Source organism: Brienomyrus brachyistius, chromosome 22 (genome assembly GCF_023856365.1).
Source record: "Brienomyrus brachyistius isolate T26 chromosome 22, BBRACH_0.4, whole genome shotgun sequence".
Taxonomy (NCBI): Eukaryota; Metazoa; Chordata; class Actinopteri; order Osteoglossiformes; family Mormyridae; genus Brienomyrus; species Brienomyrus brachyistius.
Genome location: NC_064554.1, coordinates 1,151,302 through 1,275,818, shown reverse-complemented (window position 1 = coordinate 1,275,818; position 124,517 = coordinate 1,151,302). Strand labels below are relative to the sequence as shown.

Here is a 124,517-nt window from a genome sequence, read left to right as displayed (position 1 = left end):
GACCCTGAATTTTGATCACTCATTTGATTGAATTTTGATTGGCTAAGCTCCAGATCATTAGCTGGATTTCATTTGCAGGGTATTAAAGTCCCTGGTGTTCAGCAACAACAACAAATTTATTTTTGAATAGCACATTATCACAACATTACATCGTCTCAAAGCGCTTTAGAACATCCCCACCCAAAGCCCCCAGTGAGTAAGCCATAGGCAACAGTGGCAAGGAAATACTCCCTAGAAGGAAGAAACCTTGGGAGGCACCAGACTCAAAGGGGGAGCCCAAACCTCCAAGGGCCGGCAGGGAGAGTCAAATAGGAGAGATGGTTAAGTGCCAAGTCACACTGTCTAAGTCATAAGATTGGAGACACAATTGGGAAGCAGGGAGGTGATGACAAGCCGGTGCTGACTCTCCTTCCAATCGCCAGGCAACCAGAGGTAAGGCTCTTACATGAAAGATGATACAGGCAGAATGGCGAGCTGGACGCAAGAACGTCATGGGTAGAGGCGACTTCACATATAGGAGAGTGTGCTGAATATCTTGATAGATCGACGTAGTATGAATAAGCAAAGTTACATCATTGGCAAGTTCTGAGTGTTTCACCATGCTGTGGGGCTGTGACTGCCCTGTTTCCAAGCATGACTTCTGTTTCTGCTTCTGAATTTCTTGCTGTTCCTCTTGTGAATTGCTGATTTTTCCATGTTGCTCTGCCTGAGTTTGAATTACAGATTTGGATCACTGTTGATATTTGCTTTTCTTCAGGTCCCTGTGCCTGCCTTATAACCTGCTGAATGTTTTTGGATGGTGCCTTTTGGCCTTAGTTCTGAAAATAAACCTGGCTTACAGTAAGCGGATCCCCTCACCTCATCATTACAGGAGTAGCTGCACTGTGCAAGTACCTCGTGAGTAATGTGCACCAGTAAAACTGTCCAAGACTCCAAAATCCTATATGCAACCAGTAGGTTAGATCTATCCGTTTACAACTAAATTCCCACAGTGGTACCTAAATGGGATCATATCATATAATTTCTCACATTTAGTATATTTTATATTACTTATATTTAAAATCATATTTTATTTTGTTTTCCTAATTAGCGCCTGCAATCAGGACCAGATTAATTCACCACGGAACACTAGACAGGCAAATTTTTGGGCTCCCTCCCTTCATCAGACTGCTTATTCATATTAAACTTGGGTAGCTATCAAAGATGATGATAAGAATGTAGATGAATATAGATCCAAATCTCTATGCTGCGGATGTACCATTTCTTTTTTCTGCCTGCACATAATCATATACATCAAATTAAAGTGTTTTTGTTATTATTTTTAATTTTGGGTAATTATTCTTGTTTATAAATGTAATATATACACTATGTGGACAAAAGTATTGTGAGACCTGGCCAGTAAACCCACAGGAACTTTTATGTCATCCCATTGTAAATCCATAGGCATCAATATGGAGCTGGTCTCCCCTTTGGAGCTATAACAGCTGCCTCTTTTTTGGGAAGGCTTTCCACAAGATTTTGGATTTTATCTGTGGGAATTTCTGCCCATTCATCCAGAAGATCATTTCTGAGGTCAGGCACTGATGTTGGACGTGAAGGCCTGGCTCACAGTCTCTGTTCTCCAGAATTGTGTTAAATGTCTTGGTATGCATAACATGACATTTAGGACAATTCTATACTTCCAACTTTGTGCAAACAGTTTGTGGAAGATTCTGTTCCAGCATGACTGCCCAAGTGCACATAGCAAGGTCCATGTTTGCTGTGAAAGAACTTGACTGGCCCCCACAGAGCCCTGATCTCAACCCCATCGAGCACCTTTAAGATGAACTACAATGGAGATTGCAAACCAGGCAGACCCATTACCAGAAATTAAATTTTGAGGTGAGGGGGGTCCCCTCAGTACAGTTCAGCTTGATGTCCCTTTGGTTAATTTGGCCCATTGGGCACTTCGTTTGTGCCCCCTTGTGCCAATCCGACCCTCAGCAGCTGCAGAGATAGTTTACGCCTGGATTGGTGCCTGGGCTCACATGTGAAGTGTTTTTGTGTCGGCTCCCCCCGCTGGTCAGTGCCAAGCAGTGCAGACATTAAATCCTAGGATTAGCAGCAAATTTAAAAATAGCTGCAGGAGGAAGAACAGCACCTGTACTCTATTTGTCATCTTCATACTTTTTATTATCTATGATCATGCTACATTTTCTCCGACATGGATACACCTTCAATTTGCTAGGTAATGCTTGTATTTCTTCCCTGCACTGCTGTCTACATACTTTGCTGCATTATCTGTGCTCTGTACTCATCCCCAAATCAAATATCGAATAAAGACAAAAAGAAAGCTTTAATCGGCATTGTTTAATCTGAGTGACTTGTTACATCCATCCATTATCCAAACCGCTTATCTGTCAGGGTCGCAGAGGGTCCGGAGCCTATCCCGGAATCTATGGGCACGAGGCGGGGGGGGAACATGCAAACTCCGCACACACGTGACCCAGGCGGAAACTCTAACCCGGGTCACAGAAGTGTAAGGCAACAGTGCTAACCACTGCACCACCATGCCACCCCAATGACTAATTCCACTGCATCCAAAAATAAAAAAACAAAACAATCCTGGGATCTGAAAAAGAATATAAGTATCTTGAATTTTGCTTTTCATACCGCGGATACAGCGAGGTCCTCAGAGACGACAATGACGGAGATACTGGTGACTACGTGTGGACGATACTATTCCAGTTTGTGCAGGAAGCACCTAAACAGACTCATTTATGCACACGTGTGCAATACCATAATGTGCAAATGATGTAACAATTACAGCGTTTTGCAAAGCCCGCCCACAGCCTCTAAGCTTAGCTGTGATTGGTCAGTAACCAACCAAATACGCTCGACTCGTTGCGACAGTTTTTGCTGCAAGGCGCCGTCGTGGAAGTAGGAAGTGCTATGCAATACAAACGCCCGTGCTCACTGCAATAAAAGTGTTTATTGATTAACTGGGCAACTAAAACAGTCTGTTTATTTTAGCTAAAGGTAAGCTTTCGCTCGTTAAAACATGTAATAGTAGTCGACTATTTTTGGCCACATATATAAGCGCAGCAGCTCAGATAAATCAGTTTATAGCCTGGTAGCTAACTATAGATCGTAAACAAGTTAGTCATTTAATACGGAAACTTAAATCTTAATTGTATATAATCGGCTAGTATAGTATATAAATAATGTCAAGAATGTGCATGCTGATAAAACTTCTGCAGCTACGTTTTTTGTGACAGTACACAATACAGCAATTTTATTTGTTGTAGGAGTTGCACAGTATTGCATTTTCTTCGAATAATTCGTATTAATGGTTTGGTACTGAATCTATAGCAAAATAAGCGGATTTCCAGGATGAGCGTGGGATTCATTGGTGCGGGGCAATTGGCGCACGCGCTGGTGAAAGGGTTCACGGCAGCTGGTAAGTTACCAAGTTTAGATGTAAAAGGGCTATATTGTTAAATATATAATTATTTTATATATATTATATAAGTATGTATAATTAATGCTGCTGAGAATTGAAATGTATGTTTTAGCGCGAAAGTGCGCAGGAGAGAAGGAACATCGGATGGTCTTAAGTTTCTTTGTCGTTTTCCTCAGGTGTGATCGCCACCCAGAGGATCACAGCCAGTTCTCCAGACATGGATCTTCCCACAGTGTCCGGACTGCGGGTGCGTAGGACGGCCTTGTATATCATCAATAAATCATAACGGTTCATGTATTTTATGCAGTTTCCATATTTTGTTAATAATTAACGCTTGAGTATTAGCTGTTACTAAGTTACTTGTGCCCCTCTTCAGGTAAAGTGTTACTCTACATTTTAGCTTCATATTCTTTTAAGAAATGCAGCTGATTTCACCCTATTGTATAAAGGGTGCGTATATTTGTTTGTTAATGAAGAACCACATCGCTCAATCAATTCAATTGTTTATTTTAATATAGCACCTTTAAGAACAGAGTTACCTGAAGCCACATTACGTGGGTGTAACACATTCCTGCAGCATTTGTGCACAATAATTAAAAAAACAGGGAAAAGGCAAGACAAGGAAAAATAGTCAGATGACAACAGAGGAGATGAACCAAAAAGTATTGAGTGGGGAGAAAGGAAAAAAAAAATCTCTGGGGACTGAATATGAACATCCCCCCCGGGCATTCTAACGTTATAGGAAAAAGATTGAAAGGGCCTTATTGGTAAAAGCATGATTTAAGATGTGGTCAGTTTGAAAGTCACATCCACAATGTCACCCTCCTATGGGGCTGAACCTGGACTGCAGCTCAGACAGTGATCAGAAGTGAAACAAACCCATATCCAAAATATACACCATCGTCCAGCAGCTCAGTTTGAACAGATGCTTAGATTAGTCCTCGGCCGGGGGCCTAAATTGTTCATAATCATTCCTCCCTCCCTGGAGCAGAGAATGGGTGTGAACCTGACTACCAGCAACAAGGAGACCGTGAAGAGGAGCGATGTTCTCTTCCTGGCTGTGAAGCCCCACATAATCCCGTTCGTGCTGGACGAGGTCGGGCCTGACATTGAAGATCGCCACCTCATCGTCTCCTGCGCTGCTGGTGTGACAATCAGCTCCATCGAGAAGGTTGGGGCTCCACTGAGACATGAGCAGCTTATGGTTTCAACCAAAGTGGTGTCGTCAGAGCTGTGCTTTTTACATAGTTATATGTTTTGTTGTTCTGAGATCTAATTGCAGTTTAAAAAAAAAAATCTGTCAAAGTTAAATTTAACATTATCAAAGTGGTTAGTAAGTGTAGATGGCATGAAGTTCTTCTAGTGAAAGTTGCTTACTGTTTTTTCACTCATAATTCCCATCCCCATTTAAATAGAATAGATGCTTTATTCGCGCTCTTGGGGAAATTGGATTTTCGGTTGTTCCTCCTTTGGGTTAAGGATGTTGCTCAAGGGCCCAACTGTAGTATCATTCTGCCAACCATGGGATTTGAGTCGACAACTTTCCGATTACAGGCACAGTTATAATGTAAGGAGCCACACATAGCTGTGTGCAGTTGCTGTATACACTGTGAGATGGTTTGGGGGTCAGTGGTGTTTTGACCCAGCACAAATCCCCTCTCCAAATGAACCTCATTGTGCAGTGTGACTTCATGAATTTTCACAAAAAGACCGCTAGCAAGCAGCTTCTGCACCTGGTCTCCCCAGCCTGCCAGGGCTTTGTGCTTCCCTGACCTTTTGGGGAAGACATGACCGAGTCCTACACTGACCTTCAGGGTCTGCTTATTCAGTAACACGCTGAAAATACTGTGTGTGAATCCATCTGTAGTGCTGTGTGTGAGAGAGCATGTTTCTCTTGTCAGTATCAGCGTCCTCCCATGTGTACGGACCAGTCCCCTTAACTGTCACGCCCCCTGTTGCCTGACCTGCAGAAGCTGCAGCAGTACCGGGAGGCCCCGAAGGTGATGCGCTGCATGACAAACACGCCGGTGGTGGTGCGGGAGGGGGCCACGGTGTACGCCACAGGCACACACGCTGAGGTGGAGGACGGCAGACTGCTGGAGCAGCTCATGGCCAGCGTGGGCTTCTGTACCGAGGTGGAGGAGGATCTCATTGATGCCGTCACCGGGCTGAGCGGCAGCGGCCCCGCCTATGTGAGCAACCCCCCCCCCCAGCCCTGCAGCTGCACTCTGCACATTACATGCTAAGGACAGTGGGCAGTGCTGGCATAATGGTTAGGGAAGTGCCCTCGTAATTGAAAGATTGCAGGTTTGAATCTCCGACCAGCAAGGCACCACTGAGGTACCCTGAGCACGGTACCGCCCCCAAGCACTGCTCCCCGGGTTATTAGCTGAATTAGCTGCCCCCTGCTAAGTGGGTTAAATGCAGAGGACACATTTTGTCGTTGTGTGCTGTGGTGTGTCAACAATGACCACCGATCACTAAATTCTAAAGATAGTCACTCCTGAGAAATCTGAGTGGCTCGGCTCCTTTGCCAATATTCCCAGGTTCTAAACATTTTTGTGACATGACACATCCGTACATTTCTATTCATCAAAACGATTGCACCTTCATATCACAGCTTGTTTCCCATAGCAACTAAATTGCTTGCTTCAGCTTATATGGTATACCAACTATTTTGGTACTTCTCAAGTCAGCCTACATTCTGGACCACTTTCTGCATGCTGAGCACATTTTGCGAAGCCTCCCGATGTGTCCAAATAGCCGGATCTCATGCTCAGCTTCTGTCTCCGAATTCAGGATGTTCTCTCCAGGTTGACCTTGTCCTTCTGTTGACCTTTGCTTTTTCTCTTTTCCACACACTGTTTAGTAGACTATTTGGCAGTTTATCTCAGCAGTTTATTAATTTTGCATAAGGACCCCTTCATGTAGAGAATTTCCCCATGAGAAACCAGTAAAGTGTTGTTGTTGTTGTTGTTGTCGGTAGCCGTTTTCTTGAGGGGGCACAAATACTCAGTAGCAACCGTTTCAGCTAGTGCTTGCTTGAATCAAAAAATGTGACAATTCATTAACGATGATCAAACATGAGATCAGTTTGTCAGTAACACTTAGTTTGTGGTTAATTGATAAGTACTGGCATAATACTATGTTATTTGTGGCCCCTCAAGTAAAGTGTTACCTTATTTTATCAGTTTAATCTCCTAATTTTTGGTAAATCAATCCACTTTACAGCATATGTATGTGTGTTTGATTAGTTCACTCATGAATCACAAGGTTGCGTCGCTCTCTTGTCTCCATCCGCTTCAGGCCTTCACCGCTGTAGACGCCCTTGCAGACGGAGGCGTGAAGATGGGCCTTCCCAGGAGGCTGGCCGTCAGGCTGGGAGCTCAAGCCCTGCTGGTCGGTACTCCGCCGTGAATTCCCCCCGCACTCCCGTCCAGCCCCAAAAGCCCCTTGGTGACCCTGCCCTTGCTCTGTTGTCTGGCAGGGCGCGGCGCGCATGCTGCTGGATTCGGAGCAGCACCCAGGACAGCTGAAGGACAACGTGTGCTCCCCAGGCGGGGCCACCATCCACGCCCTGCACGTGATGGAGAGCGGCGGATTCCGTAGCCTGCTCATCAATGCCGTGGAGGCTTCCTGCATCAGGACCAGGTAGCCCCACCCATATGCTCATGAGCCACTACTGATCTCCCGTTAACTTTAACCATGGTTTGATCTGTTCATTACATTATCTTTTAGGGATTATCAATCAAAAAAGATTTTTTTTAGGCCTAGAATGAGTAAATAAATTATTCATTAAGGCTAATTGTTGAATTTGTATTTTGGTAATCTGTACAATTGTTAAATTTTACAAATCAAGCCAGAGTGAAAACTTGTTTTTCAAACTTAATGAAGGTGTTTTCCTTTTTTCAATATTTATTTAGGTTGAACCAGTTCATACAGATACAATAGGAAGCACAAAAGCCCAGAAACATAATGGTGTCAACTTATGTGAATTTTTGTCACTTCAGTTTTATCCATAAACATGCTGCCGAAGAAAAGACCATTAACAGTACAGGGTTAGGCTCCTTTGGAGCTCTGGCCTGAGGTTTCATTTATGGAGGTCTTGGAAGGCTGTGTGGTTTTGAACCCCGCCCCAATCCTTTCTCTCTCAGGGAGCTGCAGTTCTTGGCCGACCAAGAGAAGATTTCTGCTGCCGCGATCAAGAAGACCACTCTGGACAAAGTGCTGCAGCAGCCAGGCGTCTCCGGGGCGGGTGTGACGGTCCGGACCGGGATCAGCATCTTCAACAGTGACTCCCCCCCGCGGCAGAAGAAGAGCTGAGTGGCTATCAGGGATTGGGCGAGGCGGGGAGTCCGATAGGACTGATAATTATATTTAATGTCTGTTTTTTTCAGCTTAGTGCAAGGACAATGCTGCCAAAATGCAATTATCATTAAAAATATATAGTTTTTATGCAATTGGGCTGAAGTGTTTTTCTGGCAAGGGAGTGCACCTCCCCAGACCTCACTCAAGCACTTAAGAATGGAGCTGGAATGCAGTCCATGACGACAACTAGGGGTGGAAAGTTCAGGTCCAGAAAGTATAAATCCAGGCAGAGGTTTTGTTTCAACCAACCAGTCCGGTATTGTATGTCTGTGACTCATTATACTCAACTGGTTGGTTGAAACAAAACCTTGGTCTAGATTTGTACTTTCTGGTCCTGGACTCTCCACCTCTACCCTGGCTCTCAAGTCCCTTTTGTGCTTGGCTTGTCAGGAAGTTCAGAGTAGTTTGCGATGTCTTTTGGGATCACGTGGCACCTGTCAGTCTGCATGTGCTGAGGTCGACTTCTCATTATGGTTGTTATACTTGGGAAATGGTTGTACATGGTGGGCACGCTTGCGGGTCGGGTTCTGGGATGCAGATGGAAAAACGTCTCCCTCTTAACCGGGAGAACCACAGCAGAGTGTTCGGTTACGGTTGCTGCCCTGCAGTAGAATTGTTGGGCAAGGCTCTTTGAGAGAGGTGGGTGGGGTCGTTCCTGGCCCTAGCAGATATCTTGCCTTCAGAACACTGGTGCAAACAGCCAGGAATGCATTATCTCGGGAAATGTGTTCTGTTCCCATCTTGCCGGTCTGTCCCGAGTGGTTTCAGATTCATACTCGGAGTTGGTTAATTCAGGTCCAGAGAGTAAAAGTCCAAACCAGAAGATTTTGTTTCAACCAACCAGTTGAGCATAAAGTCAGTCAGAGTATTCAACTGATTGGTTGAAGCAAAATCCTGGTCCGGACTTTCACACTCTGGGCCTGAATCACTCAGCTCTGTTCATACTAATATAATTCCTTTTGTTTTTCCTAATTTAGTAAAGAGCGACATATAATGGGTGTTTTGAAGTTGTGAGACTGAAACCATACTACAACACTTTATGGCTTTTAATATGGACCATATGTCTAATGTCCTGTTTATCACAGACAAGCCCCGTATAAATCTCTCATGATATTAATCTCAGGTAACCCTAGTCCTAGATCTAATGGCATTCCTGAACCTAGACTTAATCCTAAAACCAATCCTAACCCTAATTCAAACGCTTGCCTGAATCCAAATGCCAACTTTAACCCTGATCCTAGCCATACTGCCAGCTGTAACCTTAGGGCTGATCCTAATTCCACCCTCAACCCTGGGCATTACGCAAATGCCAAATCTAACCCTTAATCATAACCCCTAACCTCAGTCCTAATCCCAACTCAAACCCTAAATGTCAGTCTGGTATGACAAGCATTTCTGGTGTCAGGTACTCTGTAACTGATAGCACGTTTTGCCTTAATCTGCCCGTTTTCCAATCCCATTTGCTTCATTAGTGCTCCTTTACTGACCTCTTCGTTGTGACATGGATCATTGTGGGCAGCAGCTATTGGTATTGGCACGGTGGAACCTTAGATTGATTAGCTTTTATTTAAATGGAGGAATTTCCTGTTATAAATCACGTTTCTTATCCCTAATTTTAAATACCTTTTATGCGTATTTTCTATCATGTCTCTCTGGATAGTCATCCAAAATATCTATAAAATAGATTAATATGATATTCCAATAATCCATCATTGGATGATCATGAAGTGTGAAAAGTCAGACTGATTATGGTGGGTTTATTTTGTTATGTTTGTTGTATGTAACATTACAACTATATCTTGTAGACTTTGCAGACCACCTTGTTAATTTAATTTAGCGTGAGACTGACCCCTTGTGGAATGAATGATATTGCAGTGAAGCTTCAAAAATACCAACGCAAGTGGCCACAGGAATTGGCTGGTTATAAATGGTGACTTTGCCAAAGGTCAGGGACTGATTCACACCCTTTCCAGGGTCAGGCATTCTGACAGCTGCATACTGCAATTCTATGTGCTAAATGAAACAGAAACGTTGCATTGACAGCATAATCTTTCATTTCTGTGTCGGCTAGATACATGCGTGATAATATGCAAGTATAATTTTTAAATGCGTAATTCTTGGGTAGATCTTAGCTGTGTGTGTGTGTGTGTGTGTGTGTGTGTGTGTCGGGGGGGGGGGGGGGGGGTTATGTATATACATTACATTCTGAGGATCAAATGTGCCTACAATGTGATAAACACCTGTTGTTTTGAGGTTGTGGGGACCATTTTTCAGTCCCCACAAGGGGAATTTCAGTCTATGACTGCAGTCACACAACTAAAAATGTCAAAAGTCTTGTTTTTTAATTGGTTACTTATAGTTAAGGTTAGAGCTGGGTTGGGGTTAAGGGTGTCATGGCTGAGATTAGGATTTTTCCCCTAGAAATGAATGTACAGTCCCCAAAAAGATGTGAATTCATATTTGTTTGTGTGTGTGTGTGTGTGTGTGTGTGTATTTGACAATTTGTAATTATCACATTGTGGGGACCCAGTACCTGTAACTTTTTACATTGTGGCCCCCACAAGGATATGCTCTATTGTATATCTATTTGAATGCAACATTTCTCCTATCAGCTTTGCATATTTCAATTGTCCTTGCTAGACAGTGACTTTTATTTTGGCCAGGAGTATTCCAGAGTATCTGATCTTATTAGTGAAGTTACAGGGCACCCTTAAATGACAGTCTCGTCATTCTGACACTTTATTTCATTCAGTTTTTTTTTATTAGCGCTGTTAACCTAAATTTTCATTGACACCATTTTGGTGGTCAATCTGGGGTTGTCCCCACCTATCCTGGCTCTTCCCACCCTTACGGCCTTTCGCTTTGAACATGCTTTGCTGGCATCGGTGGACCTTACAGAAGATGGTCGCCGCAGCGACGCAGGAGGAGGCTCAGAAGTGGAAGCCCCAGCTTGAATCGTCTACCACAAGGAATCCGTTTCCCTGCAGCAGCAGTCGTGAGTCACCGCTTTGGCTCCCTTTTCTCTGGAATGGGCCAAGCGGCGGACAAGGGCCGGGCCTCCAACACCTCCTGGGTGCAGCTGATTTGCAGCATTGTCATAATGTCACTGAAACATTCTTGTACACAATGCTGTATGGATTCCATCTGTGCTGTTCAGTAGCTGACTATACTTGCAAATCATTTAAAGTAATAAAAAAACTCATATCTAGGCAAACATGTCAATAACTTTTCTGTGGAAATTCATCGATTGGTGAGTTAACTCATTTTCAATTCATAGCACAAGAATTGCTTTTAACCTCTAACCTTTGTTGCTCTATGGTGTTGCATGGAAAAAGTTTATTCTTTTTCAGTGTTGAGAAGTTTCATTCTGACTTATAACTATGCCAATAAACACTGCTATTTTTTTAACTCATGGTCTATTACCTGAAACAGTGCTAACTAACGCAGGGAGTGTATTTCCTACGTGAGTATACAGCAGCAGTCGCCAATGCCCATACCATTAATGATTTTTCTTAAATGGTCCATGGTCAAATCAACGCAGATGGGTTTCGTATGTTCACCAAATGAAGAATCCTAGGAGAATCATTAACTTTCCCGCTCAGCGGACATAAATGGCGTACTTGTTGAGATTTTAATACTATCACGTGGAATATATATATATAAATCAAAGCCAGGTTTAAAAATAGTTGCCACTGATGTTCAAGAATCTGGCTTAATATCCCTCACATCTCGCTTGTCCCTTTAAGCTTCTTTACCAGTTGCGTAGATCCTTCATGAATGAAACCATGTGACCAAACATCATATGACGTCTGGCTGCAGGAGAAAGGGATCAACAAGACGACCACGAGTCAATTAGAAAGAAAGCGATAATCACATTAATCAGCGATTAATATCTCGTAGTGTCCTTTAGAGATAAAAAGTCACATCTGCTACCGCACATCAGAGAAAGTCCCTTTCGATCTGGTGAGTGAAAGTGAAGTTTATTTCGTAAACAGCAGGGGAAATCGTTTTGCTGAGTGTGCACGCCTTTACTTTCCTTTCGCCTGCTTGACATTTGTGGCGTGTACTTTAAAGTATATATGTGTCGTTTGAGGAATAAATAATGAACAAAAAACTGCAGTTGCTGGGTGATCGCAGCAGGGGGAGGGAAGGAAGACGATCCGGAGGTAATATCTAGGAGTTTAAAGGGGCTAGACTGATGGGGGATTCCCTGGTCCGGGGCGGGAGTCATGGAGATACTCGTGCTTTCGCTGTAGCGAGCGAGCGAGCGAGCGAAGGAAGTAGTGACAGCTAGGGGGGTTTGTCGAGAAATGTGTAGCTCCGCACAGCACCGGTGCTGGACCGACTTGCTGTTTCATCAGAACCGCGCCGAGCTGTAAAAAAAAGCGGCTGAAAGCTTAAAGCACGGCGCCGTTTTCGTGAGCTTGGCTGTCTGTACATTTCACGGAAAAGGTAAGGTCTTGCGCTGGCGATCCGCCGGGCTCCGATAGCACTTTTACTGATTGATATTTCCTCCTTAATCTCCCGGCAGCCGCGGCGTCCGACGGAATGCGGGGATTGTGTCAGGTTCATTGCCAGATGTCTAATATGACAGCGAGCTGCTCGACAGGCTTGATTTTATGTTAGTCTGTTAGCGTCACCAAATAAAACGATTTCTCCGTCGGCAGTTGTACGTTTTATTTTGATAGAGATCGTGATAAACCCATAAGTGATCTCAATTACAAAGTCGGGCGAGCATCTGATGGTACGTGCTGATTCATTATATATTAAATATGATATATTATAATATAATATCAAATATAATTTGACCGTCAATATGATGCTATGGTAACATGGATCCAGTGGACAAAGGTCTAGATCCAGAATGGAGATGCAATGCTATTGCTCGCAAACGGGGATGAGTAGAGATGCTGCGAGAGAATCACCAGTGTGGCCGTGAGGCTGCGGAAAGCGGTTAACAAAGGGTGTCTCTGATCTCAAGACTCAGATCTCAAAGATGGTATATCGAGGGGTTTCAGTCTTACAGGTTTCTGCCTACACTGTTGACTGAAAGCCAGGGGTATTTCCGCCTAAAAACATCTAGACTGCTTTTGGTTGCGTTGAAATGTCATTTAAGGGAACGCGCAGTTTTGTCAATTCCGTCGTCTGGTGCGTTTAGCGTACTGTCGTGGATTTAGCATTTTGGATTCGCTCCCAATTTTTTCCCCCAAGAACAAACGCATAAATAAACCACCATATCACTTGTTGTCTGGTTCAGATATTTCCCCAAAGCAACGCGTTAAATGACGTGGCTTCGTTGCAAGGTTGTGTTTTGTCAGGTTCATCTGTGCGAAATGAAGTTTTCGTTAGTTCTTTTGTCTTGTCGCCCGGTTTTGTCGTTATGGTATAGTTCAAATATTGCTACAAAGTTCTATCTGTAGACAAATTCACGACGATAGTACCCAACTTTTTCCAGTTTTGGACAATAATGAGGGCAAATTCTAAAGTTCCTTTTCTAGAAAATGCTTGAATATTACGGATACGTTACCATTGTATTATGGGATCTTCTGCGTTCTGTATTGTTAGCATATCACTATGAATTAATGTTGCTGCATTTACCTGTATGCTTTAGAATGAAATGCATAAAGCCAAATTCTCAGACAAACGTGACTGCTAGGGACGATATTGGAATAAAAAGAACGTTTTTGACTGTTGCATTGTCTTTCTAATCCCGTCTGCCATCCTCTATAATCCAGGAGGTCATCACTATCATTTATACAGCATTATAAGGCTGAGGTTTTGAGGTTGATATCTGGAATTCATCCTGGTAGAGTTAAGGTTTATTGAATAAGCTCTAAGGTTAACTCATGGGTACCGTGATGATACATTGGCTGTTAACTACATTGGAAAGCCTGACATCTACCGTGTGCCTCATACCTCGCTACCTGTAATGAGATTTTGCCTGCATTTTCATTTTCTAAATTGATATCAATGGCATGGAGGCAGGAGTCACGGTCAGGGTGCTTCAGCGGTTTGGGGTTCATGGGATTGGCCCCCAGCGGAGGGGGGTGTACTGTCATTGAGGGTGACAATTCAGCATCAGTGGGATGACTAGCTGAAATCTGATCTAGTAATATAAAATTGTGAGCAGGGCTCTCTGGATGACTTTTTTTCTCACTATGATAAGGACGCTGTTAAGGCCTGTACTGGGCATGGATGAGGTATGATAAGGGATTAGGCTTAAAAAGAAGTGAACCGATCCTTAGTTTCCATGCACCTGAGCATCCGATTTGGGTAAAATTTTTAGTTCAGTATTTCAACAGAAGTCTAGACTGAGATATGAGTAACAGCACCGACATTTTCCACAGGAGAAGTGAGTGCCTTTAATGGGCATCTTTCAGAATTTAAGGAATGAGCAGTGGATCTCGTCATAGATTTGGAAAGATGCAAATTACACGTGAGAAAGCGGTTGCTTTGCAGTTTGTTTTTATTTATTTGTTTCAATGGCACAAAAAGCTTTTCTGATTCGTGTTCGTGAGGGGTTGGTATCGTTTAGATCCTCTGTGATTTCGGGTAGGGGTGCATGTGCCCCCATATCGAAGACTGATCCATCTGTAGCCAGAGGAGGGTTCCAAGCACTGCGGGAGAACCAAGACCCCCCCCCCCAAAAAAACTTGAGAAAGGCGAATCTTTAGTCCTCACCAACAGTGGTCTTCTGGTGCAAGAGCCGCGAAATATGCAAGCAGAAATTAATCAGCTGAGAAACGGAAAACTAAGGGTGGGGGGCTGTCGTCATGGGCAAGAGGCAACTTTTAGTTATGATGAAATGCTTTGTAAGCTAGACTCGCATTCAGGGTTCCGGCCCAGGCATCGCTTCCCTGGCTGGATTAACAGATCGACTCAGGAAGAGTAGAAGAGAAATGATTTTTTTCAAAATGGCGTCGCAGTGCCTTAGCATGGCTGCTGTTTTCTGTGCCTGAAAGGTGTAGCAGTTTTATGCCGAGCATGATGAAGCGACTGCTGTATATTAACCGGGGTAGTTGGGATGACAGTGTTCAACAGCTATGCTTTGTTTCCTGTCTGTCTTTCACTTTTGCCTTAAGAGTTCCTTGTGCTTATCTAGTGTTTTTTTCCATAATTATGTACCCATTTCAAGGAATATCTGATGCATCCCTCACTGTCAGAAAAAAATGGTACAGCCCAGATGCAGTATTGTTCCCAAAGGTACACGCAATAATAATGTACCTGCAATGTTCTCCAGGGTCCATTTCTGTACCTCAAATTAGACTAAAAGGTACATTTACCTACAGCTAGGGTACAATTGGCAGACCTCTGAGGGTACAGCCCTAGGGACAAATAATTATACCCTCAAAGGTATAAATTGGTATTTTTCTTTCTGACGGTCCTGTTAAAATTTTGTCTTACAAAAATGTGAAAAATGTCACAAGTTCTTTCTGGTGTTGCACCACAGAGCCCTCTGCATAAAGCCTTACAGATGTGCTCATGGTGTGCTGTAGTGTGAAATAATGATTATTATGAATTATTGTCTTACCACCTCCTTATAACCTATAAGAACATGATGTGTGTTGCCACTTGTTGCCACAGATGAAATCAAGGTGTTTGGGACTCTGTATTAACTTAGGTTATATTTATGATTTTCCCCTCATTAAAAAAGTAACCACTTAACCGGAATTGGACATATTTACATAATTATAAGATTTGTAAGAGTTACGTAAGATTAACGTCATCGCAGCTGCAAAGTTGCTCTTTAGATGATGGTTGCGGCGGTAACTGTATTCTGGAGAAGCGACGCGGCAGATCATCGGCAAAGCCACTGAAAGTCCCTTTTCACGTGTGAGAACTTTCATTAAAAAGTGCCTGAGTTTCCTGATTTCACTGTTAGTTTAGCGGCGCTCAACAGGTGCGAGAGACGAATGTCGAAGCCATCTTACACTCAGAGCCAGATTGCAGTTAAAATTACAACAGGCCACATGCAAATGGGATTTATGATTGTCCTCTGTGAAATTGAAGGGGGGGGGCAATTTAAATAGCATTTTTATTATCCAGAACCCCATTCTCTGGGAAAGACATGGTCAAAAAGAAACCCTGAACACAGTCCTCTTACCGAGTGCATTTTCTGTTTATTTGTCATCGCACACAAGCTCAGTCCCTATAGCGGGAAAGGCATTGTAACGCTTCCGTTTCCCTCCCCATGTTATGTCGCATACCTTCTTATTTTACCCCCTACTTTTTATTTATTCATGCTGTCTTTGTTTCTTCTCTTTCAGTACCTGTTAATTTCCACGTGGCCCCGGTCTTGGTTGTCTGTTCCTTGTCTGTCCACTTTAAATCTGTCACTGGACACCGGGCCGGACAGGAAGCCTTTGTTAATGAGCAAATCCCGGCCAAAGGATTCCGGCGGGAGGACACCTTTTAAGGAGAAAGGTTTAGTGGTGCCCACTGTCACTGCAGGAGAATCGAGGAGTACAGGGGTTCATGCCAGATGTGGAAAGAGGAATGGCAGATGAAGGTTAAGAAAGGGTTAGCTTAGTTATGGTTAGTTTTACAGTCATGAAGGACAGAGGACTTGGAAAGCTGAGTGAGCATTTCTCAAGGTTGCAGTAAGTTTGGGGGTCACCATTGGGATCTTTTTTGTTTTTTAATTCAGTTTTGTTTTTGTTAATCGTGTATCACATGTTGTTTTTTTCTCGGCGGGCTTCCCTGGCTGTGCAGACTGTGCATTACCTGCTGCCGAGTTTTCAGTCGTCAGAGAAATAATCCGTGTCCCCTGCAATGTCTCCCACAGGGTCTCTGCACACCTTCCTTCTCTTTGGAGCCTTGGTGCACATTTCCCTCTTATTCAGCAGCCTTTGCCTCTTTTCCATGCTGGAAGGACGAGGCAGGTGGTTTGGATCTCCAATCCCCCCGCCCCCTCTTGAATCACCTGGCCATCAGAGGTGCCCCCCATCCACGGCCACCTGCAGCAGCGATTGCAGGGAGCAGAGATTACGATGTATAAATGCTCACCTGCCTCTATAGGGGGGTGGGGGCATGTGGCTTAAGCCAATAGCTTGTAGCATCGGTAACAGATCTGCGTTTATTTTTAGCGGGTGGGTCACGGGGTTGATTGGAGAACAGGGTGTCGCACGTCTGTTTTTGGAAAGCGACCCTCTGTGTGCCCTTGAAGGAGCGAAACTCTATCCTCCCCGTGGCTGCTTATGGTGCCAGTGGAGGTTTGACAGGGGGCTTCCTACAGCTCCTGGCACCGGGTCCTCAGACACAAGAAGCACAGGTTAAGGGGCGGCTGTATGTGGATCGGCTCCTTCCTAACCTGGCAAAGACCGGGCACAGGCATGCCGTCGGATTAGTGTTTGCTGGAGAGATGAACACTGATTCACACCAAACACAGTGCCACAGTCCTGCTAAGACTAATAGGGTTATTATTGAAGCAAGTGTTCAGGTTGGAATAGTACCATGTTATGCTTTTTATTTTACTGGGGTGCCTTTGTCTTTCTGGATATCAGAGTCCCTCCCTCCTCATCATGCTGAACCTTAACGGTATTGATGTCACTCCCAGTTCAGGGAGTTCAGTCCACGCCTCTGTAGTCTGATGGTGTTCCTGCCTCTGCTTCAGGGTCATGATTGTCAGGAGGTGCTTTCCTCATGGTCCATGTCTCCTGTCTGGGGATTTGGCGAGGCTGGTAAGTGACGGCCGCTCGCCCGCATTGACGGTCACGGTGCTGGCCCTTCCCCACACCCCTATAGGTGATGGCGTAACCGGTACTTTCCATAGAGATGCACGCTGGGGTAGGGACAGGCCACAGAGCCAGCTGGGGATTACCCCAGCCTGAACACAAACATGCACCAGACTGCGTGTGGTTGTTTACCGTGCCATGAGACAGATGTACTGAAGGGGGCCTCCTTGCTATGCAGCCTAGAGCTCCATCCCAGGAATGCCGCTGGGCAGAGCTGGGGAATAGTGGCGGAGTGTCCGCCATGAGCCGGCACATTCCGTATTTCCATTCTTTGTTCCCACCACTTTCTAACCCTTGTCACAATGCTGTCTTGCTATTCTCCAATTACCTCTCCTTTCGTGCTTGTTGGTTTATTGGTTTACCATTTTCTCTATGCTAGCTTCGTTTTTTTTTTTTTTTAATGAAACTGGGTGTTTTCTGGAACCTTCCCTTGCCATCCGAGAAGCTCTTTCGGTGGTACGTGTGGAACACTGGCTTGATGCGACCTCCCCTTGCCTGAAACTTCCTTTGTAGTTTTGTGCGGTTTCAGAGACCTGGCCGAGGAAGTGGCCTGCTCGGCGGCTTCGTGTGGAGGTCTGCGAGCTGCAGTTCCTCCACCGCGACACTGACAGGAAGCCGAATGTTGGATTCTGGGGGTGGGTGGTGGTGGTAATTATTATTAATTATTAGCCGTTTGCACAAGTATGAGTGCCGGTATATTGGAATGCTTCATTTCACATACCCCATTTTGCTCTCCTTTGAGACATACACACCCAAGTATACAGTTCCGGGTGGATTGTGAGGCATAGACACAGGGTTAACCCTTTACCTGTCTTTCCTGTAGCATATTGGGGGGGGTTAAGGGGCTCGCTCAAGGGCGTTTGTTGTTCTGGTAGAGGTAGTAGTAGTAATTTCTACTAATGCCAGCCTTTGTTTACTGCCCTAATTGGGTCATTGTGTTCATTGTGCGTCAGTCGCTTGCTAATGTGTCTAGGTGTGTTAGGCAGAGTGTGTAGCATAAGGGTGTGTTTGCCATGTAGCAGTATGGGTGTAGGTAGCAAACATGTAAGGAATGGCATATCGACAAACATGAGGCTTTTGTCTTTGCGGGTCATAGGGAGTGTGTAGTTGGAGGTGGCGTCATCGCTGTGAAACATGCCTTTGCTGGGCCTTCATCTCCCCGCTAAAGAACTTCCTTCTGCTTTTCGTGCACATTGTTTACGTGTCGAAGATCTAGGTGTGCAGGACGTGCTCTGTCAGTAGGCTGTTTCTTCCGTATATCCGAAAATTCCTCCTGTCACTTGTATGCGATGAGGACACTGGATGAGATGATTTGAAGATCCCGATTAAAAACTGCCCCGGTGGCTGAAAACCTCAAAGAGCTCATCTTGTCTTCATCCATAGTGCTCTCCTGCATTTATGTCACTCAAGGAGCTTTAACCTTATTCAGCTGACCGTCCTTTTCCGCATTAAGGCATTGACCGCATCAGCAGGACACATATGGCAAGGACATGATGAAGAGACGTCGGTTTCCTCTGTGAAATTAATCACCCTGAGTGGTCAGATGCTTGTGGCCGTGACACTTCTTTCTTTGGCGATACGTGGTTCTTGTATGTATCGCTATCATCTGTATCTCCACTCTTATATTTCATCAAAAGATCTTTTAGATGTTTTTCATTTGCAAAGCCGTATAGAAAAAATATCAAGGACAAATATTTGAAATGACCAACAGAGGGAGGGGATGGGGAAGGGGGTGGGCTGGGGTGGCCAACAAAACAATCAGATAAGATAAAAAAGGGAAGACGCATATAGTACATGCTCAGTGCGACAGTCTAGGGCATTACTTGTGTTAACAGGATACTTACTTCTTTACTTTTTATACCATATTATATCTAATATAATGGATGAAAAGGATTTCAGCTGTCAGCGTCCCGTCGCCCAAACATTAATCTTTAACTGATAGCCCCCTTTTCTCCTCACAGATCTGTGCTAGAAGAGGCTTCTGTGGCATGACGACCACAAGCAAGAGCAACAAGGCCTTAAAGGTAAGTTATCGGGCTCCATTGGTGTTGTGTTCTTTTCACACTGAGCAATAGGAGTCGGGTAGCTGGGAGCAGCGGCTACATTGACCACCAGGGTGCGCTGTATTTTTTTCATGCTTGTGAAAAGAGCAGCGGCTACATTGACCACCAGGGTGCGCTGTATTTTTTTCATGCTTGTGAAATGAGCAGTGGCTACATTGACCACCAGGGTGCGCTGTACTTTTTTCATGCTTGCGAAATGAGCAGCGGCTACATTGACCACCAGGGTGCGCTGTATTTTTTTCATGCTTGCGAAAAGAGCAGCGGCTACATTGACCACCAGGGTGCGCTGTATTTTTTTCATGCTTGCGAAAAGAGCAGCGGCTACATTGACCACCAGGGTGCGCTGTATTTTTTTCATGCTTGCGAAAAGAGCAGCGGCTACATTGACCACCAGGGTGCGCTGTATTTTTTTCATGCTTGCGAAATGAGCAGTGGCTACATTGACCACCAGGGTGCGCTGTATTTTTTTCATGCTTGCGAAATGAGCAGCGGCTACATTGACCACCAGGGTGCGCTGTATTTTTTTCATGCTTGCGAAAAGAACAGCGGCTACATTGACCACCAGGGTGCGCTGTATTTTTTTCATGCTTGCGAAATGAGCAGTGGCTACATTGACCACCAGGGTGCGCTGTATTTTTTTCATGCTTGCGAAAAGAGCAGCGGCTACATTGACCACCAGGGTGCGCTGTATTTTTTTCATGCTTGCGAAATGAGCAGTGGCTACATTGACCACCAGGGTGCGCTGTATTTTTTTCATGCTTGTGAAAAGAGCAGCGGCTACATTGACCACCAGGGTGCGCTGTATTTTTTTCATGCTTGCGAAAAGAGCAGCGGCTACATTGACCACCAGGGTGGGCTGTATTTTTTTCATGCTTGCGAAATGAGCAGTGGCTACATTGACCACCAGGGTGCGCTGTATTTTTTTCATGCTTGTGAAAAGAGCAGCGGCTACATTGACCACCAGGGTGCGCTGTATTTTTTTTCCCTATCAGTGTGTGTTTAATTTTTTCTTTTATGTTTTTTTTCTTCCAAATTGGCTTGAGCAGGTGAAAAGGGAGCCGGGCGAGAACGGCACGAGTCTGATGGACGACGAGCTGGTGACCATGTCGGTGCGGGAGCTGAACCAGCACCTGCGCGGCCTCTCCAAGGAGGAAATCCTGCAGCTGAAGCAGCGGCGGCGCACGCTGAAGAACCGCGGCTACGCCGCCAGCTGCCGGGTCAAGCGCGTCACGCAGAAGGAGGAGCTGGAACGGCAGAAGGCCGCCCTGCAGCGCGAGGTGGAGAAGCTGGCCTCCGAGAACGCCAGCATGAAGGTGGAGCTGGACGCGCTGCGCTCCAAGTACGAGGCCCTGCAGGGTTTCGCCAGGACAGTGGCCCGTGGCCCCATGGGCGCCGCCCGGGGCCCCATCGCCTCTGTCATCGGGCCCCTGGTCCCGGGAAAAGTGGCCACCACCAGCGTCATCACAATAGTTAAGTCAAAAACAGACACCAGGTCCTAGTATTGGGCACGGTGCCAGAGAAGTCAGGTCAGGTGGGTGTGGTCAGTGCAATTCTATGGGCTAAAGGTTTGTGTTGTTCTGATTATTCTAAATCCAAATTTCCCTTTTTTACTGAATTAATTTTGTGTATCATCCGGGGGGTCAATTTTATTTTTTTTCTTCTCCCATTTCTCCATCATAATGGAATATTATATAATCATCCTTTCTCTGGCTGGGCGTCAGCTTTTTAAACGAGCGTGCGTTTAAAGGTTAGTATTCGCCACATTACTCTGATATTCTCAGCACATTTTTTTTTTCGTGTTTTTCCCCCCTATACCTGTGCCTAATATTTTTGCACTGACCAACCATTTGAGGTGAAATCCTACAAATGCAGTCCGAAAACCGTGAGCAGAACAGAGACATTTCCTCAGAAGACCAGCTTATGTGATTGGATAGTCCGAATTTTTAGAGGCAAATTATTTTGATATGTTCAGCTGTTATGGGTACCGTGTAGATGTGTGTTCAGGATAATATGCTGGTATCCAATGGTGTTTACATGTAATATTTGAAGAATATAAAACTGATAGGGCAATAATGTGCTTAAGAATAGGAAAACTTTAATGCAGGGTTCGGTATGTAAAGTTTGATGTCTTGTTGATTGAGAAGTGGCCAGATTTCATCTCCTGATACTTGGTGGACTTCATATGTGTGGGATGTTCATATCATTAAAACACAACAAGAAAAAAAAATTAGAGGAATTAATACAGAGATACATGAATATAATTAGGTACGATTAAGAAGCTAATTCCTGCTTTAGTTGTGATTGTGATCCATTTTAGACTGAAGGTCACCTGTTGAACTAAGTGAAGCGTAGTATCCTAGATGACATATACTTATTTTTAAAACTGATTTTGCTATTATTATTTTTTTTTGTAATAAGGTGAGGACTAGCCGGTCACTTAAATAGTAGAAAACTAGACTAGCTCATCACGTGAATATTTTGTAAGCTTTACTACAGAGTCGTCAGTGTTTGTATTTGAACGATCTTTGTCCAAGTTCAAGTTCTGATTTTTATAAAAGCAGAATACCTAGATCTTGCGTTATTTATTTATAAAAACCTTTGAAGGGGGAGAAATGTTTAAATCACTTGTTTGATATCATTTTTGCAATTGTACCAAAAGTGGCTTAATATTGAAGTCGATAGCTTTTTCTTGTGACTAGGCACGTACTGTGGATAGCGCGTGGCGTGGCGTACAAGTGAATAGGTGGCAGTATATCTCAGTATATGGACGTGAAGCTGTACTTATTTTTTCCTTTTTAAATCTAGGTCGACATAGGTGACGTAAACATGGTGTCCCTTGCATCTCTGTGTGTACCTGCTATCGGTGCGCCCTGTGTAATAGGAAGAGAGGCAGGGGAGAGGGTTATTTTTTTTGTTGGGGTGGGGGGTTGATGTTACCTCAGCCTAGTCAGCAGTATCAGTGAACTTGTTTGACGATGAGACGTGCGGCCCGTGCTTTCTGATTGGTTTGACCATGTTGGGTGGGGTGGGCGGTATTTAATCTGAAAGATGACACTTTGTGAGACGTTTGCGGTTTATGTATGTCGTCTGATGTGTAAATGCAAAAAAAAAAGAAAAACCTCGACTTGATTTAGCATTCCAAACCGAATGCGGGAGAAAGTCCCCGTGCCGTGTTCTAGACGTGAAGTGCACTCACTTTGCTTACGACTGCCATTGTGCGAGGGGCCTTCTCTCTAAAGTGCTGCTTTCGTCGAAAGGAGAATTGCCGTATAATGTTCACGTGGTCCTCATTGACCTATCTGGAAGGCCAGGAAAGACACAGGAAGCTGTTGGAAATTAATCATTCCAGAATCTCGCACTGATGCTTTTCCGGACCTGGTTTCGTACTTTGAAAGACTGGTTTTAAATGTTTGCGTTTAAGCGAAATTTCTGAGAATTTAACGATTTTATTTACGACGGGGGAGGCAGAGGCAATGAGAAATCTAAACTGCAATCAATACCAGGAAAAATAAATATTTCAGGGTGACAGTTGGGGCATAATTTCAGCCATAAACCAGTTTGAGAAAAGTATTGATTAGCTTTGGCAGGTTCCATCTTCGGTTGCAATTGACAGAGATGGGTATTCCCTTGCAGACAGGATGCTGCAGATTTGACCTCTGGTTAAAGTAGAACATCTTTCACCAGCTTTAAATTCATCTCTGAGACAAACCACAAACTCTGGACAGCCCTAACCCACATTGTTCTCTGGGGCAGTTGTTTGATTATGGTGAGGTGGAATCCTAAACGTCCATTATGGTGCAACTTTACTGGTGATTCTTCTATCCTGGAATGGTGGTCTAGACCCCAGTCCTGCCGCAGCTCCACTCTTCCAGTATGTGGACATAGCTTGGTTATGGTAGCTGGGTCATGATCCAATTGTTATATATGCTCAGCAGGGTGACCACTTTCCAGGGGGGGGGTGGACTTTCACTTGATGCTGTGAAACTAATCTAATTGTAGGAGATGTTTAAAGACAATACTTGTATGTCAGTTTTTCAGTGAAACCAGGTTCTGTTTACATTTAGATAATGACGATGCTAAATAAGAAAAAGGAACTAAAGTTGTGTACCGGCCATTGGGAGATCATAAGACGGCTATTTTTGCCAAAGGACCTCATATTCCCTTGACCTTCACACTTGGGTTTTACCCACTGAAGTTGGCCTTAAGCATCCAGCGTTCCTGCTGCTGTCCCTGGACTCCAATGCGTCACACTGGAGTCTGGTTAGCACAAATGCTAGTGGCTAGGGGGAGAGTGTTTTTGCGGCAGGTATGGTTGACGGAGGATCCGGCGGTCTGGTCGATGGGGTCAAACTCCGAAACCTCTACAGGCTGGTGAAGCGATTAGGCATGCAACGCTGACTGTTTATTTAGGTGTTACTTTGCCCCAGAGGAGAGTATGTTTTCATTGTGTGTTATTGAGCCAAACCCTGGAGGAGTTCCCCTTTCACCTCCTTCTGCCGTCCACTGTCCCAAAGTTTGAAATTCCAGTGAATCCCACAGAAGAGACCTGGTTGGCCACTGTCGAGGAGTGTGCATGTGCATCCATGTGGGCAGCTGTCAGAGATGCAGATTCCCCCCTCCCCGTAGGTGCCGTCTGCCTACTCCCATGACTTTTCTATAGATCCCATAGGATTTTTAGATACTCTGGCTCCTTCCGTTGATGAGGTGTCCTGTAAAGAGGTGTGCCTTAAACTGTGGCGGGTGAAAAGCCCCTGGCCGATGGCCAGATTTCGGGTGGACTGGCGCTCATACAGCATAGGGTGGTGAGATGCAAACCGTTGGCATGCCGACAGGATGTCCGTTGGAGCTCTTTGGCTGTCAGTTTTTTTCTTTTGTTGTTCCTCTTTTCACCAGGCAAAAAAAAAATGCATCCGTACATTTGATCAACCTCACGTTCTTTGGTGGCAGAGTGAGGATCTCGTGAAATCATCCCAATCACATTCAGTTCGCCATGGCTGGCTGGTGTGACGTCGTTTTTCAGTGCTTACTACATTCAAGATGTGCCCTTAACCTCACCTTTTGCCGACAGGAGCCTACCTTTTGTAAGAGTGGTTTCATATGAGTTCTGCTGTGTTTGCTTGTAACTGTTAATGTTTGCCAGCAACAAGTCCTTCCTGCCCCAACCTCTGATGGCTATATTCACAAGCTCTAAAATTGATGGACACGTTGTGATACTGCTTTCTCCTCAACTTCCCATCCTTATTCAGAGAAACATCTGTTTTGTGACGTCTCTAGTCTGGTGTCTCGCTGAAGAGTGATTTCCAAATGCTTTTACTGAAGAAAGACCATTGGAGGCTGTTGCATTCATTGCTGCTAGGCTACTTATTTTTTATCTGCTGTCAAACTTAATGATGCTAGACAGAAACTGTTACAACCTTTAGTCTAACCAGGCAGAAGGAAGCTGTTTCCTGATGAATATTGATTATTATTGTTATTATCCCCTCTGAAGCTCCACCCCCATTGTGGTTCCAGATTACGTCTACAGTTTGCATCTGTTGTGAAGAGCTCATATTCCTATAGATGAGAATTATTGCTATTTCTATCCCCCCCCCCCCCCCTGCTTTTTTAAATGAACCACATCCTTGTCTGTTGGTTAGTGTGTAACTGCAAATTTTCTATCTTGCCCTTAAAATAGGGGTTTTTTGTGTTTCAAATATGTAAAGTGAGATTTAATTATATAAAAAGTATTGTGAATATGAATATGTTTAAATTTAAATGGGAAAAATCTGTCTGGTATATTTCTGTATGGGATGTAATAAATTATATTGCAGTACTTTGTATGAAGAATACATAAATTTAATTGTATTTATTACCTAAATTATTGTACTTTTGCAATCTGTAGATAGTGATATAATGTATTCATATATAAAAACAGTGAAATTAAGTTTTCATTTTCAAAACGTCTGTTGTTGTTGTAAATACTGTATGTTTGTGATATACAGCTTACTTTATTTTGTATATGACCAATAAAACGTTTTGAAAAAGAAAATCTGGGTTTCTGTGTACTCCAGATGCTATTAAGATGAATTATTTTGTGTTCCTTTCGACCCATTTTGGGTATTTGTGCATGTAACAGCTCCTGTGGGGTGAATTATGTGCCTGGAAAGGGTCGACGAGTCGCCACTGTTTAGAAAGCTCGAATTCCTTCTATTAGGTCCAAAAAAAGCCATCGGCTGACCCAATTCGAGACCTCTCTAAGGACGTGTTTTTTGGCCTAACTTTAGTAAAATATGACAGTCATGATGGCTGGGCTCAACTGTCCGTAATGGGGACAGAGAAACCGCTGTGTGCGTCTCTCTGCTGATCTATCACGGAGCGCCCGCGCACCAGTGACATTTCCTTTTGCAAACGATCGCAGTCGTTTTCATCCTCATCATCATCTCCGCCACGAATCCCACGGAGGCAATCCCTCGCCGGGATGTGCCTGCAGGCTGGATGAAGTCTAACGACGCGGCTAACCCAGATCTGAGCGACGGCGGCCGCGTCGTCCGACCTCTGCGGCCCGGAGGAGGCTTGAGGACACGGTGACCCAGATACAATGAGCCGAAATATCGGCAGACACCTACACCAAAGAAACACGCCCTTTCTCCCTTTTAACAATACGCAGAGTAAATGCTGAAACGACTGTGCAACATTCTACCATCCATTTATAGCACCCCACGTGACGGCTTTAGGCGTTATACCTACCCGTCATCTTCAAAATTTATCAGTGTACATAGATGGCAACATATACATTCATGTAGTAATTCAAGTTTTCTCGCTAATGCTAAAGATGTCACTTGCTTATTTGTAATTGCATATGATAATTTCTATCGATTTAGACACAGTGCTTTGGTAAATGGCTAATGTCTCCCATCTTCCCTGATTATCATTTTGTTAATGTTTAGTGACATTTTACATTTTGGCCACAGGGCGGTAGTGTTGTACCTCGCAGCATGCCGACACGAGGGGAAATTCTTAAACATGGATTCCGTACCGCAGTCGCAATAGCAAGGCGAGCCGGATGGTGGCGTAACATGATCACTTGAGCAACTTTGACACAAAGGTAACTGAACTTTTCACTGCAAAAATCATGCATTTTAATATGTAATAAAAATATAAATTATTTAATAATTCGGAGTTGAATTCTTTAAATATAGTGATGATCTCGTAATAATTATATTTAACTTTAAGTCATATTCATTCTAGATATTATGCGTAGATTTGGAAAGCGAGTCTCCTAATTCGTTCCAGTTAAACATCAATTTTCTTGTGCGAGTCCGTTCAGATGACATTTCCTCAAGGACTCCTTTTATGTACGGCCATCGCTATGAAAGCGCGGCGCTCTGCAATCCTGCTATGGGTGGTATTAAGCGGGGAAAATCAATAACGTTCATATAGAAGTCCTGAAAGAAGTGTAATGACTTTTATCCATCTTTCACCACGTGTTTCATATTAACTACAAATCTTGAAAAATGTAAGAAATATTAAGTGGAATTCACCTTTATTTCTCTCCGTAATAAAGAACATTTTCCTGTGCAATTTGAAAGGTACAGCATATTCCAATCTGAAGGATATATGTTACGGGCTCACCAAGATAAGATTCTGGCCAAGGTCATTCATGATGCACATTAACTTCAGTTTGTTCAGTCTGTTCCTTGAGCTTTGAACACATACAGCAGGCCTGCCAGCTTTGGTCAGCTTTCTGGCATGAGATTTTTATTTCGATTCATGTCTGTACACACATTTACATGTATGTAACAGTTTTATTAACTTCTAAATAGTCTGTAGGGTTTGCAAACTACCCACAACGGTTTTGATGTTGTTAATTTTAAGTTTATAATGGAATAATATAGATTTGCCGTAAGATTTCCTGCGTGAGTCTGAAAGGGTGAGTGTCACGTCAGATGCGGGAGAGCTGGTATCCCTGATTCAGTTACCTTTGTCTAAAGTTCTGAGAGTCTTTTGACTGTTCCTAGTTCAAATAGTACTTCAAAGACTCATAATATTGACTTTGGATAGTTACACAGATACTTCTCTTTGGTTATTCATTTTGCAGGTAAGTCAAACATCTAGTCTGACACTCCCATAAGATATAGAGATCTGTATAAGGAAAATTCTCTTCCACTTGAGCGTGGTTCATGATATCTAAGAAAATTCACCATCCTCGTCACAGTTTCAGCCTTACCATTTTAGAAAAAGCAAAGCATCTGAAGACGGTGCGTCTCCACTAGATTTCGGTGTAACATTTACTCTGAGGGGGCTGCATGGTGGTGCAGTGGTTAGCACTGTTGCCTCACACCTCTGGGACCCAGGTTCGAGTCTCCGCTTGGGTCACATGTGTGTGTAGTTTGTATGTTCTCCCCATGTCATCGTGGGGTTTCCTCCAGGTACTCCGGTTTCCCCCCACAGTCCAAAAACATGCTGAGGCTAATTGGAGTTGCTAAATTGCCATTAGGTGTGAGAGTGAATGGTGTGTGAGTGTGCCCTGCGATGGGCTGGCCCCCCATCCTGGGTTGTTCCCTGCCTCGTGCCCATTGCTTCCAGGATAGACTCCGGACCTGGGGAAGATGGTGGCACAGGAGGTAGTGCTTTCGTTTAGCAACTGGAGGGTTGCAGGTTCGAGCCCTGATTCCTCCTGACCCCATCAAAGTGTCCTTGAGCAAGACACTGAACCCCAAATTGCTCCCGGTGAGCAGGTTGGCACCTTGCATGGCAGCCTCCGCCACCGGTGTGTGAATGAGTGTGTGGATGGGTGAATGTGAGGCATGAAATGTAAAGCGCTTTGAGTACTCGGAGGAGTAGAAAAGCGCTATATAAATGCAGTCCATTTACCATTTACCCCCCGCGACCCAGTAGGATAAGTGGATGGATGGATGGATGGATGGATTTACTCTGAGTTTCTCTTCTTCACCCAAATGGTGGCGCCAAATACCTTTGACAAAGCGCTGTCAGTTAAAACTAGAGGTTAAAACTAGAGGATTCGGGATCCCAATCTTTGGATAATGACCTCATTCAAGTTCAAGTTTCAGGTTTTATTTCATATAGACATATTTTAATGAAGTGGCTTCTGTACATTCTGAGTGTGCAAGGTACATATCCTTCACCACAGAGACATACATTGCGCAGCACCTTATTGCCCCGCCCCCGTTACGCATGATTGGTCTGAATGCGATACTCCCAGTGCGCTTCAGCCAAGGCTTTCCGTCTCGCTGCTACTGCATTGCCAGTACCGCTGTTTAGCAGCGTTCTTAATTCTATTGCTGCAGGAGCGATAGATCTGTTGTAGGAGCTCAGTGGAGAGACATGGGCTGTCGGGATGTAAGACGTTGCTGGGAGGGAGAATACAAACTCATCAGCGTCCCACAGCTGGCTGCATGGCTGTAAATCACACCCCTCCGATGACCTCTGACTTGGTACAATCCTATATTAGAATCTCTACAATTGAGGTTTCACTCTCCTGTGTGTCCTTCTGTGCTCTGTCCCGTATCCAAATACAGCTGTTCTGAAGGACTTCCACTACACAGTGACTGTCATGCAAGGGTGTGGATTTGGCTGTAGAAGGCAGGGACATGTTCCTACACTCTCACAAAAAAGGGTAGCAGTTTGTATTTTTGCTTGTCAATGGGGCTGTACCTTACATTCCTGTACCTTTCACGGTACAGAAATGGACTCTCCAAGGTACAAACAACATTAATGTTCCCCTAGTGGTACACAAATGTTCCCCATTGTCCATTTCTGTACATTTATCTCACTTAACTATACCTAAGGCACAATTAGCTACAGTTAAGGGTACATCTGACAGACCCTTGAAGGTACAGCCGCAGTGACAGGCAACGGTACAAATTGGTACCCTTTTTCTGAGAGCGTACCAATTCAGTGAAAGTACCGTGAGGGGTGGGTGTTTTAAAGCTGAATTGGTCGATAGCAACGTTGAAACCAAACTGATGCCTTTGTGTAGTGTAATTTTTGTGTTAAGTCTCACGTAAATGACGTCTGATCTTTTCACTGGTAATCTCTGATAGGTCAGTCGAATCGCCGTCCTCAAAGCTGGGCGTCGCTACATTTTCTACTTTGCATCACTGACAGAAAAGGGAAAAGGCACCAACGTAGACATATTTGGTGCAGTACGCTGGTTCTACCGCATCTACGGAAGGGGACATACACGAACTCGGGCCTGTTTAGAAACCCTAATCAGTCTAACCGCATGTCTTTGGGCAGCGGGAGGTAACCGGAGCGCCGAGAGGAAACCCACGTGACACGGGGGGAAGACGCGAACTCCACACACGGAGAAAGGAGGCAGTATTCGGTCCCCGAAACGTGGACGTATGAGACACCACGTATGAGCCCTCGGCATGCCATAAAATAACATTCGAAAAGGATATTCCATGATCAGCGTACTCAGCCTCTGATGATGACAAACACATGTCGCCTTCTGTAACGTTTCTGAACACGTCTGAAACACGGGGCTGCCAAAATATGCCGATCTCCTCGTGCAGATCATCCGATCTCGTGAAATAGTTTACGAAAAACTGGAGTAATATCCTTAACATTGCTGCGTGCTGCGCTCATTCATCCCACCGTGGAACTGGTTAGATATGTTCTGCGGTTCCTATTAAAAATCAATCATATCGCAGCTTTGCTACCTTCGACAGTACAGCCGGGCTGAGCGTGACAGGTCACGTGACAGCGGGAAAGGCAGTAGTTATGTAACAGGGAGCCTGTGATCTAGCAGCCCCATCGTACGATGCAATGCCGTATGACGCCACATCCCCCGGCAAAGGAGGCGTTGCCCCTATCGCCCAAGCGTTACTTTCTCGCAGACGCCGGCAAAGCTGCAGACGAGGACATAACGTTTGGCGCATCCTCATTCCTGATACCTCTCTGGCGTTATTCCTCTCATCCTCATATTACTTTCATTTGCACGTATCTCGACACTGTGAATATACAGCACAGAACACCTCTTAATAAAATATGATCAAGAACGGTCACCACACGGCGAACCAGCAGGGGAAAGAGGCAGGAGCTGCCCCAGCAAGCACGACTTGTAGTCCCGAGAAACGAAGGCGAACCATCCGTGTGTGGTGCGACGGATGGTAAGAAAGCCCCTTTCGGCATGGATTTCATTCAAGATATGTAGTAAAATATGAATATCACTTTCAGAAAGTTAATAAAGCTATGCATGATCTGGAAAATTTCTTCACGCTGCGACTTTCAGTTTCATTCATTTTAATATAGGCAGAATTATTATTATTATTATATTGTTGTTTTTTGTTGTTGTTATTGCCGGCTCTGGTAAGTTAAGCTAGCACATACGCAATTGCTCTATTCATCTACGAAGGATCATGTTAAGGCCGTTCTGCTTGAACGAGCGATGTGACGTAAAAAAATGACCGGCTCTCGCAGTGTCAAATCGTGCGTGCGCCTGCCTCACGATATCTGTCAAAGTGCGACATCCCGCGAGCTGCCTTAATGAAGGTCATCACGGCGCCTTCCTTTAAAATAGAATAAAAAATTTTACAGGGTCTCGAGGCTGCCTTTATTAAGGTCCCAGGTCTGCCGTTTGAAAAAACGTTGTGACGTCTAGAGGCCCTTTACTCTGAAAAGGTTTGAATTTATGGTTTTAAAACCTACCAAAAAATTTAAAATGTTATTATTATTATTATTAAGTATTGTTCTTTTCGTAACTCGGACTGTGACATGTAATTTACACGTAATAGCTACTCCGCAAGCGTTATATCAAATATGCTGTCCAAACAACCCGAAGTCAGGGGGCAATGACCCAAAGGATCGTTCTGTACTCACTCACATCAGTTTGTTGCGTTTTCACAGGGACAGATGGCGCTTTGTTTTAAATCTATCGCTCTGTGTGGCACACGACACTCACAGATGTAAAATACAGCGGATAGATCCAAGGTCTCTCTTCAGAATTGGCAGTGAAATTACTACAGTGGGAGGTTGAGGGAAATGTAATTCATGTCAATAAGGCTGTTCAGATATTAACTGTACATTTCTGCATTTACATTGTATTGAGGTATTTATTTCATCCAAAAAGCAGTAGAAATACAGAAATAAGAGCTTAAAGCAAAAGTTTCAAATGTAACATGCTGGAAAATACAAAGAAATTTGAAAGAGATTCCCAATTTCAAGCTGTTACCCAGTTCAAATCACCAAGTACATTTATGATGTAGAAATGGTGCAGTAATAGCCCCATTCAATGGGCTTTTGCCCTGTGCAGTTAGCTTTTAGTCTCCTTCTGGGGACTTTAGTCCTGTTTAGTTGCCTTTAGTCCTGTGCAGTGGTGTTTAGTCCTGTGCAGTGGCCTTTAAACCTGTGTAGTTGCGTCCTATGTAGTGGTCTTTAGTCCTGTGTAATTTCCTTTAGTCCTGTGTAATGGCCTGTAGTCCTGTGCAGGTACCTTTAGTCCTGTGTAGTGGCCTGTAGTCCTGTGCAGGTGCCTTTAGTTCTGTGTAGTGGCCTGTAGTCCTGTGCAGGTGCCTTTAGTTCTGTGTAGTGGCCTGTAGTCCTGTACAGGTGCTTTTAGTTCTGTGTAGTGGCCTATAGTCCTGTACAGGTACCTTTAGTCCTGTGTAGTGGCCTATAGTCCTGTGCAGGTGCCTTTAGTCCTCTGTAGTGGCCTTTAATCATGTGTAGTGACCTTTAGTCCTGTGTAGTGGACTTCCGTCTCATGTAGTGGCCATGTAGTGACCTTTTTGCTCTGTTGTGACAACGAGAAGGGATGACTGTTAATTAGAAGTACCTTATCCCTGGTGACTTAGAGGTGCCCAGCAGATATTGGATTCTGCATGGAACCTTGACATTGTTCTCCGACCCATTACTAGTGATCCTGCTCAGAAACTTTCTAAGTCTGCGTATTTGTCTCTAGGGTGGGATTCCCGCAGCTTTGTATCTTTTAGGATTCCAGCTGTTTCCACTTTCCGGGTCTGATGCAGGATGGATGCCTCAAATTCCAGAACAATAAAACTGTAGGCAGGGGTATGCATGTGTGAGATTCCGGTCTCCCCCAGAGAGGCGTAACTCCGGTTCTCTGAGTGAGGTTAAACTTTCTCAGGATCGCTCCTGTATGGAGAACGTTTCCAGCATTTGTCAGGCAGTATTTTGTGCTGATATTCCATGGACACAGTCAAGGAGCAGTGTGTATGTTAAACATTCCACATGAAAGCAATAAGCACAGCTGTGAAAAAGTTGTTGTACAACTATAAGCAAGTATTTTATAGCTCTTCAACTGCGTGGTCATATAGTGTAGTTCGGAGTTAATTATGGTGGTAATTCATTGTACTGTTGATTATACAATTAAAATGAAGTGATAAAATGAATGTGTTCTGGGAATCAGTGCTGAGTTGTGTATTACTGTAACCATTAGTGATAGCAAGGTTCTGCTCAGTGTGTTAGTACGTCCTCTTGTGTGGGATTCGTTTGTCTCTCGTCATCTGCATTGCTTCTGCTCTGCGTATCGTGGCTTATTGCCCCTCTGTGTGTGCATGCTGTGCCCCGTCACCTGTCTAGGATGCCTGACGTATCTGCTTACTTTCACCTAGATGGAGAGATAGAGGATGGGGGGGTGACAGGAGTCAAAGTTCTTGCCTGCATCAGCATGACAGGACAGTGGTTCAAGGTCCGACTACCGTCACCCCCTACTAGCTGCAAACACACACAGCTCCTATATTCCTTTCCTTGTGAAGACTCTCCATTCATTTCTATGGACATAACCCTAACCCTAACTATGACAACCTTAATCCCTTCCCAGCCCTAACCTTAACCATAAGTAACCAAACAAAATACAAGACTTTTGGCATTTGGTCCTCACAATGTGGTACATATTACACCACATACACACACACACAGTTCATCCCTTGGTGTTTACATTACCATGGGCATGAATGTGTGTCAGAGTGTCAATGTGCCGGATGTTTCCATCTAAGGGCTATTGTTTTCCGTGATGCGATATAGGCCCCTCCTCCTGACCGGGAGTGACGTGGCTCTCAGACAGCAGTGCGATGTCTCTGAAACCGGACCACACTCTGGCGGCAGAGCCTTACTAGATAGATACTCCTTGGTCAGATATTCAACCGATCAATCGACTGATGTTTACTCCATTCAGCACGATCACCTGAGCGATCAAGATGCATAGCGTCTTAATTATTTTTTAGTATAAAATGGCTAGTTTCTTTTTTAAATGACAAAAGCACCTCTTGGCATAGACTATAACTGATGTCTTATTTTTGAAGCCAACCATACTGTATGATTTTAAATAACGTTGCATATTACAGCTAGTATCTGAACACCTGAGCACAGACACATTCTTTAAATAGCACCTATCATACACTCAGGGACACTACAATTCAGCAAAAAAAAAATACATTCATCAAGGCAGTACAGCTTACAAACAGGAAGATGAATAATATTCATTGAATAATTGTGTTTTTAACAGGAGCTTGAAATGGGTAAAAGATTTCAGAAGCAGAGCAGTGCAAATTTTAGGGACTGTTACACTAAATAACAGTAAAGTTCTGTGCTATTTCTATGTTAAATTCAAGTTGACAGGTTATCAGTGGCATGTAAAACCTGAGCTGGACTTATGGAGTGTGTAACAGGTGCACCGGCACGGTCGTGACAGGACTCAGGGGGACGGTACAGTCACCTCATGGAAACAGATGCAAGGCAAAGAAGTAAACTGAGACGATAGGCATGGCGAGTGAGGCGTCCCGTTTCTCATGCCCGGTGTTATCGATGTGCCTCCTGGGATGGAGGATCCCCTGCCCCACAGGATCACGTGACCTTCGGGGACACATCGGCCCTGCTCTAGTTGCGTTCCCGCCACTTAGCCCACAGCACACTGACACCGAACCTGCAGAGGACGGGTTTTGGCGGGATCTGTCTTCACAGGAGAAAATTAGCTAAACAAAGGTCAATGTAAAAAAAAAAGCAAATTAGCTAAGCAAAGGCTAATGTAAAACAATTGCAAATTAGGTAGCCTAAGGTCAGCTCAAGTTTTCCATCAAAAATTTGCATATTAGCTATGGGGAAAAAATAGCAAATTAACTAAGCAAAGGCTGAAGTAAAAAAAAAGAGCAAATTAGCTAAGCAATGGTCAATGCAAACCTTAGCAAATTAGCTACAAATCAGCTAAGTAAAGGACGGTGATCAATGGGCCTCATTGAACCTCTTATCAAAGTTCAGTGGTAATTTTTAACAATGAAGCACAGCTATCGTTTCCGGCCTCACCGTGTTTATCGCATGCTGACCTGTGGCTGCACTTTACTTCAAGGCTATGACAGTGGAAGTTACAGGCAGTTACCCGCTTGCTACTGACATGTAACGATTCTTACTTACATACTCATGCTTGACTCTCTGCTTGCGTCTCTGTTGTACAGCTATGACATGGTGCACTATGGGCACTCCAACCAGCTGCGTCAGGCCAAGGCCATGGGCGATTACCTCATTGTGGGAGTCCATACCGACGGTGAGTCTACATGCAGGCCAGGCCTAGTGTCTGGGTGACTAGAACATCCTTCGGGGTGTCCTGACATGGCACATTCTGCAGGATTCCCCAGTCTCCAGAGTCCAAACCCACCAGTAGGTTTACGGACAACACATAACTTCAATTATTCAATTAACACCTTGAGCTGCGTCGTTTACATTGTGCAGGTGTGTTTTATGACATGTGGACTATGGGTGTCTTGTAACACAGTGTTACTCAACCCTGTCCTTGGTCACCCTTAGACAGTCCACATATTTTCCCCCTCCCAGTTCCCAACATAATAATACCAGGTACAGTCAGACCTTGGTTTGGTTCCAGAACCCGTCGCGAATGAGGAGGATTCGTGGATGTTTGGTAGAGACACTAAAATGGTAATATGTTCTTGTTTCTATAGTTTAAACACTAAATATGACCCCAGTCATGCTCCCAAAACACTTTAATTTCACTGAAAAGTTAGCTTAACACATTACCTTTAAAAAAAAACACGTTTGATGTAAAAATAGAGTACAGTATCGCCTAACAGATATTTGTCACACTAGCACATTTACAGAACAGTATACTAATGTTACGCCTACTAATTCATAGAAAACAGCATTGGCTGCCGTTTTCTTTGCATTCACAGTAAGGTAAAATGAGTAAATGAATGGGACTGTAAACTTATTGACAGATGCCATATATGTAACCAAGGTATAATTCAATGAAATACATAAAGGAAACATGTACATGTAGTTTTCGCAGATCTGTGAGTTTGGTTCAGGCAGGCTTGAAGCTGGGAGGCAGCAAAAATGTGGACTGTCTGGGAATCCCTTGACTTGAGAACACTGTCCTAAGCTCCACCCTTCTTCTCTCTCATTCCCGGCACCAGAAGAGATCTCTAAGCACAAGGGTCCCCCGGTTTTCACTCAGGCTGAACGCTATAAGATGGTCCGTGCCATCAAGTGGGTGGACGAAATTGTGGAAGAGGCGCCGTACGTCACCACGCTGGAGACGCTGGACAAGTACACCTGTGACTTCTGCGTCCATGGAGGTAAAAATGAGACTGTGGCGCCCCCTAAAACGGACTGTGGCAGGAGCGGCAAATTACTGAAAATGATTCTGAAAAGACTACATGTTGTTGAAAGGTGACATGAAACACATCAATGATATCACATACCGGTTGGTCACTGTTGTTGGCCACTCAGCCTCTCATCGTATATCTGCCTGCAGATGACATCACGTTAACGATGGATGGGAAGGATACGTACGATGAGGTGAAGAGGTCAGGCAGATACAGGTAACCCCGAGATGCTGAGGAGCATTGCGGTCATTTTGGGTTGGGCTTCGTCTTGGATCCTGTCACGCATTCCTTGCCTTCATATTTGAGTTTTTGAGTCTCCTCCATCTACCATCTATGCAATTTGAGTTGTGCTGGTGTCACAGTGTTGAAGGGAGGGTGCTGTTTCAGCAGTGTGGGCGTTCTGATGCATTTCAGGGAGTGCAAAAGGACACAGGGTGTGTCCACCACCGATCTGGTTGGCCGAATGCTCCTGATGACCAAAGCACACCACAGCAACATCGTGAGTCAGGTCTTCGACGACCACATGGAGCACTGAGTCCGAGTGCTTCCCTTTCAGATGCTAAGCCTATATCTCTTTACCCTGTAGGGAAACTCAGACTACCAGCAATATACTGACAACTTTGGAAAGGTAGGTGGTGTGTGTGGATGTCTTTTTGGTGCCATAGAATGGGACAGTTACCTGTTGTGTTTGTTTGATTTAATTTTATTTATGGTAAAACAAAAACTGTGGTCGACGTTCTGATCAGAGAAACCTGACCGTTCTTTTGTATTGGATCTTTTGGATCTTCTAACTGGCCTGTTTCCAGGTTCAGGTCTGTTTGGCCTGTTTTTTTGGTTCTGGGTTTCCCGTGGCTCCGGTTCTCTTTGGGGACTTGGTCGACCTTTTTGCATCACAGTGGTCGAGTGTAGAGGCCTGCAGATGCTAGACAGACAGAAACAAAGGCCTGTATTGTGGGTATAATTCACAGCCAGGGCTATAATCCTACTCAGGGCCTAATGAATACAATGGTTTGTTCCTGAATGCGAGGCCAACCGTATGTATTTTTCTCAGAAACAATAACCAAGCAAATTGTAACAGTCAGTATTACATTGTATTCACTATTATACAGTTAAAATAGTTTAAAAAACCAGAGAATTTATGTTTTCACTGCTTTTTTTCCAAGGCCCTAAATGGTAGTTCCGTCTTATAGCCACAAGGGGGCCAGTGTTATTAAAACTTTAATAGGGGTGTAAGCTTGTTATTATTGTTGTTTTCCTTTTAGTATTATTAATTCAGATTATAATATACACAGTATGCATGTTTGGGGGCTTCACTCAGTGGCATAGCAGAGCATTTGGTACAGCAGGGACACAACTTAATAATTTAAATGCAAAGGTCTATTTTTTGGAGGGGGGGTTGGCAAATGAAGCCAAATTATATATTGGGGGGTGAGGCGTACACATCCCTACTGTTCCTACACCCCCGGTTTCACCTCTTCCTCATGTACAGTTATGCGTGAGACGTTGTGTTTGTTTCTATAATGTGTCCCCGTTATGTACGGCCCCGGGGCGGCCCAGTGTAATGGACGTCCGTCAAAGCACCTCCAGCCGCCAGTGTGATGCAGAGGGTACTGGATCACCGTGTAATTTAGTTCACGTCTGTGTCCCCGTTGTGGGCACAGCAGGGTCCCCAGTGCCACAGTCCCTGGACGGGTGTGTCCCAGTTCCTCCAGACGTCACGCAAGATCATCCAGTTTGCCTCTGGGAAGGAGCCGCAGCCTGGAGACACCATCATCTACGTGGCCGGCGCTTTTGACCTCTTCCGTATCCTCAGCTCGGCAGGCGGGTCGACCCCTCCAACCCCCCCAACAGGCACGTGGTTTGCCCCACCTTAACGCGCGTCTGCCTTGACCTCGTGCCTCTCAGATATTGGCCACGTGGACTTCCTGGAGGCTGCGCACAAGCAGTCGGACAAGCCTTACATCATCGTGGGTCTGCACTTCGACCAGGTGACTGTATTAATCCCGCCCACTTGCCGCCCCTTCACCTCACATTGGTTGGTTACCCTGTCCGTCATCGACCATTACTCTGCACGCCCTCCAGTCAGGATTTTTGGCTCTCCATAAATATTGACTCTCCCAATAAGCGTATGCATTCTGGATGAGAGCCTGGTTTGGCGGACTGACACTGATATATGATTCACTTTTCTGAGAAATGGTTTATGGACATCAGTGCCTCATTATGGGTGGGGGGGGAAATAAACACTATACCTTTTAGCAAAGTCATCTCAAAACTGTATGGAACATAAGTGCACCAATAAAACAACTTAAATCAATAATTATATGATATTCAAAATAAAAATGACTGCTGTCTTTTGGTCCAGAGAACTTGAAATCTCCAGAGCAGTACAATTGCATATCTATACACTATATGGACAAATCAAGCACCTAGCAATGCAGTCAGGTTTACTAACATTTGTGGAAAGAATTGGTCGTTCTGATGAGCTCAGTGAATTCAAGCGAGATACAGTCACAGGATGCCACCCTCACAAAAATCAGTTTGTGAGATTTCTTCCCTGCTAGATATTCCACGGTCAACTGCATTATTGCAAACTGGAAATGTTCAGGAACAATAGGTCACACATTCGAGGCAGTTCCTATTGTTCCTGAACATTTCCATTTCCAGACCACGTAAAGTAACAGAGCGGGGTCGCCAAGTGCTGAGCCGCATACTACGTAAAAGTCACCAACGCTCTGTTGACTCAATAACTGCAGAGTTCCAAACCTCCTCTGGCATTAACTCCCGCATTAACTCCCGTTGTGTGTGTGTGTGTGTGTGGCAGGAGGTGAACCGCTACAAAGGAAAGAACTATCCCATCATGAACATCCACGAGAGGACGCTGAGCGTGCTGGCCTGCAGGGTACGTGCTGAATGCCTGTACGCACAATCATGCTTTGTTTAAGGGGCCAGTCGCCCCCCCTTCTGACTGTACTCTCACCCTCGCCAGTACGTCTCCGAGGTCGTGATCGGGGCGCCCTACGCAGTCACACGGGACCTGCTGGATCATTTCAAGGTAGGCGGGCCGTCCTCTGGAAGCGAGACGGCTGTCATGTGATACTTGGCGCTGTCATGTGATGCTTGGTGGCTGTCATGTGGCAATTGGCGGCTGTCATGTGACGCTTGGCAGTGGTCATGTGACGCTTGGCGGCACCAGACTCATACTCCTGCCTTCACAGGTGGACCTGGTGTGTCACGGGAAGACGGAGGTGTTTCCTGACAAGGACGGCTCTGATCCGTATGCTGTGAGTCCCCGATCCCGCTCCCACACACACACACACACACACACACACACACATGTTTGTATTCATGTCTTTGTGGGGATCATCCATTCATTTCTATGACATAAACCCTAATCTCAACTAAGGCGACCTTATCTCCTACCCAGCCCTAACCTTAACCATAAGTAACCAAAGAAAATACAAAAGTCTGAAGGCTGAATAAATTTTTATTTTTTTGATTGCAATCACAGATTTTTTAAAATTGAGGTTATCCTTATGGGGACTGGAAAAATGGTCCCCTACAACATCAAAATGACCCGTTTTTATCGCGTTATGGAGACATTAGGTCCCCACAACGTAGGGCATATCTGGACCACACACACACACACACACACAGATACATTTACTGGCTTATGGATAAATGCAGGACCAAGATTAGTCAGTTATTTCTTTTTAATCTAAAAATATATATGTGTTACATAGTATATATTTGTTTGCTTAAAAATATCCCTAGCAAAGGGGTTGCTAGGATTTTAAGACGTAGGGGGCGTAACCCAGAGACCTAATCTGTCTGAGTGTCATAATATTGAATTTCATCTCTGAAGGTACGGTGATCGCAGCACTATGAAGGTTTAGGAAGCCCTAGGGCTGTTGTGATATATGGAATTCTCAAACTGAGAACATGGTTGTTGAAACATCTGAGCTAAACAGATCATTTGGGGCTTGTTCATATTCATTCAGGGCTTCAGCCTCGAAAACCCCATGATACATCTGAGCCTTAGCATATTTGCCACAGGTCAGCAAGGTGCCTCTGTGGGTGGATGGGCATTAACCATTGTCTATCTCTATGGAAAGTATGGCTAATGACTAATTTGGCTTATACGGTCATGTTGGTGCGTGTTACATGTCTCATGCATGTCGTAATTGTTGTCGTCTCCTCCCTTCTTGTGCAGGAACCAAAGAAGAGAGGTATCCTTCGCACGGTAGACAGTGGAAACAGCCTCACCACTGATGACATCGTGCAGAGAATCATCAAGAACAGGTGACACGTGGCGCCGCCCTGCTGGTGAACTGTGTGAAAGCAGGAGGCCCGCATGAGCCCACGCGATCCGAGTCCCTCCCCACCCCACCCCCTACTTAACGGCTCGGCGTATGTGTCCCAGGCTGCAGTTCGAGGCCAGGAACCAGAAGAAGGAAGCAAAGGAGATGGCGGTGATTCAGGCCATGAAACGGCGCGAGGAAGAGAAGATGAAGGACCGTGAGCGGGCGCGGGCGGTGCAGTAGGAGGCAGCCAGAGCTCTGAAGGGCAAACATAACTACGCGCACCACCCACTGACCCCCCTCGCCCACCCCCGAGACAGGAGGCTTCTCCTCAGCCCTGCTCCTCGACTCACCGCATGGGTCGTTCATGCAGCCTCATTCCCCTGCTGTTGTAAGTTGTTCACACAGACCGGCCTCCTGTTCCTACCCACACAGCCCCCACTTCCCTGAGTCCTGGGGCATTCGTATCATGGCTGCCGCACCTAATTCAAGAAAGGTCTTCAGATCAAGTCCAGTTTAAGGGTAGAACTTGGAAGACTGCTGGTGTTTCAGAATGGTCTTCTGTGCTTAAGAGAATGATATGGACTCATCGGCATCATGGCTGGAGGGATAGCCCTCCCCCCGCTCTCAAAAAACTTTTGTATCAAACTAGCTGTAAAATAAGCGAGATGATTCAAAGTTCAGTTGAGAAGAAATTAGCACTAAACACATTTAGTATTGAGCAAGATAAACAAACATACAAGGTACATCAATGTGAATAAGCGAAGTATGATCTATTTTTTTTTTTTACTTACGACGGTTTTTAAAAGTCTTTAATATTGAGCTGCGTGCCTGTCGGTGATACCGATTTATAGAACATAAGGAAATGGGCGAGCAGAGTGTGTCGTTAGCTGAAACTGAGCAGCGATCTGCATACAGCATTTTACTCACTACGCATCAGCTTACATGGAATAACTTTTCGTTCCTTTTTTACAGAAACATCCTGTGCGCATTTACGCTACGTCAAGGGTGTGAATGAGTGAGACTCAAGCTGTAGGTGTAAGACAGGGGTATTTAGTCACTCTCTATGAGGGTAATAGTGTCAGAAAGTTTCCATTGTGTCCAAACATTCATTTTAATGCATCTCAATATATTCAAAAGCTACTGGCCACAACCTGTTTCACACCAGCAAAATCCAAAAGATTTTTTTAACCAAAACATATGATGTTCAATGAACATTTATCCCATAGGACAAATCAATAAATGCAGACTCTCTTCCCCCGTATAGCGTAATTGAACAGGTCCGGTTTTAAAACCTGGGGCCTAGGCTATGGGTAGCACTTTATATCCCCCTGTATCCTTAGCCACCACTAGAGGGCGTTATTTGTCATCAAGCGTAGTTCAGGATTGTTGTATGATGTGCTTACGTACAGAGGCCTGAAGTATTGCATCGATCACGGTCTGTCAAAAGCTGAATTCTTTTCAACTTTTGATATAGTTAAAACGACATCCACAGCTGCCTTATATGGATCAGTCAATGTATGAGTCCTATAGGAAAATGTTTTGGCAGATGGTCTGAACGTGAATTTTGACTAGAACGGCATTAAAATAAAGGTACTTACCAGGCTGAAAACATTTAAAAGAATCACTTCTGGTACGATCCAACTATATGCACTCGTACAGTTTTATATTTTATTAGGTATAAATAACATGTCTGTCAGTGTATTGACTTTTTAACAAATGTGTGACCTAGTACTTTCTTTTTCATTATTTGGAAATACTGAAATGAACTATGTGACAAAGAGGAAATAACACATACGCGGTAATGGTAGTTTTATCTCGCAAAAAGCAATGTCTTTTCCAAATGATTGTGTAACGGAGTATCGGTTCACACTTCCGTCAGAAGAAATACATTTAAACAAGTTTATACTCTAAATATCCTGACATTGTAACCCTCAACCAGCGAGTACACAGCCTACAGGTGCTTCCAGACAATTTCATGAACGGTGCACTGATTTCACCCCCTACCTGAGAGGTAAGCGCTGCTTGGTTTGTTAGCCATTACTTGTACAGTTTATATTTTACGGTGGTTTTAAATCCTATAATGGTCACAATGGTATTGTTTTAAAATACTCATTTATTAATATTACTTGAAAATAATATATTTTAATTATAGAGCCCTACATGTCAGTATGCTTGTGTTTTGCAGACTTCTTTTTACACTCCGAATGTATGTTATTTATGCGGTCTGTGCATTAAATCGAAATTTCTCAGCTCTGTTTAATGCTGTTAAATTGTCACCTGTGAATTGTCATTAACTTTATAAATATTTCTGTGTTATGTGTTCTTTGGGTTTATATACTTGACTCTTTTATGTTATTGTTTAAAACTATGCCTGTATGTTTTATGATTTTAACCATAAGCGCAAAGTAATTTGATTTTTTTTACGCAAAAAATTGGACCCGAAATAATTGATTTGATAAACAAAAAGATCTGTATTGCCATGTCGCCACGCGCCACTTCCTATTGACATTCCAGTTCCGTATTACATGGCTTTAAATGCAAATATCGAGTCTACAGGATTAGTGTCTTTGCTGTTAGGTAATTCTCAGAACATGACACTAGAGGGTGAACTCGCACCGTTTTTACACGACAGGCATTCTTCCGTCGCTAAGCTTCCCTGTCTGTACGACTTCAAATAGTTCCTGTAAAATAAATTGCTGTGTAACTACATTTAAAAGTAAAAGTACGGGGAGAGGTTTAAATAATGGGAAAATTATAGTATAATTAACTTCTGGCTAATAAAAATGAGTATGTTCTATGTGAATTACCAGTTTTTGGTAATAGTTTAGTATAGGGACTTGGGATATGTTGATGGAACCAGGAAGCTGTGAGCTTGTCTTAGTCCTGGAAAAGCCGGCACGTGAATCTGGGTCTGTGTGTAGTACGTAGCCACTAGACCCCCCAGGACACATTGGACATGCTGGGGCTCCAATCCAACATGTTGAAAGTTCATTTTTCTTGCCAGGGATTTCCAATTGTTTCCGCCACATCTGCAGTAATCATGAAAATGGAGTCGTTTTTTAATGCTTGTACAACCGAGAAATAGTTGGATGTTTTCACAGTCTCCAGGAGGGAAGAAAAATAAGCAGAGAAAACCTGATTGTGAAACTAAAAAATGTTTGAAAAATGCCTTTACTTGTATGAGACTTGACTGCCTATAGGGTGTATGAGTTAGCGAACAAAAGCAAGCAAACAACAGCCTGCCCAAATGCAAAGAAAATGTTTTGTAAAAACATACACGGCCAGAAGCACAGGGCAGACTGTCTTGCGTGATTAGCACTGACATTGTGTTATGACCTTTTAATGAACAAAAAGAAAAGAATAAAATTAAGCAAGGAAAAATCTCAGTGTTTTCTGTCACAAAATGGCCACTGTGGTTTTAAATGGTTCTGTGCATTCCGTTTTATTATTTGATATTTTGAGGGTTTTCTAGAAATCTCCAAGTTCCAGTCTATCAGATCTGAACAAATTCTCTTAATGGCATCAGCCGCAGTCCTTCCTGTTGGTGACATCAAATTGTGGTTTGTGTCTCCTCTGCAACCTGCACTTTGACCTGGGGCCTGACAGATGGGCCCTGTACCAGAGGCGGAAACTGGTGCATTTATGCAGTGCTAAGTCTCCCAGGAACTGAAAGGGTCACTACCAGGAACTGGTTCTCACTCTGACTGGAAATCTGTTACTCAGCCCTTGAATTGCTAATGCATGGCTATAAGCCAACAGGAGGCATCTAGTTTGATTGGCTGCTGTCAGAGATAAGCAAGCAGTTCAGGTTGCAAACAGGCCAGGAATCTAAATATATTCCTCTGATGGTGGCAGACGTGTGTGTGCATGTGTGTTTGCATGGATCACATCTAGGGACCAAAATGTCCCTGAAGTATAGTAAAACCTGAAACTTCCATGTTTTTGAGGACATTTTTCAGAGTGCCATTTGGATGACCTGAATTTTATACAATTTTTTGAATGCAATCAAAAAAGTAAAAATTCAGAAAGTCTTGTATTTTGTTTGGCTACTTTTAGTTAAGGTTAGGGCTGGGTAGGGGTTAAGGGTGTCGTGATTTGGATCGGTGTTTTTCCCATAGAAATTTATGGAAGGTCTCCATTTAGATAGGTATGCCAATGTGTGTGCATGTATGTGTGTGTGCATGCGTGTGTGTGAGTGGGTATACCTACACAATGTCCCCATAACGTGATAAATATCAATTTTTTCCCTTATGGGGACTGGTTTCCTGGTCCCCATAAGGGAAAACTCTATTTTATAAAAATCTGTGACTGCTATGAAAAAGTTAAAAATGCAAAAACTCTTGCATTTTGCTTGGTTACTTATGGTTATGGTTAGGGCAGGTTGGTGAGGGTTAGGTGAGGGTTAAGGTTGTCATAGTTAGCGCTAGCATTTTTCCCATAGAAGTGAATGAGCGGGCCCCATAAGGATAGGTATACCCTACATGTGCGTGCATGTGTGTGTGTGTGTGTGTGTGTGTGTGTGTGTGTGTGCGGGTGTTTCAGCTGTATAAAATGAGTCACAGGAAGTGCGCACACTAAAACCATCAGCACCATCATAAATCGTACTGGGAAATCGCATTTATTGGTGCATAAAATTCACAATGGAGACAAAAATATTCTGCCCTGATGTTGCTTTCGAATTCACTGTGGCAAGAGTTCTGGTTTCTTGCTTTTTGCGTTTCTAATGAAGGCACCTGCAGAATAGAATGAAGGCTGTAATTAAGCCTCATGAGTTACTCAAAACTTCTTCACGCTTGGCTGTTGGAGTCAGTTTCACTGTACTCACATCCCAGGGCAGGACGGAATGTCTCAAATAGAAACCCCACATTTTTCTCCACTTGCCAGATGACCTGCATGCAAGTACTGCTGTTTTTGAGGCTATTTTACAAAAAAACCTGTTTTTCTGCTACTCTTCATCTGTTTCATTATTATGGTTTTGATGTCAGGGTGGCAAGATTGTGCAGTGGTCAGTCCTGTTACCACACACCTCTGGAACCTGGATTCAAGTCTTTGCCAGCGTTCCATGTGTGTGGAGTTTGCATGTTCTCTCTATGTTGTCGTGGGGTTTCCTCTGGGTACCCTGGTTTCCCCCCACTGCCTGTAGGTGTGCATGTGTGAGTGAATGGTGTGTGAGTGACTGGTGTGTGAGTGTATGGTGTGTGAGTGAATGGTGTGTGAGTGACTGGTGTGTCAGTGAATGGTGTGTGAGTGAATGATGTGTGAGTGACTGGTGTGTGAGTGACTGGTGTGTCAGTGAATGGTGTGTCAGTGAATGGTGTGTACTCATTTGCCCTGTGATGCATTGGTGGCCCATCCTGGTTTGTTCCCTCCCTTGCGCCCAAAGGCTCCGGACCCCCCGACAACCGTGAAGAGAATAGGCAGTTTCAGAAAATGGAAGATTGGATTTTGATGTCTCAATGACACTTTCTTTCAGACGTCCTTACTGGTTAATGCCACTTGGGGCAGTGTAGGTTAAAATGGTTGCATCTGAGACGATTACTTCCTGAAACTGGTTATGAGATTATCAGGAGTGTGCAAAGCTTACACTTCACTTTATTGATCCCCTTGGGGTGGAAATTCCTTTTGTCGAACAGCAGATATACAGATATAAGAGAATAATTAAATAAAATTTAAATAATGACATGACTTAAACTGCCATCAAGCTAAAGTGTAGCCCCTTCAAAGAATCTGAAATGAGATTTTTAAAATTTAACACCAAATTTGGTCACTGCATAATGTCACATGCTATTTATTGTCATCACTCTATCTAAAATCTAAAAACCAATAACAATTAGCAACCCTCCTATGTGTAAATGTGTCCAAACTTTTGACCAGCACAACATATATAGGTCCCACACAAGTCATACGGTTCCAGTTGGAGTTTGTGGTATAATTTGCAATGTAGATACAGTGAAAAACAAACCATTGACATGGAGTTTCCTGCAAATACTGTAGCATGACAGCAGGGCACTGTGTGTCTCGGCAGCTGAACGTCAGCAGGTCAGGTGGATTTATGGGCCTACAGAAGGGAAGGGGGGAGGTAAGGGGGGGGTGGGAAGAGGCAATTAGTGTCGCGTATGGTTTGGTGAGCCAGGAGGATTTCGTTTCCTAATTAAAAAGCTCTCCATTTGATCTGATCGATTTGATTTCTGACATTGCCATTTCAGGGCAGAAATTTCCTGGTATTTTCAGACTTTAAGTTGGTGACTCACGTAGCTTTTTTTCTATTTATTAACATGATGAGCCATGATCCAGTAGGAGGCCAGTAGAGGCCAGAATGAGACAGGCTGAACTCTAAAGGAACGACAGGCCGGGGGGAATTAGCTGTCATGGCCTTTTGTTGTTCTTTGTTTCCCAGAATTCCACTGTGACGTGTCCAGGACTCATCTCCATGCCTTGTGTCCCCCTACTTATCAGACACACCAGGATCAAAGGGGCTAAAGTCTCAGCAACTTGCATTCCGGAATGTTTGTTAAAGTTACACCGAGTTAAACATCAATCAAAACCAAATAAAAAGTCGAGTGAACTTGCTACATTTGTAATTACACGGCCTAAGTTGAGTCTCATATAAGAATGTGGGAAATGAGAGAGTCATTACGGTCTGCTTCTTCAATGTGCTACCAGCTTCTTAAAACAGATCAAAAAGGTCCGCCAAAGCCAAGGTGGAAAATGAGAATCGGTACAGCACAAAAGTGCATGCAAAGACAGAAGGTTCCTGTATGGCGGGATCCAAGAACTGTCTGGCATTTAGGGACCCAGCAATGCATCGTCCTCATCGTCCTCAACAGGCTTGTTACTGCAGTGGTATGAACCAACCCTAGTTGCCTCTGTCACCGTGGGCACAGACTCTTATAGCTACCCCCCCGCAATACCTACGTCATCTTGTCCAAATCTTAACCACACACTCATTCCCTTCCCATCATCCCTTGGCCCACTAAGGATTCTGGGGCTTGTGCTAAAAATAAAACCAACCGTGTTCATAACCTGTGTGGGTCAAGGTATGTCTGAGTTTCTTCTCACTTTTTCCCCAAGTTATAGAAAATCTCAAGGGGGGGAGAGTGTCAGCTTTGATGTCAAGAGTGCATATTGAAAGTTGCTGGAGACCAGTCTATCCATCCATCTGTCATAATCGAACCTTTTAGGAATACTGTGTGTGATTAAAAACACATGAATTCCCACAGCATATAAATTCCTGACAGAACTTTGTTAGTTTGCTGGATGGTGTTTGCAGGTTATCTGAATGTGCTTCTGCTTTATTTTCGCTTAATGATTTTGTTTGTCTGTGTGTTGGTTCTTTATTTATTTATTTTTTCAGAAGCAAAAGCTTAGCATTCAAAGTGCCTGGATTTCAGGCTCCCAGAGGGTGATCCTGTGGTTCACTCACGGTGTGGGGGTGTAGCCTGGGTTACAGGTGAACCACTAACATCAGTCCCTGAAGCACACATCCTCTCTTCCCGGGGGAATGGAACAAAGGAGCTCCACGTGGATGATTCTTTCTGCGCGGCGTCACCACGGTGACCTGGGGTGTGATGGCAGAACTGTGGGCGGCAGATGGGCCGAGAACAAACTGCGGTGGAATGTCACTAATTCCCTTGTGGCTGGACAGGTGACTCGCTGCCTGGGTATTTGTTTACATGCATGTGTTTGTTATGCTGCTCCGCGGGGTGTGGGCATCCCAGGGAAGACTTTAATTGCACTCAATTATCCAGGCTTGACCTATATTTATTTACCGATTAAGTGCGAAGCCTAAAATAGCCGGTCCCCATGGGGTTTTGCCGTGTGTCACAGTCTATCACTCAATTGCCTCATGACTCCTACTGATGTTTCTATTTCTGGAACATCTCCAGCATTCCACACCTACTCTGCAATGAAGGCATTTGATCATCCAAACTGCTTTCGGAATTCTGACGTCACACATGGTCTAGTGACATTCCGCTGTGAGACTTTGAGAGCCGAAGGATCTTTGTTTACACTTTACTTAAGGCCATGTTTTTAGTAATTTATAAACACATTCATAATGTATTATAATTCATTCATAACACATTATAAACATGGCTATAAATATTTATGAAAAGGCATAACATATTATAGTCATGTTTATTATGCATTTTGACTGCCTTATGAAGCTGTCATCTACAATGATCTATAAATAGCTTTATAATGCATTATAATTGTAATCCTTTATGAATGCATTATTATGTGATATGATCATGTTTATAAATTACTAAACACATGGCCTTAAATAAAGTGTTAATTTTTAAACATAAATGTATGGATCTTTAACACATAAGTTGCGCTTAATGAAGTCAAAAGAATGTGACACTTAATTGAGCAGCTTAAGCCACTAAGGATGGCCAAAATTAGTTAGGTCAATTAGAAAATTTCAAGGAAAAGGTTCTTCCTTTCTGTTAACATTTGTACCAATATTGTACCAATTTCATCTGGGCACTCAGGATTACACCTGTCTTCCTAAAACATGTGGTGAGGTGAATTGGCATCTTTAACCTGTCGTGAGTTTGGGCCTGTTTCAGATCGTCATGCTGTTCAGGGTGCCGTGTGCTTCTGGGGGTAAGCTGGGTAAGTTATTATCTCTTCTCGATGGCTTAAAACTCTCAATGTGATCTCTATCGGCATCTCACTGGGGCACAAGTGCATGAATATTCATCATTTCACAATCTATCTTCCAGCCATCCCTATGGTCGCTTAAGTCATTGTTACAAAAACTTATGCACAACCCCTGCACTCACATTAAGAGGCAATAAAAACGGCACCATTTAGGTCTGGCATAGATGCTCAGATAAAACAAATAAATAGGGGATCACTTCTGTTCAACCAAAGAAGATGAACAGTCAGGAAATATGCTTATAATAATCATGATACATTTAAATACGAATATCTAAATATGTAACAAAACGATGTGTTTTAAGGCAACTCAAATGTGCAGGTGGACCTGAATCTCCCTGCAAGTGTGAAATGCAGCCTGTTTGTTAAATCCATTAAGTGGTTAAAATGAGATTAATTAAGCAGTGAATGCAGATATGAATGGAAAATGACCAGATGACTCAGTGCTAAGAAATCTCTAAGCAACGGAATTTAAGAAGGGTAGATTGAAAGGCTTAAAGGCTTATTGGAAGTGTCACTCCCTTTAATCCACACTCCTCTGAATGCCCCTGCCCCACCCCCATATGAGATGTCAATCTGATAGAATGACGTCAATCTGATAGAATGACGTCAATCTGATAGAATGACGTCATTCTGTATGTAGGTTTACTGAAATGTGTCCCGACTGCAACATGCACATGAAATGTGACTCTCCTCCCCTGAGTGCTTCCAAAAAAGTAAGAGGCAGGAATTTCCTGCTCTACTGCATATGAAAAGAAGAGAGACTCTTGCACTTAATCATGGTGTAATTATCTCCCTGCCACCTTCAGCAGCATAGCCACATATTTGTCGGGCCCCAGAACAAGACTCTTAACCTCCTCAAAATGCTTCAGGGATGCTGGGTAAATCGCTGACCCTGCCTTTGAACCGCAAGGCTTGCTTTCAATTATGTGTATTTTTCAAGGACAGAAAGATAATATGACAAGCATTCCAATGTACTTGTTATTATTGTTCTTGTTACTTGTTACTATGTTTAAGCAATATTGTAATTGTTACTATTGTACTTGTTACTTGTTACTATGTATTAGCAATATTGTAATTGTTACTATTGTACTTTTTACTATGTTTCTGTCTCTCAGTCACACACTGATTGTAACACGTACTATTCATGTACTATTCGTAAGTGACTGTTAGAAATTATCAGGGCACTGTGGGGTAACACTGTTGGGTTACACCCCTACTCCTAGAGCTTGCATGCTCTTCCTGTATAATGTGGATTTCTGCCAGGTAAAACCCCACCCCCACATCCTGTAGGCAAATTCTGACCACATCCTGAAGGCAAATTCTGCCCACATCCTGAAGGTAAACTCCTCCCACATCCTGAAGGCAAACTGCCCACATCCTGAACTGGCATCCCATCCATAGTTAGCCCTGCCTTCTGCCCTATTCTGGCAGGCATAGGCTCCATCTCCTCAAACCTTGTACTAGATAAGTGGTTTATAGATAGATGGATATCAGAAAATGCCATGAAGTCCTCTCTAAAATCAAATAAAAGTTCAATGCTTAAATAACCAAGAAACCTCGAAACTGTAGTAACTCACACATTCAAAAACACAGAGCACAACCTATAATACCCAGAAGCCCCCTTAAAATGACCTTGTTTAAATGCTTATATGATTAAATATTGAAGCAGGTTTTGAACAAACAAATCCCTCCTGATATTTCTGTTTGACATTTCTCAAGAACTGAGCTGAAAGCAAACTTAGATCTCACCTTAAGATTTCTGTCTGCATTCTGAATTATAGATAACACTGAAAGTCCTTGGTCTGAATAATTAAAATCATAACTATTCCCAGTTTACTAAGGTCAGGTGTTTGTCCTTTGAGTGACTAATAAATATGACGGCTAGCCAAATATCCATCCATCCATCCATCCATCCATCCATCCATCCATCCATCCATCCATCCATTCATTTTCTATACCCGCTTGTCCTATGAAGGGCCAGGGGGTCCGGAGTCTATTCTGGAAGTTACAGACACAAGGCAGGGAATAACCCAAGATGGGGTACCAAACGATTGCAGTAGCCAAATACCACAAAAATAAAGTTATTAATAATGTAGCTTAAAACTGAATTGCCTATAATTCGATCTGCAGTAATGCTCATGTAAAGGTATCAGTGAAATATTGTTTAGAATGTGATGCTGATGATATTCTCTTTCCGTTCCATTCTGTGTTGTGTTTTTGGTGTGTTTGGTCTGAAGGGGATTAAGCAGGTGGGGGCCCCCTCCTCGCCTGGCAGAAATCCTGCAGTTATGATACCGGAGTCCAGAGGCACGGGATGGGCAGCCTGGTGCTGAGTTGCACTTGCGGCGCGCCAGAGGCCGTGTCTGTCTGGCCTTGGCATGGTCAGGACGCTTCCAGTATCAGGCCTGATTTATTCATACGTTATAATGACATTGGGCTGGTTTACAGCTGGTAATGGAGGTCAAGGTCAGATATAATGGAAAATGGGAGCTGAAAGGCTGCAGCAGCAATATATGGGCAGGTCAGGCTCACAGTTAGATTAGAGACCACAACACAATTTTTTGTTTCGCTCATTTCTCAATGTAGGGCTGTGCATCAGTGAAGAAAATATATATGTTCTTTTGCAAACTGCCCCCTGGCTTTTCCCTGCATCTCATTATTGAAGGGCTTCTTCAGTGCTTTATAGGTCTTCAGTCCTGCTTCTAGGAGCCTGTTATGAACTGTCCTACCAGTTCACTTCACACCACTTAATGTTTCCCATTCCTTTTGAAGGTCACTTGAAGTCATCTCCAATTTATGAGGCTCTGCCAGATAAGTTATCAGTCATCTCTGGCATTAGGAAGTCGCTTCTGCCCTCTGCCTGGCTGATTTCTGGTCGTTCCCAGTGTCTCCTGGTTCACCTTGTTGTTGTGTACTGCTGTTATACAAACTTTGAGCCTGGAAGCGGCCTGTCTCACAGTGTAGCCTTCGGCCAGCAGAACCAGGGTGAAACCAGGATTTAAATATCTTAAATATGCAGATTTTTTTCTTAATTATTTCCAGAGCTGCATGTCATGGATACATGTTATGTGGGGGGCTTGGGCTTTCTGATTGCTGACGAGGCTGAGATAATGTGAAGAAAGGTCATGTTGCTGTTACTGTAGGGTGGGGAACAAACCTAACCCCCCCCCCACCCGGTCAAGCACCTGCTCCCTTAAATTTGTCGGCTCCCCCTTCCCCATTTTGAAGGTTTCTGTACCCATTATAATTGTCCTCAGAGAAATAATCGGGCACACTGACCAGTATGCGCCAGCAGAGAGCAGAGAAAAGGGGCTGAGAAAAGAGTCCAACTGATCAGTTTTATCTTCGGAGTGATTGATCACTTGCTCTGAGCCAAACAAACAGTGCCTCCACCTCCTGTCACACCATTCAGTTTCTATTTGTGCCGATGACCTTTGTCTATGGTTTGGCTGTACCTACAACCCAAGTTAATGCAGATTTATTCATTGTTTTTGTATAACTCACTGTTTTGTCTATAAAAGCCTCCATTTTACAGTCCTTCCCTCCACTGGTCCCCTTTGTGTGGAAAGTTCTGGTCATATGAGCAGAAATCTCCTCATTTTGTTAGAATCAACAGCCTTGAAGGCTGAACAGTTTACTATCTACATGAGAACATCTACACAGGACCAGATAATCTATGTCAGCAAGGACACTGTGCACCACTTCAGGTTTTATAAACTTCTTTAAAACTGAAAGGCTCCTGTGGTTGACTAAATAGTTTTTCTTGTGCTTTGATTGGTTTGTTTCCTAGATTGAAAGACTCATCCAGCTGTTTCACATTAACATTAGTGACACATGCATGATTATAGGAGACTGACCAACCAACACACAAGATCATCGTCAAGATCACACAACACACTGTCCTATTCAGAATTGTAGGAGGGGGGGTCTGGAGCCTGTCATGGAGGCTATGAGCACAAAGCAGGGAACGACCCATGATGGGGTTCCTTTCATTCCTGCCTTTTTCTGATTTTATTCTTCCTGATTCCAAAGCAGAGCTGAGCTCCAGGTTTGTGGTAGGTAATGGTGCTGGACCAGTTTTACAAGCCTGTTTAATTGGTGTTGGTTTCATGCTCATCATCATCCATCAGCTGGATGAGTTCTCATAGCTTCACTTCTATCTAAGGATTTTTGCTTGAATTAGAGATGTGGGTTTATTGCTAAAATGTTCATTTTGCAATCAAAAGCGTGCCACCAAAATTATTAATGGGGGTTCTTTTTTTTTTTTTTTTTTAATAACTTTGGCCCATTTAGCTTACAGATACAGCATATAACACGAAATTGCTTTTGCACATGTCATGATTAAATAACTATAAATGGCTAATTGGACACGAATTAAATGTTAAACTGCTCTAGGTGATACAGTCATTAGCAGAAGCAAGGTTTGGTTTTTCCCTTTTCATTTTTATGTTTCGGCAGCATTTTTAATGCATAGCTTGGTCATAAAGAAGGATTCTTTGGTGAAAATTGTCATTAATTAGTTGTCATGAATCAGAATGCGTCTTAGTATTGATAGACATTGTTAATACCTTGCACAATCACATTACCTTTGGGGAAAAACTGTAAGACAAAAAGCAGCAAATGTCATCCATTGAGAAATTATGATGGATCAAAGTCCATAAGTATCTTTGTAATAAAAAAAAAAACAATAATTAAACCAATTTAGACAGGAACCTATTTACTCTGAGTACTTGTCTTGGTATTCTATTTTGATGGTTTAACTCAAGTTGATAATGACGTCTTAATGAAATGTCAATATGAAGACCAGTCCTGATTATAAGCTTATAAATGTTTTGTGAGTATTGACGAGTGAGGTCATCGCCAGTGTTCCAGTTTTTGGAACCTTGAGGTTAACAAGGAGCAAAGGACTCCGTCCTGTCATCTGTTGTGTTCCTTTTGAAGGAGAACCTTGGTCTTTTGTTAATCAGCCAGACAGCAAACACCCTCAAGAAATGTTTAATGTCCTGTCCACTACCATACTGGGGTTCAAACATCCCTTAATGAGGTGGCCATTCTCCAGTCGCGGCTTTTGATTGTGACACTAAGTATGAGATGAGCTCTGTGTCAGATCTCTGCCCAACTGTGCCCCAGTGATATGGCAAGACATACGTGGATGGAAAATGCCCCCCCCCCCCCCCGCCAAAAAAAAAAACAAAATAATATAGTGATGAAAAGATCAGACAGTGTGGGTTGAATCCGACAGCAGCCCTGGTGAACAATACAGTGCCCATCAGCCTCAGATTTCATAGCGGTGTGGTCCAGTCACTGGGGGGAAAAGGTAGGCAGATGGGCTGATGTTTAAGGATCAAAAATTTGATTATGACACTTGAGGTTATCACTGAGGTCCTTCATTCTGTGTTTATCTACGTAAAATGAAGGAGACAGGGGTACACTGTAGATAAAAATTCCATCCCCCTTGGAAATGTCACCTTGCCCCCCCCCCTGCTCAGTTTTATGTATAATTATACATATTCAAGGACCCCTGTAAAATGTTGCCCACCCCCCCTTAATCTGTCAGGGTATCCATGCCCCTACTGTGGCCCTGGCAGGAGATAATAAAACAGCTTCCTTGTCACACAAAATCCTGCGCACAAAATTCAGACAGCATTCAAGCCGTGAATAGTCCAATAACGATTTCGGCAAGTGCCAAACCTTTTGAGAGAAGGTTTAGGGTTGTGTGTGAATATCAGTAATAATTGGGTGTTCGGGATTCATGCCTCCCATGTTCGATAGGACATTGACGTTTGCCTTAAAGCCAGGCATCTTTGATGCAGTAGTTAATGGCTTTGTGTGAGATTGCTTTTCTGGAGATCATGAACCTCATTCTTGGGTCTTTATTTATTCAAGTAACTTGAGTGGGCTCTAATTCATATTTTAGATGTCTCATTCTTGTTCGAGTGTCCTTTGTTTTGTGTTCATTTTACCACTATCAGTCTTCCATGTGATGATGAATATTATTATATATAATTATTATAATATTTATTGGTTTTATGTTTCTCCTGTGTTTGTGACGTTCTGTTAGTTTTCTGTTTGTCGGTTTGCCCTGCTTGTGTTCTGCATCAATAACCCTATTATTTAATTCCCGGTATGTAGTAATGTTTCCTAATCTTGGTATTTGTTAAAGTTCCCTAGGTTCTGTGATTGTTCATTGCAAGTTAAGTTCCCCCATCTGTTTCCTTGTACTTTTCTGATTGGGTAAATGTCTCATGTGTCACACCTGTTCTCTCATTAGCTGGTTTCCTCTCGTTAGCTGGTTCCTGCACATGCTCTGGTCTGTCATTGGTTTATGTTACTGCTTGTAGTTGCTCTGCTTGTCCTCCTTGTTCTGTTGTCTGGTCTATACTAGTTTGTTTAATTATAGTTTCTTTACTTGTTTTTCCTGAGTTCTGACTCCTCGTGATTCCTTTATTTTGTGGTTTCCCAGTGTGTCTTGATTTTGTTTAATAAACCCCTTTTCGTTTTGGAACCGTCAGTGAGTAGTCGCCCTCATTTCGCTGCCTTCGCCATGCTGTGCTGCGTGACGAGCATTGTGCTTCCTGGACTTACCTCCTGCAGCCTCGCCAGGATAAGAGTGACACAGTGACATTTCTGGTCGTTTGCACCCTTTCCCCTTTAAGCAGTAGTATCAAGTTTTATTGTTATTGTTTTTTTTGGTGGGGGGGGGGGGTGTATCTGCTAATTAATTTGTATATGCATGTTGTTTCTGATATAGTGTATGCAGTATTTTATTTATGTTATACTTTTCTGAGCTGCAAAACCTTCTCATAAATAAGCACGCGCCCTTAAACTTCGGATTCTAAGCTACACTACGCATGGCCTCCTGTGGGTTGAAAGCTAAACTCTACTGATATGGGATTGTTATCATCTCTGGATATTATTCTAAAACCTTTTAGGAAGATGTCTGCAGCTTACCAATGTCTTTCGGCCTATTAGGTTAGCAGTACTACAAATGACTTTCAGTACAATCAGCAAATTATACTGTAAGATTGTATGATTTGAGCATCTATAGATCTGCCAAAATTGAATAGGAAGCATTCACTTAAAACTTTATTTTTCCATTATAACTTTTGGTAGATTGTTATACACAACTTTCACTGCACATTTACCACCAAGCATAGTGTTACCAGTTTAACCATTAGACATATAGCGCTCCAGGTCAGATCCCGATACGATCAAGGAATTTTAGGAATGAAATGTACACGCCTAACTATCGACTAATCGTACGTAACTATAGTGAGGCATCAGAATAACCGTAAGCTACACGTTGTTTGGTCCAGCAAATTGGTCATTAAATGTATTTACAGAAACATTTTAATTGAAATATTTGCTACATTAACGAGTTAACCTGTCCTTAAAATATTGCATTTTCTCGGCACTTTCTATAAAAGTAAATATAACTACATAATAATCTTGGATTGTAATTCAAAAAATTTTTAGAATTCTAAAAACAAAATAGACTTTGAAGACCTACAGAGCAAACGACAAAATTCTCGATCCAACTTATGTTCAGAAATTCATTCAAACTCACCATTATCATCTTGGTATGTACACTGGAATATCTACTAATAATAAAAGTGATCCAATAAGATCCGCCCATCAATCATTTAATACATTTGGCGGTAACAAACTATGGTAATACAGCTGATCAGGAGGCGTCAAAAGAACACGGCTAAAAGTTCGTTGCTTCTTTTCCAGTTGTGTAAATTGAGGAAATATTCAGTGCCGTCCGTACACCTGCCGTCTTTTATTCCGTGGTTCGGGAAGGTGAGAGCGGAGTACGGCGGGCAGAGCGGCCATCAGGCTCCCACGCAGCGCTGAGAGTCCAGCGATAAGAGCACGTCCGCCTTGCACTGAAACGTGCTGCTCTCCCCCTCTACAGCCGCACAGCTTTCCAGGTCCGGTGAAATATCTTTCACGCATATAGCCTGCAGAGAAACCGAAATACATCACGGTTATCCAAACAGCTTGTATTTCAATCTGAGCTTTATTCTCTTTCATTTGCAGGTGTTGACCGGGGGTCTCTATTTTAGGTGCTGAATGGACAGCGATTGCCGTGACAGTTACTTTTGCTGGGGTTTTGACAAATACCGAATACGCCTTTCTTTGACAATAAACAAACATTTTTTTATTCGTCTTTCGGATAAGGAATGACTTGTGATAATGATATTCGGTGTATGGATGGATGCATGCATGACAAGCGAGGAAATTAGATGCTGATATTTGTGTGATAGACGCAAAACGTAAGCTAAGTTTTTAAAAAGTCGAACTATTTCTAAACCTCGCACATTAACATTTACACACAAAAAATTAAAACTTAGCTTTAGCTGTGTTGAAATTTGTGCTGTTAATTGTAATATATATGCCTACCTTAGGTAAACTACTTACTCCTACTGTAAACGTTAAAATGCATAAGAATATAAGAATACGTACTATATTTTTCAGGATCGAGTTCTGTTTGCTTCCCGAACCGAGTACTGCGTTGCTTCCATCGGGCTCCTCGCTTTCCAGATCAGACTCCATTTCAGACCGCCGGATGTACGGAGACCTGCGGATGCCGGAGAGCAAGCCAGAAGCTCTGCCCACAGAGTAGTAACTCGGTCCGGTGGCTTGCTTGTACCACGCTTCAGTGGGACTCCAAGAAATTAGGAGCGAGATGGTCACTAACACTATGGTAAATCTGACAGACCTCTCCATGGCAAATGACGATTAACTCGTGCAGAAATCGCTCCGATGTCTGCGGGTATCTGCGCCTCTAACTTTTATTCGCAGGAACGCGGTGGTCTTGGCGATGTCGTTGCTTATATAGGGGCCCCCTGTCTGTAATCAGGTTTCGTCAAGATCATCGGAGTTGGTGATTCATATTTCCTCTGAGAAAAGAAACGTGTATCGATTATTCTGGGAGCTGAGGGTGAAGTAAGGTAGCTACCTAGCCAGAAGGTGAGAATATAGTTTCCCCCTTAATATGCTCGCCTAATGTGTATTTTTGTAGCGCTGAATTTTAATAACCACAGTAAGTTTACTTAAAAAATTTATCGAAATTAAAGTTAAAGAAAGGGATCTGCCTAGCACGATTTTCATTATGAGTATTTTAGTCTTGCAGCTAAAACAAATTATTTCTTGTGACCTTTTTTTGGTTTTTATCCAGAACCCCCCAGCTGCTGGGTCGTGTTTAATTTGCAACCAATACACTGACTGACATTTAAAATTGCAACGATTGATTGCTGGAAGATTGACAACTTCCACTATAAGCGATTTCCATTGCGCTTTTGTTTCCGTGGAAGCCTCCAGCAAAATGCTATTGAACTTAAAAATCAAACCACTGTGTAGCGATAGGTCTTCACAATGGGCTAACTAGAATGTGGATATTTGGCCATTTAAACACTTTATGTAACAAGTCGTGAGTTTAAATAGGCTACTTCAACAAAAAAGCAAGTATTTCACTATTGTATGTCGTCCACACTGCGACCCATTAACCATCACTTAAATATTCTCCTTTTGTATGTATACACGAAACATTTTTGGTTTCAGATTGTAAGGCTGATTGTGACATCCGTTTTAATTGCACATAAATTGCAAGGCAAAAGCAACGTTGTTTCTGTATCCTACACATTCTTGCCAATGATTTGGCCTTGTGCATCACTTCATACATCGAGTTAACGCAAAAGCCATTATTGTTAATGTGATCCAACACGTTAGCCTTGCTTGCACATGGAGTTGGCTAAGTGGGTGTAGTTGTTGAAGCTACACCAACTTAGATGTATTTGTCGTCCTTTTTTGTATAGGTAAGTGCTGTTTTGAATGTCATTGAATTGATCTATTATAATACTATAACCCTAATTATACTCCAGAATCCAATGATATGCAATTACTTGTCTCAAGCTGCATGTGTGCGCTTGTAGGCCTATGTCCCCTACAGTACTTACGACCTTCATCCAGGGTTCACTACACTGCACTCTTGACTCACACCACCAAGGAGTTTGTTGGTGTTGCACTGATTTCCTCCCGCAGTCCAAGGACATGCATGTAGGCATCATGGCATCTGTAAAATAATGCATTACAGTGTATGCATGTGTCTTACCATGAAGTGATGCACCCCAGCCTTGAGCTCCCCCCACTTCGCAACACTGACCAGGATAAACAGTTGTTATATGGATTATGACTGTCCTATCGCATTTAATCTTTCACCACACTGTTGAAATTTTACTTAAATTAAGTTTGAATTTAGGGATTTTTCATGCTTCTACCCATTGGCAGCTGATCACTACCCACTGGCAACATCCAATCACCAGTCAATTTCTCAAATTTTTCCGGAGTGGTAGGCTACTTTTCAAACAACTTCTTAAGGTTCATATCTACTACAAAGCAACATGTTATCAAAACATAAAAGGCATCGTTTAATCAATGAATTTTGAAACTGATTCAAGTGTTTGTATTGCCACATTAGTAAATATGGATATAATAAACTGTAATTATTCACTACACTAAGTGTGACCTTTTTTTCGTGGTTTATAAATTTTCAAAAAACTACACAAACACAAAAAGGAAATTTAGTTCCATCCTATTTAAACTTGTCTTCATAATCTAATATCCCTTTCATAGTGTGATTCACCTTAATGTGTGTGATAAGGATTGTTGTGTGTTTTGGTTGCAGTATATACATGCTATAAGGCATAATAAAAATGCATCGTGATGTAGGATACTACTAGTGGGGCCAGTAGAGATTTTGGTCCCAATAAAAACACATCAAATTTGGCCCCCAACCCAGGCAGACCATGGTTACGATCCTTGGTTACAACTAAGACACACGTAATTATTTCGTATATTTATTGCAATATATTTAGTAGTCTCTGTAATTGCAATTATCAAAATAAAATTAAAATGAAATTCTTAAATGTTGCTGAATTTATGCAGTCTGATGTAGCCTAAACATTTCAATCAGCAGTACATTCTTTTGACCATAAATTAATCAGCAAGAGCTTTTTAATGGAAATGAAACGATTTAGTTCTTTATTAAAAGTTAACTAATATTCCATCGTATCAAAACACTGCATTTACGCGCCTAACTGTCCTTAGGCGCCACCATGTGGCTGTTGTATGGTATAACGGCACACATTATGGGTTAATACAAAATTTCAAGAACTTTTTTCAAGTTTTCAAGGGTGTCATTTGTTGATCAGAGGACTTCTCGGATCGGTTAGACTCGGCCGCTATAATTTCACAGAGGCCGGGTCTTCACCACGGAAGCAGCACTTGGTTCCGCCTTGGAGAGCCGACAGACCAGTTTCGGTGTATAACTTCCTCATTCGACATAGCGCAAGGTGACGGTGTTAAGTCATTTTCAGGAAGGTTCAGTTATGTTTCACGCGTGCTCTTCGTGGCAAGCTGCTTTAAAGGAGGAAAAGCACGTAATGGAAACTGGTTAAACTATCAGCGCTCTTTGTCACTATCACAGGTGGGCGTGGCCGGCCTATTCCGGAGAAGCCTGATTCAGATCCGGGATTGCTGTCGAACACTTACACGAGGTGAGTACTTTAATTATGTTACACCTTTACTAAAATTATACAAATTATTATAAGCTGAAACATACGAAGGAACGCACTGCTGTTTATGTTCAGACAAATGTTTCTCTAAATCTAACATGTACATATTAGCCGAATAAAAGACAAAGTGCACTTTCATATACATTTGCAGTTCTCATGCCGGTAAAGATGTCAAAGACTTCACTGAAGAGTAAGGCCTTAACAAAGATGAATAAGTATTTTTTTACTCCTACGGCAGTGTAAATGTGAAGCATCTGACAAATGTGCAGCAAGTCTTGTAGAGCAAGTTTATCCCGTATATCGACGTAAATAGTATTCTTCCGGAATTAAATGTGACAGGTTAAGCCGGGCAACACGCCCGTCTCGGTCACGTGACGTCATTCATCTTGGACTTAAGCTGAAACGAAACGAAAGCGTTACTTATCGGCACCTGACGCGCTGTTAGGGACTGCGACTGGACGCTGGACTGCGTAGCCTGCTTCAGATCTGATTCAGCGTATGTAACTGAACTATTTTTTAAATGAAGAACGCTTTAGATTACGTTGGATTACTGGAACATAAGGTTATCGTTCTGTAAATTGGCGTTAACTTTTTATGTTTAGAGGCATAGGGAAGGACAGGCACGACAGACAATTGCCTGGGGCCCCGGGCTGGGAGCGGTCCCCCCAGGTCGGCCGATTACATAGCCTATTGTAACGACAAATCTACTTTATTTGTGCATTCTGTTTTTCCACAGTAAAGTGAAAATGAAGGATTTGTTTTTATGGAATATTCTTTGTTGATATTATTAATTTAGACTTCATGCTAAAATAATGGTCAGAATTTTGACCATATCGGGTGGGGTGTGTTTAAGGGTCCAATGGAGTTTTTTTTTTTTGCCTAGTGTCCCTAGAATTGTTGACACTGTTTGTGTTCTTCCTTCGGAAATAGTAAATTAGCCTGTATAATTGCATGCTAATATTTTTTTAAGGTTATAGGTAGCCAACAGCAGTGAAATGTTTACACTTTAAACATAGGATATGTGTATTTAAAGCCGATATTGTATACATGTGTGCCGTTACAGGTAAGGCAGCCTCAGTTAATGAAGACGGACGACTTTGGCCCCAAAGACTCCTGTTGAATTTTTTTTTCCTGCTTCGGCATGTGGAAGCGCAGGGCTGTGCTTTGGCTCACCGAGAGGTCGGAGTGTCCCCCCAAGCCCCAGATCTATGGGGTGTGAACTTTGACTGATCATGGGCTGTGTCGTATCTGTGGCAAAGCTCTCCACTCTGCAGTGCTGCTTTACTCGTTTTCACAAATTTCTGCCCACTGCCCAGGGGCTGCCGCTACAACATCTTGGATTATCCTGATATCTTGTTTCACCAGAACTCAAATTACAGTTCATAGAGAGACAGTATATTTGACATTTTGGCGTGACAGCGCCTCGTCCAAGTTCTATGACGATGCCTTTCGCGTTACTTTTGTCAGATTTTTAAAACTTCAAGTAGGAAATAAAAATCTGTTTTAAGTGTGCTTGCTCATTTCTGGACCAACTTCGTGGCTTACAGCAGCTCTCAGGCTAATGGATCATGCGTCAGACTTCCACCTTCCACTTGTGACTGGGGGCTGCCCTTCAGGCAGGGTGGGACTGTGGCCCACTTATGGCACCCTGAAGGCCTGGTTGCCTATCCTGGGGTGGCTACCCAGGTACAGGTACAGCTGGCTCCAGATGGACCTTATTGCAGGATTCACCGTGGGCTTGACCACTGTTCCTCAGTCTTTGGCCTACGCCGAGGTGGTGGGCCTGCCCCCACAGGTACATGCTGCTGCTCTGTGTGCAACGTTCATGAACGATAAGGGGATAGTAGATGGTAGAAGTGCACTGGATTTGAAGTAGACCTGAACACAAGTTTGTGTGCAGGTTCACAAAAATGTTGTGTTATATTTTAAAAGCTAAACAACATGCCAGGAGTCACATTAAGAAAAGATTCAGAGGTGATAATTCAGGTACAGAAAGTAAAAATCCAGAACTAAATTTTGTTTCAACCGGTTGAGTAGTCTGTAGTCTTGGACTGGATTTTTAATTTCTGTTCTTTCTATGCATGACTGTTTCTCCAAACTCCTTTCTCCAGTATGGCCTCTATTCTGCCTTGATGGGAGGATTCATCTACTGTATTTTTGGAACATCAAAGGATGTGGTGTTGGGCCCGACGGCCATCATGTCCCTCTTGTGTGCCCCTCATGTTGGACACCACCCAGGACATGCCGTGCTGCTGACCTTCCTGTGTGGTGTTATCCAGGTCATCATGGCTATCCTCAGGCTGGGTAAGAGAGAGCGGTCATGTGTTTGTTTTCAGGGTTAGCGTCCTAGACTCAACACTGGGCAGCTGTGGGTTTAGAGTAACATTCATCTTGACGGATTGGCACTGTGCGTTGCGTAGTTATTGAAAGACCAAGTATAATTCTGCAAGCTTCCTGAATATTAAATAAAATGCTGCATAAATATTTTAATTACTTCAGTGTTACCCAACTCTGTGAACATGATTGGAGAAAACACGGTTCCCTTATTAAAATGTATTGATGAAATTTATGGTCGTAGTTTATGAACCTGAAGGGTTGCATATTTACTCGTCTTTGAGAATGTCTCTTTTTGAGAGCCATCTGGGTTGTTACATTCCTACAGACCTGTTTTCTTGTTCTGTGACAATGCAGTTTCCTTCAGACCTCTTCCCTGTCTGTGTTCGGCAGGATTCCTGCTGGATCATATCTCTGACTCTGTGATCAAAGGCTTCACCTGTGCGGCTGCTGTTACTATTGTTTTCGGGCAGCTGAAGGTGAGGGCGATCATTAGAAAACCGACTTCCACATTTGGAATCCACCTAACATTACAGTAACACTCTGGATGCAGCTACATGGTCCCTACTGATGAGAATCACCTGCATTCGTGTGATGTGGGTAATCCCTTCTGATTAAACTGATCTGTTTCTTTTGTGTGCTTAGAACCTCCTTGGCGTTGAAGATATTCCGCAACAGTTCTTCGAACAAATGTACTATACCTGCATGAAGATTCCTGAAGCCAGGTACCCATGCTTGAGATCACATTACAAAATCTCTGAAAACCAAGACTCTGATTGCATGGTGAATGCACAACCACCTCATCATTTGCAGGCCTGGAGATATCCTCATGGGTGCTCTCTGCCTTGGCATGCTAGTCTTCCTGCCCAAGTGGCTTAAGTCATCTGGTCAGAGTTCAGAGGACCGCTTTTCTGGCAGCAGACGGCTTCAAGGCCTGATCTGGGGTCTTGTAACTGGTTAGTGTCTTCTTGGTTATTGTGTTGGGTTAACTTCTTTGCTTATGTTCTTTGCAGTCAAGTTTTCCTCTGTGACCATTATCACTGAAGTATACTTTGAAGAAAAAATGTACTTAACCTCATCGATTATGTGATTTTGTATGTATTACCCTGATGTTCAACCCTAAATTGGTCAGACTTTTGATTTTGTATTGTTACTGGGGGCAGTGTGTGGCTCAGTGGGCTAAGCCTCTATGCCTTGTGATCAGAAGGGCGCTGGTTTGAGCCCACCCTTGGCAGAATAGTCATATGTCTGTGGGCCCTTGAGTAAGGCCCTTAACTCTCAGCTGATGGGGTGCCGCAAGGTGGTTGCCCCTTTACTGTGACTCCTAAGCTTGTTCTTACCTGTACGCACAGCAAGATGGGGTAAATTTCTCCATGGGGATGAATAAAGTGTCATTATGATACTTTGTAGAACTAGACACTGTATAGTGAAAATCAACCAAGTTGAAGAACTTCATTAAGTCTTGTCATTTACCTTAAGCTGAACTGCTAAGACGAAGTGGGCTGGTGTTGTTCTTGCACTGACTGTTCTCCACTCTCTGGGCCCCCACAGCTCGCAGCGTCCTGGTCGTGATCATCGCCACTTGCGTTGGTTGGCTCTTCGACGCCTTTGACTACAAATTCCTGACTTTGACGGGGGAGGCCTCCCAGGGACTCCCACCCCTCAAGCCTCCTCCTTTCTCAGAGACCACATCCAACGGCACAGTGATAGCATTCAGCGACATCGTGCAGGTATTTGAGTGATGTGAGCAGACTTTGGGTGCTGTCTCCAGCAGCTCTTCAGAAATTGTGCCTTCTCCTGCCGGCATGAGTATTGGGGATTTGTAGGCTATGGTGAAATGCTGAACCACAATAGGAAAAATGAGTCACCCATAAATTCTTCTTGTTTGATGTAACAAACTTCAGCATTGCCTAGTGTTGGCCAAGTCCCTGCTGGTCACAACGTTGGCTTCTCCTGATGGTGCCTGTTGGGCCTCCTGCCTTCTCCCCTTTAGAGCTTAGAGGGTGGCTTGGTGATCATACCTCTGATGGGTCTGCTGGAGAGCATCGCTATTGCCAAGGCTTATGGTAAGACTTTGAACAGATGTGCTGTATATTAAGTTATTGAATGCATGTACAGCACATCTATTCCTTTTGTTTATCATTTAAATATCACTAACTCCTCTATTTTTCTCCCAGCTAGTCAGAATAACTACAGAATAGACACAAATCAGGAAATATTCTCAATCGGTGAGTAACTGAGCCGCTTCATTGGCTTTTATGCTGCCATCTTGAAATACGTAAATGCCTGGTCACCTTACTCTTTGTCTTTTGTTCTTGGCAATCCCCTGAAGGCCTCACCAACATCCTGGGCTCCTTTGTCTCTTCGTATCCCGTCACGGGAAGCTTTGGCAGGTAAGGTACATCCCAAAACACCTTTTGTGGGGGGTGCTGAGGTTGGATGTTACCTCGAGCACTGTTGTTACCTCTAACCCTAGCTTAAAAATTCGCTACAGTCAGTAGTGTAAATGTCAGTATAGAATCTATAGTAAGATGCATTTGCTTAAAGGGATATATATGGGTACATTTTCTTCATTTATGCAAATAGTTTTTAACTGAGGATTTAGAGGGAACAACTTCATACGCCTCCCCTGGAATCTGAATACGTAGCCTTAATTACAAATTCACTTCAATAACTGTCTTTTAAGTGTGTTACGGTACTGTACTATACTATGCTCTCTCTCATGAACATGGCTGCAGGAGTGCGGTGAACTCGCAGACTGGGGTGTGTACACCAGCTGGCGGAATCGTGACCGGTGAGCTGCTGCCTTGGTTTACTTTACAAACCAGGTCTGAAGAGCTTTAAAGCTTGACGTAAATGTCACCATGTGGGTCCGGGTGACTGTCGCCATTCCCTTTCAAAGATCCAGCACTAGTTATTGCTTTGTGTCTCTGAACTGCATTCCAAAGCTGGTTTGCCAAAGGTGTGGTGTGGTCGGCTCCCAGCCCTGATCTCTTCATCCCCGGTCCCTCCTCTCTATTCCAGGCACCATCGTGCTCCTCTCTTTGGCCTTCTTCATGCCGTTCTTCCACTACATCCCCAAAGCCTCGTTAGCCGCTGTCATCATCTGTTCCGTAGCGCCCATGGCAGACCATCGCGTGCTCCCAGACCTCTGGAGGAACCGACGTGAGTGTGTTCTCAGGGACCAAGCGTGTGGGTGTTGGGTAGTGCCACGTCATAGAAAAGATCAGTTATGAATGTTGGCTTTGTGGTCCCGGCTGCGTCAACCCACCCATTCTGAAGTGGCCTATCATATGAACAAAACCTTTTGAGGTCGCATTTCAAAAGCTATTTTCTTCCTCTTTTCCACAGGTTTGGACCTACTGCCCTTCCTAGTTACCTTCCTGATCAGTTTCTGGGCCGTGCCGCTTGGCATTGTGGGAGGCGTATCTGCATCTGGGATAATCAATATATACAAGCGCACTAAAAGTGTACAAAGATCTATAAAAACACTAGGAAACACTCAGAATATTTAACTTATTTTTTGATATAGGTTTTTCAACGTTTTTACTTCCTGAGCAGCAAAAGAACTGGGGGGATGGGGGGGAGCAGAGGCCAAACTTGAAAGGAGCTGGATGTATCTCCTGAAGTCACTGGTGCCAAACATGCTCCTCAGAAGCGCTGGAGAAGTCTAGCAGGTTGTAGGCCAGTAACTCACCTTGATTCTGGGGATCTCCTTTTGAAATGGAATTTCAGACATGGGAATTTGTTAATCAAACAGAAAAACTGCTGGAAAATATTTATTTATGGAATAAACAATCACAACTTGACTGAATTATTTGGTGTTTTGATCAAACTCAACCTTGATGCCTTGTGTATAGTTCCATTCATTTAAAAAGAAATGGACAGGGTTGTACTTTTACTGGAAATGAAGATCCTTTAGGCACAGAATTCATTTGACTGAGTAGATAGATGCAAATGTTTTAGTCATGCTACCAAAATGTGATCTAGTAAGGGTAAGTATTACTCCTCCCTGTCCTTACATGCCCATGCATCTCCTGTTCTGACCCCTAAATTGATGGAGATGCTTTCCTCTGATTCTCTTAGCCAAATTGCTGGGTGCAGAGGCTCCAGGAGGAGCAACTTGAACCTGTAGCAGAGTCTAACTTTGGCACCGGAGACAGAAAAGAAGGACAAAGAGGCCCGGTCGCAGTCCAGATAGACGCCGATCTTTGCTGGGGTCTGCTCAGAAAGATGATGCGTCTGACTGTCATGGACAGCAAAAAAACCCACGAGGGGTTTCTGGGAAGGAGTCTCCTCCCCAGTCTCTACAGCCTTTGTCCCATCTCCCTTTCCCACTGGCTTTGTCTGTTTGTTAGTCTTGGGCACTGGAACTTTACCCCTACATTCTGCTTCTACATCACTGCTCTCGGAGTGTGTCCCTGCCTCTAGTGATCTAGACCTCTCTTCACTCTTAACCTCACTACCTGATCCTTGGTGTTGGATTACTATTCCTTCCTCATCCTCCTCTTGCACTTGCGGCACACACCACTTGACGCACCAAGACCTCTTGTCTCGGCCCAAGGTTCGATAGTAGTCCTCTGCATTCTTGTAGGTGACCCCAACAGCCCAACTGCTGCTCTGGCTCTTGGGAGGGCTGACCTCCCAGTAGTACTGCCCCTTCTCGAAGCTCTGTGTGCACAGCACGCGGAAGCCCATCTCCACGTCCAGACGGTAGTCCTTCCAGGCCAGCAGGCCGCTATGCTCCACTGTGACGGTCTGCCCATCCTTTGAGACAGTCACTGAGGCACTTGTCATGCAGGGGTCAAAGGTCAAGGCACAAGCATCTACAGAAAAGTTAGCGGGAGATGCATTTTACCTTCTGGGCAAGTATAATTACCAAAATCAATAGGCAAGTTAATATTTTCAAAACATCTGTCACAAAAACCGTGTGTGTTATTAGCTTCTTCACACGTTTCTTAAAAACTCTAACAATTACAAACAGTTACGTCTCAATAACCAAGATCAGTAAGTTTAGCCCATAAATACCAAAGGGGAAAAAAAGTCAGAGCGCCCCCTGCTGACACAATAAGGTCACACAGTAAATATTCGCAATAACTTTATTAAATGAAACTTGACATTTAATCCTTCACACCTCTGTCTAAAATTGTCTATATTATATGTAATTTGTCACCATTAAAAACTACCCCACTGTCCCCAACCATGTGACACTAAGTGATAAACATGCTCACCCTGGGTTCCTTTAAAGCAGAGCTAGATAAGATTTGAACAACTCTGAGCTATTAGTTAAGTTAAACTTATTAGGTCCTTATGTTCTAAGGTGGGGGGTGGCATGGTGGTGCAGTGGTTAGCACTGTTGCCTCACACCTCTGGGACCTGGGTTCAAGTCTCCACCTGGGTTACATGTGTGTGGAGTTTGCATGTTCTCCCCATGTCGTCGTGGGGTTTCCTCCGGGTACTTCGGGTTCCCCCCATAGTCCTGCAATTGCCCATAGGTGTACCTGTGTGACTGAATGGTGTGTGAGTGTGCCCTGCGATGGGCTGGCCTGGGTTGTTCCCTGCCTCGTGCCCATTGCTTCCGGGATAGGCTCCGGCGCCCCACTAGGATAAGCGGTTTGGAAACTTGCTGGAAGCTCACTGGCTGCTTTCTAATTAGTAGCACCTTTGCAATAACATGTAACGCCAAACATTTGTGTTTAGTATCCCTTTGGGAGTCAGTGAGTACAATTGCAATTAATAGCAAAATGGCAAGAACAGAACTGAATGGGAAAGTGAAAACAATGATGATACAACAAAAAGATAATGTGCGAATGACATGCCGATGTTAAACATTGCCTGCCAATGTACTTTGGTTATGAAGCCAATGAATTTGCAACATTTTTACATGTTGGCTTCTCAGGTGTCCCAGAACTTTCTGTGGGCACTGTACATTTCTGACTAACTCATAATAACAGAAATAAGTCTTACATTTCAGAAGCTTGTTTCTGGGTTTTCTGTGTCCCCTGACAACCTGGAAGTCACCCACTGGATTTCCTACCAAAGAATGATAGTGATAATTGTGATAATTGTATTGCATACCAATTCGGTACAAAGGCTCAGACTAAAGCTATTTTAGTGAGCTGTGTTTCAGTGCAAAGTCCCCACTTTGACTCATTCTCATCCATCCAGTTCTCCTGCATGTGTACTTGCCTTTCTCCAGCGGATCCTCCTCTTTGAGTACCACAGCATGGAGACGGGTCTCCAAGTAGCCCTGGAGCAGATCCAAATCTGAAGCCATCTTCTCCACGATTTGCCCGTTTAGCAGAATCTCCAGGCTGGGAACCTGCAGCTGGGGTACCACCACTGGTGCCTGTGAAGGCAGGAATCCTATCACAATTGCTGGCACTTTTTCTTGGTGATCAAGTGGACACCGGACTCAGGACCTGAACCATGACTAAGCAAATGAGTGGGGAAAAGCATTCTGGAGAATATCTGGACATTGCAGGTTTGGTATATGCTAAGGATATGATGATGGATAAGTTTTGGGTAACTGGAATTGGTGTCAGGATTAAACCTTGCAAAGGATTAAGGAAACTCATTTAGGGTGAGCATGGTGGCTCAGTGGGTATCACTGCTACTTCACATTTCTGAGATCTAGGGGTTTAAATCCCAGAGGTGGAAATTTCAGGTCCAGAAAGTATAAATCCAGACCACGAGTTTGTTTCAACCAACCAGCTGTGGACTCTGTGACAGTGACTCTTCATACTCAATTGGTTGGTTGAAACAAAATCCTGGTCTGGATTTTTACTTTCTGGACCTGAAATTACCACCTCTGTTAAATCCCACCCTGGCCCAGAGATCGCTTGGCCAGAGTTTACCTGTCATCCCTATTTTGCATCAGTTTCTTTCAGGTATTCCAGCAATACGAAAGCATGCAGATAAGTGAATCTGGGTCTCTAAATTGCCCACAGTGTGTGTATGTGTGTCTTGCAGTGGCTACCATCCCATCCAGGGTGCTCCCCTAATTTCCTCTATGCTGCCTAGGACAGGCTGCAGCCCCCGCAACCCTGTACTGGATAGTTGTTTGGAAAATAGATGGATGGATAGATGGATAGATGCAAGATATCAGTTCCAATGCCAGAGCCTAAGAAAATATACAGCCTACACAAATATAATATTACTCCATGTTGGCCAAATGCACATACAGTATGCAATTACATCACAAATCCAGGTTACCAGGAGGAAATTGAAGTAGCTCTTGTCCGAGCTGCACGTCTCTATCTCCTCTTCCAGAGCCTGTAACATCCCCTGGTCCTTTAGCAGCTGCTCCTGGAGCTTTGCAGTTTTCTGCAGGGCCTCACACTTGTCAGCCTCCATGACGGCCATGGCCTGTTCCTCAGCATGGTCAATGATTTTTCTCAGGCCCTGGAAGTGCTTGGTCAGGTTTTCCACCATCAGTTCAGCTTCCTCCTGATGGATCACCACAACGTTTGTCATCAAAAAGGTCACCGACTTATGGATTCAGTAATGAAAATATTAACTTGGTACCAAATTACATGCAACCCCTCGCTAATGATCTTAAGGTGGTCCAGGTGTCCCTTGATATGGTCTTTTCCTTTTTGAACAGCTTCTCGCTTAGAATCATTTCCAGCCTGGAAAACAGATAATGAGGAAATGAGTGGTAGACCTGCTCAGGTGTTACTCTCCACTGCTGCTCATTGTATGCCAATAATAAGGTCCGACGGTGCTTAGATGTGCAAAATCCTTTAATGTTTTATGGAAGCTTTATGGATACTCTGCAGGTGACGCACACACACACGCTATACGTATATCATCACTCTCCAATGAAAAACAGGTATCTCCAAAAATCCATTACTTCGGCAGTTTAAAAAGTAAACTTAAAACAATGTTATGGCACACAGCACCATAAATATAAACTATAAGCCGTTGGTGAACGGTTTAATGTTTTAAATGGACTTGGTATTAAACGGAATGGTTTTAAAGCAGCAAAAATAACAGCATGACACAAACTGATCCGGCTTTATATTCACTATTAACAATGATGTTATTTTGCTATTAATTTTTAGTTTTACACTTAACAATATAAAGTAATCTCTACTAACCACGATCATGGATACAAAATTTATCTAGTACAGACATAAAAACCAGATAAAAGTATAGTAAAAAGTTCTTCAAAAAGTTCTTCAATATTAAAATGGGATTGTGGTTAATGTTGCCCACCTTCCAGGCTTCCTTCATCTGCTCTGCTGTGGCACTGGGGCACTTGCGGTGCTTCGTGAGGCACAGGCTGCAAAGGAGGACCCCATGGCACTTGCAGAAGAACTCCAGCAGCTTGCCGTGATGCTGGCAGAGCACCCCCTACAGGTCAGCGATGGGGCTGCAGATGCTGTGCTTAGCAAGGGCATGGCTGTCCTGGTGCGGCTGTAGGTGCACGTCACAGAAGTTGGCCAGACAGGTGACACAGGCGCTCGTGGCTGCCAGCCTGCTAGCCCCGTTGCAGAGATCGCAGGCTATGTCTCCTTCCTGTGCCACCAGTGAGGCTGGGTCACCACTTTTGCCCCTTAGCACATGCTCTGTCAGTGAGCACAGCATGGTATTGGAGTTTAGCACAGGCTTTTTCATGAAGGTCTCTCTGCAGTGGGGGCAGCGGCAGCTGTCATTTTCCCAGTAATTCTGGATGCACAACATACAGAAGCTATGCCCACAAGGTATTGTAACCGGTTTGCTTAAAATATCCAGGCAGATTGAGCACTTCAGTTCAGCCTCAGGTAAAATCACAGCAATGGGGGACATTTTGGACTCCATTGGACCTAATAAAAAAACAAACTGGTAAGCAATTGTGCAATATACTTGTATGAAAAATAAATTATTCCAAGAAAGAGCATGCAACAAAGGCAAGTGATACTAACTCAAAATTTGGAACTGCAATGCTACTGTATTGCATCTGCAAAATGAAATAAGGATGATTCAACTTTATGTCAGAAATCACATCAGGGCTGCTGCCACTGCTGGGATTATGAATCAGAACAGTGTCTTATTGCTGTGACTGGAGAATTTAAAATGTGTAAATGAAGCCAGAGCTATCACAATACAGCACCAACCCTACAACCACTTAAGTCAGAGAGTAAAGGTGGTCTGTTCCCTCGAAAATGGAAACTGTTGACCCTCTGGACCTTGTGGATTTCCTCTAGGATTACTTTGAGCTAGGACAGGATTTATAAACGACTATTTCAATTTAAAGGACCTAGATTTCACTTAGGCATTCAGTTCTTTTTGTGTGCTGATTGGTCAGTCTCTTATTCTGCATGTGTTAATATATGTTAATATAGGTGAATCTTTCAATAAAAAAAAAAAAACAAACCAGTCAAAGCACAAGAACTGAAGTATTTAGCAAAGCAGAGGAACATTTCAGTCTTAATGTAGTTTATAAAACTTGAAGTAGCTCAAATCCAGAGTGAACCTCAGCCTTGTGACATATGTTGCCAGGGACAAGACAGGCTCAAGGCCCCAGACCCACCGGCGACTCAGACCGGGATAAATAGCTAGAATATGGCTGGATGAGTAGCTTCACAAGATCTTCTACTTAGACTTCAAAGTTTATTTTGGATCTATCAAGTTACAAAGTCTATTTCAAATGTTATAATAAAATATAAATTGTCCTTTTGTTACAGTTTTCTTTGTAAGACGTTATGCCTAAGTTTGAGTTTGCCAGAAAGCACGTGGTCGCTTCAAAAAGCTCAACATTAAGCATTAAATTATTAGTAATATCTAAATATTACATGCACGTCAAAATTTGTCTTTATAAACAAAATGAGCATGCAGTTATTGTAATTCGTTATAATAAAATGGATAGGACTAACCTTTGCCTTGCCCAAGTACATTATTTTGAAAGCACCACAGAACATAAGATTACATATGATATAAATAAGAGACTGTAACAATGAAACAGCTATCAAACATGATAAGCAACTGGCAAACTTACCAGGTTTGCCGTCTGCAGCTTATTGATTATCTGTCACGCGGTGCTGACTCCGAACTGAATAATCTTGTAAAAAGAAAGCAAAAGGACGGGGGACGCCCATTTTCTCATAAATGAAACTTATGTTTGGCGGCGAAGACGTCGGAGGAAGCCTCCGCACTGAAGGATTCTTTATTTTGGAACGAGGGAAAATACGGTGGGTTATCAAGACATTTGATTATTCTGTTTAGCATTAATTAATGAACTTCTTTTAAAACGTATTACGTCTTGAACTTTCGCTGCATTTTATTTTCTGTTAGATATTATTTCAGATGAAGACAACGGCAACGCTTTCTAGAGTCGATTTAGTTATCGTAACTCAGCATTGACTGCATTTTTAATTATCGCAAGATCCCACCTAGAATATTGTGTGCAGGTTTGGTCACCATACCTTAAAAAGAACATTGCTGCCTTAGAAAAGGTTCAACGTAGGGTTACGAGAATGATTCCTGGTCTTAGAGGAATGTGAGAATGTGATGATAGGTTAGCTGTGCTGAATCTGTTCAGCCTCGAGCAAAGGAGACTAAGGGGGGGCATGATCCAGGTATATAAGATTCTAACGGGTCTGGATGCTGTTCAGCCAAATGGCTACTTAAATATTAGTTTAAAGACTAGAACTCGTGGCCATAAGTGGAAATTAGCGGGAGAACATTTTAAAATGGATTAGAGAAAGCACTTCTTTACACACTGTGTAGTTGGAGTATGGAATAGTTTTCCTGTTAGTGTAGCTCAAGCTAAAACCCTGGGTTCCTTTAAATCAGAGCTAGATAAGATTTTAACAACTCTGAGCTGTTAGTTAAGTTCTCCCCAAAAGAGCTTGATGGGCCGAATGAACTCCTCACGTTCGTGAATCTCTTATGTTCTTATCTACGTGTTTGGCGTCTTGTGACAGTAATATCTTGGTAGTTGGCAGGACTTCTGGAGATGTTCGTCGTGCAGTGTAAATGATTAACCTTGTGATTAAGCAGAAAGCATTTCGCGTACGTTCATCCCGTTAAGGTCAACATTTTAGCGGGGCTGCTATCTCTGAGTGTATTAATGTAATGCACATTGTATATAACAGTGCCAAAAATACCAAATTATATTTTCTAAAAAAAGAAAGACCGAGGAAGAAAACGTAACTGATGCAAAGCAGGAAGTAAATGTAGAAGCACACATTCCTGAGCGGCGATTGGTTGGCTGGTTGATGGCGCTTTCCTATTGGATAGTGATGTTTCACCGTGTTATATCCCACCTCGGGAAATAGGTATCAGGAGGACTTCATGAAAAAAGTCAGGCCCAGACAGTGATAAAAATATTGTTTAATTTTGTTTATTTTACAAGTAGACCACAAATGGTACCAACTAGTGCAAGGTACGTTTATAAAACTTAATTTAAGCATTCGTTTTTAAGTAGATATCTGTGTTGCGTGTTAAAATACAATCCGTATTATTGCTGTTCACCTGAAGTTGAATATCGCGTTTTATTAGTGTAAACTTAGTAAACAGTGCAATTACAGTATGTTAAAATCGTACCACATCATGCTGGTGAATTTTAGGAAATGAAAGTGAAACCGGACGGTGTCGCACGTGATATCTCGCTTTTCCAGACTTGCAGAAAGTCTGACTTTAAGCTGTTTTTAAATGTCATATTTAAAGATGAAGTGCCCAAGGTGTGAGCATATGGTTACGGAGCCGTCGGCCAAATTCTGCAGTGCGTGTGGCCAGAAGTTGCCTCGTCAGCAGGAAGCCGGCGCCTCAGGTAATTGATATGCCCATGTCAACAAAAAAACCCAAGCAATTTGTAGCTTATTAATGCATTTTAGCTTGCCACAGTGCTTTCTAATTACTTGTATAAATAAGTCAATTTACTAAACAGAGGAGTGCGTTGCTTGGGGAAATCATTTTTATATGTGATGTAAAGATACCTTAAGGATGCAACAGAGTGTTTTTGTTACATGAAGTTAAAAATAAGGTAACCTTTGCATATGAGTAACTGCACCTTTGCCGTTCTCTCTTGTATCTAATTTTATGATGTCATGTCCTGGAAACAGAAATGCGGCACGGAACTTATGCTTTAAGTGCTTTATTTGCAGCCAGTACATATTATTATTCATTTTGATGAGACTGTATCGCTAAGTCTTCTCTTCTAGTAGGTTTGCACATTTATATACATCTTTCTGTCTATCACCATCTGATAGATTTCTTCAGTGAAACCTCAGGTTCTTTTAGAGTTGTATGATGAGGCAGGTTCCTTAAGCTTTAGCAGTTTAAGGTTCACACACGGCTGGTTCAGTGTCTGTGTCTGTCTTTGCCCTCACTGAGGGAATCAGGCCCTTTATCTATGGTCTTCAGATTCCTGAAGCCAGGGTGTCAGATGGCCTTGATGAGAGTGAGCTGTATGAGAGGCAAAGGACATGATGAGCAAGTAGCAAGGACAGGAATAAATATAAAAATAAGAAATATGAAAGTTATAGATGAGTGAACTAAATGAGCATAATTTATTAACTACAAATTAACTAGGGAAATCCCTCTCTATCCCAATCTTGTATTCGCCCAATTGTTGCTTTATTTTTATCATGCTGTTATACATCAGTATGGTTATTGCATTCCAGATCATTCCTAAGTATAACACAAGCAGTCTCTGAAGGCATCACAACCACAGACCCCCCCAGACTCCAGTTGCCTACATGTTATTGAAGTGTGAGATATTTGTGAGAACTGGAAAACTAGACCATATCAGTTCAGGGGCCACAAGACAGTCAACGTTTTTTGCTGGGAGGGAGCAAAAACATGGATTCTCTGGGGTTCCCCGAGGAATGGGTTGGAGAAACATTTGAGTATAATTTCAGTAGTACGCAAAGATATTTTATGTGATGAATGTTTTTTCTACTGATACCAGGTCAGCTTTCCCCGGCTGGTGAGGTTAAGGTACAAGGTGAGACAGAGCAGGAGACAGAAAGGGCTTCAGTCTCCTTGGCCAGGCAGGCTGATAGTACGTCTTCAAAAAGGTCTGGGGATGAACCCAGCAGCAACATCAAAAAAAAGGTACGACACACTGCGTATTAAATGCCGGACAGATGGCTTGCGAAGTTGTCTTTGTTTGGTCTATATTTCACTTTTTTAGTTAACATTTTTTAGAACTTATTTGAATGTGCATTTGTGATCAGTGGTTCAAAATGATGAAATGGTAGTAACGTGAAATGTATGTTAAACCTAAATTGGCCTGTGTGTATCTTGTTAATAGTTTGATCATTAATATATGCAATTTTATTTTTAAATATCTGAAAGTGAAGCTATGCAAAAAAAACTAACACAAAATAACCTTAAAATGTAGAGAAAAAAGAAGAAGACCAAGAAGAAGACAAAAAAGAAAGAGGATCTAGACCCTTTACAGTCTGAGGCAGTGACCTCTGAACTCTCTGAAATATCACTGTCTGACCGAAAGCTGGGGACGCACAAGGCCCATGAGTCCTCTGACAGTGAGAGCTGCGTCAGTGACACGGATGAGACACAGGACTCTTTGCAGGACTCATCTGATCTATCTTTATTGCAAGAGGGGAGTGAGTTTGCTGAGACTGGCATGGCGGAGAAGGCGAATGTCAATCAGGGGTCGCAGTTGCCCAGCGACTCTGCACCTGAGTCGGAGAGAAGTCAGGCTGCGAAGAAGCAAGTCAGCCTCAATGTAGGTGATCATTTTCTGGCTCCTGACCTGGGTACAAACAAGGTCTGTCTGATCTAGGGTTGCAGAATTCTGGGAACTTCCCCCTTTAATTCCCATGGAAAGGTTCCAACATGGAATGGAAAGTGTCTGGGAAGTTTCTGGGAATTTTCTGCCCCTTTGCAACCCTCTGTCCCACCCTGGTTCATATAAAAATTCAAGGCAGGTGGAAGTAATTCAAGATATATAAAAAAAAAAGTATTGTGGCTTCCAATGTTTGAATGTAGAGTGGCACGGTTCCTCCGCTAATTACTTCAGAATCGTCTTCTAGAGACCGTTTTGCATACGGCAGGGATTCCCCCCCTGCCAAAGGTCCTAGCCAATCACAGGGCATTTTCTCACATTTATGCTTAAACTGATCTCAGTTGGATAAGGCTGAAAATGGTAGGAACAGAGTTTGTATTTGTTTACTGTTTTTTTTTTTTCTTTTTGCTAATTTTTGTAATTCTTGTATAACATAATGTGATGAATAAACTGTGGTTAAACTCTGGGCGGATATTAGGGTGCTGAGGTCATTTTCCACACTTCTGCCTTAAACACAGGTGGATCTTGTAGAATGTAAAGATAAGATAGGTCCGATGGGAGGGACAGTGGAAACAGAACCAAGTCAGAGTCAGCCTCTGAACACAAGCAGCCGGGGTGAGCCAGAAGCAGGGACCTCGCAGCAGGCGAACAGAGACCGGAAGGCCAATGTGGACTCGAGTGCAGATGTGACCAGGAGGACGCGACAACAAACAAAAGCTGCTGAACAGAACAAGGAAACGAAGGCTGGGGGAGAGCAACAGATGGTTTTTGGCCCAAAGACAAAGCAGCAGGTAGGCTGTTCGCTCAGAATCTGGATGTTGTGAAGAATTCAATAGGCAAATCATAACAAAGTACTTAAAACAAAAGCTGGCTTGTACGTTATTTGAGAAAAGAGACTTTCATTCTTGCTCTCGAAAAAAATCCTCAGCTTTAGTTTGATTTTTATTTTTATATATATATACTTTTTTTAAATAGGGCAAGGGTGTGGTGTCCCACACTGACCCAAAGACCAAGACTGAGAAGATGGAGGTCCAGCGGTCTGCTGGTGCCACGGGAGAGTCCCAGGGAGCAACAAGCCCTGCTCAGGACACCAAGAAGGAATCGCGGGATGATGCAAAAAAAAAGAGAAAGGAGGGCGACAAAAGAAGCCAGAAGCCAGAGGTGTCTCCACCTGAGAGGTGACATCTCAGTATTTAGCTGAAAGACAAAAAACAAGACTGAAAATTTGATCACTAGTTGGTACAGTATTTCATTTAATGGCAATTTCTAAAGAGCTTTTATCAAGAATTTCTGGGAAAGGATAAAAAAAACATAGCTTAATCATTCAGGACGTTCACATAATGTAGTGAATGCACTCACCATTTTCAGATTAACCGGTTTTCAAAAAAAGGACAAAGTTTCTGTATGTTCTTAATTTCAGAGTCTTCACTGGGAGTGAGATGATTCCTAAGGAGAAAAGGCTCACTATTTACTTCCATGCCGTCCTGTCTAAAGATTTCAAAATAGACCCCAAAGAGGACAAAGTCTTCTTGAGGGCTGGTACACATATTGGCTCATGGGATGAAAATGCAGCTGAACTTTCTGTGACTCGGTAAGTGTTCTTGACCACCATGTATAACATAAGTAACACAGAAGTTTGACCATTGCTGTATAATGATATGAATTTGCCATCAGTTCCTTAATGTCAAAGGCAAGCAGCTGCAAGAGGCTGCACATCTGGTTTTGTTGAAAATTAGGCTCCTGTTCTGTGAAGAAAAAAAAGAAATGCTTGCAGGTCTTTTGCGGTTCTGTGTAATTACTAGTATTTTGAAATAAGATGTTATTTCACCCCCTGCAGGGATCTGGGAAAGCATGGATTTCTTGTACAAGGAAAACTGGAAACGACAAAAGAGGCGGTTTCTGTTTCTATACCCTACAAATACGTCATTTGGAAAGCCAAGAAAGACAAACCAGAGTTTGAGTATATCTACAAATCTGATATGGTACAAACTGTAAATAGGTGTCTCTTTGTCAAGGATCATCTGCTTAACGAGGAAGGTATGGCGATAATATGACACGTATTTCAAAAGAAGCCTTTTAATGCAATTATTTTAGATAAAATAGTAAAACTATTCAGAAAATAATGCAAAAAACACCTTTAAAATGACACACTGGTGATTTTCCTTTTCAGGTGAATGGCACCAGTATGATGACATCATCTGTGCTCAGCCTTCGAAAGGATGGTTTGAGCGCATGAAATCTGTAGTCTGGTCTGAAAATGAGAAGAAGGTTGTTGATGGTCGGAACATCGCGGGGGAGGTCATGCTGGATACGATCTTCGACCTGCTCCGTAGCTGGAGTTTTGCTAATCTAAAGAGCTTCCATCACCAGCTGAGGCAGTTTCAGCAAGTCTATGGAAACCCCTTTGTGTTTGAAGAGAGGCACAAAAAATGGGACTCGCTAAGTTATGGTGAACGGGAGGTATGTAGACAAAACAAGTGCATACCGATTTATTAGAAATTGGTATATTTTGCATTAAAATAGGGGGCTCTGTTTGTGCTCAAGTCTGAATGCCATAAGTTGCCAGTTGTGATGAGCTGTGGTACGGCATGGCATTAATGGGAGAGCGTCTTTTTCTTTTGTGTAGGTGAAGAACCTCTTGAAAACATTCATGCTGCGGAATGTACTCCCTGAGTTCACGAAGGATGGTCTGGGACAGAGTGCCTTTTTTGCAGACCCTTTAAAAGCTGGCCTGGTTTTCTTTTACGTCTGTAAGAAGTACTCAGTCAGTTTAAACGTTGAAGAATTATTACGACTATGTCTAACCCTGTACTTTCCAAATATGCCAAAAGAAAAATTTCAGCAATATTGGACAGATTTGTTGAAATCTCTCTCAGCTTTTGAAGCGTGAGTACACAGCCTTTTTTGTTTATTAGATGTATTTTATATACCCAAAAATGTGTGTTTTTTTCTGTAATACCTTTTCAGTTTTTGTGTAAACCAGAAACACATTTCTGTTGTTCAGACTTTCAGATATGGTGGTTGACCTAATTCTAATGTTGAAGGAGAAAAGAATTCTGCAATGGATCCTCCTGATTCCTCTTCTTCACTTCCTGAAACGAATGTCTGAGCCCTTTGAGCCTGTCCCACTGACAAACAACCATAAATACTACCAGTCCTGGGCTGGAGTAACAGGTCTAAGGCTAGGGGACACAACTCTAGCATTTGATAACAGGTGCTTGAGCAGTTTGCCTTTTTGTAATGTTCCGTCTCCCAGAGGTTCCTCCTCATTTGCATTGCTACAATTTGGGCTCTTCATACCTCATCACAAAGCATTTTGTAAACCCAATCATGCAGCCAAGATTTATAATATATTTGTTTTTTTTTTTACACAAACGGTACTGGAAAATATAGGATGTTGGTCAGTTAGATGGTATCATTTTGAAAGATTTGTATTGCTTGTACAAATAACGTATTGTTCATGTTGAGATTGGTTGCTTTTATCTTTTCATAGGGAAATGTTGAAGATTATGAAAGCAAACATTCACCTGACAGAGATGGACCGACTTCTGCCTCGGTCCTGGATGTCCTTAATGACTCTAGAGCACCTTGTGGAGTTCATGAACCACATACCAGTTGACCTGCTGGAACTTCTTTATGTAGTTGCTTTTAAAGCACCTCCAATAATCACATATTTGAATTCTGAGGTAGGGTTTGAATGTTGCATTGGTATTATCTATGTATTTGCTTTTAAATTGGTGACATTCTTAAGATTTTGTTTTTCTTCTAGCAGGAGATATCAGATTTGCTAAAATGCATTCAGATGAAATGTATTGACATAGAACCGCAGGGCAGGTAATAATTTCTTATTTTAACTCATTAATGTGCATGTATTTTTAATCCTTTGAACAAGGTGTGTGTGTGTGTGTGTGTGTGTGTGTGTGTGTGTGTGTGTGTGTGTGTGTGTGTGTGTGTGTGTGTGTGGCTGAATTTCAAAAATGTACAAAAATGTACTTGCTGATTCAGTGAAATCTTTATAAAGACGGGTTTAATATACATGCTATGGAGTATATTTTTGAATATATTTTGGTCAATGCTAAGCATAGTGTCGTTTTGATGCTATTTTTGTTCTTTCAGAATTAGGGGAAAAGTCTTCAACCCATTTTTTTCCTCAGTCTAATTTTTTTTGTTATTTCTCATTTGTGTATAGTTTTCATAATGAGGATTATAGGGGAGAGTGCTTAACAACTTCTGTGAAAGTTCTAGAGAAGATCTGCAAAGGCTTTAAATCACCATCATATACCACGGATTTCACAATTCCTGTGATTTGCATCAACATGGTCGCCACTGTTTCCAGTTTCGGCCATTCTTATGAGACACCGGTACGTGAAACCTGATAAAACCTTCAAAATTGATTCCACTAAAATTCATGCAACTCTTCAAATAGTGTATAAAAGAATATAAAAGTGTGAACAATTTTTACTCTAAATTTCTGTCACTTTCTAGATGAAACTAATGAACTGTTGATGACTGGAAAGTGTTGTCATCTAATGATGCTTTTCCACTGTCACCAAAAACCAAGCTGTACCCAAGTCGTATCTCAAATATTTGGTTTTCCATTGTAAATCATGCGAGCCGTAGCCATGCTGACATGGCTGGTCACGTTACCACCATCTTATTGGTCGAAATGCGCGGAGATGAGAGAGAACCAGAAAGATGCCGTTTTCACTCTGGCATGGTCTGTGTCTGCAGTTTTTACAAATGTGTCGTTTGACCGAAGAGCTGCAGGCACAACTTTCAATACAGGCAGATGATCACATTGGAAATGAAAAGATGTTGGCAAGTGCAGTCAGGAAAAGGTGTACCGGGACATTGCAAACACACTCAAAGCTGTGGGAATATGTCACACAGCAATGCAGTGCTGGGAGAAAATGTAAAGAACTATAAAATAATAATATAAAAAAAAAATCAAAGATCATAACAATGAAAGTGTTTTATGTCACTGTCGCTTTCCGGCTACGCCTTTACTGAGCTGACACTTTTGCAGTGGGAAACCTAAATTAACTGTAACTAGGCTCTCTTTGCAGTACGGTTCGGTTCAGTTGCGGTCTGGTTCCTCTATGCCATTGGAAAAGCATCATGACCATTGAGAAAAGCCTAAGTATGTTGGTGTGCTAAAGCTTACCTGTAAATTACGAATGTCACTGAACTGTTTACTGTGAAGGTGAAGCAAGATCCAAGCGGAGGCCAGCAGAAAGAAAATCGCATGCAGATTCTGTCGGAAGCCCTGAAAATAATGAGGGAATGCATGAGTCAAACTTTGAAGAAAAAGTTGTTTTATGGTGGTTTTCGGTCATCATATTTTTCATCAGAAATTGAGGTATATCTAAATCATTCCATAATTAATTTAGAATTGTGTAGTCAATTTAAAAAAGAAATTATATTTTACAAACTAAATGTTATTACCTTGTCAGATATGGAACAACATACTTTCTCTCAGTTTTGGCAGTGAAGAATTTACAAAAGAATGGAGGCAAACATTTGCTACAGACCTGGAAGGAAAAATCAAACAGGTAATAAGTCCCTTCTTCTGACTATAAAGAGCTCCTAAGTAGTTATCAGAACATTTTCTGAATCTCTTTTTAATTATCTTTTGCGCTGCAGGAGTCCTATATGGACCAAATTCAGATTTACTGCAATAAAATGGAAGAGCTGACCAACACTCTTCCTTATATTGCCAAGACTGTAGAGAAATGCGCTCTTCAAGCTGTGAGCTCCATCTGCCAGGTAGGGCGCGGGGCTTTTTGCCTTCTGGATGATCATAGCTTTGGGTACCGTCTTTTATGTGGCGATGTTGGTCCAAAGACCTTATTAAGAATTTTCCATTAGGGATTTTGAAGTGTATTGATGAATTGGGTGAACACAATGGTTGAACTACTTATTTCAAGTTAACAACACCAGCAACAACAATAAATACTCTGCTTTCCTGATGTTTGCATCCAGTCGGACTTCATCTGTGAGTCATGTAAGTTAGTGGACTCACTCATGGTCAAGGTTTGTGACCTTGAGGAGCAACTGACTTTCATCCAGCACAGCAATGAGTTAGAGGAGAGAGTTAATGCGCCTTTTAGGGAGACTGTGTGTACGTCACAAGGGGGGAGGGGGGAGAATAATGAACAAGTGGGTCGAGAGAACTGGGTGAACATAAGTCATAGAAAAGGGAATAAACAGTTCACAGAGGCGGCATCACCTGAAGTGACTGTGTCTAACCGCTTTCAGGTGCTTCCAGCTTTAGAGCCGGAAGAGACTGGGGAGGCAGGTGGGCCCTTGGGCACCAAGGAGCCACCTACCCCAAGGAGGAGGGAGGGTGTGGTAGTAGGGGGTTCAATTATTAGGAATGTAGATAGAGGGTCCTGTACGGTGTCTTGCCTGCCTGGTGCCCAGGTTGGGGACCTTCCGAATCGTTTAGACAGGCTTTTGGCCCCAGCCGGGGTGGATCCAGTGGTCGTGGTGCATGTTGGCACCAATGACATAGGCAAGGGCAGGAGGGCTGTTCTGCAGGATAAATTTATAGAAGTTGCGAATAAGCTTAGATGCAGAACGTCAACGGTGGTATTCTCTGGAATACTTCCCGTGCCATGTGCAAGACAGGCTAAGTTAGATGAGATAAGGAGATTAAATGCATGGCTAAAATGGTGGTATTTAAAAGAGGGGTTTAGGTTTTATGGGGCATTAAAAGACCTTCTGGAACAGGTGGGACCTGTTCAAGCCGGGCGGGTTGCATCTGAACCAAAGGGGAACCAGTGTATTGGGGAGGCGTATGTGTAGTTGAAGAATGTTTAAACTAGGGACAGGGGGGCAGGGAGGTTAGTTAAAAATTCTGGTGGAGAGAGACGGAAAGCCCCAATAAATATTAAAAGTGAGCACTATATAAAACAAAATTCATGATTTAGAGGCTTTAATTTCATCAGGCACTTGCGACATTATGGGAATAACTGAAACATGGATGAGTGACAACGATGGAGAAGAATATAATATGGATGGTTATATGTTGATCCGTAGAGACCGGATAGGCAGGAAGGGAGGTGGTGTTGCAGTATACGTAAAAGAAAACTTGCAGGCAAGGGAGCTCACTGATTTAAAAATAAAAGTACAGAAGCTGTATGGATAAAACTAGATGCTAAAAACTCAAATGGCCTAATTGTCTGGGTTTGTTATAGAGCATCTAATGTAGCTGCAGAGGAAAGCAGAATGTTATATGATGACATCAGGATTACGATTAAATAAAATTAAATAAAAATAATGTGGTGGTGATGGGTGATTTTAATTTACCTGGGATACAGTGGGACACAGTCTCTGGCTCTTCTGTAAATGAACTTGAGATGGTGGAATTAGTACAGGATTGTTTTTTTACTCAGTTTGTTAATACCCCTACCAGGGGAGAAGCCCTTCTTCATCTTGTTTTCTCTAATAACCAGGATAGTATTGGAAAATTAGAGGTTTTAGAACCATTGGACAGTAGTGATCATCCATCCATCCATCCATTTTCCAAACCTCTTATCCTACTGGGTCGCGGGGAGTCCGGAGCCTATCCCGGCAGCAATGGGCATGAGGCAGGGAACAACCCAGAACGGGGGGCCAGCCCATCGCAGGGCACACTCACACACTATTCACCCACACGTGCGCACCTATAGGCAATTTAGCAAGTCCAATTAGCCTCAGCATGTTTTTGGACTGTGGAGGGAAACCGGAGTACCTAGAGGAAACCCCACAATGACATGGGAAGAACATGCAAACTCCATACACGTGACCCAGGCATAGACTTGAACCCGGGTCCCAGAGGTTTGAGGCAACAGTGCTAACCACTGCACCCCCATGCCGCCCCCCAGTAGTGATCATAGCATGGTTAAATTTGAGGTTAATTTTAGTGTCCAAACAGCAAAGTCCAAAACAAAAGTATGCAATGTTAGGAAGGCTAACTTTAATGGTATGAGATTGAAACTAGAAACTGTAAACTGGATGGAGTTAAATAGCAAAACTGTTGAAGAGGCATGGGAATTTTTTAAAAGCTCATTTTTGCAAATGCAAGAGGACTTGATACCTGTTTCCAGCAAAACTAAGTATAGGGAACTGCAACCAAGGTGATTTACTAAGGAAATTAAGAATTAAAGTCAGGAGGAAAAGGATTCTGATCCACAAATGGAAAATAACTAATGATTTCAAAATAAAGCAGGAGTATCTAAGTCTACAGGTTGAGTTAAAAAATAACATTAGACTCTCTAAGAGGAATGTCAAGAGAAAAATAGCATTGGAGGCTAAGGATAACAATAAAAGCGTCTTCCAATATTTTAACTCCAAAATTACTCTAAAAGCTGAAATCACTAATCTGCAGGATAGTAAGGGTCTTATAACGGACAATGAAGTTTATATAGTAAATGAGTTTAATGATTTATTTTAAAAGAGATGAGGGATATTATTAGCCAACCTTTAACTTTAATATTCCAGAATCCGTTATCTGCTGTTGTGGTACCTTCTGATTTGAAACCGTGCTATTATAACGGCCATATATGGGGCGCCGTTTGTAAAGATAGCAAACATTTTTGTACTTGCCACTTTTTCAACATTTAGTGCAATTTTCTGACATTTAGCTAGAAGTCAATGGTGTTGTGGATCATCAGGTTTTTTTGCTGTGTAAATTATGTTCAAAATTGTTCATCATATGTAAATATAAATGGCTTGTCTATATATAAATATTAAATGTAAATGTTAAATATAAATGTTAAATGTAAATATATAAATGTTAAATATAAAACTTAAATGTAAATGTTAAATGTAAATATATAAATGTTAAATATAAAACTTAAATATAAATCTAAATGTTAAATATAAATGTTAAATGTAGACTCTAAATGTTGAGAACGTATGCAAATTAGCCACGCCCATTTGCGTAAAATAGGCGGTACCGACGAGAGCGCAAGTTAGGGCTGATGCGGGACAATATGGCGAATTCCGCTCACTTAGAGGCCATAGAATGTGCAATTTTGGCAGTTGTTCGCGCTGCGTTACATGGTATTGCTATGCAGCCGGGAGCAACATTATGTACACCTTTCACTGTGACATCGGGAAGCTATGAATGTATTTTGGGGCGGGAGGGGGATCAGTAGTATCGTATAAATTGGCCTTAAATATTTCCCACCATACTTTCGTTGGTGGCGGCAGTTGGTAAGATGCTGCTGCTGAACGTTTTGTTTGGAAATGAAAAGAAATCGCTTGCAAAATGGCAGGTCCAGTCACAGGAACTATGAGGATCATAATCCATCGTGGTTATCGGTCACTGTTACGCGTCGCTCGTTCACATATTCACATATACAAAAATGTTTGCTATCTTTACAAACGGCGCCCCATAGCCATATTCAAAAAAGGGGATAGAAGTAATCCAGCAAACTATAGGCCAATCAGTTTAACTAGCATTACTCAAAAAATAATGGAAGCTACAAGTGAAAATGGTAGATTACCTGGATGCAAATCTGAGGCATAGCCAATATGGATTTAGGAGAGGTAGTTCCTGTTTAATTTACTTGAGTTCTTTGAAGCTACAATAGAAATTGATTACAAAAAGGCCTACAATGTGATCTACTTAGATTTCCAGAAGGTCTTTGATGTCCCCCACAAACCGCTCTTGTTTAAGTTCAAAGCTGCAGGGATTTTAGGAACTGTAGCAGCTTGGATCAAAAACTGGTTAACAGACAGGAAGCAGTGAGTAATTATTAGGGAACAGCCCAGGATGGGGGGCCAGCCCATCACAGGGCACACTCACGCACCAGTCACTCACACATGCACTCCTACGGGCAATTTAGTAACTCCAGTTAGCCTCAGCATGTCTTTGGACTGTGGAGGGAAACAGGAGTACCCGGAGGAAACCCCACGACGACATGGGGAGAACATGCAAACTCCACACACATGTGACCCAGGTCCCTGAGGTGTGAGGCAACAGTGCTAATCACTGCACCACCATGCCACCCCTATGGCTATTTCAATATTAGTTTAAATGCTAGAATTTATGGCCATAAGTGGAAATTAGCGGGAGAACATTTTAAACGAATTTGAGGAAGCATTTCTTTACACAGTGTGTAGCTGGAGTATGGAATAGTCTTCCTATTAGTGTAGTTCAGGCTAAAACCCTGGGTTCCTTTAAATCAAAGCTAGATAAGATTTTAACCGCTCTGAGCTGTTAGTTCAGTTCTCCTCAAATGGCCTCTTCTCGTTTTGTAAATTTATGTTCTTTTGTTCTTAAGATCTTATGTTGACAGATGAAGTGTACATTAAATAAATAAATGCAAATGTAATAAGCAACTGATAATTTAGGTGTAATGAAAATTAAGCAAATTATTACAGTATAAATTTGATCTACTATATTCACATTATTGATATTTGTTTTTGTATCCTCCTGCATACCGCTGGTGCTTCTATCATTGCTCATTATAAACATCTCATTTATTTTGACTTTTCCTTGTCTATCCATTCACTTTATACATGTATCAATGCTGTCTGGGGTACATTCTTTCACATCACCATGTGCAGTGTATTAACTATGGTTAACTTGTTAGGCTTGGGTATCGTTTGGGTTTTTCTGATACCGGTGCTTAAAGGATACTTTAAAAACCAGATGGTGCCAAAATGGTTTCTTGAATCGGTACTTAAGATAAGTAAGATAAGATACTTAAGAAAATAAATGACAAACCCAAATCTGCATTACATTACAACTTTTACTTTTGATTTAGGTTAGAGTTTGTGAATATATTATCTTTAAAATAAATAAATGAGTAAGTATGGAATTTTTATTTCAGTTCAGTCATACTGTCAAAACTAGTTGGCAAAATCATTGTCAATTATTTAGATACTTATGTGCAACTGCTGCAATCTACAGAACTAACTCAATCGTTCATTTTAACAGAACAAATCAGAACAAAGTCTTTTTGAAAAAATCAAAATAAACTGGAAGTATGGAAAGCTGGTGTCGGCCATTATTCAGAAGTCGTGGCCCACAGACTTTAATGGGAAGTGCTACTTGGATGGAGATGAGGTGGTGCTCCAGCATCTTCTAAACTGGACTGCTGCCAAGAACATCTTTCAGCTGCTTGGTATGTTCAATCAACCCCCCCCCCACACACACACACACACACACTCACTCACAGGTTTGTAATTATATCTTCGTGGGGACTCTCCATTCATTTCTATGGGGAAAACCCTAATCCAAACATGACAACCTTAATCCCTAACCAGCCCTAATTTGAAATCACAATCAGAATTACTTTATGAATCCCCGTGGGGAAATTCTCTTACATTACAAAAACAAACTCCTGATGAAAATAAATAAAAGATTTAGGAAAGTTATGTCCAGATGATAGAAGAGATTTAGATAGAACTATAGAACAATAAATTAATTAAAATAAAATAAATAAAAATATTAAAATAACCAATAAAAATTAAACCTATAGCACCAATTATAATTCACATTGCTATATATTAAACATAATTTGCATAGTGCCTGGGTTATTACAGCAAACGTATACACTGTATACATGGTCATTTAAGGTGATTGTGCTTATGTTTTGTGGTTTGAGACCAACCAGAAATTAAAATCACCCATCACCACCACATTATTTTTATTACTCATAATCCTGATATCATCATATAACATTCTGCTTTCCTCTGCAATTTCCTGTGTCTCTCAGTTGTGCAGCATGGAAGTTTTAGCCTGTGGCTGCTCAGCATATAGTGGAGCGGGTGTGAAGGAAAGTCCTGTATTGTCCTTATTTTGGACAATGTTCTCCCCTCCAAAACCTTATTGAAAGAGTCTAGTTTCACTCCCACAACTTGGCTGGCTTTCTTAATGATCTTGTTGAGTCTGTTAATGTCCATGACCTGCAATAACATCATTAACTTGAATAACTAACAAAATACAAGACACACACACCTTATAGCCAATAGCTAATCATCACTGACTAGCTGTGATGTTAGTCTACTGCTTTAATCTTTGTAATTTTATTGTTTATTATGCATTAATGTGTACTGAAAGGCCTTCCCCTGTGAGTGTGTATTAAAATATAGCATTTATATGTTGTCCGTCTTCTTTTCAGATACAGATGAAAGGTTGATTAATGAACTTTCAGATGATGCCAAGGAGAGAATAGTTGTTGCAAGTTCAGCCTTTGCATCAATTTCAGACAAGTTCATCTCTGGAAAGATGTCAATTGGCCTCCTGAACTGCATTCTGGAAAACCAGAGTATCTTTCTAGAGCTGCTGCAGATAGGTAATGACACGACCCAAGTGGTCCAGTGACACTGTCACGTTCATTGACATTCTTTCTTTCATTGTTGTGATTGTTGTGATTGTCACCCCAGAAGAAAGGTGACACTGTTTTTCCTAGCCATTATATATATATATATATATATATATTTATATATATATAATATTATATGGTTTATAGCCATTATGTAAAGAACTCTAATAAGAAGTCATTTCTTCCATAATTTTTTTAAAGCAAAATATGATTCTTCTGCAAAAATAAGTTCATGTATATACGTGATATGTTTTCTGAAGCAACAAGTAAACCTTTTTCGCTTTTACCACCCATTGATGATTTCTGCTATTAATAGCATAGGTAATAACATGAATGATTTTCTGCACAGGTTACCTGTCTAACAATGAGCAGTGCAAGGACAGAGCAAACATGACAAAGCTGATGCGGTGTAGACGAGACGAGGTGAAGGCGGTCTTCAGCGAGAAGCAGCTAGTGGAGAGCCTGCTTGTCATGTGCCGCAAGCTTGAGGAGCACGTCAAAGGTTGTGTGTGTGTGTGTGTGTGTGTGTGTGTGTGTGTGTGTGTGTGTGTGTGTGTGTGTGTGTGTGTGTGTGTGTGTGTGTGTGTGTGCTTGCTTTATGGTGCCTGTCAAAATTTTGGACAAGCCAAGCCACTTATGAAGGAGAGTGATACTGTTGCATCACATGACCTGGCCACCTGACCTAAACACAGTAGAAATGATTTTGGAGGAGTGAAGGAAAACGACCAATGAGTGCTCAGTGTCTATGTGGGACCTCCTTCAGGACAGCTGGAAAAGCATCTCAGCACCTCATGATACTGGCGTAGAGGAAACAGTAGGGTCAACCAGGGTCTGGAGCAACTGGTGTTCAAGGGCTTAATGGCAGGATCAATCTGCCAACCCAAAGGTTTGAACAGGCAACCATCTGAGTCCCAATCCACAGAGCTGCCCCAGAAACAAACAAATTTGTTTAATACTTTTTTCACGTATCTTATAGTTTTATACCTTTTTAATATTTCTAAAATGTAAGGATTACATCGGAAGGTCCAAACTTTTTACTTATCCTGAATTTCATTTAAAGAATTTGTGGTACTACTTACTGCATGATAAATGGCAGCATTATGGATACCTTCATAATGCATTATGATGGTTAGGATAAGAATTAAGACTTTGTACTGAATTATGAAGGTATCTATAGTACATTATAGACGAGAGCTCCATGAAGCATTCATAATGCATAATAAATATAGTTAAAATGTATACATTTTTATAAATATTTATAGGCATGTTTATAAATATATTATGTGTTATGAATGTATTCATACATTCTTTCAGACATGGCATTCAAAGGAAGTGTTATTGAATTTACGTGTACTGTATTGGATAATTGTCATAATTGTGAATTACATTTTGTAATTTTGGGGTGAATCAGCATAATCTTGTGTTTGGATTTCAGTTGACTTGAATAACCTGGAAGAAAAACAACAGATAGATATCAAGTCGATGACATTGGACTGCTTCATGGAGGTTCACCTGCTTGACCAAATGGCCTCTGATCAGTCAGGCATTGTGACATTCTTCGACCTCAGTGACAAAATGAGGCAAATGGCAAAGACCCTGGAGACCGTTAAAGACAGTTTTATTTTCAACACGTGTTGGGAAGACCAAGCAAAAGAAATGTCAAAGACTGACGATGACGAAGAACTCTCAGAATCTGAAGTGGAGAATGAACCTTTGATCACGCTTGAAATGATAGATGATGAGATTTTTCAGCCATGCTATAGTAAATATAAATGGATCTACACAAATGTAAGGAACGGCCAAATAAAACTTAAGGATGTTGATGTCATCTTTGAAGCTTATAAAGAAAAGTATGGAGAGCTGAGGGTAGATCTGGGGATAATGCGCAGAATTGACAATACTGATGTTGGACAGTGGATTGAGAGAAGAATCCAGCAGATTGAACAGTACCATGAACTTCACTTGGCTATAGAGTCAGTCCAGGTCATCATGAGTGTAAAGGAGACACTTTGCCTTAAAGGCAATTTTGGTGTCCTGGAAACCCTGCTTCAAGCTGTAAGTGTTGAAGCCCTTCCTCACACAGGTTTTCTGCTCACCCTGCTTTTTTTCCCTTAACATCAGAATATCATTATTAAGTTTATATATATATATATATATATATATATATATATATATATATATATATATATATATATATATATATATATATATATATATATATATATATATATATATATATATATATATATATATATATATATATATATTTTTTATTTTTTCCTGCTTTCAGACATCTATAGACTTCAAGGAGGAAAGTCTGGATCGCATTGACAATGACCTGATGCAGGCCAAGAAGATTCTGGTGGACATCACAGAATCCCGTAGGCAGTGCCTTCTGGAACTTCACGTCAGGAAAAACTTTGTGATTTGGGTCAAAGAAGCACTTGAGGGTGAGTCAATACTTGATTAAAAGAAAATGTAATGCCACAACGAGCGATGTGTCGGGAAAAGTATTATTATTATTTTTTAAAACTTTATATTAATCTCTGTCCAAAGAAAACTGTGAAAACATGCATTTTCTCCGGAGCAAATTTACAAAATAAACCTAAAACAACGTAATGAAACACCCTTACCACCATAAATCTTTACACAGGCATCAATGCACAGTTTGTTTTAAAAGGACATACATGGATTGTTGTCAGGGAGGCAAATATGTCAGTGTCAACAAGATGCAAATTATATTTAGAAATAATGATGTTAGTTAGCTATCAACATTAATTTTGTTAAAATGTTAACTGGTACAAAAATAATAAAGAACTTCATAAAACGTCTTTGTTGGTCAACTACAGTAGATGTGAAATGTTATCAGTAGACAGCGGAGAATGGGTATATTCCATTTAGAGTTATTATTATTATTATCATTATTATTATTATTATTGTTGTTGTTGTTGTTGTTGTTGTTATTATTGTTATTATTATTGTTATTATTATTATTATTATTATTATTATTATTATTATTATTATTATTATAATAATAATAATAATAATAATAATAATAATAATAATAATAATTAATTGATACTTTATTGATCTCTCTGGGGAATTTTTCTTCATGCCTCCCCCAACTTGCTCTCTGTAAGTAAGAGCCATCGCAATCATAAAAATGGACATATGACATATTTCATTGGATAGAGATGAAATATTTTATTTTTATCTCTCAAAGGTGACTTGAACTGAAAAATTATAGTATGCTTTGAATTGAGACTGTTTCCTCCTTACTAACAGATATTAATGAGTTGAAGGTTTTTGTGGACCTGGCCTCCATCTCTGCTGGAGAGAATGACCTGGATGTTGACCGCGTTGCTTGTTTCCATGACGCTGTCCTTGGCTACTCTTCTATGCTGTATGACCTAAAGCCCGAAGCAGGCTTCCAAAGCTTTAACGAGGCTCTGAAGAAACTGTGGAAGGCTTTTGAAAATGATTGCAATTTGCCAAAGAAACTTGTAAGTACACATCTGAGAAAATACGGGTCCTGAGGACCAAATGTGTAAACTCAGTGCAGAGTATAATTTGTCACTATATATAACTTGTTATTTTGCCATTGTGTGCTCAACTCATTGAGAGACTTTCACAAATGTAATTTTCCTCCTTTTTTTAGCGTGATACTGCACGTCACCTGGAGTGGCTGAAGACGGTCAAAGACAGCCATGGCTCTGTGGAACTGTCCTCTCTCTCTTTGGCTTCAGCTATCAACAAGAACGGCATTTACATCATTAGTAGCCAAGATCACAAGAAGGTTCATTTTTCAGTTATTTCCAGTGTGAATTCCATGGTGTTTTTGCAAAGACAGATGACACTAAACTTCTGTGAAGGATGTCCTGCTCTAAGAATCAATTGGCAAGATTGAATTCACTGCATTTAAGTTTAACATAATATGACATATCTTTTCAAGGTGTAGAATTTATGATCATGTTGATTTATCTTAAATCAGCTGAGTCTAGAAACAGTCCTGCAGCTGAAGATTCCCGAGGAGCATGAGGAGGGACAGGAGATGCGTTGCTATAACTTGGAGGACCTGCGGGAACTACAGAACAAACTCATGTTGATGTCTGGAAAGGGAGAGCAGGGTCAACAAGAGGTGGAGCGCTTTGCGGAGGTGAGACTCACCATTACACATTTTAATCAATGTATTATATCATGATAATAAAATTCTTGCATTTTTACACAATGAAATGTATAGGTGCTGGTCTTTATTTAGCGTGACCATTACAAGATGATATTCTTTTTTTGTCTTAACTGTAGTCACCTTAGTAGTAATTTCTGCTAAATTAACAAATAAACAAACAAACAAACAAAAAGACTTAATTGAAGGAAATTTAGAGCAGGGCGCATTGGAGCACTGCGTGGGGACATGGTTGTGGGTGTATGGCTCAAACAACAATCATCTAGTAATTTTCTGTATGCGGTTGTCTTATTCAGGGACCGATATAGACTGCTTATTTATTTGTACTTTTTGCCTTTTTTAGTTTAAAAATCCTAAAAGATACTGTAGTTTTAACTGTTTCTCGCCAACCAATGATTCTTGTTGTTGTTAAACCATTAATGTGCTATTAGTATATTGGTATGTTAATGTGTCAAATATATCCTGGCCAGCACAGCCTTAACCATGGGTGAAATCTTGCTTTTTTTGTTTTTCTAAATTAGTTTGATTTTGTAAAAACTCAAAAGTTGAGGTATCTTCCCAACTTTTACTTGATGTTGAGTTCCTTCAACAGTATGGAGGTACACATTTATGACTTTGATTTTAAGCAACCACATAACTGTTAGGCTTTCGATATTTATTAAAATTTGTTTTATCTGAAAACGACTGTCCTTAATCCGGTTGTAGTAGTCCATACAATTTTAGTCTCTTTGTTAATCCTTTAATACTGTGTTTATGGGGAAATATCTTTATCCTTACAGTAGGGGTTGGGAACCTGATTCATGGAGAGACCATGTATATGCAGGTTTTTCAGATGACTGTTCAATCAGCCAATAATAAATAATAATAATTGATACTTTTTTAATTGATCCCTATGAGGAAGTTTTCTTTCCACCTCTCCCATTTTGCGCTCGATCAGAGCAAGCTTGGCCGTGAAAGGGCTGCCACCCATTGTGGCGCCCAGGGAGGTGGGGGTCGAGGTTCTTGCTCAAGGACCCAAAGACATGTCGAGGCCAGGCTTGATTCGACCATATTCTGAACACAGGAACAGAGGCTTTATTATTGGCTGATTCAGAAGTCTTCGCAAAAACACTAGGCCTTCATGGATCAGGTTCCCTAAGACTGCCTTAGAGGATCAAACTTCTTCAAGCTTATTATACTTTATCATTGTTGAATTTAAAAATGTTCTTGCAAATAAGAAATTTATCTTCCTCCTTTCCACAGATCTTTGATAATGTCCAGCGGCTGGCAGAGGCGTTTATGGATCTGTTTGTGGCTGGGAACCCCCTCTTTAGGCAGTGGGAGACCAACATTAACTGTAGCCCACACAGTGAAGCAGGCATCATTATGGACTTCTGTTTGGGCAGCACCATCAGCAGTATCATAGTAGAAGGCAGTGTGGCGGAGCAGCTGCCAGACATGTGCAGAAAGATGGAGAAATGCTTGAACTTCTGGAAGTTCTTCATGGACAAGCAAAGGTCCCAGTATTACTACCTCAACTACTATACTGCAGAACAGATAGTGTATCTGTGTAGGAAACTCACCCAGAAAAGCCTGGATGAGAATGTAGATGACCAGGTCCTGATGATGCTGTCTTTCATCAAACCCAACTGCAGCCTCTCAGACTTAAGGCAGACATGGCACCAGCTTCAGTATGAGATGCTCATTAAACATGAGAGAAGTGAAGAAATAGAATTTCGGACCTTATTTGAAAGGAGTAATAGTATGGAATTAGACACAAATTTTACAGGAAGTGAGAATGAATCCTTGTACTTGCTGAATCAAGTGGAGCAAGCTAGTGGTTCCAGAAAACTGGATTTACTGTGGAATGCCTACATGAAAGATATGAGCTATTTCCTGCCTGACTGTCTGGACATCAGAACTCTTGGGAGGCTTCTTGAAATACTGGCTAACTACAAGGATGAGGAAGATGAGGATGAAGGTGTCGCGAAGAAAGAACAGATCATTAGGAGAAATCTGCCACAAGGATTACTAAGCAGACGACCAAATCTCATTGTCTGCCCACATGCCGAAATTCTGACGTCCTGCATCAGCATCTACATGAGCAGTGAGCATGAGCAGCTGCCCACGTACGATGAAGTCCTCCTGTGCTCTGCCTCTACTTCTTATGAGGAGGTGGAGCTTCTCCTAAGGCGATGCCTTACAGTGGGCTATGAGGGAGAGAAGATATACACTTTGCTCCATGCTGATCAGCTTCCCTATGAAGTCAGTTATAAGGTTGAGCAACTCTTTCAGCAACTGGAAAAGCTCTGCCAAAAAGAATACCGACTAGTTATTATATGTGATTCTGAGCGGGAGCACACCTACCTCCCCTCAGCCTTCAGCCAGTATAGGCTGCACATGGTCCCTCTGGAGCCCCTGGATAGGGTCCAGAGGTATCTGTCTAGGCACTATACTGTTCCATCTGATGAGTCCAGTGCTGCAGCAGTGTTCCAGGGCAGACTATGTGTTGGACTAGTGACATCCGAAAGAGCTGGAGTTGGTAAGTATGCCAAAACTGGTGCTAGAATGGTGCTAGTATGCCGAAACTGGTGCTTGGTGTTATCAATACCAAGAACACAAAAAATATATTTGTATTCTTGGCAAGAGTGTGCTTGCTAACTTGCCTCCCAAGAACAAACTTGGGACGCAATGAATCATGAGATTGTGAGGATGCAACCGGTGCATCCTTGATATTTGGGATGGGGCAAGAATGGCATCCAGGCATTTTTACTGTCCTCTATATATCTGTTAGGGAGTTTTGGAACTGTACTTTGGCAGTGGAAGATGATGTCAAATGGGTACACAACAACACAAGAACAGTCAAGTACACATATTGAGTCATGTGAGCTGGATATGCTAGTGTGTCCTAAATTTACTGACATATGATGTTGCCTGAACTTTTAGGGAAATCCCTGTACATTCAGAGGCTCTTTGAGGAGTTGAAGAAAACTGAAGAAACTGCATTCCACAAATGTATTCGCTTGATTGAGCCAAGGGTGGATGAAAATGCTGTTCTCACATCTTTGCTCAGTAACCCGAAACAGGAGCTCACAATCTTCAGTTTTGATGTCACGTCTTCTGTAAGTGTCACAAAAAGCCAGACTAAATCATTTGAATGTTTGATTTCAAAGGAGTTTAGAATTTTAAATAAAAATGTTTATTTTGCCACGTTAAACATGTAATATCTTTTATATAAATCAGGTCCAGAAAGGCTTGTATGAATTTCTGTTCAAACTGTTGGTCCTACGCTATTTGATGGATTCCCAAGGAAGGATGTGGAAATGCAGTAACCAGCATTTGTACGTCATTGAGATTCTGCAATCCAAAGGACATTTGTGGGGAAATGGTCCAAGTGTTGTAAGTCTAATTAGTAGTGATTCCATTTGCTTCTTGATACCATTGTTGTAGCCTAATCGTTACTTGGTATGCATAGTTTTAATCAACTTTTTCCCTCACATTTGATAGAATGAAAATATCCACTTTGCCTTCCACGATGTCTTTCCAAAAATTTTCTGCTGTCCTCCTAAAGAGGTTCTTGAGATGGAAATGAGGATGCAAGAGAACAAGGACATGAAAGAATCTCATGACCCACTCATGGATGATCAAGAGTTCAGAAGTGAAGCCTACCAAAGGCCTTATCAGTATCTCAAGCGGTTCCATAATAATGAATGTCTTGATAAATTTTCATACCACGGCATTGAGGGGACTCACGTGGAATGCCTACAGATGCTTTTTGTTTACTGTGGTGTTGTGGACCCATCATGGGCAGAACTGAGGAACTTTGCATGGTTCCTTAACCTACAACTAAAAGACTGTGAGAACTCTGTATTTTGTCAAATAGACAATATTGAAGATGTTTTGGTAGGGTTTAAAAACTTTGTTGTTGACTTCATGATTCTCATGGCAAAGGATTTTGCAACACCATCTCTTGGCATCTCTGATCAAAGTTCAGATAGGCAGGAAGTAGACTTCTCTGGTTTAAGTGAAGAAGATTTAGCTCCATTTCGGATTAGAAAGAGGTGGGAATTGGAACCCCATCCTTACATCTTCTTTAATGATGACCATATGTGCATGACCTTCATTGGATTTCACCTTGTGATTAATGAGCAGAATGGAGTTGATGCTGTTGATCCAAGTAGGCAAACCGTGATCAAGAAAAATGTCATGACCCGAGAACTCTATGAAGGTCTCCGTCTAAATGGAGTACCTTTTGATATCAATTTTGACACGCTTTCTAGGGATATGAAGATTGAACATCTTTGCAGGGTGTTGGGAGTACAGTGGCCTTTGGACCCAGATGAAAACTATGAGCTCACCACTGACAACATTCTGAAAATTCTTGCCATTCACATGCGCTTCAGATGTGGCATCCCAGTCATCATCATGGGGGAAACAGGCTGTGGGAAAACCAGGCTTATAAAATTCTTGTGTGAATTGCGGAGGAGTGGAGTCAACACGGAGAACATGAAGCTTGTCAAAGTTCATGGAGGGACAACCTCGGAGATGATATACACCAAAGTAAGAGAAGCGGAGGCCATCGCGGTTGTCAATAAACAATACTATGGTTTTGATTCTGTCCTCTTCTTTGATGAAGCTAACACAACTGAGGCCATAAGCAGCATCAAGGAGGTTCTCTGTGACAACACTGTGAATGGAGAGCCCTTGAATATGAATACTGGTCTGCAGATCATTGCTGCTTGCAACCCTTACAGGAAGCATACAGATGAAATGATCTCTAGGCTGGAGTCCGCAGGCTTAGGATACAGAGTCCGAGCTGAAGAAACCGATGATAAACTTGGACATATCCCTCTCCGTCAGCTTGTGTACAGAGTTCAAGCATTGCCACCCAGCATGATCCCACTGGTGTGGGACTTTGGACAGCTTAATGACCACACTGAAAAAATGTACATCCAACAAATTGTTCAAAGAGTCATTGAAACAAATTCAATTAGTCAAGATTATATGAAGACAGTCACAGAAGTTCTGTCCTCATCACAGAAGTACATGAGGACCAAGAAAGATGAGTGCAAATTTGTGAGTCTCAGGGATGTAGAACGCTGTATGCAAAGTTTTGTGTGGTTTTATAGCAACCACAGCATGTTGCTGGCTGAGCTGAAAACATTTCTCGATGGAAATTCAAACATGGAAAAGAATGGGGGCAATCAGACATTGACTGATGATAGAGATCCAATTCTATGGTCTCTTATCATGGCTGTAGGTGTTTGCTACCATGCCTGCTTAGACGAAAAAGAAGATTTCAGGAAAAAAATCTGCAAGCACCTACCAGAAAATTATAACCAGTCCAAAGTATTGCAGGAAATCTCAGTCATGCAGGACCTGTTTTTGAGTGGTGTACCACTAGGGAAAACAATTGCAAAAAATAATGCTTTGAAAGAAAATGTTTTTATGATGGTCATTTGCATTGAGCTTCGAATCCCACTTTTTTTGGTTGGGAAACCTGGAAGCTCAAAGTCTTTGTCTAAAACTTTAGTTGCAGATGCTATGCAGGGTCAGGCTGCTCACTCAGAGCTGTACAAAAAGCTGAAGCAAGTTCACCTGGTCTCCTTTCAGTGCAGTCCTCATTCTACACCAGAGGGCATCATCAATACATTCAAGCAGTGTGCCCGTTTCCAGGAGGGCAAGAACCTGACAGAGTACATTTCTGTTGTGGTGTTGGATGAGATTGGTTTAGCAGAAGACTCCCCAAAAATGCCCTTGAAAACACTGCATCCTTTGCTGGAGGAAGGTTGCATAGATGATGAACCACTGCCACATAAGAAGGTTGGATTCATTGGCATTTCCAACTGGGCTTTGGACCCGGCTAAAATGAACCGAGGCATCTTTGTCTCCCGTGGTGACCCTGATGAAAAGGAATTGATCGAAAGTGCAAAAGGAATATGCTCCTCTGACAAGATGATTCTGGAGAAAGTTCGGGACTATTTTAAGCCTTTTGCCCGGGCTTATCTTAAAATTAGCAAGACACAGGGAAAAGGTTTTTTTGGCCTGCGGGATTATTACAGCTTAATTAAAATGGTATTTGCAGCCGCAAAGAGCACTGAACAGAAGCCCACTCCTTACAAAATTATGGAGGCAGTGCTGAGGAATTTCAGTGGGAAAGATAACACAGATGTAGTCACAGCCTTCACTAGTAGGTTGGATTTCCACTCAAAGCAGGAGAACATTGATAAAATTGAACTGGTGAGGCAGAACATCCTGTCTGTTGGCCAAGATGAGGAGTGCCGATACCTTCTAGTTTTGACCAAAAATTATGCAGCCCTGCAGATACTTCAGCAGTCGTTCTTCACTGAACATGACCAGCCAGAAATCATGTTTGGATCCAGCTTTCCCAAAGACCAGGAATACACCCAGATTTGCCGGAACATCAACCGTGTTAAGATATGCATGGAAACCGGTCAGACCATTGTGCTGCTGAACCTTCAGAACCTCTATGAAAGCCTGTATGATGCTCTCAACCAGTACTATGTTTCTCTGGGTGGCCAGAAGTATGTGGACCTAGGATTAGGGACCCATCGTGTCAAGTGCAGAGTACACAAAGATTTCAGGCTCATAGTTATTGAGGAGAAAGAGGTGGTTTACAAGCAGTTTCCAATCCCACTCATTAACAGGCTTGAGAAGCATTACCTGGACATCAACACTGTCCTGAAAAATGACAAGAAGAAAATCGTCAAAGAGCTTGAGAGCTGGGTTAATTCCTTTGTCTCCACCAACAACCAGCACGCAATGCCTCCTCAAACCTACAAATACTTTTCCACTGATGTTTTCATTGGGTATCATTCTGACACCTGCTCCTCTGTGGTCCTGCAAGTTTCCGAGAGGTTGAAAGAGGTTGACCAGGTGTTACCTGATGCTCAGAAAAAGGTTTTGAATGAGGCCAAACTTATCCTGCTAAACTGTGCCACTCCTGATTCAGTGGTTCGCTTGGACTGTACCAGACTCTCTAAGGTAGAGACTGATGAGCTGACAAGGATTTACTTTGAAGAACAGAAACACATTTCCCTTGCTGACTACATAACATCTACCAGAAGGCTGGATCAAAGTTCTTATGCATCTTTCACAGAGGTAAATTACAAAAATAATCGTATTGCATATACTTACATATATGCGTATTTGAAAATGGTCAACTCTCTAGGCAGACATTAACTGTTCACATATTGAGAAGGTTGTACTTTACTTCACGATTGTTGTGAATGTTTTCTTTGAAGGTAACCACCTTTTCAAGACTTTTGACAGCCTCTGACATTGGGCAGCTCCCAGAGGACAATGACAAAATTGAACTCCTCTCCTTGCAACAATTTGACACAGAACACTCCTTCCTCAAAAAGATCAGGTCTGCATATGTTTAAATGTCCAGTGTTTGGAGTGTCTTAGCAATTGCTGTTCAATTTATACATCACAAAACTTCTCCCTTTTTCATGTAGACTTTTTCTGGACTCTGTGGTTGGAGACAAAATCCTCATTATCCAGGCTGAATTTGAAAATGGCTTCTTGAGCACACACCTCATTGCATCTGCAAAGTAAGCTCTGTTTCAGAAAAAGGTTCTTCATCTGACAAGTCTGTGGAGCTCACCAAGCTTGACTTTCTTTATAGGTATTCTGCCATGAATGAAATTAACAAATCAAGAGAACAACAACTGAGAGGGAAAGTGTTTGTGTATTTTATTACCAAACTTCCTAGGATGGAAGGTGGCAGCTCCTACGTTGGATTTCATGGGGGTATGTTGATGAATGACTGTCAGTCAAACTTGTCTGACAGATGCCTTGAAATGAAGAACGGAATGCGTTTTTTAATCTGTAAGCAGTCCAACCCTCCTGTTTTCATGTGTATAGGCCCCTGGAGGTCAGTTCACATTGATGACCTCAGAAGATCTAAAGACATCATCTCTGATATAAAGGCTTTGAGGAATTTGTCCATTAGCCAGCTTTTTGAGGAGAATCTAGCTGAACCTGAGCGTAAGTTGAACTGACGAGCGTCATTTTACATAAGTAAAAATATTGCTCGGCAATCCTGTCATAAGTTGTTGTAGTTCTGCTTGGCTAGGCAGTCAGAACCAAACATTGAACACCTTCATTAAAGGCTACTTAACCCTTTTCAACTCCTCTTTTCTTACCTATATCTTTGTTGATTTCGTTAGTATCATGCAACGTTCTTTTACTTTATTTTTCATTATTTACATTTACAGCATTTAGCAGATGCTCTTTTCCAGAGCGACTTATTTAATTTTACCTATTCTATTTCTGTATGTACATATGTATGTATGTATTATGCTAAAAGTGCATTGCTATGGATGACTGTCAATAGATGTGAAATTTTGTACATGTTTTCCTAGCAATGGAAGGTCCAGAGATGTACACAGCCAAGGAGCAAATTGGGACTGAGGAGAACATATATTTAGATGAGAATCAGAGTGGGATTGTTCGGGACAAGTACATGGACAAGGACCAGACTGGGATTGGGCAGGACATGTACATGGACGAAGAGCAGATTGAGACTGTGCAGGACATGGACGAGGAGCAGACTGAGACTGTGCAGGACATGTACATGGACGAGGAGCAGACTGAGACTCAGCTGGAGCAGAAAGAGATGGAGACTCCACAACACAGAGTATGTCATTGATGTCTGTTTTTGTTCTTTTCATAGTACATATAATTAATTTAGAAACCTTATACAGTGGTGTGAAAAAGGGTTTGCCCCCTTCCTGATTTATTTTTTGCATGTTTGTCACATGTAAACATTTCAGATCATCAAATAAATTTAAATATTAGACAAAGATGACACAGGCAGTTCTTAAATGAAGGTGTTCATTATTAAGGGGGAAAAGAATCCAAACCTACATGGACCTGTGTGAAAAATTGATGCTCCCCCCCCGTTAAAATATAAATGAACTGTGTTGTATCACATCTTTGGAAAGCTGAGTTCAATTTCTCTAGCCACACCTAGGTCTGATTACTGTCACACCTGTTCTCAATGAAGAAATCATTTAAATAGGACCTGCCTGGCAAAGTGGAGTAGACCAAAAGATCCTCAAAAGCCAGACATCATGCCACAATCCAAGGAAATTCAGGAAGAAATGAGAAACAAAGTAATTGACATCTGTCCATCTGGTGAAGGTCATAAATCCATTTCTATAGCTTTGGGACTCCAGCCTTGTGTGACAAACATACAAAAAACAAGAAATCAGGAAGGCGGCAAACACTTCTCCAAATATTTGACCACTGTAACCCTCACCAGGAAAAGTCGTGTGAAGATGACATGTAATGAGATTCTGCCAAGTCTGGGTTATGATTTTGTGTTTGCTTTTTTCTTTTGTGATTGACTCTCAGGGCTGGGGGGCTGTCCTAGACACCACAGTGCTGGTGCGTAGCTCCGTTCAGAGCGCTGTTGGAATGCTTAGAGATCAAGGTGACAATGGCTTCCGAAGCACCAGGAGAGTGGAGATCTTACTGACCCTCCTGGCTGTCGATGATGAGCTGAAAGGTACTCTCATGCCGCAGTTTTTTCCTTATTTGTAAAGCCAGCTGATTGGATTGCACAGGATGCCAGTCCATCATTGGACACACACTCAGACACTACAGGCAAATAAAAGACATAGCTCACCTAATACACATCCTGATTTTGCTGAATTTCACATGTCTCCAGGTGATGGAAGGGGCTTGCATGTCACTTCTTTAACCAGCCACAGCCTTCATCGTATGACATCACCACACGAATTAAACCTGTTTTATTAAATGGCAAGAAACACAGATTTCTAAAGTAGCTCTTTTATTGTGTTTGCCTTTTGTTAAGGGAGATGTCATAGATAAAACATAGAAATACAGACAAAACAAAGGAATATGCTTACCTGCAAAAGCTGTATGGTGCAATGTAAATGTGCATGTTATTTTATGATGATGATCATGATAACAACAACAACAAGGCTTGAACCAGCAACCTTCTGATAACAAACCCAGAGACTTAGCCTGCTGAGCCACACGCCCCCCTCGTCTGATGACTGGAAGCTTTGAGTTTGGTCCATTTTTTTGTTCTCATTTTCAATGTGGTGATGTCATACAAATGAAGACTGTGATCGGTTAAAGAAGTGAAATGCAAGCCCTTGTTGACCTAGAGAGACATCAGACTCGGCAACATCAAGATGTCCTCCTCTGAACCACATGTTTTAGGACTGAGAGAGGAAAGCAGGATACTTGGAGAAAATCTGCACTGACATGGGAGGAACATTTAAACTCCATATACAGAAAGCCCCTCGGTGTGTGAGGATAGCTCACCATGCCTCCCTGTAACAAATTCAGATGTATGTAGATGACTAATAGGTAGAATTTCACTTAGGATAAAAAATACTTGCTAAGGAAAATAAAATCAAATGGAAAATATGAGTTGTTTCAACTTTTGGTGTGGAGGGGGATCGTGCTTCTTAAAGCAAGTGTGGTATTTGCTTTGTTTGACAGCTACATTTTTGAAAATCATGAAGAGGCGCCTTCATTTGTTGCTGAGGATGCGTGACGAAAACATTGCCTCGTCTAAAACCTGGGTCTTCAGGGAGGCATCCAATGTTGATGCCCTGCAGGAAGGGGGCACCTTCAGGTGCGTGAACCCAAGACATGGCAGAGTTGTAGCATCACATCTAGCATTTAAAGACCCATGAGTACCATTTCCAATTCAGTGCTTCCATGCCATCTGCATGCACACCTGTCTTGTACTTTTAAGTCAAAACTTCGGAAGTCAGTCATTGCTGGCAAGGATAAAAAAAAAAAAAGCCTAGTTGATTTTTTTTTTGTTAAATGCAAACAAAGGACATAGGAGATAAATGTTATAATTAACAAATTCTATTTTAACTGCAAATAGACCAGATTATGGTATTTCAGTTATCAGGTACAGCTCAATGAAGGTAGGAAAACGATAGATGCTGCACACACAATGAACTAACATGCACACCTATACTCAGACGTACACTCAGAGTGCAAGTAATAGGTAAAATTTACTCATTCTGACAATATTTATTAAAAACGCTAATGTTATATTTCTCTGACGAATGACAGACTAAACGGTCGGGGTTATGTTACGTTAATTAGCCTAAAGACGGTAACCTTAGCGTTTTAGCAAACGTTGGCTGCACTGTTGTCTCAAACAAAAATAGAGGTAACGCGTATTTCAGGATAAAAACATTTTGGATGCTTTAATGTAACGTTAAAATAAACTCACCTTGAATTCTCTGAATAGGTCTTTGAGATGCTTTGCTAAATTCTCTGTTCAGTGACAAAGTTTACATATTGGCTTTTTGGAATCCTATTATGTCACGATCAAACGCAGGAAGGCAGTGTACGAAGTATATTCATACGGGGATGATACCCTAATCCCCCCCCCCCCCCCCCCCCCCCGCCCCCATGTGCATCACCACACCAACCGTACAGTTTTGCCTTTAAATATCTTCATTATTAAGAACGAAACGGCTTATAATTAATATAGCATGTATTACCCTCTTTCTGTTCAACGAATGGAAGCGGAGCTGGCGCTGCCGCCACAGATGTAGTCTTTCCGTGTTGGTAGCCGTTTTTTGGCATTTAACTGCAGACTAGAACACTGTATGTGCTGCATGCCCTGATTTCCGGAGGAACTATATCCTCGGTACCTACAGTACTCTAGAAGAGCGAGCACCATCATGTTTTCAGAATTCCGGCACCCGGTTGGTACCTATATGTACCGGTTCTATGGATATATCTACTTACACTCTAGTGTGTGTAGCATTTCTTCACACATTACTAGATCTCTGTCTCGTGTTGTTTTAGAGTTGTTAGAACAGTTCTTACTCCCGTTGTGCTATGAATGGACGCTGCGAACATTAAAACAATAATTATAATTTGTCTGTAAAGAAATCTGGAAACGCAAGGGGTGTGCAAGTTCTGCTATTAACTCTAAATACTTAAATATCTCGTAACAGTGGGAATAGGCTCTTTTCGTGGCTGTAAAGATTAAACTCAATTGGTGAAGGGGCAATTGCAAAAATTGAATTGCAAAAATGCTCATGGTTCTCATGATGGTGTTCATCGCTGTTTCTGTACCCAACATCATTAATTTGTGATTAAAAACAGTCTAGTGGCTTTTGTTAAAAGATTACAGCCAGAGTACTTGAGACTGAATATGAGGATGAAAAATCTTTCCAAAATTAAAGTAGAGTGCTCAATATCCTTATTTTGGAAGGCAGACAATATTTCTTGTGCGCTCAGGATAATATACTGAGCACACAACATAATTATGTTGATGAACACCTTGTTTCGCATGAACAACTGGCAGTGCTGCCCCCAAGATTTCTGGGTGCTGCTTCGTTTCGTCCGTATCCGTAAGCGTATTTAACCCTGAGCATAAATTAACTTTTAAGCACTTGTGCCTAAACCTTTCTATGATTGGGAAAAACCTTTTAGTTTAGAGTAACGTGGTTTTGCACAGATGTCGATTTAAGCAATGTCATTTTGGTCTAAGAGCCTGAAACCAATTACAGAATTCGTAAACTGGTTAGCTTTAACGAGAACAAAATATCACCTCAGTACAGCAGTGGTGTGCCGAAGTGATTGTTTTTAAAGAGTCTATTCTGCACTATATAAAAGTATGAGCCCCACCGATTAAATGAGCGTGCAGATATAATTGCAGATAAGGCAGCAACGGCGTTTAAACGGCCAGTAAATGACAATTAAAAAGAGAGACGGAAGACAGATCCTTCAAACATATTATGAGGGTTGTCATTATCCAGTTTGTCCACCAGAGGGCACACTGCAACTCCCCTGACGGCAGCACGTGTACGTTTGACTCGTATCAAAAGTTAATGTAATCTGTTGTACTTTTGTTCAGAGTACTATTCATGACATTAAATAGTGGGGCAGCTTGTGGCTTAGTGGGCTAAGGCTCTGTGCTTCTGATTTGGTAGGTTGCTGGGTCAAGCCCAGCCTTGGCAGAATAGTCATATTTGTGGGCGGTTGAAGGGAAAGTGAAAGTGACTAGTTGTCATTTTTGACACACTACAGCACAACAACAAAATGTCTCCTGTGTACTTAACCCATGAGTGACATCGTGACATAGCAGGGGACAGCTAATTCAACACCCTTGGAGCCAGTACCTTGCTCAGGGTAACCTCAGTGGTACTTGGCTGGTCAGGGATTTGAACCAGCAATCTTTCAATTACAAGTGCTTGTCCTTAACTATTAAGCCACCACTGCCCCAGCAAGGTCTTTAACCCCCAGCTCCATGGGTGCTGCTGCAGGTGGCTGCCCTTCGCTGCCAAGCTTGCTCTCACCTACATGTGTGTCATGGAGAGCAAGATGGGGTAGGAGCAAAGAGAATTTCCCTACAGGGATTATTAAAGGATGATTATTATTATTAATAATACTATTTATTATTACTATTAATAATTAATTAATCATTAATAATGAAACACGTTTGTTTTTAAACTGCATTATGTCGTTATAGGATTTTTAAATAACTATACATAACACATGTTAGGGAACATCTCATGTTTAAAAGAAATATTGGGTGATGTATCATTATTGTATTTTTGCATCCTCAAATATCTAAATCGGTCAATATCGGAAAATCCTGTTTTTGCTGGGCTCTGCCGGTTAGTGGATAGTAATAGGGTTGGTTCATATGTGTAAAACTAACCTTTCCAGTAATGGGATAGGTTACATCCATCCATCAGTTTTCCAAACCGCTTATCCTACTGGGTCATGGGGGGTCCGGAGCCTATCCTGGAATCGATGGGCATGAGGCAGGGAACAACTCAGGATGGGGGGCCAGCACATCGCAGGGCACACTCGCACACCATTCACGCACACCATTCACTCACACATGCACACCTATGGGCAATTTAGTAACTCCAATTAGCCTCAGCATGTTTTTGGACTGTGGGGGGAAACCGGAGTACCCAGAGGAAGAACATGCAAACTCCGCACACGTGTGACCCAGGCGGAGACTCGAACTTGGGTCCCAGAGGTGTGAGGCAACAGTGCTAACCACTGCACCACCATGCCGCCCCGGGATGGGGCGGGATTCCAGTATGTATATATTTAGTGCAATGTTTTGTGTTGATTTCTGCAGACACACCTTGTGGAAGCGAGTGCAGACTGTACTCACACCCTGCCTGGCCCAGCTGGTCTCTGTCATAGACCGAGACTATAATCTCGACCTGCTGCTCGATGACAACTCCACAGAGCCTGTGAAAAGGCTATGGCTTGATATTTTTGGCAACGAGAAGCTGCTGGAAATTCCATATGCTGAAGTGGACCACAAGTAGGTGTCCATTTAGCTGAAGGTCATTTTCAGGCAAAGCATTCGTTCTGGAACTCCATGCTCACCTATCTACTGTTAAGCACTGCAGAATTTTTAAAAGAACAAAAAGATTATATTAAACTTCCCTGAGGGTTTCTGCAAGTACGCTTTTGGGTATCTGCAGTGGCGAAGGATCCTTCATATCAAAACCTAAGAAGACCAAATTTTATTACTTGTGTACTTAAGTTGATCTTTAATTGTTTTTTATCATTTCACTTCTGTCCCCGCAGTCGTCTCATGAGTTTTATGAGTGACAATTTTTGCAGAATTCAAGTAATCTAATAAGGAATTTTAAATGGTTGTCATTTTAATGAATTTAATGATATTTCTTTTATCACCTTTTAATGTTTTTATGCATGATTTCATATGCATTTAGTTCATTTACAGAAATGGTTTGTAGAGATGTTAAGATGCTCATGGTTCTGCATGAAGAACAGGGAAAAAAATTAATTGGCCAAAATCCAGTAAAGATTATTTATGAAACTCTGGTTCTCTACAGTTCCGAGACAAAAACAATCTTGGTTCAGAGACATATGATGTCAGAGTCAAACAGAGGCTGTAGTATGCCCTTCAGCTGGAAAATCAAGGACTTCCTGGATGTTCTCTGGGTTTATGCCCGGCAACAGGAAGGTAATTGCATTGGCCTGTCTTCTGCCTCTCTTGTAAATGCCTTTCTCAGGGTAAGATTTATCACACTTCAGTCTAAAACTGCAGTCTTTCATATTATGAAACACCATTTTGATATTGTTTTTGTGAAGGACAAACCTTGAAACAGTTTGAAGAGTTTTTCTGGAATACTCCCTTGGGAAGATACATCGCAGCTGCAGATGCCGAGATGCAGTGGCAGCTCTTCCAGCGCTACCTTCAGGATTATGTCTCCATGTCCATGAAGGTTACTTCAGATGAAGTTCTTCAGGTTGGTATTTCCCTCATTTGTCTTGCATCAAATGCTGAAGCAGCACCCAGGTCTTTAGACCACCGAAAGCGAAAAGTACGTGCTCAATTCTAGAACTCTGTGCCTTACAAGTCATGTCGAATTTCTAAAGAATTTTTGTGAGTTTTGTAATTTTTTAAAAAGGGATAATTTAAAATCGGTACCCCAGTGCACCGCAGTATGCAGCTCCTGTTTCATTGATGTTCATCGCTTTTTATGATTCTTAATAAGTAAATTATCTTCATGAAAATAACACCAGGAGCCCAAATCCTAACATTTATCATTCTAAATTTTGCTTTGATAATATTCTGGTAAATATTTCCAATGCAAAATTCAGTTAAACTGTGGTAACCTCGTCATCTGCTCTGAGGTCGTAGCCATTAACCCACTTCAGAATCTGTAGGCGTGAACTGCGTTTCTCGTACCTAAGATTTCGGTTTGCTTAAGGCTGATTTTTGTCCCCCCCCCACAGCTCTTGCGAGGAGCCTTGTCCTGCTGCGTCAATGAGCTGAGAGTCCGAAATGACGTGGAAGATAACAAAGTAGTTTCCCTTCCCTGGGTCCATGCTGCTTACCAAGAGTTCAAGAACCGCCTGCACAACCTCTCTAGGATGCTGACTATTGAGCCAGCAGTGGCCCAGGCCCTCCTGAAGAATCCCAACATTACCGAAGGGGTTGAGCTGGTCAGTGTCGCTTTTGCCTTACTACAGCTGTAGCCACTCTCTTCTTCTTTGTGCTGTAGAGCTGTATGCAAATGGTTGGAATCACTGTCCCTACCCTTCTGCACTGTCACCCCTCTCTACATCAGTGTTTCCCTGTCCGGCCTCTGGGGACCCACTCATACAAATCAATACATAAAACCTAAAATAACGCTAACAAATAGTACAAATAGAGATGAATATGATAAATACTAAACTAAACTAAATACTAAACTCTAAACTAATATAAAATAGAAATAATGTAACAAAAGGTTGCAGCTCTTAATTCACTTACCAGAATCAATTCAGTCATGCATTTCATACTGACAGAGATGCATTCTGAGAAATGCATCACTTGACTTCTTGCAATTTGGCTGTTTTGAGAACATCATAGCCCTGTGGCGTTACGCGATTAGGAATTTTTCAGCTCTTATCTTATGGGACCACCAAATGTGGTTATGGAGCCATTGACTGTGTGTCTACAATTGTTTCACTGATAAACAAATTCTAGACACTATTTTTCCTCCTTTTCTCATAAAAGCAAAAAACCTCTTCAGATTTCTTTCGGTTAGCAAATACAGGTGCTAATGTAGGTCTTTTGTAAAAGTAAAGTGGCGCAAAACGGTGGATACCTGTATTTCATATGCTTATATGCTTCTTGACACTCACTGAAAAGACTACGTAACGGGGAAACGCATTTCTGAATTTCATGAGCCACCAATCAGCTCCGTTTCTCTCTGAAGTGATGTCATGTGTGCTGTTGCCCTGGGGCACTTCATGGCCTCAATTCAGCCTTGCCCTGTGCCTTGGTCAGGTCGTGGATGTCCTTGCTGCCATGGCCTGTGTAGAGCACCTGGAGCCCATTCAGCTGGAGACGGATGAGCGGCGGCTGGCCTGGCTGAGGCAAGTGAAGAAGCTGCAAGTGCCCATCGAGCTGGTCTGCTCTGAGGAGAAACTGGGACTCTATGGACGGAGGAGCCAGGAGATAGTCCGGTGAGTCAGGAGCACTCTAACCACACATTGATTTCTGTCATATTCTTCATACTGTCTTTCTCTTGTTGTGTTTTGGTTCTGTGGCAACAGAAATGATGCGACTGAGTATTTTAACAATTAATAAAGTTCAAGATGCTCCCCATTTAGCCTGAGTATAAATTTTTGCCATTGAGTTCTGCATGATCTTCCTAACTTCCTAACCTATCTTTCTCCAGCCCAGAATTACTAGGCAGACACTTGCCATTGACATTCTTCTCTGTGAAACTGCCTGTTCGTAATTTCATAGTCATTGATACTCAAAACTCAGCGCTTTTCAAAAGACTCAGAATCTATGATGTGTTAAAATGTATAGTTCTAATCCAGCATTAGACTCTTTAATGTTCTTTTACTTGGTGACACTTTCTGTTTCTACTTTGCCTTCTGATAGCAATGGTTGGAACCGGATCTTCTCCTTGTCTCTGATTGTGGAGCACATGCTTTTGGGAATTGAGTGCCTGGAGCCCAAACTCAAGCCGGTGGTGCTGGATCACACCCAGAAGCTGGGCAAAGTGAGCGAGTTTCATTACTTCCCTGCTTCTGCTTTTCATAGTACCTGTCAACACCTGGAGCTACTCTCACCATATGGACTGGTGCTGTCACAAAGGAGGCCGAGAGATAGGAGAAGGTTTTGCAGGACTCTTTAATACTTAATCAGACTGAGGGAGACACCATGTACAGCAGGTGTTCCATGAAGTATCTCAAGAGTTTCAGAGCTCTTGATCTTCCTTTATTGCCTTGGCTGTTATCCTCTCTGGGGCCTGTACATTCCCCTTCCCAGCCACCACTCCTTTCCACCACATCCTGAAGCTTTCTTGTCTAGCAGAAACCCTTTTACAACCCCAGTTTCTCATAATAAAGAAAATGCACAATGTAGGCCTCACCCCTTTGAGTAATCCTTGTCCTTTGCTTATTTTGCATATTTTTGTGACACACACACACACACACACACACACACACACACACACACACACACTTATCTTGAGAACTAACCATCTAGCCTTAAACATTCAGATGAAACACCATCACCGTCACTCATTCTGAGCCTCATAAACCCCTAAAAGCCCCTAAATTCCACTACTGCACTGGCTACTAGTGGCTACTATTGGTGTAACAGTTCTGAAACCGCGACCTAAACCACTATATATGATTCTGTGTTGCGTTTCCTGAAGATGGAACCGTGACACCCTCCCCTGCAAATGTATTCTTTGAGCTGCCCTAATGTTACTAATATTACAAAACTCTGAAACACGAAATTATTCTATTTACAGCATGAGCTAGCTGTATATTTTATAAATATTACCCATTATACCTATTCAATTGTCTTTGTTGTTACAATGTATTATGTAATAATACTGCATTATGTAGTAGCACCTGCATTTTGTAATAGACAGCTTGAATGCAATATGTATTTGTAATAAATTGTTATATATCATGGTGGTCATTACAAAATGCGGGAGCTGCACTTTTTCATGATGAAACTGAATGCTGTGCATTATATAAGAAACAACCAAGATGGATGTCTTCATTGACACTTATTACATAATGAGGCATTATTACATGATGCGTTGTAGCGTGTCATGTAACTTTTTCAGCTCAAAAATAGCCAGTCATGCCTGTGGTAAAATCTAGGCTAGTTTCATGAGCTCAAGATAGGTAATAACCCTCTTTAGTGTTCTAAATTGCTGGTGATTAATAAAACCCAGAAGTTTTTCCACCATTTTTTCTTATTTACTCACCACTGGGGATAACGACAAAGTATGAACTGAGCAGTGGATTGGCTACATTCTGCAGATGGTAGGGAGTATTTTGCAGTGCTGCCACTGGTTTTCACTTTCCCCGGACATGTAGCTGCCCTAAATTAGGACAGACCTCGCAAAGGTCAAGAAATGCTCTGCAAAGGCTCACCACTAATACGTTATTGTTCTTTGCACCCTGTCAAGGTTTTGGAGAGAGATTCGGATTTGAAAGCAGAGAAGCCCTTCGAGGCGGTGATCCGCGTTCTCAAGGACTGCAAGGATGGAGTAAATGACAAGATTTTCAAGTATGAAAACCCAACCACTCTGTTGTGTTTGCTTCTCACCTGTGGTGGCAGCAGAACTGTGACCCTTCATATGTACTTTTGATGTCTTTCTCCCAGGTTTGGGTTTCAGTCCTGCCCGGTGTGCCTGGGTGACCCCCAGGGACCCCTGGACCTTCCCTGCCATCACATCTACTGCCTGGCTTGTATCCGGAAGTGGCTCATCCCAGGCCAGATGTACTGCCCGCTCTGCATTCAGGACGTCCCTGACGACTTCGATCTGAAGGTGTCCAAGGAGATCGAGTGAGTTGCGATAGACAGCCACTACATTCCATCGTTTTAGTACGATGTCTTCATCCAAGGCTAGCTTAAAGGTTAATGGGTTTAGATGTTTCGGTAATGCCTGAGGCTGCCTGTCATTATTATGACAGCCTGAGTTTAATCCCTTTTTAAATCACAATTCCATTGTGCTGGCAATGTGAACTAAGCTCTCACCCCCCTCATAGGACCCCATGAGAGACACAATCCTACTCCTTTTCCAAGCGCACAAAATATAAACTGGTTGGCCAAGCTCCCATGAACTCTCCAGTATCCTTGTAAGCGTGACGAGCTGGTCCAGTGTTCCAATCCACATTGCTCCCCCTGGATTCGAGGTTTAACCTTTTCTTATCAAGTCTATATTTTATTTTGTAATTAAATTTAGTTTGTTCTACTTCTGCAGACATCTAATCATTCTGAACGCCCAGTTCCGGAAGCAGTGCAACGCCTTTTTCATTGACCTGGTGTCCACCATGTGCTTCAAGGGCAACAGCCCCCCCTCAAGACCGGTCATCCTGCACCTGCTGTCCTTCCTCATGGTGGAGGCCAAGATTGTCCCCATCATACGTGGTAAGCTCCGCCTTCCTGGCACCACGTCTAACTGCAAATAGTGCCTCCTGCAGGTTGCTGTGTTTATTGTTTTAGTTGTATGCAGGTATCAAGGCTTGGGGGGGGGGGTCACTGTACAAATGCTGTAATTGAGGCTTTGACAGTCATTTCTGTTAATTTTTTAATGATCGATCATCAGAAATATTAGAAATTAGAAATTTTGAGGACAGCACAGTGGATCAGTGGCTGGCACCGAGGTGGTGTGTGGGTTAGGACTCTGGGACCATGATTAGGTTACCAGTTTGAATCCCATGGTTGGCAGAGTGATGCCACCATTTGCACCGTTAGCACAGACATCTCATCCCACCAGGAGTAGGGGGTTGCATCCCACCCCCACTGTGTCTGTGTAATGGATGTTTCCCCCTGCCTCTAGGTGTACTCTGGGTATATCATAGTACTCCTGCTCATAAGACATACAGTTGGGCCAATTTATACCTCAATAAAATTGCCCACAGCCTATACTGATACATGTGTGATGGACTGGTCACCTGTCCAGGGTGTCCTCTGCCTTGTGTCCTTTGCAAGGAGAGGATTCAGGCCCCCCCTGCAACCCAGTTCTGATTAAGTGGTTAGAAATTAGATGGAAGATGTATATTCATTATGATAAACCATTTCCTGGTATTTGTCATATCGACTAGGGCTAGGGCTCGACTAGGCCTCTCATTAATATTTTACTTTATAGTTTACTACTAATCTGCTTACCAAATTGTGGGCGTAAGTAAAGGTCCCTATGATACAGAAAAGCCAGCATCCAGATAAATCTAAAGTCCTCTGGATTACTGTGCATATGCCATTTAATCACGATTATGTCATAATATTATATCACGATGTGAATATTTATGCTTAACCTTGCTATTTATGCTGTTATTTCTATGCCCCCCATCATGCATGCTTTTACAGGCTGCCCCCCCGTCCTCCAGGTTTTGAGCGCTGCAGTTGCTTTATGTCTGTATGCTCCTTCAGGTCAACCTCTGATGCTTACCAAAGCCCTGTCTCCCTTCGATGACTCCGTGGACAAAAATCCGGTGGTCCGTTCAGTCATCCTGAAGCTCCTACTTAAGTACAGGTGAGTCCTCTGAGTAACTGCTGCTTTGTGTAAAGTTAAAAGGACGAGAATCAGCGAGCCAGTTAAAACCAGCTTCTGCTAAACAAATTGCTTGAATTTCTTGCAAATCATGTTGGTTACTTATGCCCTTATATTTGAACAGGGAACTCAAGCTAATTAACTGCTAGCTTTTTTTTTTCTTTCTGCCATTATTGAATTTTTAAATCTAATTTTTAAAATCGTATTTCTTGCAAATGAGGCGCAAAAATTGTAAATTTCCCCGGAGAAACATATAAAACTAATTCTGTGGTGTGATTTGTGTCGTTAAGCTTTGAGGATGTCAGAGTTTACCTGCAGAAGCATCTGGCAGAAACTGAGCAAAGCAACTTTTTGGAAGAAAAGGATAAAACTGAACTTTATTCCCTCTACATAAACTGCTTAGAGGTAGGAGCATGTCGCATACCGTTTTTCTATGAAATTTCTTTCTAATAACTAATTTTACTGTTACAATTTGTTAAAATGGTAAAAAAAGAACCTTACATATTTTTAGCAGATTCCTCCACTTAGCTGCTTTGAAACTGAAAGTGGATTTTGAATTTACTCAAAACTGTGGGCTACTAACCAGAGTTAGTGTTGGAATGTGCATTTCTTGGATTTAACCAGTTTTTTAACCATTTTTTTATCTAGTACTACAAGCCTTTAACCTTGTGTGTGTGGCAGACACCCAAAGGCAGACATTTCAAGTCCAGGAAGTAAAAATCCAGACCAGGACTTATTTCAATGAACCAGTTGTATATAAAGAGTAACAGCCGCAGAGGACTCAGCTGGTTGGTTGAAACACAATTTTGGTCTGGATTTTTACTTTTGGACCTGAAAAGCCCACCTCTGCAGACATCTAACCTGGTTGCCTTCAGCCCTCACCTAACCTAACCCCGTGGCTATCGCAGGACTCCATGTTTGAACGGATGCAGTGTCAGACTGCCAGAGAGTGCCTGCAGCACGAGGAGGACTTCCTGCATGCTTTCCTGCACTCCCGCAGCCAGGGGGCGCCGACAGCGACGGTTGATTGCCTGCAGCAGATTGCGAGGGTGCGCCTGTGTCTGGACATGGCAGCCCGTCAGCTGGTGGATCAGCTGGCTGACCCGCAAACTCAAACAGGCAGGTTTAGATGTGGCCACAAATTCATCTCTCTGATTACTGCAAAACTAAATTGTGCCAGGTCCACTGAGCAACTATGTCTGGGATGTCGCATGGACTTTTAGTTTTACAGAACTTAGGGAAGTGTTTTATGTATGCCTGAAGATCTTTATGGATGAAGGTCCTGTTGCGTCTTCCACAAATGATATGAAGAAGCTGGAGTGTTTGTTTGTTAATTAATTAATTAATTAATTATTATTATTTTGGTAGACAAACGCTAGTCTGGTCATTAAGTGTCATTAATGAGGACTTGCACCTAAGTGCTTGTGGGAGTTGCATGAAAATGTTGGAATGCCTGGATGGGAGCAAAAACGTGGACTGGGTTGGGAAACGCTGGTCTAGGGTACCAGGAATTAAAATGGTGCATGTTGGTTTGTTATTTACTTGGATGCAAATTGAATATTTTATAAGCAGAGGTGGATGGTTCAGGTTCAGAAAGTAAAAATCCGGACCAAGGTTTTGTTTCAACCAACCAGTTGAGTACTCTATGGCTCTATGGTTGAAACAAAATCTTGATCTGGATTTTTACTTTCTGGACTTGAACTTTTCCTCCTGTTACTTGAGTTTCATTCGCTGCACATGGACTGCGTGTGCTGTTTTACTGATGTCGAAGTGTTGAATTTCCCAGGTGCGGGGGTGAATGAGGAAGCACAGGCTGCGACCCCAGCACTCTTGAGCAGCGTGGTGGATCTATGCAACAGGAGCGGGAACGACTGGTACCGGGTCTACCTGATCCGAAAGCTGTGCAGCCAACGGGGCGCCGAGTTTGTTCAGAAGCTACTCAAGGTGCCTGACTTCAGATGGCTTTTTCCAGACGAAATTCTGAAACAGGTGTGTAAGGCCGTGTGCGGGACGTAAACACTTTCCATTCTGGGGGCAGAACTCTGGAGACACTTTTGCATGTGTTTTTTTTTTTTCTTAGAGCAAGGGTACGGTGCAGATGGACCAATTCCTTGTACATGGTGAGGAGTACCAGGCCGTCCGTGAGGCTGTGGCCACTGCCATGATGGACGGCAAAATGGAGGGAATAGATGAAGCGTGTGAGGTATGCAGCTGACATCTCTAATGCCTCCCCCATTATAGCCAGTGTTGTTTGATCCTGGGCATACCAGTTCAGAGCCAAAGCAACCGGCCTATCCCTGTCACCGATATTGGCCTGTGATTTTTACCCATACCGGCTCACCACACAGACATACCTACGATAAAATTGGTCCCTACAGCAGATTATGCCACCCTACAACCCCATCAGGAAAATGCCTGTGGCCTGTACTACGAAGCGGGGTTACTGTCTTATCGGGGTAACTTGTCGGATTTAAGGTAGTCTGGACAAAATGCCAGTAAACGAATATGAAGTCCTCTTAAACTGTGGTACCATTAATCCGACAAGTTACCCCGATAAGCCAGTAACCCCGCGTCGTAGTACCGGCCACTGGTATCCCACATGGCCAGCCCTGCTTGTGACTGCACAGTGTAGTCTTTCAACTTGCTGTGTCATCCGTGTTTTGGTGCAGGGCTGCAGAAGCTCCCCAGCAAAGAAGACATTGTACTTGCTCCTAGCGCTTTTCAGAGAGGTCACCTCTCTCTACCAAGCTGCTGATCCAGCTTTCCAACCCAAACCACAGGTGAATACACTGCCCAAATGGCTGAATAGATCATTTTTGTTATTTCAGTTCCTGTAGGTATTTTTTTTATGGTATTACATGTAGGTAACTGCTTTACAGCAGACTACCTTGAAAATTTTTGCAGCCATTGTATTTCTGAGAAGAAATACTCTGTCATCGTGTGGCTCTTCTTTAGCCTTCCATGTGCTTAATACTCTCGCTCCCTCAGCTATGCTTCGCACTGGAGAACTTCATCCAGACCTCCAGGGTCTTGGTTGACCCCGACGTGAGGATCTTTGCCACCAGTCTCGTGCACAACAGGCTGGGTGGTCTTCGTGTGAGGGAGGACATGTCGGGCGAGGAGCGTGTGGCCGTGGAGCTAACTGTCCACTTGGGGGCGGTGTTGCTCACTGGGAATGATGGCATGATGAGCCCCCTCAAACATCTGGCCCTGGATCCAGCCAAAATGCAGGTACCCCCCCACCCAATTAGCTGTGGCTTCATTACGATTACAGATGAAGTGGTTTGTTGTCTCAGTATAGTCATAGTTACCAATAATGCATCTGCCCAGGAGAGACTTTCCTGCAAAGAGCATATGAGCCGTAGGAAACTGGATGACCTTTAATGACTATGCCCCCTGCTGGTGATCGAACAGATTGTACTGTAAAGTTTGTGGCATTGTGTCTCCAGATGGCCTTCATTCCCACCATGCCTGATGACATGCTCGCTGTTGCCCGGGGACTTCTAGGACAAGTACAGTGGTACTGTGAGTACCCCCCATAACGCTTAAATATGTAACACACAGCAGCTTGGGAGCCCCCAGGTGTTTTCAGAGGTGTGACTATATACTGCTCATCCTATGCTATAAATTATAAATCATCCTCTTATTCCCTCCTTTTCCAGTTTGTCCCAATGGTCACCCATGTACCATTGGTGAGGTAAGCATCATTCCCACCATTCTATAAAAATGCATGCAGATACCTCCTCCAGTGCAGTGCACTGGTCTGAGAGCCCACAGGTCAGTGCCCCTCATCTACCCACTCCTCTCCCCAGTGTGGCCAGCCCATGGAGTTAAGTCACTGCCTGGACTGCGGAGCGCAGATTGGAGGGACAGACCACAAGCCGGTGTTAGGCTTCCAAATAGCCAACATCCAGTAAGCTGGGCCCCTGGCAGGGGTGTGGTTTCTGAGCGTGACCCGTGTCATTGGTGAGGGCTGGCGCTGTATGACACACAAACTGGTTATCCGACAGGGACGACCGCACCCAGAGGGGCCACGTTCTGGGAGCCGTCAGCAGACGGGACAACCCAGACATGAAGGACACTAAGGGCATGTCCCCTGCCCCCTTTGGCCTCATCAGGCTCCTCACCCATATGGCCATGCTACTGGGAGCTTCTACACACCCCCAGGTACTCAGGCCTAACCTCCTCTGTGCCTCTGCTAGGAAATCTCTGCAGGGGCGGGGCCACGGGGGCGGGGCCACGGGGGCGGGGCCACGGGGGCGGGGCCATGGGGGCGGGGCCACAGGGGCACCGCTCCCAGCTGAAAGCTGACCCTCTGGATTTACCTCTCCCCTGTCACTCTCAAATTCAAAACATATCATTGGTTGGCCCCTCTTATGCCCCCTCACCTTTTAAAAACAGTAGAATCACTCATTTGTTTGTGTAGATATGTAACCTCACTGGGTGATTGAGGTGTCATTTGGGAAATCAGCCATGTTTTGTGGGTCTGCTTTACACAGGACATCAAAGGAGGTTGTGGTGTTGCTGCTTTTTCTTATATATTAATACACATTTTTTAAGCTGTGCAGCACTGACAAGATTGTCTTGTGCTGCATCACATCCTGTTTCTCCCTTCCTTCTCCTCAGGACGTCGCTCAAATTGTCAAGCCAGTCGTTCAGAACATGGAAGGCTTTTTGATGGGTCATCTGTTGAAAGACTTGGAGCAGCTGAGCGGGATTCTTGGGAAGGGTGTCGATGACACCGTCAGTACTGTCCATATCACGCTGACCCACCTAATGGAACAGCACCAGCCGGGCCAGTGTGAGACATCCCAGCTGAACCGATGGCAAACAAAGTATGGTGCCATGAAGTACAGCTGCCTCTAGTGGCCACAATGTAACTTTTTTTTTTCTTTCTCAGGGACTGGTGATGACGAACTCTCAGGAAAAGAGACCAGAAACAACTGGGAAACAGATGTGGCTACAATTATCATCACGCCTCTGCTGAAGGTGAGAACAGGAAGTGCATGAGATCCTTATACAAACCAGCAAGGCAACATTTAAAGTGTGGTAGCAATGATTCCCCTTTAGAGAAAGCTCACTCTGCTGATCTCTTCTGTGATCTCACAGCACCTGGAGCGCCGGCTGATGGAGATGAATGCTCTCATTAGGAGGGACTCTCGTGTGAGCTCCAACGTGGTGCTGAAGATCGTGTTTGGGGATCCCCGGGACGTTCTGAGCTCGCTGCCACGGGACAACCTGATTCATGGGCCTGCCGTGTGGAGCTGTAGGGAGAGGGTATCCTTGTCCAGCCTGGCCCACATCGTGGAGCAGAACGGTGGCAAAGATGGGCTGCCTATGCTCTGGAGGTTCTTGAATAAGGTGACTGATATGGCTAGTGCTCAATTTGTGTCCAGGGTCTTGGGGGGGCAGGGGCCCCTGGTGGGCAGTCCAATCAGGATATGAAAGTAGAAACAAATTTGCATAAATATAGGACCAAGATCTTCAGCCTTTTTACGAAAGCAGCCTCTGGTCTGTTGGTAATGGTAAAAGTTGTTGACCTGGTGGTGGGGTGATTGCTGTAAAAGATGTTCACTATGGTGGTGACTATAAATGATGTGACTCAGTAGTCCAAGGTTATACAGGGGTGCAGGAAAACATGTTCTGTGTTGATTTGAACCAGATTTAGACCTGAGATGCAAGCATCCATTAAGGTTTCAATCTGTGTGGCCAGTTCTGAAGTGCTTATCCGTCCTTTTCAGGAGGCTGAGTTACGCCTGGTGAAGTTCCTCCCTGCCATTTTGGAGCTACAAATGGATCTAGTGAAGAAGTTCCAGAATGTTCCAGACCTCATGTTCACCACTATCAAAGATTTCCTAAAGGGCCAAAAATCAGGTGTGGTATGACTCTCAGACCTTAAGCTTCCATTAAAAGTCACACTCGGTTTTATTTTAAAGTGACTGTTCCTTTTTTGTCATTTGATAGACATCTTGAAAGCATGGTATGAAAAAGAGGTTCAGATCTTCTTGACGACGTGGAACCAACTGAGAGCATCACTGTCCACCAAGGGTAATGATGCATATCACAGCGTAGGGGCCATCCACTGTGGATGGGTAAAATGATAAAACTAGAAAGAATACATTCTGGTGTTCATCTGTCTGTCTACTTTTCTAGTAGAGGGTACTGGGAAGTGACAGATGGTTGGAGGCTATTCATGGAAGCGCAGGACACAAGGCAGGGTTATACTGTACACTGTACATCTGGCCACAGATACACATACTTATGCAGTATGAGCAATTTCGAGGTGCCCCTTTATCTAACTGCATGGGTGTTTCTCAATACCATGGACCGGTCTTGCCAACTTGACTTCTAAGAACGAACTTGGGGTGCAGCGAACCATGGGATCGGTCTCGTTTGCCGAGGATGCTACTGTTGTGTCCTTGATATTTGGGGTGGGGTAAGAATGACATCTGGGGATTTTTACAGCACTCTGTAAGTTTGTTCTTGAATACTGGAACTAGTCTTAGGCAATGGAAGATGATGTGAAACGACTACACAGTAACATAAGTATGGTCAAGTACAAATACTGAGGAACACCCCATGTTTTAGGACTGATCAAACCTGCTTGATACTGGAGAACATTCTAACTGCACACACATGCAGAGCAGGGGTGGGTTTCACACCGATAACCACTGATGATTCGGGGGGGGGGGGGGCATTTTGGAGGCGCCATGTCGTCAGGTTCTTGACTCCCGGTCTGTGTTTGTGTCCATGTGTGCTGGCTGCAGGTGAACTGAAGATTCCCGCTGAATACTGCCAGAAGGATCTGGACCTCAGTAGTGATTTTCAGGTCCTGCTCCCCCGACGCAATGGTTTGGGCCTGTGTTCCACTGCCCTGGTCAGCTACCTCATTGCCCTACACAATGATCTCATTTACACTGTGGACAAGCACATGGCTGAGGAGACCAGGTGGGGGTGCCAGTTAACACCAGCAATTTTATCCATCAATTTACATTGTCAGTAGTTGATTACAATGCATCAAGAATTGCAGTTTGATATCAGTTTCAGTTTTTTTTCGATGGGAGTGAACAGGCTATTAGCATGATCAGTTTGCTTATTTGCATATTTTATTTTTTTTAAATGCCATTTCACATTTTCTTTTACATCTTTCTGTTACTATAAGGGGCTCACAGAGAACTCATTTCATCTACCTCTGCTTGGCATACATTTGATAAATAAACTTTGATTTGATGTGAATAGATAGAGAACATGTCAGTGACATTACTCATAGATATGAGGAATGGGGTATGATTTTTTTATTCATTCTTATACATGTCATATGATATCTAGGGAACCCTAGTGTACATGTAGGAGTGACAGGAGGGGAGGAGACGTCTGTATCTGGGAGGAACTTGACTTTCCAGTGTAAGGTTTGAGCACAGTGGGAGGTGTCACGATCTCTCTATTTTCTCCCTTGCCTGTGGAACAGCTATTGGGTCAGCCCAGCAGATCTGACCGACCTGCACGTGATTCACTATGAACTGGAGCGAGACCTCATCCCCCTGGTGCTCTCTAACTGCCAGTACACGATGGAGCGCGGCCAGGAGATGCTGCTCGAGTACGACCTGCCCAAAATCCAGCAGCAGGTTCTGACCCGCTTCTTGCAGGGCAAGCCCCTCATCACCCTTAATGTAAGTAAAGGCAGAGGCGTAGATGGCCTCCTGTACCCACAATGCCCTGCTCCAGGAACAGCAATTAGTTGCGTGCACTGACTGATTTACATTTTTCTGCAGGGAATCCCTACACTAGTGAACAGGCAAGATAGGAACTATGAAAACATTTTCAAAGATCTGAAAGGAAAGGTTGGACAGGTAAGTTCACTTTCCTACTTGCTATAGAGGAATTTTATTCCTTTGTCTTGTTCCTTTCCCTGACGCCTAATTATGGATGAAACTGTTACTGGTTTCATGGTAAAATTCCAAACAATTAGTATTACTGTTTCAAATTTTAATCATTAAAACTTCGAAAAATTTGCGTAAAATATCCAGCATCAACGAAAGTCTCCCAGACACAGGTGTGCAGGGGCAACATGCAACACGGGTTTGTTTAGTGTCAGTGAGCACGTGGTGGGGGGCAGCACACCAGGGATAATTAATGTTAATGCACATTTGACTTCCCTCTCATGCAGTATGTTCACATAAGGCATTGGCCATGCTATTATCTTAATGTTTATGCAACCAAAAAAGTGCTGCTAGTTTTACAGTACTTGTGATTTTCAACATGAAACTTGGTGTAATGATTTCAGTTTGTGTGCTGGTACTTTTTGAACAGCACATTTAAAAATTACCACGATTATTCTGATAACTGTGAATTTTGGTCACTGTAATAGTGATATAAAATTTTATTACCGTTTCATCCTTACTCCTATCATACATTCACCTCTTGTGAATGCCGATGTGTGAGTTTTCTTGGCGGCACTGAGTACCCCCATCCCCCTCCATACCCCCAGGAACCTCTGACCGCTTTGGCGCTGGAGATCTTGGCCAGGGAACTGCCCTCCTACAGTGATGTGTGTGAGGCCTTGTCAGTGGTGGAGGTGGCTTTGGGCTTCCTGGCCATGACAGGAGGGGAAGCCCATGTGCTGCTGGTACGATACCTGGAGGACGTCCTGCAGATGGGGGACCAGACGGCCCCACACATCCTCAAGGTCTGTCTGCTTGCTGCTCGCAGCTCATTCTGCGCTGCGCTCTATTCCCCTCCGTTTTGGAGAAACTCTCTCTTTTGCTAGTGCATTCAAACAGTCGATGTCTGTGTGTAATGTCAGCCCTACTTGTAACTGTCCCGCAGGCCCTGAGTAGGTGTACTCTGAAGCACTGTGTGGCCCTGTGGCAGTTCCTCACCTCACTGAAGTCAGAGTCCATGCTGCGCCTCAAAAGGGTAAGACAGGCAATTCTCGACTCACGGTATTGTTCATGTTTGATAGAGGAAACGAAGGTGTGGTCAGCTGGACAAAATTGTCTCGGCCACGTCCCATCCTGTTTCTGTGCTAAATGCACAACTGGAGATGGGGCTGATGTTCGGTAGAGTAAGCTGACCTGCTCTGCGGACAGGATGCGTTTGCGGCCATCCCAGCGGTGTACAAGGACCTCCTGGATAAGTCAGAGTGTGAGCTGCTCAGAGGGTTCCTCCTCAAGGGCAGTGTGGACATCTGGCTTCTCGAGACCCATGAGCTTCTGCTGCTGGTCCTCAAGAGTCCCCAAGCTCCCAACACCTACAAGCCAACCTGGAGGTGAGGTTGGGGGCCAGTGGTGGAGCTGGGGGGGGCGGGGGAGTCCAGGATGAAATTCCAGGTCCAGAAAGTAAAAATCCAGACCAGTATTTTTTCTACCAACCAGTTGAGCATAAAGTGTCAGTCACAGAGTACTCAGCTGGTTGGCTGAAACAAAATCTTGATCTGGATTTTTACTTTTACAGTATGTACCTGGAATGTTCACCACTGAGCATATGAGATGCAAAACAAGTTTGTTCTAGAGCAAAGTGAGACCAGATCATGGTGTGTAGCCCCAACCTGACTATCGGGTTTTAAACAAGCTCTTTGTTAACCGTCCTCTGCAGTTTGAAAGACACACTGGTGTCGTACATGGAGCGGAAGGACCTTGACGTCCACCCGGATATAGAAGAGTTCTTCCCTGAAGAGATCTGTCTCTCAAAGTGTATAGAGGCCTGGAAATTTGCCGTGGCCTTCAAACAAGAGCGAAGTCTGAAGTGAAACACTCCTTCCACGAGTACCCATCTTCCTTCTTCTTCCAAGATTGATGGCACCGATTTTTTTTTTCTCCATTTTTTTTATTGTTGATTTTCCTAGTTAAAAACAAACACTCCTTGTGTACACCATGAAACAGGCACCTTATATATATATATATATATATATATATATATATATATATATATATATATATATATATATATACATACATACACTTGCTCTTATTTTGTTACCTTTATCCTTCCTCTTAGCAATTACCTTAGAAAGGCCTTGTTTACATATTGCGTTTACACATCTGTGGTGACCTCATTCAGGGTCAGGCTATGCTCATGTAATTCATTTAGACTCAGGTTAAATGCAGCGTGTACTTGGACCAAGAAAGAAAATGGTTCACTGCAGTTCAAAGGATCTTCAGGTAC

General features: G+C 42.7%; 7 protein-coding genes and 2 long non-coding RNA genes across 27 annotated transcripts; 5 read left to right on the top strand and 4 right to left on the bottom strand.

Moving 5' to 3' along the window:
* Positions 1 to 2,886: 2,886 nt before the first annotated feature.
* On the top strand, positions 2,887 to 11,218 carry pycr1a (pyrroline-5-carboxylate reductase 1a). The gene is made up of 8 exons (XM_048991219.1): positions 2,887 to 3,018; positions 3,352 to 3,439; positions 3,619 to 3,689; positions 4,434 to 4,613; positions 5,413 to 5,634; positions 6,749 to 6,841; positions 6,930 to 7,093; positions 7,597 to 11,218. Exons 2-8 carry the CDS (start codon positions 3,373 to 3,375, stop codon positions 7,763 to 7,765), a joined length of 966 nt encoding a protein of 321 aa, XP_048847176.1. The 5' UTR covers positions 2,887 to 3,018; positions 3,352 to 3,372; the 3' UTR covers positions 7,766 to 11,218.
* LOC125717875 (transcription factor MafG-like) lies at positions 10,935 to 22,777 on the top strand. Of its 5 annotated transcripts, none has more exons than XM_048991235.1 (3): positions 10,935 to 11,060; positions 19,506 to 19,568; positions 20,654 to 22,777. In XM_048991235.1, exons 2-3 carry the CDS (start codon positions 19,533 to 19,535, stop codon positions 21,104 to 21,106), a joined length of 489 nt encoding a protein of 162 aa, XP_048847192.1. In that variant the 5' UTR covers positions 10,935 to 11,060; positions 19,506 to 19,532; the 3' UTR covers positions 21,107 to 22,777. The 5 variants fall into 5 exon arrangements, with proteins under 5 accessions (XP_048847192.1, XP_048847190.1, XP_048847193.1 ...); XM_048991233.1 differs by lacking the exon at positions 10,935 to 11,060 and adding an exon at positions 11,320 to 11,773; XM_048991236.1 differs by lacking the exon at positions 10,935 to 11,060 and adding an exon at positions 11,809 to 11,976.
* LOC125717884 (uncharacterized) lies at positions 14,268 to 16,825 on the bottom strand. The gene is made up of 3 exons (XR_007384676.1): positions 16,535 to 16,825; positions 16,081 to 16,219; positions 14,268 to 14,427 (listed from the first exon to the last, which is right to left on the bottom strand). It is a non-coding gene; the product is annotated as an uncharacterized LOC125717884 (long non-coding RNA).
* Positions 22,573 to 30,163, bottom strand: LOC125717889 (uncharacterized). Its single transcript, XR_007384682.1, has 2 exons — positions 30,027 to 30,163; positions 22,573 to 22,906 (listed from the first exon to the last, which is right to left on the bottom strand). It is a non-coding gene; the product is annotated as an uncharacterized LOC125717889 (long non-coding RNA).
* A 149-nt stretch (positions 30,164 to 30,312) lies between these two features.
* On the top strand, positions 30,313 to 56,982 carry LOC125717863 (ethanolamine-phosphate cytidylyltransferase-like). 6 transcript variants are annotated; one of them, XR_007384650.1, is made up of 15 exons: positions 30,313 to 30,721; positions 35,021 to 35,109; positions 35,993 to 36,154; positions 36,334 to 36,400; positions 36,599 to 36,683; positions 36,771 to 36,812; positions 37,846 to 37,987; positions 38,090 to 38,172; positions 39,006 to 39,083; positions 39,171 to 39,236; positions 39,400 to 39,465; positions 40,395 to 40,483; positions 40,605 to 40,873; positions 47,840 to 48,130; positions 56,884 to 56,982. XR_007384650.1 is itself a non-coding variant. In XM_048991212.1 (14 exons), the coding sequence occupies exons 3-14, from the start codon at positions 35,028 to 35,030 to the stop codon at positions 40,723 to 40,725; spliced, it is 1,083 nt and encodes a 360-aa protein (XP_048847169.1). In that variant the 5' UTR covers positions 30,586 to 30,721; positions 33,185 to 33,261; positions 35,021 to 35,027; the 3' UTR covers positions 40,726 to 43,866. The 6 variants fall into 6 exon arrangements, 4 of the variants coding, with proteins under 4 accessions (XP_048847168.1, XP_048847167.1, XP_048847166.1 ...); XR_007384649.1 differs by lacking the exons at positions 47,840 to 48,130; positions 56,884 to 56,982 and adding an exon at positions 41,458 to 43,866; XM_048991212.1 differs by lacking the exons at positions 47,840 to 48,130; positions 56,884 to 56,982 and adding an exon at positions 33,185 to 33,261 and having other exon boundaries at positions 30,586 to 30,721; positions 40,605 to 43,866.
* On the bottom strand, positions 56,976 to 58,008 carry LOC125717876 (neuropeptide B-like). The gene is made up of 2 exons (XM_048991237.1): positions 57,619 to 58,008; positions 56,976 to 57,113 (listed from the first exon to the last, which is right to left on the bottom strand). The coding sequence occupies exons 1-2, from the start codon at positions 57,880 to 57,882 to the stop codon at positions 56,985 to 56,987; spliced, it is 393 nt and encodes a 130-aa protein (XP_048847194.1). The 5' UTR covers positions 57,883 to 58,008; the 3' UTR covers positions 56,976 to 56,984.
* Positions 56,982 to 66,876, top strand: LOC125717856 (sodium-independent sulfate anion transporter-like). 4 transcript variants are annotated; one of them, XM_048991196.1, is made up of 17 exons: positions 56,982 to 57,083; positions 57,631 to 57,859; positions 58,016 to 58,125; positions 60,641 to 60,710; positions 61,068 to 61,224; positions 61,792 to 62,523; positions 62,840 to 63,032; positions 63,456 to 63,541; positions 63,708 to 63,787; positions 63,876 to 64,018; positions 64,614 to 64,792; positions 65,056 to 65,128; positions 65,240 to 65,290; positions 65,395 to 65,455; positions 65,801 to 65,856; positions 66,087 to 66,227; positions 66,414 to 66,876. In XM_048991196.1, exons 6-17 carry the CDS (start codon positions 62,290 to 62,292, stop codon positions 66,575 to 66,577), a joined length of 1,461 nt encoding a protein of 486 aa, XP_048847153.1. In that variant the 5' UTR covers positions 56,982 to 57,083; positions 57,631 to 57,859; positions 58,016 to 58,125; positions 60,641 to 60,710; positions 61,068 to 61,224; positions 61,792 to 62,289; the 3' UTR covers positions 66,578 to 66,876. The 4 variants fall into 4 exon arrangements, with proteins under 4 accessions (XP_048847153.1, XP_048847156.1, XP_048847154.1 ...); XM_048991199.1 differs by lacking the exons at positions 56,982 to 57,083; positions 58,016 to 58,125; positions 61,068 to 61,224 and having other exon boundaries at positions 57,843 to 57,859; XM_048991198.1 differs by lacking the exons at positions 56,982 to 57,083; positions 57,631 to 57,859; positions 58,016 to 58,125; positions 61,068 to 61,224 and adding an exon at positions 60,353 to 60,506.
* Positions 66,829 to 73,297, bottom strand: LOC125717858 (uncharacterized). Of its 3 annotated transcripts, none has more exons than XM_048991201.1 (7): positions 73,045 to 73,297; positions 71,283 to 71,872; positions 70,598 to 70,693; positions 70,278 to 70,511; positions 69,252 to 69,411; positions 69,030 to 69,095; positions 66,829 to 67,888 (listed from the first exon to the last, which is right to left on the bottom strand). In XM_048991201.1, exons 2-7 carry the CDS (start codon positions 71,298 to 71,300, stop codon positions 67,065 to 67,067), a joined length of 1,398 nt encoding a protein of 465 aa, XP_048847158.1. In that variant the 5' UTR covers positions 71,301 to 71,872; positions 73,045 to 73,297; the 3' UTR covers positions 66,829 to 67,064. The 3 variants fall into 3 exon arrangements, with proteins under 3 accessions (XP_048847158.1, XP_048847159.1, XP_048847160.1); XM_048991202.1 differs by having other exon boundaries at positions 72,923 to 73,058; XM_048991203.1 differs by lacking the exon at positions 69,030 to 69,095 and having other exon boundaries at positions 73,045 to 73,292.
* rnf213a (ring finger protein 213a) lies at positions 73,110 to 124,256 on the top strand. Of its 5 annotated transcripts, none has more exons than XM_048991176.1 (68): positions 73,110 to 73,237; positions 74,718 to 74,820; positions 75,961 to 76,106; positions 76,396 to 76,743; positions 77,322 to 77,594; positions 77,779 to 77,981; positions 78,224 to 78,394; positions 78,641 to 78,840; positions 78,974 to 79,263; positions 79,430 to 79,689; positions 79,808 to 80,017; positions 80,297 to 80,489; positions 80,573 to 80,637; positions 80,993 to 81,164; positions 82,007 to 82,162; positions 82,257 to 82,355; positions 82,447 to 82,569; positions 87,737 to 87,923; positions 88,923 to 89,096; positions 89,476 to 89,628; positions 90,562 to 91,181; positions 91,417 to 91,576; positions 92,412 to 92,629; positions 92,785 to 92,922; positions 93,118 to 93,282; positions 94,552 to 95,830; positions 96,235 to 96,410; positions 96,532 to 96,687; positions 96,796 to 100,410; positions 100,554 to 100,678; positions 100,770 to 100,865; positions 100,940 to 101,064; positions 101,179 to 101,301; positions 101,679 to 101,953; positions 102,673 to 102,826; positions 103,795 to 103,930; positions 107,432 to 107,623; positions 108,162 to 108,292; positions 108,421 to 108,578; positions 109,069 to 109,278; positions 110,108 to 110,286; positions 110,714 to 110,834; positions 112,266 to 112,366; positions 112,463 to 112,645; positions 113,064 to 113,230; positions 114,233 to 114,335; positions 114,644 to 114,758; positions 115,262 to 115,472; positions 116,140 to 116,342; positions 116,434 to 116,556; positions 117,023 to 117,133; positions 117,342 to 117,584; positions 117,803 to 117,878; positions 118,016 to 118,050; positions 118,166 to 118,266; positions 118,364 to 118,520; positions 118,980 to 119,154; positions 119,254 to 119,342; positions 119,463 to 119,714; positions 120,095 to 120,227; positions 120,318 to 120,401; positions 121,121 to 121,301; positions 121,822 to 122,023; positions 122,126 to 122,203; positions 122,842 to 123,039; positions 123,180 to 123,269; positions 123,443 to 123,621; positions 123,948 to 124,256. In XM_048991176.1, the coding sequence occupies exons 2-68, from the start codon at positions 74,718 to 74,720 to the stop codon at positions 124,099 to 124,101; spliced, it is 15,822 nt and encodes a 5,273-aa protein (XP_048847133.1). In that variant the 5' UTR covers positions 73,110 to 73,237; the 3' UTR covers positions 124,102 to 124,256. The 5 variants fall into 5 exon arrangements, with proteins under 5 accessions (XP_048847133.1, XP_048847136.1, XP_048847135.1 ...); XM_048991179.1 differs by lacking the exon at positions 73,110 to 73,237 and adding an exon at positions 73,452 to 74,433 and having other exon boundaries at positions 77,812 to 77,981; XM_048991178.1 differs by lacking the exon at positions 73,110 to 73,237 and adding an exon at positions 73,452 to 74,433 and having other exon boundaries at positions 77,785 to 77,981.
* The last annotated feature ends 261 nt before the right edge of the window (positions 124,257 to 124,517 follow it).

Bases quoted from the DNA above. Each gene is read 5' to 3' on its own strand.
- LOC125717856 (XM_048991196.1), top strand. From the start codon at position 62,290: ATGGATCATGCGTCAGACTTCCACCTTCCACTTGTGACTGGGGGCTGC. The intron at 62,524-62,839 runs GTACATGCTGCT...TCCTTTCTCCAG, and splicing joins TGGTGGGCCTGCCCCCACAG to TATGGCCTCTATTCTGCCTT. The intron at 64,019-64,613 runs GTTAGTGTCTTC...GGGCCCCCACAG, and splicing joins GATCTGGGGTCTTGTAACTG to CTCGCAGCGTCCTGGTCGTG.
- LOC125717875 (XM_048991232.1), top strand. From the start codon at position 17,428: ATGATTGTCAGGAGGTGCTTTCCTCATGGTCCATGTCTCCTGTCTGGG. The intron at 17,491-19,505 runs GTAAGTGACGGC...TTCTCCTCACAG, and splicing joins CTGGGGATTTGGCGAGGCTG to ATCTGTGCTAGAAGAGGCTT. The intron at 19,569-20,653 runs GTAAGTTATCGG...TGGCTTGAGCAG, and splicing joins AGAGCAACAAGGCCTTAAAG to GTGAAAAGGGAGCCGGGCGA.
- pycr1a (XM_048991219.1), top strand. From the start codon at position 3,373: ATGAGCGTGGGATTCATTGGTGCGGGGCAATTGGCGCACGCGCTGGTG. The intron at 5,635-6,748 runs GTGAGCAACCCC...CATCCGCTTCAG, and splicing joins GCGGCAGCGGCCCCGCCTAT to GCCTTCACCGCTGTAGACGC. The intron at 7,094-7,596 runs GTAGCCCCACCC...TTTCTCTCTCAG, and splicing joins GCTTCCTGCATCAGGACCAG to GGAGCTGCAGTTCTTGGCCG.
- rnf213a (XM_048991176.1), top strand. From the start codon at position 74,718: ATGAAGTGCCCAAGGTGTGAGCATATGGTTACGGAGCCGTCGGCCAAA. The intron at 117,879-118,015 runs GTGAGTACCCCC...CTCCTTTTCCAG, and splicing joins AGGACAAGTACAGTGGTACT to TTTGTCCCAATGGTCACCCA. The intron at 119,343-119,462 runs GTGAGAACAGGA...GTGATCTCACAG, and splicing joins TCATCACGCCTCTGCTGAAG to CACCTGGAGCGCCGGCTGAT.
- LOC125717863 (XM_048991209.1), top strand. From the start codon at position 30,600: ATGATCAAGAACGGTCACCACACGGCGAACCAGCAGGGGAAAGAGGCA. The intron at 35,110-35,992 runs GTGAGTCTACAT...TCCCGGCACCAG, and splicing joins TGTGGGAGTCCATACCGACG to AAGAGATCTCTAAGCACAAG. The intron at 36,813-37,845 runs GTAGGTGGTGTG...TTGTGGGCACAG, and splicing joins ATACTGACAACTTTGGAAAG to CAGGGTCCCCAGTGCCACAG.
- LOC125717858 (XM_048991201.1), bottom strand. The intron at 69,412-70,277 runs GTAACCTGGATT...CTGCCTTCACAG, and splicing joins GCTACTTCAATTTCCTCCTG to GCACCAGTGGTGGTACCCCA. The intron at 67,889-69,029 runs GTAAGACTTATT...ACTTTTCTGTAG, and splicing joins CAGAAACAAGCTTCTGAAAT to ATGCTTGTGCCTTGACCTTT.
- LOC125717876 (XM_048991237.1), bottom strand. From the start codon at position 57,882: ATGGAGAGGTCTGTCAGATTTACCATAGTGTTAGTGACCATCTCGCTC. The intron at 57,114-57,618 runs GTACGTATTCTT...GTTTCTCTGCAG, and splicing joins ACTCGATCCTGAAAAATATA to GCTATATGCGTGAAAGATAT.